At 35.3% G+C, this 143,298-nt stretch overlaps 12 protein-coding genes and 1 long non-coding RNA gene across 23 annotated transcripts; 7 read left to right on the top strand and 6 right to left on the bottom strand.

Annotated features, from left to right (window-relative positions):
• Positions 1-8,867: 8,867 nt before the first annotated feature.
• On the bottom strand, positions 8,868-10,991 carry LOC138133215 (arylsulfatase B-like). Its single transcript, XM_069051036.1, has 6 exons — positions 10,721-10,991; positions 10,332-10,668; positions 9,678-10,284; positions 9,431-9,573; positions 9,116-9,380; positions 8,868-9,064 (listed from the first exon to the last, which is right to left on the bottom strand). Exons 1-6 carry the CDS (start codon positions 10,820-10,822, stop codon positions 8,899-8,901), a joined length of 1,620 nt encoding a protein of 539 aa, XP_068907137.1. The 5' UTR covers positions 10,823-10,991; the 3' UTR covers positions 8,868-8,898.
• Positions 10,992-28,905: 17,914 nt separating this feature from the next.
• On the top strand, positions 28,906-31,651 carry LOC138133615 (cytochrome P450 6A1-like). The gene is made up of 3 exons (XM_069051547.1): positions 28,906-31,033; positions 31,089-31,340; positions 31,397-31,651. The coding sequence occupies exons 1-3, from the start codon at positions 29,896-29,898 to the stop codon at positions 31,561-31,563; spliced, it is 1,557 nt and encodes a 518-aa protein (XP_068907648.1). The 5' UTR covers positions 28,906-29,895; the 3' UTR covers positions 31,564-31,651.
• Positions 31,652-42,146: 10,495 nt separating this feature from the next.
• On the top strand, positions 42,147-44,289 carry LOC138133318 (arylsulfatase B-like). Its single transcript, XM_069051191.1, has 6 exons — positions 42,147-42,441; positions 42,494-42,830; positions 42,878-43,484; positions 43,589-43,731; positions 43,782-44,055; positions 44,107-44,289. Exons 1-6 carry the CDS (start codon positions 42,340-42,342, stop codon positions 44,270-44,272), a joined length of 1,629 nt encoding a protein of 542 aa, XP_068907292.1. The 5' UTR covers positions 42,147-42,339; the 3' UTR covers positions 44,273-44,289.
• Positions 44,290-47,457: 3,168 nt separating this feature from the next.
• ZnT49B (Zinc transporter 49B) lies at positions 47,458-50,552 on the bottom strand. 3 transcript variants are annotated; one of them, XM_069050835.1, is made up of 11 exons: positions 50,155-50,538; positions 49,675-50,106; positions 49,325-49,609; positions 49,150-49,273; positions 48,962-49,100; positions 48,748-48,903; positions 48,585-48,696; positions 48,320-48,530; positions 48,075-48,267; positions 47,909-48,022; positions 47,458-47,844 (listed from the first exon to the last, which is right to left on the bottom strand). In XM_069050835.1, exons 1-11 carry the CDS (start codon positions 50,246-50,248, stop codon positions 47,800-47,802), a joined length of 1,905 nt encoding a protein of 634 aa, XP_068906936.1. In that variant the 5' UTR covers positions 50,249-50,538; the 3' UTR covers positions 47,458-47,799. The 3 variants fall into 3 exon arrangements, with proteins under 3 accessions (XP_068906936.1, XP_068906937.1, XP_068906938.1); XM_069050836.1 differs by having other exon boundaries at positions 49,987-50,106; positions 50,155-50,537; XM_069050837.1 differs by lacking the exons at positions 47,458-47,844; positions 47,909-48,022 and having other exon boundaries at positions 48,110-48,267; positions 48,324-48,530; positions 50,155-50,552.
• A 23,162-nt stretch (positions 50,553-73,714) lies between these two features.
• Positions 73,715-83,653, top strand: LOC138132833 (proton-coupled amino acid transporter-like protein pathetic). 3 transcript variants are annotated; one of them, XM_069050498.1, is made up of 8 exons: positions 73,715-74,426; positions 74,598-74,785; positions 74,839-74,946; positions 74,996-75,146; positions 80,493-80,614; positions 82,135-82,219; positions 82,274-82,737; positions 82,801-83,653. In XM_069050498.1, the coding sequence occupies exons 2-8, from the start codon at positions 74,724-74,726 to the stop codon at positions 83,210-83,212; spliced, it is 1,404 nt and encodes a 467-aa protein (XP_068906599.1). In that variant the 5' UTR covers positions 73,715-74,426; positions 74,598-74,723; the 3' UTR covers positions 83,213-83,653. The 3 variants fall into 3 exon arrangements, with proteins under 3 accessions (XP_068906599.1, XP_068906600.1, XP_068906601.1); XM_069050499.1 differs by having other exon boundaries at positions 74,290-74,426; positions 74,590-74,785; XM_069050500.1 differs by having other exon boundaries at positions 74,314-74,412.
• Positions 83,654-87,570: 3,917 nt separating this feature from the next.
• LOC138133527 (sensory neuron membrane protein 2-like) lies at positions 87,571-90,015 on the bottom strand. The gene is made up of 7 exons (XM_069051469.1): positions 89,451-90,015; positions 89,248-89,395; positions 89,035-89,197; positions 88,891-88,982; positions 88,337-88,843; positions 88,158-88,283; positions 87,571-88,103 (listed from the first exon to the last, which is right to left on the bottom strand). The coding sequence occupies exons 1-7, from the start codon at positions 89,720-89,722 to the stop codon at positions 87,798-87,800; spliced, it is 1,614 nt and encodes a 537-aa protein (XP_068907570.1). The 5' UTR covers positions 89,723-90,015; the 3' UTR covers positions 87,571-87,797.
• Positions 90,016-90,931: 916 nt separating this feature from the next.
• On the top strand, positions 90,932-91,846 carry LOC138133790 (uncharacterized). The gene is made up of 4 exons (XR_011160521.1): positions 90,932-91,075; positions 91,139-91,209; positions 91,259-91,424; positions 91,584-91,846. It is a non-coding gene; the product is annotated as an uncharacterized lncRNA (long non-coding RNA).
• On the bottom strand, positions 91,839-102,001 carry LOC138133784 (sensory neuron membrane protein 2-like). Its single transcript, XM_069051735.1, has 9 exons — positions 101,760-102,001; positions 93,798-93,952; positions 93,593-93,740; positions 93,377-93,530; positions 93,242-93,327; positions 92,966-93,174; positions 92,587-92,890; positions 92,406-92,531; positions 91,839-92,352 (listed from the first exon to the last, which is right to left on the bottom strand). The coding sequence occupies exons 2-9, from the start codon at positions 93,863-93,865 to the stop codon at positions 92,038-92,040; spliced, it is 1,410 nt and encodes a 469-aa protein (XP_068907836.1). The 5' UTR covers positions 93,866-93,952; positions 101,760-102,001; the 3' UTR covers positions 91,839-92,037.
• Positions 102,002-102,226: 225 nt separating this feature from the next.
• arr (low-density lipoprotein receptor-related protein 6) lies at positions 102,227-110,761 on the top strand. Its single transcript, XM_069051734.1, has 13 exons — positions 102,227-102,734; positions 102,789-103,018; positions 105,343-105,533; positions 105,584-105,874; positions 105,922-106,874; positions 106,922-107,234; positions 107,287-107,574; positions 107,629-107,909; positions 107,964-108,206; positions 108,262-108,413; positions 108,466-108,731; positions 108,780-108,965; positions 109,022-110,761. Exons 1-13 carry the CDS (start codon positions 102,650-102,652, stop codon positions 110,298-110,300), a joined length of 4,758 nt encoding a protein of 1,585 aa, XP_068907835.1. The 5' UTR covers positions 102,227-102,649; the 3' UTR covers positions 110,301-110,761.
• A 51-nt stretch (positions 110,762-110,812) lies between these two features.
• baf (barrier to autointegration factor) lies at positions 110,813-112,952 on the top strand. Of its 2 annotated transcripts, none has more exons than XM_069051745.1 (3): positions 110,813-110,921; positions 112,290-112,518; positions 112,577-112,952. In XM_069051745.1, exons 2-3 carry the CDS (start codon positions 112,393-112,395, stop codon positions 112,721-112,723), a joined length of 273 nt encoding a protein of 90 aa, XP_068907846.1. In that variant the 5' UTR covers positions 110,813-110,921; positions 112,290-112,392; the 3' UTR covers positions 112,724-112,952. The 2 variants fall into 2 exon arrangements, with proteins under 2 accessions (XP_068907846.1, XP_068907847.1); XM_069051746.1 differs by having other exon boundaries at positions 110,895-110,917.
• A 1-nt stretch (position 112,953) lies between these two features.
• On the bottom strand, positions 112,954-115,081 carry Tpi (triose phosphate isomerase). 3 transcript variants are annotated; one of them, XM_069051742.1, is made up of 3 exons: positions 114,946-115,081; positions 113,362-113,844; positions 112,954-113,310 (listed from the first exon to the last, which is right to left on the bottom strand). In XM_069051742.1, exons 1-3 carry the CDS (start codon positions 115,002-115,004, stop codon positions 113,034-113,036), a joined length of 819 nt encoding a protein of 272 aa, XP_068907843.1. In that variant the 5' UTR covers positions 115,005-115,081; the 3' UTR covers positions 112,954-113,033. The 3 variants fall into 3 exon arrangements, with proteins under 3 accessions (XP_068907843.1, XP_068907844.1, XP_068907845.1); XM_069051743.1 differs by lacking the exon at positions 114,946-115,081 and adding an exon at positions 114,503-114,634; XM_069051744.1 differs by lacking the exon at positions 114,946-115,081 and adding an exon at positions 113,909-114,068.
• A 329-nt stretch (positions 115,082-115,410) lies between these two features.
• egh (beta-1,4-mannosyltransferase egh) lies at positions 115,411-138,505 on the top strand. Its single transcript, XM_069051736.1, has 2 exons — positions 115,411-116,496; positions 136,319-138,505. Exons 1-2 carry the CDS (start codon positions 115,675-115,677, stop codon positions 136,889-136,891), a joined length of 1,395 nt encoding a protein of 464 aa, XP_068907837.1. The 5' UTR covers positions 115,411-115,674; the 3' UTR covers positions 136,892-138,505.
• Positions 138,506-139,404: 899 nt separating this feature from the next.
• Positions 139,405-142,258, bottom strand: LOC138133786 (protein abrupt-like). Of its 4 annotated transcripts, none has more exons than XM_069051738.1 (7): positions 142,102-142,258; positions 141,612-141,846; positions 141,147-141,560; positions 140,973-141,096; positions 140,077-140,203; positions 139,904-140,024; positions 139,405-139,853 (listed from the first exon to the last, which is right to left on the bottom strand). In XM_069051738.1, the coding sequence occupies exons 2-7, from the start codon at positions 141,798-141,800 to the stop codon at positions 139,779-139,781; spliced, it is 1,050 nt and encodes a 349-aa protein (XP_068907839.1). In that variant the 5' UTR covers positions 141,801-141,846; positions 142,102-142,258; the 3' UTR covers positions 139,405-139,778. The 4 variants fall into 4 exon arrangements, with proteins under 4 accessions (XP_068907839.1, XP_068907840.1, XP_068907841.1 ...); XM_069051739.1 differs by having other exon boundaries at positions 139,904-140,015; XM_069051740.1 differs by having other exon boundaries at positions 139,904-140,003.
• Positions 142,259-143,298: the final 1,040 nt, after the last annotated feature.

The raw sequence follows: 143,298 nt of genomic DNA, 5'->3' as shown, positions 1-143,298 counted from the left end.
GTTAAAAATGTGCACCCTGTTCTTGTAAACACAACCTAGTCCTTCGTCTAATTGCATTAGTTACATTTTCTAAAACAAGAGGATTATTATTAATTTCATTAATTTTCTGTGTTATCCTATTTCGTAGTTCTGCCAAATCATTTATGGGTGTTGTGTAAATTGAATTTTTGATGTGTGGCCACAAGAAGAAATCACAAGGAGTGAGATCACATGATCTAGGAGGCCAATTGTTTGGTGTATTACGGCTTATAATTCTGTTGTCGTAAAATTCGGCCAAAAAATCTATTGTAGCCCTTGTGGTATGAGCTGTAGCATCATGCTGCTGAAAGTAGCTATAAACTAACTCATCATCATGTAGCTGATTTAAAAATGGAGTCAAAATTTCATTTCTGTATCTTGCAGCATTGATATTTCCTAAAATACATTGATTATTATTTAATTACTAAAACATTATTACAATTGTTACCTTCAAAAAAGATTGGACCAATAATTCTGCGTTGGCTAATAGCAGCCCAAACGCTTACTTTCTGGGGGTACTGGGGTGTTTCAATGAAAAAATGTGGATTTTCTGAACTCCACATTCTTGTATTTTGAGAGTTGACATATCCACTAAGATGGAAGTAGGGTTCATCAGTATAAAAGGTTTTATCAAGGTGAACATCTAAAGTATTCAGAAACCATTGACAATATTCTAATCTTTGGGGGAGATCAGCTGGATGTAATTCTTGAACAGATGTGGGACGGTAGGGAAATAGGTAAAGATCTTTTTTCACAATTGAATGACAGGTACCAACCAAGTTGTGATAAATGCTCAATTGAAGTGCCTGGGGCTTCTTCCATTGCTTGTCTCGCCTCTTCTGGAGTTCTTTTCTTTGGCCTGCTGCTTCCAGGTTTTCGTCTCACAGATCCATTTTCTTGGAAATTCTTTAAGGAAATGTTTAAAGTTTGTCGAAACTGCGTATATTCCACTGCAATGTCTGGGAATTCTTCTCCAAACTCTTCCATACATAACGCAAGGGAATACTGCCAAACTCCATCGATCTTCACACCATTTCGGAAGTAAGATATTACCATGAAGACTTTATGTTGTTCAGTGAAAGTCATTGTTCACAAAAATGTCGGAAAACAGTAAAACACTGAGGCAGATTTCGTTTTAGTTCTGACAAGAACTGATTTTTTGTACGCAAGACGAGGAATAAAACGAATAAAATCACAAACACAATTCAATTTGAAAACGGGGAAGAGAACGAATGTCAAAATTTTAATATGAAATTGTGATAAAACTTACTATGCAACCTGTGTAATTCCGGAGAATAATTGGTTGCCTATGAAATTATCTACACTGTTAACAGAATTAAAACGTAGTCAACGCCTACTCTAAATATAATTATTTTTGAAGGCACATTATAATGTATTACAGAAGTGAAAGTCACGTCAAGTAAACATAAATACATACTGGCACAATGATAAGACTATTTTGATAAATCATATAAACAATTTGATGATTTGCAAATTTAATTTAAAAACTAGACTCAATATACTTTAGTTTTTTGATAGAAAATAATTTTAATAAAGATTAATAATAATCATGTTGATTGTTGTTTCCTCTGGAACGAGCAGATAAAAATATCTTTTTCTACAACCGTCAAAAAAACGTGACATTTTTGCATCGTTATCGAGTTGCAAAGTATGTCATTTTTTGATAGATCAAAAATAGTTGTCAAAAAGTTTCCTTGGATGCTTTAATATTTTTTTTCACTGTTTTTACGGTGAAAATAGCTATTAAGACAACAAGGGTTTTATAGACGATTTAAAAATCGAGATCGTAGTTTAAATCAGAGCGACCGCAGGGAGCGAGGATTTAATAGATCGAGATTTTTAAACTATAAAACACGCGTTGTCTTCAAGATTTTTTCTAACACTAACATCTTATCAGAAATTTTAATAAATTCAGAAATTATTCGAGGCGCGTCACAATTCACAAAATGCGGAGGTTGCCGTGGGTACTATGGTAATAATATCAACAAATTTGGAAAAAAACAATTTTCATCGTTGAAATGTGCCAAAACGTTCCAGAAGAAATAAGAAAAAAGGGGCAACTTGTTACCAATGAAGTCTAAAAGTGCATACGAAAAGGTGTATGTTTCGTTTCAAGGCCGGAATAATAAAAAAAGCATCACGGAGGTAACGGAAGATGTCATTATGGCTTTTCTTGATATGGGGTAAGTGTGTAGAACTTCATTAAAAGTTAATTCACACTACGGCAAGAATCATTTGAGGAAAATGTAAAGATTGGCAGTTTTCGATGGCCGGGCACTTGCATTGGATGAAACAGCAGAAGTTGAAGAAGAAGATGTTAGGAACAAGAGCACGAAGCTAATATGGCAGTTCCAATTCAATAATTGTACTTTTCACTTTTGTGATAATTACTGTAAAAATGATGAATAAAATGTTACTTGAATGATGTGTGTGAGCGTATTTTATGACTCTATAAGATACGTTGCTATTGACGACGTGTCTTATAGAGACAAGCGTATTTTATGGGAAACATAAGGTGTGAGCTCAAATGCACCATGGAAACAGTATGTATAAGATATTAGTGTTAGAAAATAGCTATTTATGTAACCAGTTAGGAAATGCGTTATTTTGTGTAACGAGTGGAATATTTGTGGGACGAGCGCAGCGAGATCCCGCAAAATCACACGAGTTACACAAAATTGCATTTCCTAACGTGTTACATACAAGATTTTTTCTAATTTTGACGAAAAAAAGTTTCTTCAAACGTTAAACGAAGTAATGAATTTTATTAATAATAAATTATTATTGTGTTAAAATATCAAGTAGGTAAGTAGGCACGGTTATTTTGCTTAAAAACAAAAAATATTACAGTGTCAAATTGATGATACAATAAATTTTTCCTAACCAGTTAGGAAAGATTTTACTTTTCGTAACCAGTTACGAAAAGTGTGACGTTTCCCAACGTCAATTAATTTTGAAAAGTGTCACTTTATATGTCAAAATTAGAAAAAAAAAAAATAAAACACCCAAGGAAAATTTTACAAAAATTCGTAACCAAGTAACCAGCGCAAGCGGGCAACTTGAATGTCTGATCGTTTTGTAGTAAGTGTCAATTTTATAAGCAAAAGTTTAAAAAGCGGTTGTAGAAAAAATAGTGTTTGTATTTCGTGCGCAAGATGATTGTTTTGTTGGCGCATTCGAATGAGTTTTTGGTCGAGACCGTCAGGTCGAGACAACAAAAAACAATCATTTTGCGCACTTAATACAAAAATAACTATTTTCTAAAAAAGTCCAAAACCAGAGAAAATAATAGTATATTATGTTATGAGGGGCAAAAATGAAGTTTTATGTGCTGCGGCTGGTAGAGCCAAAGCACATAAAACCATTTTTGCTCCGAATAACATATAAGTACTACTTTTTCTTCAAACCTTCATAAGAAATTAAGACAAGTTAAGAACCAGGTAGGAATTTCAAATGATTTAGCTAGTTTACTTTACTGCCGCTCATCAGCGGAGATAATAACTTCACGGACGCCCTCAGCGGAGATAATAACTTTATCTGCCGCTCTCAGCGGAGTTAATAACTTAATCTGCCGCTCGTCACCTCGTTAGATGCCATGACAATGAAGTGACACTTTAGCATTATCAATGCAGCAGGATAATGTCATAATTTACGGACGTTTGAAGAAAAATATGTTTAGTCGCTTTTTCCACACTTTTAATTGAGCCAGAGAAAATCGGGAATTTTGTTTTTGTTTTGTTTTTTTCTTATTTCTCGTAGCTTTTTTGATGTAGATGATTTATTTAATATTTTAGTAAATTAGTCCTTGTTCTACTGTGGGAGCGATAAATAAAGCGATACATTTGTCGACAAACGATGTTATCCGGCATACAGAAAAATTCAAGGAACAATATAAAATAACGCAAAATAGCAACATTTAAATTTAAGGCATATCTTTATGGATATTGTTTGAAACTGGTCGTCACAAGAAGTTGATGTCACTTAAATAAATAATTATTTTTTCTACTCCTATTGTAATTATTAAATATATTTCATTCATTAATTTTTTTTATCGTAATTCTGACAAAAATGTGTTGTCTTGCTTAGTCTCCTTGAAAATTTGCCCTTCTCTTTGCACTTGTGCAAATTTTCGGGGGTAATATCATGAGTACTTAGAAATTACCGATAATTTTCATGAAAGTTTGTTGTTAATAATTCCACGAATCCGAAGAACGAGTCGAATTGACTTGAATGAATATTTTTCGAATAAAAATACAGATCACTTGAAACCAATATTTCTCCTATACCTATTCAGTGTGACGTAATGACATAAACGGTCTCCAGAAGCTGTTCTAAGTTCTTGCTCTTTTCCGTCTTTTGGGTACACTTCTAATGACATTTTCCATATCTCCAAATCGATTCATGACGTCTAAGAAACTTGGGTTTTTTGACTTTGACGTTTCTGCTGCAACAATGTCATGGCAACGTGGAATTTCCAGTGTAATTTTTTGAATTTGCATTTAATAATTCTGAACCTGTTGCATTGTTACAACAATGTATGAGTGAAATATTCCTGCCAGAATTATCAGTAAAAATGAATGAATTTATGTATTACTGTTACAAATCTAGTACTTATCCATGTCAAAAATTCCAATGTGGGGTTATAAATATGTAAAACCTGTTTTACAGCTAATGTCAGTTGAATAACAACAACTGACGAAATTCCGTGGTCGTGACTGTACGTTCACTAAGGCACGTCATGTATAGATGCAAAAAAAATCAAATCTCAAAGCAATAGGAGCTTTTAGCTGTGGTAAAAGGTAAGGATGTGAGATTTTTTTTCCTACAACATTCATATTGACACTAAAGTAATAATTTAAACAGTGCGTTATAAGAAAGTAAATATTTAAGAAGAAATTATATTTTTGTGCAACAGTACGCGAACCGAGCACTTCGCGTACCTAAAACAAGCCGCGAAATCCAATTTGCTTTTAACGACGGCCGTTAACGTAAACGTCATTTTAATAGATAAACGATAAGAAACTGCAACCATAGATTTTTAAATACTTAAATAATATAAAATGGTGTTGTTATTATAAATTAATTTTTGTTTTTTCTACATCTAGCCAAATTCTTTTCTGTGAAATTCAGTTTCTCAAATGTTATTATTATTATTATTATTATTATTATTATTATTATTATTGAATAAGTCAACTAACAGACTATTGTCCAAATAAAAGTTGACTAAAACAAGAAAAACATGAACAGAATTCCGTAACAGTCAGCTACAATTATTACTACTGTCCCATGTCGGGAGATAATACTGAATCAAGTGTTAATCAAGCAAGCAGATGCAATCGATCTAAATTACACATTATAACAACCAATATACTCGGAAGTGGCATAGTATGAAGATCACAAATATCGTTAAAACAGTTAAAGATGGAACAGCTCTAGGAACATAGAAATATCTATGTGATCTTGATGAAATCTGAGGGACACTGATGAACAGACCATTCAAAAGAGTGGAGCAGTCTACTTTATTATGGAATAATTTAAAGAGGAAGGTCACCGTATCAAGTACCTGTCTAACTTTGAGGGGGGTAAAATTAAACCTGGAACACAAGAAATCATAATCAACACCAACGGGCGGATAAGTTCCGTCTTCCTTAAAGGAGAGATACTTTAGAAATTTACGTTGTACAGATTCGATAAAGTTAGTTCATGTCACATAATACGGAGACCATATTATAGAACATATTCCAAACGAGACCTTACAAGCGAGAAATACAACGTAGTTAAGCATTTCTCGGAACGAAACTCATTGCAAGATCTAAATAAAAATCCGAGAAGTTTCAACGATGCAGCAACAACAGAGCTAATATGCACATCAAAAACCAGCCTGGAATCAAACCAAATACCGAGGTCCTTGGTGGAAGAACGACTAGACAAAGTATGGTTGTCTATCTTGTAATCAAATCGATGTCATGCTTACGCGAATACGAAACAGAAATGCACTTGTCCTTATTCAGAAGTAATTTGTTTCTGGAGCACCAATCGGACAGCAAGTCAACATTCGATTGTAGTTCTATACAGTCATGCATGTTATGTATTCTCGAATATAACTTTAAGTCATCAGCATATAAAAGGGAATCAACGGTGAAAATCTCATTAATGTCATTTATAAACAACAAGAAAAGCAATGGACCAAGATTCGATCCTTGTGGAATGCCAGAATTAACTGTAAAGCGAAACGAACTGAATCCCATATACTCAACATATAGAACCCTATCAGACATATATGATTTAAGTAGAGATAAAAGAGAAGGACTGAAACCGAAGGCACTCAATTTACTAAGAAGGATGTTGTGGTTAAGCTTGTCAAAAGCCTTCGAAAAGTCAGTGTATATCACGTCAACCTGAGTATTGTTATCAAGAGCATTGGCAATGTAGTCGGTAATGCATACTAGATTTGTAATCGTAGAACGCGAAGAGACAAAACCATGCTGACTTTCAGAAATATGACACTTAACATTTGAATAGATAAACCTATACAATACAGGTTCAAACAACTTAGAAAAATTAGACAGAATTGTGACGGGGCGGTAACTATTGATCAGACTTCTATCTCCAGACTTAAATATTGGACAAACTCGTCCAACCTTCCACATAATTGGATATTCACCCGACTTTAGAATAAGGTTGGCCGCATGGGCGTCGGAGACAGTGCTCCGAGGTCGAGGTCCCGGCGCTAGTAGGTTCGAATCCCGCCGAAGGGGGAGGATTTTTTCGAAGGAAGGAACCTCCGCCGGGCCATGGATGTGTGTGTATGTCTATTAGGGGCTGACGGTAGGGTGGTGGAAGGAAGAGCGACACTCTTTCGAACACCACCGCGAGGTCAGCACGAGTTCGAGTCCCGTCGGGAAAAGGCGCCCATGGGTGTATAAGTGTTGTGTATGTCTGTGAATGTGAGGTGGAATGGGCGTGGGTGGCCGGGGGGAAAGTGCCCCGGAGCCCCGTCGCACCACCTGAAGGAAGGAGAGGATAGGCAAAAAGAAATTGGAAAGGAAAAACCGCCGACCGAAAAGGTACCGTAAAAGCCATATGGCAAAAAACGGTAATGGCATTATAAAAAAAAAAAAAACCCTGTACAATAAATGTTGAAAATGTAATGTGTAAAAACCATTTATGTAAATAAATAAACTATCATAAAAATGAGCCTTTGATGGTAAATTTCAAATCTGCCTGTCATCACTGAAAGCTGACAACCGGAAATGCGTTTAGATTACAGTGGTCCAAAATCATTCAAATTTTCATTGTCACCAACAGATTCATCATTCTTGATCACGCCGTAGTACGTGTTACAAAAGTCAAAATAACCCAACTTGCCTTATACAAATGTTAATGGTTTACAAGAGAATCAAAGGAATCGGTTTGTTTGAGAACCGCTGAAAAAAATCAAATTTCGCGGGCAGTTTTGACGTACGACCAACCTAAAATATCAGGTTTTTCCTTAGACCATATAGGAGGTGCGCTTCGCTCATATTTGGTCTAAGGGTTTTTCTGTTATTCGAGGTTATGTTTGATGTTTATCATTAAAATTTTTTGAGTTTCATTATGAATCTGTGATAAGACTTGTAAAGCGATGATAAAATAGTGCCTGCAACTTATTCAGAAAAGTAAAAAGACTGTAATTGTGAGTAAAAGCATAAAATGAAACATCAAAGAAGTTGCTCAAAATGCCTGCCATTCTTTGCAATACAAGCTTCAGCACGACGTGCCCAATAAAGCCGAACTCGATTTAAAATGCTTCTGTTTTTACGTATTTCCTGAACGGCTTTTTGAACTCGCAGCCAAACTACAAACTCAGAAACTAAAAAACAGGTGATTTGTAAAACTCCGAGTACTTGTTCGTGGCTGGTTTTTAATTTCGTGAAGAAATTGCAATTCTTTTGCAACTAAAATGTGATCTTCTCGTTGACAACCAAGATCCATCCAAGATCACGCTTATTCATTTTGAAACGCCCGAAACTGCGAAGATGCTGCACAACGTTTACAACGGTTCGTGCATTGAGAAGTATCCTTTGAGGAAACCTTTCACCATAGATTTGCCATGCTAGCTCTCAATGTCCACGGGCTTGGCCATAGATCAAAACCATGTCGATTTTCTCCAGGTTGGTGAAAGTCATTTGTGATTTAAATTGAGGTTAAGATTGAGGTTCTTGTCAAAGTGACTTAATTTTGAATTAAATCACAACAAAAAAGTCTACTATGATTGCTTTTTATCCAATTTTTCATAAAATTCAGTGATTCCCAAATTTTTTTTGAAAAACTTTAAGCCCCTTTTTCTCGAAAAATATCAACATTTGTACGGTGCGATCAACAATTACTTAGATAAGGGTCGACTATGACATTGACAGTGTCAGATTTTTCGTATCTTTGCTAACTCAGCTAATAAACGTCAAACAACTGTCACTATGAATCAAATTTTAACGCAAAAATGGTTTTTACTTCAGAACATAAAAGATTAATCTTACTTTCGTAATGATGTTTTCAATAACGCTGTTGCCTGTTTGGCCGAGTTTCGGCAAAAATTTCGAAATTTAAATTGAAACGGGTATTTGCAACCAGAAATACTCCCATCCCTGTCAACATACGGCCAAGATTTCAACGCCTTCTTTGATTTAAATAATTGTTGGCTCAATCGTTACCTATTGTGGAGTTCTACCATTAGTTAAAATATCTGCACAACTTTCAAAGTCTCCCTGTATAATCGCATACGACCTACCTTTCTTGGAATATAATCTTGCTGATTACCCTAACACGTTTAGAAAATCAAATAACAGAAATTAATAGAAAGAAAAAATTGCCAGTGTTTATTTAAAAATGGAAACTGTGCTCGTTTATATAATCGCCAAAATTGGTCCAAGTGTAATTCCAATATTTGGGATCCCCTCTGTGGTCAACTGGTAAATTTCCAGGCAGAACAGCCGTATTATTGAATTTGATTAGAGTTTCCTCCAGGCTTTTCAAAATCTCGGGGTACCTACAAAACCACAATTATTTCATCATCAGTAACAAATTTCACAGCACCAACTCATCGGCAAGATTGTTCACTTCACAAGGATCTTCAGCAATATTGAACAAACAGGATGCCTGAAGCGGCTTGCATGTAACGTTGCGATTCGAACAACTTATTGTCGAAAAGTTACGTAATACTTCTATCATTTCTGTAGTCAAAGATATATTAATTGACTTTAATGCTTGTCCGGTCACAGAATCTATGACCAGAGTGGCGTTATAGTCGTAGTCTCGTCCAGACGGTCCGTACCAGTTGTCCCACGCCCCAATGGCCGTCGTTCCTTCAAGTAAGATTATTTGCAGGTTTTTTAAACCGAGATGAAATAGTAACCTTTCACTAGTTTCCATGTACCAACGGTCAACGCAGCATTGCCGTAAATGTCGTCGATGTTGTGCAAAATCGCAGTCCGGGTCGAGGCTAAGTCTTCCGACAAGGACTGCCATTGGTCTACTCCATCAATATTCTCCAATTGACTAAATAAACGTATGAGATTTTTTTAGATAGAAAAGAATTGAAATCATTTGATGACACAGTGTGTGTTATGCAAAAGTTGCAGTGGAACATTTTATTTACACACCTTACATTTCCTCCTGCAATACTCAGAAGTGTTGGCAACCAGTCACTGATGTGCACAAATTGCCTGGCCACTCGTTGAGGTTGTTTGATGAGTGGACTCCACAACAAGCCGGCTCCTCGCACTCCACCCTCCCACAGAGTGTTCTTCCCTCCTTTCAAAGGATAATTGGAAGCGGCGTTCAAGTCGTATCCTGCCGCAGCACCTCCATTATCGGTCGAGAATATGATGACCGAATTTTCCAACATGTTTCTTTCGGAAAGCGCATTCACAACAGCACCGACTGAATCGTCTAATTTGGACATTATCGCCGCAAATCTTTGTCTTTTGTAATCCGTAATATAATCAAACTTCTCGACAGTCTCGTCAGGGGCGGGTAGAGGGTTATACGGATTGCCGGCATGTACTGCAGCATGGGCCAAATACAAGAACAGAGGAGTACTCGAGTTGTGACTGTTAATAACGTTCACTGCTTCTTTCGCAAATACATCCGTAGAGTAACTTCCGTGGAGATCATAAGCCACTTCCATGTTACGTCTCATGTCGAGACCCCAATTAAGACCCTCTACAGCTGTGTGGTCAAAGTAATCTTGATGGCCAGTCCAGTAACCTACAAAATTGAGTTTACATTTTGATTCGAAACTTTTCACTCTTTACCTAAATGCGAATCGAATCCTCGATAGGTCGGGGTGTACTCTTTTGTGTACCATCCTAAGTGCCATTTGCCCACGATTCTGTTAGTGTATCCCAGTTCTTTCAAATATTCAGGTAAGAGTTTTTCTGCGAGTGGTAATCCTCTAGCCTCACCTCCAAACAATACGGAGTGTTGCATTCCAGTATGAATGGGGTATTTTCCGGTCATTAGGGTACTCCTAGAAGGAGTACAAATTGGTGTAACGTAGTAATTGTTCATGATCAGGCCTGAGTACGCTAGAGCGTCGATGTTAGGGGTCGGAATTTGACCCGATCCGTGGAAAGCGACGTCATTCCACCCCTGCAAGTGTGGAAGATAAATAAATACATCTGAATCGAATAACTGTACTTACCAAATCATCGGCTAAGATAAATACAATGTGCGGTCTGTTGACAGTTGACTCAGATGCTGAACATGATGTCACCAGCAGGAACAAAACTAGTAGTTTGTTCATTTCTTTGTGGTACTGATCACACGTACACCAGACAATCTGTTATCCTTTGGAGAGATTCGGTGTGTGATGCACAAAAAGCGCGGTATACGATCGATCTGCGAGTTTTGACTGAACAAGTTAAAATACCACTTTTCAGTTTTCACTGGTGACAATCGCCAGTATCTTGACCTTTATTCTTAATCAAAATTAATGTAAAAAGCAGCGTGATAACTGTACTCTAATCAGATATTAAACTTTTGTGTTTTTGGTAAATACTTGTAGAAGTAAAGGAGATAGGCGTCGTTGATAAATTTAACTCTCAAGTTTAGTGTTTTTTTTATTGCGCGTTTAGAGAGGTATTTTTATCACTTGTATCAATTCACAACCGGTACAAATATGTTTTAAAGCTAATTATGCACGTACAGGTGTTGGTTGAGTGTTCGTTAAAAGACACCGCACCTCGGGCATTGATTTGTTATATGTAACGTTGGAGGAAAGAAATGTAAAGAATTATGCGTGACATGTGAATGTATTAATTATTAATGTAAACCGAATACCAAAAATGCAGCACACCGTTGAGTGGAATTATGAGGAGGGGATTGAAAGAGATGCTCTTGTTCAAAGCTTAACACAATTACCTTGAATTTACAATCATCACTTTAAATTATTTGTTGTCATTTCGTAACTTTTTGGAAGAGGCATAATCGCAGCGACAGTGAATAACTGAGTAATGAGATTAATCTTTTATCAAGAAGCGTAATTAATTTTTTAAAGAATAACAAACATGTATTTTTTGTTTCTTAAGTGGTTATTATTCGGTCAGTTGAATCAAGGTTCGTCCATTTAGAATACACACGGACACGGAATTTCGTCAGTTATTTTACTGTCAATTCGAAAAAACTTGTGTAGCCTAAGCTTTATTGTCATTTTGCGCGATTGTACTCTATTTGGTTGTTTACCACGTCTGTTTCCAAGATGGTAAGCTCTGTTTACTCGTTGCTAACTATAAACTCGATGGTAAGTAATTTTTGGTGTTCTAGAACGGTAAGTAAAGTTTATTCAAAATTAATCAATTATTATAATAATTTTTATGTAGACGGAAGTTGAAGACAAGATGTGGGGGCACTTTCTGGAAACTCATAAAACTCTTGTAGTCGGCTTTCCTTGGCGCTGCAATGAAATAGCATTAGCAAACTTGCTGCGACATTGGCATTGTCAAAATTTTCATACCCCGCATTTTCCTTGTCTTCTTGATTAGGTACACATTGAGGTTGTTGGTTTCGAAAATAATTCTTCATTTATGTAGACAGAAGTTGAAGACAAGATGTTAGCACTTTCTGGAAACTCACACGGCTCTTGTAGTCGGCTTTCCTTGTTGCTGCAATGAAATAGCATTAGCAAACTTGCCGCGACATTGGCATTGTCAAAATTTTCATACCCCGCATTTTCCTTGTCTTCTTGATTACACACTGAGATCGTTGGTTTCGAAAATTCTTCATTTATGTAGACGAAAGTTGAAGGCAAGATGTTAGCACTTTCTGGAAACTCACACGGCTCTTGTAGTTGGCCTACCTTGCCGCTGCAACGAAACAATTTTAGTAACAGACTTGCCGCGACATTAGAATTGTCAAAATGTTCATACCCCGGATTTTCCTTGTCTTCTTGATTTCATATTGGGTTCGCTGATTTCGAAAATTCTTGATTTATGTAGACAGAAGTTGAAGACAAGATGTTAGCACTTTCTGGAAACTCACACGGCTCTTGTGGTCGGCATTCCTTGCCGCTGCAATGAAATAATATTAGTGAACTTGCCGCGACATTAGTATTATCAAAATTTTCATACCCCGCATTTTCCTTGTCTTCTTAATTACACGCTGAGGTCGTTAGTTTCAAAAATTCTTTATTTGTGACGCACCCCACATTCAAAGTTTCTTCTACAATATCCACTTCGTTTTCGGAATCACTAATATCACTCATTTTACTGCTTGTTTTTCAACACAACTGGCGATATTTGCGCACAAAAACTGCAATGGCGGTAGTTGTTTGCAGATTGCCTTAGAAACGCGATACAAAAATCGACATTGTGGCAACACGATGTGAAGGGCGTCGTATCGCATTGCATTCATTCTACGTAGTAAGGAATGTTTTGTAATAAATATTTAATCGCGCAAAAAATCTCATAAGCATGACGAACGTTAATGACAATGTACGGATCTCAGACAATATTGGAGTCGTCGCAAGCTCCTCCTCCTAACAATTGTCATTACCGTTCTTTATACTTAATATACTATTATGATTGACATTCAAAAATTTTGTGACAGAAATTCTGTCACGCACAATAAAAATCAAAATACCACATGACATCCATGTCAAAAATTCCAATGTGGGGTTATAAATATGTAAAACCTGTTTTACAGATAATGTCAGTTGAATAACAACGACTGACGAAAGTCCGTGGTCGTGACTGTACGTTCACTAAGAGACGTCATGTAGATGCAAAAAAAAATCAAATCTCAAAACAATAGCAGCTTTTAGCTGTGGTAAAACGTAAGGATGTGAGATTTTTTTCCTACAACATTCATATTGACACTAAAGTAATAATTTAAACAGTGCGTTATAAGAAAGTGAATATTTAAGAAGAAATTATATTTTTGTGCAACAGTACGCGAACCGAGCACTTCGCGTACCTACAACAAGCCGCGAAATCCAACAGCAAGGCTCGCGTTTACCTGAGTTTGAAACGGTCGAAAAAAAAACAGTACGAGATGAACGTTTTCTCTCTTTACCAGTGGCGGCTCGTGGGTTTTATTGTTGAGGAGGCAAACTTGAACAAACATAGTAATAATAAATACACCATAATAATAATATTTTTAAATATACTATACCGGGTGCCCCAAAATTCGCGGAACAGCTTACCAGTACGTTGTTAAGTAAAAATATCAGGTAAAAATGTTCAATCTTCTTTTTTGTAGAAGATATGAACCTACATATTTGTTACACTATAAATATTTAATTTTTGTTGTATCCATGGAAATAAGAAAGAAAAATCAAAGCCACGTTGCCATAAGTTATTTGAGGTAAAACCGACATAAAGTCACTTCTTGGAAATGCTGTAAATAATAAAGTAAAGCAAACCTGATCACAATCATTCAGAATTATTTTAACATTGGCTAGTCAAAAACAAGTACATAGTCAAAATCTTTTTTAATATTTAAAATAAACGAGATCAAAGCTGCACCTTTTGAGCCCCCATATCTTCAAATCTAAAAGATATAGGATTTTTTAATTACTTTTCCATTAATTTCTTAACATGAGTTGATATTGCTCAACTGAGTTGACAGACAGCATATTATTGTTGTGTTTTCCCTGTATGTAATGAAATTTTACGGCTGACTTGATGTGCTCTTTTGATTTTTGGTGTCGTTCGATACAAAGGGGAATATTTTTAAGATCGTTAAATCTTAAACGCGACTAAACCGTGTTTTCTGTTTCAGCAGCAAATAGCATGCAAGGCCAACAAAACAACAAATTTTTGTTCACACTTCCGACGAGTCATTTCCATTTCTGATACCACGTAACCACGTAGTGTTAAATTACCGTTTCTGCTTTCCACTTACGCATATAAGGCCGGTTAAATTTGGTTGTGGCTGTTCTTGACTTTTTACAATTTGTCGTAAGACAATGAATTAAATGGATGATTTAACAATTAATCAATTATATCTTCGCAATTTCTTTAACTTCCATATCTTCATTCATTTTATTAAACAATATAAAAATAAATAAAACACGGACTTTTGACCAGGGACCAATAACACCACTCCAAATCCAAAACAAAAACAAACGAGCACCTACAATCTACACTTGTAAACGATCACCGGTGCGTGGCGTGCGAGGTCAAGAGTCAAGACTCGTTAGAGTTCGGCTACAGTTCAAGAGACCCAACATTGTTCGTTCCCGCGTTGGTCATATATACGAATCGTGATTTTCGTGACGTCTGAAATCGCGGCAAGTCTCCGGCCGAGGTTATTTCTCGGGCAGAAAACGATTTATTCCGAGCGAATCGATGCTAGTTAGGCGCATTTCCATGCATTTTCGTCCGCTTAGCGGCGAACAGTGCTGCGCTAAATTAAACTCTGCCTCCGGCCGACAAAAGCAACAAATGCTAACCGCTAAAATCTTCTTGTAACACATTTTTACGAGAATAATTATCATTTATAAGCAAATATCTTCATGATGTTGTTACACAGTCTAGGACTGGTTTACATAAATAATATGATTTAATATAATATTTAATTAAGTATTATATTTTTTATTTTCTTTTTATTTAATTTTATTTGGGAAGGCACTGCCTCCGTTGCCTCCTCGGAGGAGCCGCCACTGTAGTATAGGTACATATTATATGTACATACTTATATACTTTATCTATAGCAAATTTACCTGACTCTAAAAGCCCGACTAATAAACCGATAATGTTCAATTATTCACCGAAGGGGCACAAGATGAAACCAACCATTTCATTGTAATTTTGCTTTAAAAATATTTTGCCAAAAGGGTCTAGGCCAACTCGACACCAAACCTTAGAAGCAATAAACATTGACCGGCCAACTCGACACCAAAAAAAGCAGGTAGTTTTCAAAGACACCCCAAGAGATAGGCCAACTCGACACTAAGCGCCCACTCACTACCTGTCTATATGATGCCCCCTAGTAGAGGGTATTTTCCTGAAGGGCATACGTCTTTTCCGCATCAACCATTGCTTATAACACCCCTATTACCGCAGGTACAATTTTGGTGTACTGCTTTTTCGCACTAGGAGTTCGAGAAACTGGACTTAAGTTCTTAAGGGGTGCGTTATAGACACTTCATAATTTTTATTTGCTACGCACTATTTTATTTTAAATCGACTGGTTCATTTAAACTTTGTATTTTTATACATTGTGCCCAGGGAAGTGGTGACAACTTTTATTTTAAATACATTTTTTAATCTTTAGGTATTCATTATTTTTGACTTTTGCTTAACCTAATTTACAGTGATGCGGACAATGTTTTGTAATGTTGCCATATATCAAAAATATTTTCTCTTAATAGTTCCATTTGGTGGAACTAATTAATTAATTCCTGGGCACACTGTATAAATATCAGTTTGAAAATTTTTAAGTACTTATAGAAAAATAGAGGTGGATGCGTAACATAAAACCTGGAATTAAACCGTCCCAGGTAGACAGTGCCGAGTTGGCTTGACCGCGGTGCCGAGTGGGCCGGTTATCCATGGGCTACCGGTGCCGAGGGCGGCATGAAACTCCGCACAGGTCCCTAACCAGCGGGGTGTCATAAAATTATGGTTGATAATCCCAAAACGAAACTCCGCACCGGTCGGGCACAGGTAATCTGGACGGGCGGCGCAGCGCCCGGTAGGTCATCCTTAGAATGGTTTTTGGAAAAATTATAAGATTTTAAGATTTTTAAACGTTTTTGAACTATTTTAAACATCTTCCTTAGTTTTAAGTGAGCCGTTTGTTTTAAAAGATGTATCCCATACGTGAAACCACTAGTCAATGAGGTAAAACTCAAATTATGTGTGAAAATTACATGTTTAGTTTCCATCATGTGCTTGGTTTCAGTGAATCGCGCTGGAGGTGTATAAATAAAACCTGCAAAGCGTTTATACTTACTGTTGGTGAAGGAAGTGAAAGAATATTCTCTTCGGGAAAATTTTCACATTACCTGTGCTTCGTGCGGAGTTTAGTGCACCCAAAATGGGCAAATTTTTGGAACGTGCGGAGATTCATGCACCTTTAATCCTTTTACCTGCATCGGTGCGGAGTTTCGAATCGCCCGGTGCCGAGATGGCCTGTTGTACTTTATTGCAAATTTTACCTAGGTATAATAAAGTGCCGAGTTGGCGTCCGCCCTGCCAAAAGGGTCATTTTTGTCTCATTCATAATTCTTGACAAATCAGGTAGAAACTCCGAACTAATATTCATTCCCTCATCTGCAGGGAGTAAATGCAGATTTAATCGTAATACTTTGGGAAAATACAACTACACAATGCTGCTCCCTGTATTTGGTGAATATTATAGTTTTATTAGTCGGGCCTTCAAAGTCAGAAAAATGTCCTATACGATCAAATTGTAGGTATATTATGTACCTACAAAAAATAACAAAGTTAATTCTTAGCTCAATATTTTTAATTTTTTAAAATTTAATGTTCCTTTTGTTAAAAAAAAAATCGGGAGAAATACAAAGGAAAGTCGGAAAATTCGGACAAACTTCAAAAATTATAATTTTTGTATGAACTCTCGATCATAACTGACGACATTTGTAATTGATTCTTTTTTTTTTTGTTCGGTTTGTTCCCGGGATGGAAATAACTCAATTGAAAAAATGTTTTTGGATAATTTGGAGAAAAATCTGGAAAAACACATTCCACTCTAAATTAAAATTACATCCGTTTTTACTTTTGTGTTGTTTTGCGATCTGTCCAACAAATGTAGTTGTTTTATTTCTATAACAATTTATTTCGCTATCGGATTGTTCACTTGAACATCGATCTTGCAATCGAAATGTAAATAAAACACCTTGAGATTCATTGTGATTTCACATTTAATGGAAGAAAATAAATCATCATCACAAACTAATTTGCTGAAATTTGAATTGGACAAGACAACGTCTGTCTGGTCAGCTAATAAATAATAAAATGGACTGAAACAACAGTTTGCAGTGCAGCCAATTCGGATTTGGCATTGTAGGACTTGTCTTTCCAACACAAAATTTCATTTTATCTCCGTATTTAGGTACGGAACAGGACAGGATCGTAATCCTCTATCCCCTACTGAGCGTCTGTGATCAATTCAAGGTACCTGCGTCTCTCGGTTTGTTTGCCCTCTGCGGTTTGACCCAAGGTGGTTTGACCAAAATATAAATTTGTAAGTAGAGGACACACTGTACATCAACTTCGAAATTTCTTTCAGGTAAACGGGAGCCTTGACGTAAACGTCATTTTAACGTCAGATAAACGATAAGAAACTGCAACCTATAGATTTTTAAATAAATAATCTACGTATATATAGGTATAAAACAAAGTCGGGTTAGTTACGCTATTTATAACCCAAGAACGGCTGGACAGATTTTTATGATCTTTATATTGTTGGATTTGTCTCCGCCCCGATTAGCAGAATAACTATTAAAACATCGAATAACTAACGAAAAAAAAATTATGAAGAAAATTCATTTTGAAAGGTTATGTCATCTGTCACAATCTGTCATTGTGCGCGCATCGACAATTTGAACTTAATTGAGATTTAACGTCAGCTGAGTTTTAACACCAATGGTGTTCAACAACACCTACTTTTGCATTGTACAGGGTGCGACAACAAAACTTGCTTTTTTGAAATGCGCGCTATTCAGACTGTAGGGGTCGTAATGGGACGGGAGTGGTCTCATTCGGAAGCCGTGGTTTTCAAGATTTGTTCCCTATCCCTGTCAGCTGCCACCATGCGTTGGAAGAGTGGAAAGCCTGCGTTTGCCGTCGAGGTCTACTTTTCAAACTGATTATCTGTGATCGCAACCCTTCCGAAATTGCTTCAATGTTGGGTCGTGTCCCGAACCAGAAATCAATTGTTACATGGGTCACTACGTTCAGCCCATGATTTCAGACAAACCGGGAGTGCGACAAGACGAAGAACTGGAGTCTCACCTCAATAAGGGGCAATTTGTAGTAGAGAGCCCGCTCGCCGGATTTGTCCCCTTGCAATTTTGTTTGTGTTTTTTTTTTGAAATCTCGCGTGTATATCAACCATCAAAGGACCCTACAAGGCCAACATCCGTGCAGGAACATACTATCGCGGCCAAAATACTTTGGTCGTCAATGTGACATAAATGACATTCAATTGTAAAGCAAACTTTAGGATGTTTAACCTTATTTTTTACTACTGTCAAAATTATTTTAATCTCTCAGTGTCATATGGGTGGGGTAAATCCCAACTGCGGAGGCAGGGTTCAAAAGCAAAAGGTCAACATGGTCGCGGTTTAGACAACCTCCAGAAGCAAGTAAGACGATTCTATATTTATCAAAAACTGAAGGTGCCATATTTTTGACAAGAATAATTTGAAACTGTCATGTGTATTGATATTAATACTTGATTTACATCTGAAGTGTCAAAAAGTGACGACCAAAGTATTTTGGCCGCGATAGTACCCGCTGCTATGTCATGGCTAACGCTAGAAATGGGCTTATTCACTTATTCAGTGTATCACACCTGTATCTAACTAATTATGCATTTAAGTACGTCAACTGTCTGTAATTATTTAAATGCTACCCCAAGTAATGCTACGTCGCGGGGGAAGCTGTTTTAGGGTTGAACATTCATTGCTTCATTGCTGTGCGGCATACCTAACCTCGAAACTATCAAACCAACAAACCAGTGGAACAAAATCTTCATCTACAAAATGTTTCCAACAAACACGCATATGCTTAGTAATTCTCTTTCCAATTTTTAATTTAATTTTCCATATTTTCTTCCCGTCAGATGTTGACTGTATCCCAACCAAACTCATTAAAATATTCAATTCGTTTATGGTGATTGTTAATTCCGGATTATTTTTATACAGTGAATTTTTTTATCAATGAACCATAGAGATTTACATGGTATAAAGTATAAACTTTATTTCGCGTCAATGGTGTTTCTATTGCTAATTTCAAAATTATTTTTCGGACATGAAATAAAGTTTACACCATGTCAATCCCTATGGTTCATTGATAAAAAATTCACTGCATAGTTAGTTACAACTCGGGACAGCAATTTGCTCTACTACTCATTATACTCTCACTTCTTGCAAATGAATTTACCGAAAAAACTTAATTTTTCAGTACTCATCAATGAATTGTCGTAAATTCATGATTCATGGGAGTTAATCACATTTGCACATCACGTAACGTGAATACCAATAATCTCCGTCAGAGGGCGTAGTGCTTAGCATTAAATTTAAATATGTGTAAGCATTAAATTTTGTGTATGCATTAAATCATTAAATTTCAATTCATTTTGATTATTCATTTTATCTTAATAAAAAAAACTTCATTAAATTCAGCTAATAAGTTAACACAACATTCATTGATTATGAGGCGGTACGAAGTTCGCCGAGTCAGCTAGTAAATAATATAAAATGGTGTTGTTATTATAAATTAATTTTTGTTTTTTCTACATCAAGCCAAATTCTTTTCTGTGAAATTCAGTTTCTCAAATGTCAATGGATTCTCAGTGTTTCGACCTAATTTGATCAGTCACCAACCTGACTTTACCTCATGTTTAGTCTTAGGATTAAACAATTATGTTTTACCATTATGAATTAGGAAAAAAAGTGAAAGCGTTCTCTCACCCTACCCGGAGCAGGGGAGGTACCTCAGCGTATTTTACCTGGGTCCAGAGGGTAGGTTGAGAGAGCAACTACGAGCCCAGCACTCAGTCAGATCAGACGGTAGTTCAGAAAATAAACAAAATACCAGCGCAAAGCGAGTTTCAATTTCCCGACTCAAAATAAAAGTACATTCGCCGGTGAAGATCCTCAACGGTGACAAACACATTGGTCCTTCGAGCCGGATTCCAACAAGTGAATCAATCAAGAAAAGTGGTCGTGTCCAGAACTCACGGGCAAAAGCACACAGCAGCGACTCCACGCATTCAACCACCAGGGAATTCATCGTCTTCAGGAACCAGAAGTCGAGAACATCGCAACACATTAAGACAAGTGAGCTCCAATTTTCCTCATTTTTCACTTTCCCATACGCGTTCGAGGCAATCCTCAATTTGGGCTACGAGTCTGCATTTCATGTTATGTCAATTCTACTGTTAGGTAGTTCGTCAGTTACACGTTTTTTTGAGTCAATTTCAAAAATCTTCAATCATTATGGTACTCACGCGTTCGCAAACCCACGAGAACCCTCATCTTGACGATGTTGAGGGTCAGGACAATTCAGTAAATTCGCAGTTAATCATGTTACTGTCGAAGCGAGAACGAATCGTAGGTTCATTAGGTCGGGTAAGAAATTGGTTTGAGAAGAATGGCGATGCTAGTAGTTCCGCTATACAAGTTCGGCTTCGCGATTTCGCCAATATTAAAGTACAGTTTGACAACGTACAAACAGAGATAGAGGCAGTCGACGATCAAGTCAATGAGTTAGAGCACGAGAACAACAGGCAAAACTTCGAAGATTCGTATTACGATCTTTATGCGGCTCTCGAAGACGCGGTTAACAAGTCAAACAGTTCTATAGCGGCAACAAGCAGATCACATACGACGGGTGATGTGACCAATCGAGGTCCAATTAGTAGCCTACTTCAAATGGCACCGATCGATATAAAACCGTCCTCAGGGCATTATACGGAATGGTTACCATTTTTTAACACGTTTCGCGCTTTAGTGCATGATGACCCGCGTTACCAGAACCGAAATTTGGACAAACTCCATCAATTACGCAACTGTTTACGCGGGGAGGCTCTCGAAGTTATCCAAGCACTGCCGATTTCGGCAGAAAACTACGAGACCGCCTTATCTGCACTAAGGAGTCAATTCGAGAACAAACGGCTGATCGTTCAGCATCACGTCAACAATCTCTTCAATCTTCCGCAAGTTTCAAAAGATTCGGCGCGTTCTCTGAGACTTTTGGTAAACACGGTAAACACGAATCTTGATGCTCTAAATTCGTTAGACATCAACACCACTTCATGGGATCCGCTATTGATACACATAATCACATCGCGGTTAGATTCCTTATCACGCCACAAATGGGAAGAATCCCTCAAAACAACAGAACCTCCATCGAAAGCGCAGTTAATAACTCACTTGACCCAGCGGTGTAATTTATTAGAAGCCCTCGAAATTAACAAGAATCTTTCGAAAACGGTCCCAACAGCAAGGGATAATGATCAGAAGGCAGGAAACAAAAATTCCACAAAAAGTTTTGCCGTGCAAGACAACGAGGTCAATTTTTCTTGTCATTTCTGCGAAAAATCACATTCACTCTACAATTGTCCGGGCTTTCTAAGATTACATATCGCGGATCGCGAGTCACAGGTGAAACGGATGAAACTCTGCAAAAATTGCTTGCGCCCATCACATGAGGCCAAGGACTGCAAATCAGCGAGTTGCAAGTTATGCCACCAGAAACATAACACGTTGCTGCATCCGTACGTTCCGACATGCGTAACCACGGAGCCACAACCGTCCGTTATTAATTGCAACCAAACCAAAACCCAATCCGAAGTTCTGTTGTCAACGGTCATCGTGAATGTCCGAGATCGTTTTGGTAATCTGCAGCCGTGTCGTGCTCTTCTAGACGCCGGTTCGCAGTCAAATTTCATTTTACAATCTACCTGTAAACGGCTAGGTCTTGCGATGCAATCAATCAACTTATCCGTTACGGGTTTTGAAAAGTCAATTTCAACAATCAAAAACTCGGTAGACGTAGAAATACATTCATTGGCCACGTCTTACAAAGAAAAATTGCATTGTCTTGTCTCCAAAACAATCACACAAAACATTCCGTCAAATTCATTTTCAAAGAAAGATGTTGGCATTCCCAAGAATATTCGCTTAGCAGATGAGGAATTCAATGTTTCGAGACCCATCGACCTCTTGATAGGCGCCGAAATATTCTGGAAAACACTATGCGTCGGTCAAATCAAAGCAGAAAGTACCGGTCCGATCTTTCAGAAAACGGTATTCGGGTGGATTATTGGAGGTCCAAGTACAATTTCCGACAGCGACCGTCATAAAAACATCCTGTGTAATATGAATGCAAACGCGTCAGCGGCACTTGAAAAGCAAGTAGAGAAATTTTGGTTGTTAGAAGGGTACAATGACAGCAATAAACCCCACACTAAAATTGAGAAATTACATGAAAAGAATTTTGAAGAAAACGTGACTCGAACAAAGGACGGCAGGTTCCAAGTAAGACTCACTTTCAATGACAAATTGTCAAAGCTAGGTACCTCTCCAAAAATCGCAGAGAAACGGTTTATGGCATTAGAGCGGAACTTTTCAAAGATACCTGAAGTAAAACTTTACTACGGGCAATTCATGAACGAGTACATCCACTTAGGCCATATGACATTGACGGGTACCATTCAAAACGTTATTGACGATTCATCCACATGTTTCCTCCCTCATCACGCGGTATTCAAAAGCGACGGTAACGCCGACAAGATTCGCGTAGTTTTCGACGGATCCGCGAGAACCTCGACAGGAGTCAGTCTGAATGAAACGCTAGATGCAGGGCCCAAAATACTAAACGACATCTTTCCGATCTTGATCAAATTCCGAACATTTAAATACGCATTTTCGGCAGACATATGCAAAATGTATCGTCAGATTCTCATTCACCCTGATGACAGACGGTACCAACAAATTCTCTGGCGTGATGATCCCGCGAAACCACTCGGTGTTTATGAATTAAATACGGTTACGGACGGGTTAACATCGTCTCCGTATGCTGCAATCAAATGTATTAAAATGTTGGCGGACGCGGAATGTCAAAAACATAGTAAAACATCGGAAACAATACACGAGGATTTTTACGTCGACGACGTGTTAACAGGAGCGAACACGTTACAAGAAACGATCCAATTACGCAACGATTTAGTCACAATACTAAAACGTGGATGTTTTGGACTATCAAAATGGGCATCAAATTCGCCAGAAATTCTACTTGATAACACTGCAGGAGACTCATTGGTTCCATTAGAACGCAAAACTACGGAATCAAAAACATTAGGCCTCTTATGGGACACCAATCGTGATTGCTTTCGTTATTCAAGCCATCTTCCAGCAACAAAGAAAGTCACGAAGAGGTCAATACTTTCAATTTCGTCGCAAATTTTCGATCCTTTAGGTCTGTTAAGTCCAGTAACAGTGAAAGCAAAAATGCTGATGCAGGAATTGTGGTCGCTAAAATTGGGCTGGGATGAAAGCGTTCCGACGGTATTGCACTCTACCTGGAATGAGTGGCGACAAGAGTTGCACCTCATAAATCAATTCGAGATTCCGCGATACATTTTCAACCATCCATCGGTTACGACTGAAGTACACGGCTTCGCGGACGCTTCCGAAAAGGCCTACGGTGGAGTTATTTACATTCGGACAATTCAATCTGACGGCAAAATATCGGTCAATATTTTGTGCGCAAAAAGTAGGGTTGCACCACTGAAGGTGACTCAGTTACCCCGATTGGAATTATGCGCGGCACTTCTCGTCAGTCAATTATACAAGGTTATCATAAAAGCATTGAAAATTGACGTAAGCAACACATTCTTTTGGACAGATTCGACAATCTCATTAGCATGGATCGCCGCGAAATCGAGTTCACTCAAGACCTTTGTGTCAAATCGCGTCGCAGAAATTCAGGAACTGACTGACAACTGTAACTGGGGATATGTTCCGTCCGCGAGCAATCCAGCTGATATTATATCCCGCGGTTCCTCGGCTGGTCAACTTGTTAAAAACGACATGTATTGGCACGGGCCCACGTTTTTAAAATGTGACGAGCGGTTTTGGCCAAAGGTACCGAAGACTATACCCTCAGGCGACGCCATTCCCGAACGAAAAACGCGTTGTTTAGCGGTCGCGCTACCTGCTAAATGGGATTTACTTTCCAAATTCTCCGAATTTAACAAGTTATGCCGAATTCTAGCGTGGATACTTCGTTTCAAACACAATACGGTTGCAAAATTAACCAAAAAGCAAGACGACATACACCACGGTTGTCTCTCGTGTGTAGAATTGAACAATGCGCGAAAAATGATAACACGACTCGTACAGGAATCGGCGTTTCCAGATGAAATAAATGCGTTAAAATCAAACAAATCGCTAAAAAGCAACAGCAAACTGCTCACACTCAACGCATACATCGACAAGGATGGTATTATATGTGTAGGGGGTAGATTGAACAAAAATTCATTAATTCGTGAAACCCAAATCGAGGCCTGTCTCAACTCGCGTCCTTTAACACCATTGTCATCTGACCCAAATGACCTGAACCCTTTGACTCCCGGCCATTTCCTCACCGGAGCTCCCTTGAACGCGATCCCGGAACAGGACACCACCTTCACCGCCACCAACAGATTGTCCCGGTGGCAACGAGTCTCACAGGCGCAGCAACATTTCTGGAAGCGGTGGTCCAAGGAGTATCTAGGCCATTTACAACATCGCAAAAAATGGAAAAGGAGCACCCCAGATGTGACCATCAACGATCTTGTGATCATTCGCGAAGACAACACTCCTCCAGTGACCTGGCGAATGGGACGCATCATCATGACCCACCCTGGAACGGATGGCCACGTTCGCGTTGTCACCATCAAAACAGCGGCGGGGGTCCTCAAACGCCCCATCACAAAAGTGTGTGTGCTTCCAGCAAATGAGTGATGTGCCACGAACAACACACAGTGCCGCGAAAAAGTGCTTCGCAGTGCTAGTGGTCCACAGACGCTGTCATGTTTAGTGTAGTTAAGTGTAGGTTAGTTTAACTGTGATTTTGAACAATTAATTGCGATTGCATTTTTTGTTTTGTTTTTAGTTATAGTTTAGTTAAGTTAGAGTAGGATGTATATTTGTTGAAAGAGGACCTTTCAAGGTGCCGGACCATGTTTAGTCTTAGGATTAAACAATTATGTTTTACCATTATGAATTAGGAAAAAAAGTGAAAGCGTTCTCTCACCCTACCCGGAGCAGGGGAGGTACCTGAGCGTATTTTACCTGGGTCCAGAGGGTAGGTTGAGAGAGCAACTACGAGCCCAGCACTCAGTCAGATCAGATGGTAGTTCAGAAAATAAACAAAATACCAGCGCAAAGCGAGTTTCAATTTCCCGACTCAAAATAAAAGTACATTCGCCGGTGAAAATCCTCAACGGTGACAAACACACCTCAGTCTCGAGTCTACCCACGAAAAATACAAAAGCTTGTACGGCTAGTTTGTTCATTGTTAAAGCTTCTTCTATTGTACCATTTTCTTTTAATATGTTTTAGTCGTCACTTACAACGCCTCTGTTTTTCACTTGGACAAGATACATACAGTCCTTCTTTATAAATACATGTTATTTTCCTCTTCGTAACCAACAGCGTTTTGGACTACTGACAATCTGAAATATGTTTTCTGTTTCAAAATTAAGAGTCATGAACTCATGAGATATAAACAGAAAACTGTCCATAACTTCTTATATTGTCAAGTCAAAACTTGGCAAACATAATGCAGTGCTCTGTTTAGTATCAATCGAAGCTCCGTTTTTTTTTACTTCATTACTTATAATTATTCATTAACTTTGCTAGAGACTTTGAAGTGATTCAAAGCGTAAATCTGATTTACAGAAATTATCAAGTTTCTAAAAACGAAAATAGAATAAAAACAACCGTATCCTTATATTGATGAATCCGTCAATCGTCGCCGCTGCCAGTTGTCCTGTTCTAACAATGTGATATAATGTATTACAGAAGTGAAAGTCACGTCAAGTAAACATAAATACATACTGTGGCACAATGATAAGACTATTTTGATAAATCACATAAACAATTTGATGATTTGCAAATTTAATTTAAAAACTAGACTCAATATACTTTAGTTTTTTGATAGAAAATAATTTTAATAAAGATTAATAATAATCATGTTGATTGTTGTTTCCTCTGGAACGAGCAAATAAAAACATCTTTTTCTAAAAAAGTCCAAAACCAGAGAAAATATGTTTAGCCGCTTTTTCCACACTTTTAATTGAGCCAGAGAAAATCGGGAATTTTGTTTTGTTGTTTTTTTCTTATTTCTCGTAGTTTTTTTGATGTAGATGATTTAATATTTAAGTAAATTAGTCCTTGTTCTACTGTGGGAGCGATAAATTCCGTTTGTCGTCAAACGATGTTATCTGGCATACAGAAAAATTCAAAGAACAATATAAAATAACGCAAAAAAGCAACATTTAAATTTAAGGCATATCTTTATGGATATTGTTTGAAACTGGTCCTCACAAGAAGTTGATGTCACTTAAATAAATAATTATTTTTTCTATTCCTATTGTAATTATTAAATATATTTCATTCATTTATTTTTTTCATCGTAATTCTGACAAAAATGTGTTGTCTTGCTTAGTGTCCTTGAAAATTTGCCCTTCTCTTTGCACTTGTGCAAATTTTCGGGGGTAATATCATGAGTACTATCGCGGCCAAAATACTTTGGTCGTCAATGTGACATAAATGGTATTCAATTGTAAAGCAAACTTTAGGATATTTAACCTTATTTTTTACTACTGTCAAAATTATTTTAATCTATCAGGGTCATACGGGTGGGGTAAATCCCAGCTGCGCAGGCAGGGTTCAAAAGCAAAAGATCAACATGTTCGCGGTTTAGACAACCTTCAGAACCAAGTAAGACGATTCTATATTTATCAAAAACTGAAGGTGCCATATTTTTGACAAGAATAATTTGAAATTGTCATGTATATTGACATTAATACTTTATTTATCGCACTTTCATCGCACTTTTCACCTAAAAAATGACAGTGACAGCGACAAAATTTGACAGTTAACATGAAAGCATCAAAAATTTCAGAACATGGGCATGGGCTGCTTCGATTACAATCATCGATAATAACCATAATTCAATTTATTACAGATAAACAAAAATACAGGGTGACTGATGAAAAACCTTTGACGCTGTATCTTACTTATTTTTAATGCGATTTGAATAAATGACACATCAAATGAAATAGTTCGAAAAACACTTCATTATTATCCTATTCGATATTTTTTTCGACATCTATTTTTCGACAGACGACAGCCAACTTTTTTTTTTCAAATTACACTCAATATATTTTTTTCTTCGTTCTTATAAAGAATCTTCTTCTGAATATTCCTGCATTAAAAGAAAAAACAAAAAATGTATTTTAATTGAAAAAAATTGAAAATCAAAAATCAAGTAATCAAATTTGTAAACAATACAAAATCTATTCTGGTTGCTCAAAATTTCCTCAATGCTGTTGCAGACACTGTCGATACCTTCTAGAAATGCCCACTTTTGCATTTAGTAAAAAATGTCGGGGTTTTTCCTGACATACTCGCACTACTCTTTTTTTTAACTCTTTTTGGGTACTTGGTGGGGTGAAATAAACATTGTCTCAAAAGTTTCCAATGAATATAAAGAAATCCAATGGATTCAAATCTGGGGATCTAGCGGGCCATCGAATAGCTCCATGAGCACCCATTCATCGTTCACCAACATAATTTAAATGATTTAAAAATACAAAATTCATGTGTGCATTATGTGGTATGAGGCCGTCCTGATGAAACACGACTCTATTCAACACTGCTAATGGTATCTCATCCAGAAAGTTGCTTATTTCGTTTGATAATAAATAATATGATATTTTGTTTGATTGAGACTGCTATCAATAAAAAAGGGACCTACTAGTCCATTCTATTTCCAAAAATGCCACACCACATGTTAACACTAAATCGTCTTTGGAAATTTTCTTCCACAGCAACATTATTGTTATTATTATCATCAAACTGTTTTGACAAATGAATATTCAGAGCTTACTTAGTCATTTCGAGCATTTAGAATAAACTTCTCTCTTGTTTATTTTGGTCACTGATTTCTAAATTTTGTACATTTACTCTTTAATTTCTTGACTTTTGTTTAATGAATGGGTATAGTTCTTTGCATTTTTATATTCAGAAGACAAATCTTTACAATACTGGTTAAAAAAAATGTACAGTGCTATTTGAAAAAAAGAAGTTGATGTTCATCTGTCAAAAACTGGACGGAAGATTTGTTTTTAATTAGTTGGTAATGAAGTATTTTTAAAATTATTTCATTTGATGTGTCACTTATTCAAATCGGATAAAAAATAAGCAAGATACAGCATCAAAGGTTTTTCGTCAGTCACCCTGTATAACGTATTATTCTTGCTTTTGGTAAGAAACTACAAGATGATTCGCTGTACAATTTATTTACAAAATTCTGCATCTGCGTGAACTTTCTTTTCATCTTTCATTCGTCTACACTCTACATGAATTGCACATTACGACTTTATAAATGATTAGCACAATCCGGCTGCTTAACTTCTGGCAACTGTTTATGTTATATCATATTGCATAAATTTAATTCTATACCTAATTGACGACATTCTGCAAAAAATTCAATGAAATCGGTCAACTCCTTTCAGATATTCGGATTTTAAGACAAAACAGTAGGTACAGATGGGGCATCGTATACGCGCATGCGAGAAATCGCGACTTCTAATTAAAAAAAAAAAAACATTACAATTGTCGAAATTTTATATACCTAACTAATTATTGATAAGGTATATTTGAGACTTTTTTATTTTTTTTTTTTTGTTTATAAATAACGCCGTAACAGTTTTATTAGTTTTCTGAAATTAACTGTTAATTTACCTAAAAATTTTTACACTAAATGAATCTGTATCTGCTAGCGCATCAAACCCTGGTGGCACAATTACAAATTTTGACTTGGTTAGCTAAATAATTCGCTTTTTTATTTAAACGGAAACCAGACACGTGATTTATGGGACAATAGTATAATTTCCCAACAAAAGGTATAGCCGTCCGTTTTGAACCTTTTTGCCATAAATTGACCGTTTCCATTGTCACCTAAATTTACGACAGCACATTATCAAAAAATTATGAAATATACCTTACCAATAGCTAGTAAGTGTGAAAAATTTCGACAATTTTATTGAATTAGAAGTCGCGATTTCTCGCGTGCGCGTATACGATGCCCCACCCTGTATACTTACTTCAATAATAATTTATCAAATGATGATAATCGAAAATCACAGACCAGAATCTGCAACTGAATGTTTTTCCATCTCTGCAGATAATGCAGTTACTGTCCATTTTGTAATGCTGACAAGATTAGCAGTGAATTACGTAAAATCATTCTGTAGATATGACCGTTTAAAATCGACGTATCATCTTGCCGTAGTATTTATGTTTACATTGCATGACTTTATTTTTTACAATATGTATAAAAGAACAACACTGGCACTTTGTTATTAGTTTAAATAACATAAATCCTTGACGATCATTAAAAAATTATCATGTCCCATATTCTTGATCATCTCGATGTTTTGGGGATAGTGGTGGCGACTGTAGTTGTAGTGGTGGGTTTTCTGAAATGGAAATTCTCCTACTGGAGCAGACTTGGACTACCAACTATAAACCCAACGATACCCTTCGGCGATGGAAAAAAACTAATCGTCGGAGAACATAGCATTGGCGAACAATTCGAAGAATTTTACGAAAACTTCAAAGCTCAAGGTTTAAAACATGGAGGAGTTCACGTGGGGGTCAAGCCCTTTTACATCCCCATCGACCCGGAACTCGTCAAGCACATCCTGCTCAAAGACTTTCAACATTTCGTCAACCGCGGCAGTTACATCGACGAAGTCAACGATCCTCTTAGCGGACACATCCTGAGCATGGAAGACAACCGATGGAAAAATATGAGGGCCAAATTGACACCGACATTTACTTCTGGAAAAATAAAAATGATGTTCGAGACCTTGGCCAACTGCAGCGTCGGTTTGAAAACACTAATGGATGAATCGGCCACGAATCGCAGCTCCATCGACATCAAAGAGATTCTGGCTCGTTTCACAACGGACATAATCGGCTCGGTTGCATTCGGTCTCGACTGTAACAGTCTCAAGGATCCAGATGCATTGTTCAGAAAGTACGGAAAGAAAATCTTTGCAGCGACCCCTTTGGAAAGGGTGAAGCTTGTACTGCAATTCGGTGTACCACATAGAGTGTTGAAGATGTTTAAATTTAAAGTGACCAATCCTGATGTTGAAAAATTTTTCATGAAAGCAGTCAAAGATACTGTTGCTCACAGAGAGAAAAATAATATTTACAGAAAAGACTTCATGCATCTACTTATACAATTGAAGAATAAGGGTGCTGTAAGCGATGACGATAAAATACTGAATGAACAGGGAAAGACAGCAGAAAATGGATTAACAATGAACGAACTCGCCGCACAAGCGTTTATTTTCTTTTTGGGTGGATTTGAAACGTCGGCAACTACCATGACTTTTGCAATGTACGAAATCGCCACAAATCCCCACGTTCAAGATAAATTAAGAGAAGAAATAAATACTGTGTTCGGTAAAAACAACGATCAGATGTCGTATGATGGAATGATGAAACTGACATACATGGATAAGGTTCTAAATGGTGAGTATTAATTTAATTACTAAAAGTAGATCAAATTAACGTGTCAATATTTCAGAAACTTTGAGAAAACATCCGCCTATTGGTGTCATCACGAGACAATGTAGCAAAGATTATACGATACCAAATACGCAGATAATTTTGAAGAAAGGTATAGACGTGGGCATACCTGTTTTGGGTATTCACAAAGATCCTGAATATTATCCGAACCCTGAAACTTTTGATCCTGAACGTTTTTCCGAAGAAAACAAGAGTTTAAGACCTGCCTTTACGTGGCTTCCGTTCGGAGATGGACCGCGGATATGCATTGGTATGACTATTTTATTCTACTTCTGTTTAAGAAATTTGACAATTTCTTGACTTCAGGTTTGCGTTTTGGATTGCTTCAAAGTAAAGTGGGTCTGGCAACGATCCTCAAGAATTACAAAATCAAATTGAGCCAAAAAACTAAGCTTCCATTAACGATGGACAAGCAGGCTTTAGTTACAACAACAGATGGAGGAATTTGGATTGAAGCAGAAAAAATTAATTAAAACATTTGTAACTAACTTCGCGATTATTACTGCATTGTCAAATGTAAAATTCAGATAAATAACTTTAAATAAACAACAAAAATAATTACATTCCATTTTTGTCCCGTAATAGTACCTATATTATTCAATGAGCGGATAATGATGGCTATTCGCGTGAGGATGATTTTGTGTCACGGGCCGTAGGTGATGAACCCTGTTATCTAATGAAAAACACTTTTGTTCGATACCTTCCTAGAAAGTGAGTCTGTATCCATGGTTTCAAGTGGGTGAGGGTTTCACTTTTGCTAATTCTCTTTCGCTCACGCATAATTGAAATTCGATTTTATGAAATATCTAGTTATTTAGACTACGACAGAGGAAGGTAAAGCTTTTGTTCGGACACGACGCGCAGCGGAGTGGTCGTTGCAATTCAAGTGAACAAAAGCGGCCTTACTCTCGAGTGCTGTATTTGGTTTTGTTCACTTTTGTTCGATACCTTAAATACCTCCTTGGAAAATGAGTCTGTAACTTTACATTCAAAATTTTAAATAAAATCAAAATAAAATAGATAAATCACATTTTGTACCTATAATAAATAAAAATTTATTATCCTAACAACGCTCATACTAACCAGATTTTAAAACCTTACACGAGTATGGTAGTAATGATTTAAAAAAAATGTTTTAATAATAAAATACAAACGCGCTCGAATATAAGATACAATTTTATCGTCTTGTACCGTGCGATCAACAATTACTTAGATAAGCGGCGCCTATGACTTTGACAGTGTCAGATTTTTCGTATCTTTGCTAACTCAGATAATAAACGTCAAACAACTGTCTCTATGAATAAAATTTTAACGCAAAAAAGGTTTTTACCAGTGGCGGCTCGTGGGTTTTATTGTTGAGGAGGCAAACTCGAACAAACATAGTAATAATAAATACACCATAATAATATGTTTTTTTAAATATACTATACCAGGTGCCCCAAAATTCGCGAAACAGCTTACTATGGCGGACAAAAAATTTTGAACGATCAAATTTTGGCATATCAAAAAATGTCAATGTAAGCTGCCCTTTACTGTTATTATGACGTTTATAAATTAAGTCGAAAAATTGACAGTTTGAAGTAAACGTCTCTCAAGTTTATAATAATAATTTAGTGATACAATGCCAGCCGTATCTGAATTTACTAAAGCCAAAATAGTAACCCTTCACCAGAGGGGTATGTCGTATGGGCAAATTTCGACGAATTTAGGGTTATCGAAGGGCACTATCCATGCCATTATGCGGAAGTGGGAACACACTGGGACGGTGGTTCGGCGTCCAGGTTCTGGAAGACGGCGGGTGTTTTCCGTGGAACAGAACGCGGCACCCCCGAACTATCATCGAAATCTGTGCCTGTCCATGAGGAATAGATTGCTCTTGGTTGTACAACAAAATGGGGCAATGATCAAATATTGACTTCTTCAGTTTTAGTTGTAAAGTTTTTTTATTTTAAACTTTTAATTTTATGTTTAATAAATACATGTTATAATTTGTTAGTATTGTGGATTGATCTGTACTTTGAATTTTTTGATATTTGCGTACCAAAATACAACCTGTTGGGTCTTTCTGTCTTGACGTAAATAGAACTAAATTTGGTTTTATCTATGATGAAGAGATTCCTGATTTTGTGTTGATGCTAAACCTCTAAGAACTAGATAGGTACGTATCTACATTCTACACCACTCGATAGCCTAGGGGCTGCAGCGACTTTCGCAATTTCGACGGCAAAGACGAAACGATTAAGATTCATCCACGTTCACCATTCGTGAGCCGACATAGGCACACCAAAATTTTTGTGTTAATCTATGATTGACTAATCTGTCACTGGTGACATGACAAAAAAGGCAAAAATAAAAAATGAGGTTAGTTGACCATAAAGCCAGTTTTACATTTATATGTCAAAGGAATAACAAGTCGTTCAAAATTTTTTGTCCGCCATTGTACCAGTACGTTGTTAAGTAAAAATATCAGGTAAAAATGCTCAATCTTCTTTTTTGTATGTAGAAGATATGAACCTACATATTTGTTACACTATAAATATTTAATTTTTGTTGTATACATGGAAATAAGAAAGAAAAATCAAAGCCACGCTGCCATAAGTTATTTGAGGTAAAACCGACATAAAGTCACTTCTTGGAAATGCTGTAAATGTGTAAATAATAAAGTAAAGCAAACCTGATCACAATCATTCAGAATTATTTTAACATTGGCCTTTTTTAGGATTTTTTAATTACTTTTCCAATAATTTCTTAACATGAGTTGATATTGCTCAACTGAGTTGTTCCACGAATTTTGGGGCACCGGTATATACAGTTTGTCCCCGGATTGAGTTTAAAAGAGGAAAAAATAAACTCGGGAGAAAGTTTAGACATGAGGCTGCACGGCCGAGTGTTTAAATTTTCAAGAGTTTTATTTGCCGGTAATCAACAAAGGCAGTACTATTTACTACTACTATTTGTATTATTAAAATCTCAGTATTAATATACTGTATTCTTAGATTAACATTTTCTGTTAAAATTTGGAGTAAATTTTATGTTATAAATTTTATTACAGTTAACATCGCTTTTTGACAGACAGCATATGATTGTTCTGTTTTCCCTGTATGTAATGAAATTTTACGGCTGACTTGATATGCTCTTTTGATTTTTGGTGTCGTTCGATACAAAGGGGAATATTTTTAAGATCATTAAATCTTAAACGCGACTAAACCGTGTTTTCTGTTTCAGCAGCAAATAGCATGCAAGGCCAACAAAACAACAAATTTTTGTTCACACTTCCCACGAGTCATTTCCATTTCTGATACCACGTAACCACGTAGTGTTAAATTACCGTTTCTGCTTTCCACTTACGCATATAAGGCCGGTTAAATTTGGTTGTGGCTGTTCTTGACTTTTTACAATTTGTCGTAAGACAATGAATTAAATGGATGATTTAACAATTAATCAATAATATCTTCGCAATTTCTTTAATTTCCATATCTTCATTCATTTTATTAAACCATATAAAAATAAATAAAACACGGACTTTTGACCAGGGACCAATAACACCTGTGTGTCTCCAGGGCACTTATATCAACCGATTGTTGATTATAAGCCTACCTAAGCGAAGAGCTGTGTTACGGGATTCGCGATTCAATAAATTCAAAAACGGCTTACCGTTGGGGCTGGACGTCTGAATTTCGTTCGTGTCTCTGTGCGCGGTGGAACTCGCTTCGTGGTCGAGATGATTGAGTTTTGTAGTTATATATACCGACGAACGAACTGAGACTAACTAACTTCTTCTTCTTTTTTGGCCTCCCCGAGAGGGAGGGTTTTATGGTCGTTTTCGAATAGACGAATCGTGAATCGAAAAACGCGCTAATGACACACGATGGTATAGTATTTTTATCTTCTTAAGGAATTTTGGCTTAAGTCATAAATAAACCGAACAAAGACCCTACTTAAAGAAATTTATTGTGATATTGTACCTGTCAATCACTAGCCGGCCTCGGAGAAAAAAATTACCTGGGGTAGTACTCAAAATATTTGTCGGAGACCCTCTAGTGATTGACAGGCACAATATGACAATAAATGTCTTTAAGTAGGGTCTTTGTTCGGTTTATTTAGGGTTTAAATCAGAATTCCTTAGGAAGTTACAAGCACTATAGAGTGCAACCACTTTCAATGAAACTAAATGCTAAGAGCTAATAGATAAAGAACTAAACTAAGTAGAATGTAATGAAACAACAAAAGAAAAAAAGTAAAGAAGGAAAAGGAAAAAAGATTGACTATGTACAAATTCAAACAACACCACTCCAAATCACCAAATCCAAAACAAAAACAAACGAGCACCTACAATCAGTACAATCTACGGGCAGTACCAAATTGCAGCGGCGGTCAAGTCTTAATCTTTTAGGGGAAGCAGGTACTGATTTCCAAATAAGTAAATAGCAGCGCTTGTCATTTTACCCCCCCAGGGAGTGGGCAGGTAGACGATTATAAATAATAACTATCCCTTACCTGGGACTTTTAAGGAGGTAACTAATTAGTCATCTGCAAAGTCTGCAATTTTCGGAAAAGAGAATAGTAACGGGAAACAAAATTTTCTTCGAAATCATTGGAAGGTAAATTATATTTTTATATCCGTGAACAGTAAATAATTGTTTAAAAAAATTTGTACAGTGTGAAAACGTACCGTCCGCGTAAATTTTTGACGATGTTGACGAAAATTTCAAATCTTTGTGGCAAGAAAAAATTATAATGTTTTTCTTTTGTCATTCACCTGAAGAAAATCCTGATTTCGATTAGTTTTAATTTGAATCGATTTAAGAGCATTATGTACACCTTTGATACATCTGCGTAATGAACTGAGAAGTGCAGTGCTACCTGAAAATTTCTAAATGATAAGCCGACCCCTTATTAATAGTCGGAGAGCTGATGACGAATTTGGAGAAGGTATTTTAGGCAATCAGAAATTAAAAAAATTATACTATTTGAATGTTAGTGAATCTGGATTCGAGAGTCGCTAAGGGCGTTTGCGGTTATTTTACTACTGCGCAGCATATGAAACTTGCAAAAAAATTATCCCAAAAAACATACTTTAGGCAACTTGAAATTATACTGATTTTTTAGTTTAGCATTTATAGATTACAGAAATAAAAATGCCAGATTATTTGGACGGTTTTAAAGTACAACCCGACTGCCCCAAAGTCATTTTTATAGTATACGCAAAAAATATACTTTAGGCAGCCTGAAATTTTTATGGCAGATTTATTAATTGATATTAAAAATATGTGCAAAAGAGCCGTACTAATACGAGGGTTTTAAATAATAACCCGACGCGAATAAACAATTTAAATAAGTGCGACAAAAAAGTCTTATGCGTATACATAGGTACGAGAGAGATAGTTTATCGATGTCTGCCAGCAGTAGCTAAGGAACGCCCCGGCTCGTTTTTTAAAATAGATTGTTAAATAAATCTTTTCTTCAGCAACGCCTTTCTTTACTATAGAGCTTATACGTACGGTTGCGGTCAATAAAATCTGAGCAGCACATTTTCCTACTGTAAATATGGTTTAGATTGTTGCTCAAGTACGGGTAGTCACCTGGAAAACTGTCATGTTGATGTAAACGTCAACGAAAAAAAATGCCACATTTATCTCTTGCAGAAAAAGTAAGGGTTGTTACATTGCTGGAAGAAGGTTGGTTAGAAAGGAGGGTAGCAGTCAGGTTCAACATAGCCAGGAGCACTGTGCACAATAAGAAAATGTGGAATGAACGCCAATCGTTTGAAAGGCAAGTCGGTAGTGGCAGGCCTAGAATCTCTACAGAGATTGACGACGTTAATTTGATTCAAGTTCTACGAGAAAACCCGTTCAATTCTGTTACCGAGGCACACAATGAAACAAATTTCCCAGGTTCTCTTCGAACAGCAAGGCGTCGTGTCAAGGAAGGATCGGAACTGCGAAATCATCCTGCAGTCAAAAAACCTTTTTTGACTCAACAAAAGAACACAGAGTAGGATAGTAGGATTCGCGTTGGAATATTCCCTAGAACCATTAGATTTTTGGCAGAATGTTGTTTTCACAAACGAGAAGATTTTTCAATCGTGCTATAACGGTCGTGTTAGAGTTTATAGACCACCAAATTCTCGTTTTGATGAAAGTTATACTCAAAAAGTAGTAGTAAACGGTCGCTTTTCTGTAAATGTCTGGGGCTGGATTAGTGCCCAAGGACCTGAAGTTTTAACGCATATAATAGGCAGAAATAATGCAAAGGTCTATCTTCATACCCTGGAGAATATCATGCTGTCATCAGTGAATGCGGTCTTTCCCCAAAATCATTTTATTTATCAGCACAATTATCCTATTCATACAGCTAGAATTATCTCATATTGGATGGAGCAGGTAGGAATACGAGTTCTGCCTTGGCCTTCGCGCAGTCCGGACTTGAACCCTATCGAAAATATTTTGGGTTTAATGATAAGGAAACGTCGAAGAGTTATAGGGAAAAAATTCAAGAAGTGTGAAACGAATTAACTCCAAACTATACCGAGGTTTTAGTAGCATCAATGCCGAGAAGATTGACCTAATGTAATAGACAAAAATGGGGCTGCTACAAAATATTAGTTTATATATATATATATTTTTTTTTGTTGCATTCTCTTACAATGTTCTTATCTTTCTACCATAAACATGTTATTTATTAAGTTCACGGAAGGTGTGAATTAACACGTGGTATTTGTGTATGCGTAGGTACCGTCTCTAGGGTAATGTGACTTGAGGTGAAAGCCTGATTTACCAAATTTCATGAAAAAGTCATGGAATATCAAATCAGTGCTCAGATTTTATTGACCGCAACCGTATGTCTGCTTAGATATTCTATCTACAGAGTGATCACAAAAAAACGCCCCAGCTTATATCTTTCTTATTTGACATCCGATTTCAACGAGTAATACATCAAATTAAAGGGTTTAAAAAGTACTATAAACTGAATATAAAATGTTGCCCTTAGCAACCCTCCTTTGCAAGGGTCAAGGGTCAACTTTTTTTTTAATGGCAACATACAATTTTTTTGATACAGTTAGATTCATTATGTTTTTCTGAGTTCAAAAATATAGCACCGCTGTAAATTTAAATGTCTTTCTAATTTCTAATTCTAATAGAACAGGCTATGAATTACTTATGAATACATTTTTGTAGTCATGGAAACAATATTTATTAAGTAATACAAAGAATAAAAATAACAATATTTTTTTTCAACTGATCTGTTCAAATTGAGCACCATTTTGTTCGAGACACTTCGCGTGGCATTGAGAAGGCTTTCAGGTGGCGTTTATCTGCAAGTAGTAATTTCTATTATAGTAATTTCTATTATTTCCGAAATATGCTTGCAACATATCCACAGTTTCATTGTTGTTCATTTTATTTCACAACACGAAATTGGAGAAAAAAAAATTAAACAAAAATCACGACAAATAAAGTTTATTTTCAAAATAAATGTTTATTTTTTTTTTTGTTTCCATGGCTACAAGAATATCTTAAGTAATTCATGGCCTGTTACGAATAAAGTTCTACTTATTCCTAATGATTTGTAATTGAATTTTATTTATTTCTTATGTTAGAATAACATTTAAATATACAGGGTGTGCTATATTTTTTAACTCAGAAAAACATAATGAATCTAACTGTACCAAAAAAATTATATGTTGCTATTTAAAAAATTTAAGTTGACCCTTGACCCTTGTAAGATAGGGTTGCTAAGGGCAACATTTTATATCCAGTTTATAGTACTTTTTGAACCCTTTAATTTGATGTACCGCTTGTTGAAATAGGATTTCAAATAAGAAAGATATAAGCTGTGTCGTTTTTTTGTGATCACTCTGTATATAAATGTGATGTTAATTACCTAATATTAAACATTTGCTTCAAATATGCGAATTAATATTGTCTGAATTAAAGTTACATATGAAAAAAAATCAATAATTTCAGATTAACAGAAACAAATTGCTATGTTTAGAAATAATATTTTTCGAATTTTTATTAATAAATTTACGGCTTTTATATTAAAATTAGTTTAGTTCGTAAAGTTCGGAATAAATTCGATAGAACTGTAGTTTAGGTGTTTAGGTAGTGAGAAGATCTATTAGAAAAAGGAGAAAAAAGTGGGACGTCATTGAAAAAAAATATTGATGACGTCGTTATTAGGAGATGAAAAGCTGTCAACATAAGTAAAGTACTGAACAATATGCACTTTTTACAAACAAAGTTGACCTCTTCGATGATTTTTCTCAGATATTAATGGTTACAGTTTTATCGGAGCCGAGGGCTTCCTTAGCTACTGCTGGCAGACATCGATAAACTATCTCTCTCGTACCTATGTATACGCATAAGACTTTTTTGTCGCACTTATTTAAAATGTTTATTCGCGTCGGGTTATTATTTAAAACCGTCGTATTAGTCTGGTTCTTTTGCACATATTTTTAATATCATTTAATAAATCTGCCATAAAAATTTCAGACTGCCTAAAGTATATTTTTTGCGTATACTAAAAAAGTGACTTTGGGGCAGTCGGGTTGTACTTTAAAACCGTCCAAATAATCTGGCATTTTTATTTCTGTAATCTATAAATGCTAAACTAAAAAGTCAGTATGATTTCAAGTTGCCTAAAGTATGTTTTTTGGGATTAATTTTTTGCAAGTTTCATATGCTGCGCAGTAGTAAAATAACCGCAAACGCCCTTAGCGACTGTCGATTCCAGATTCACTAACATTCAAATAGTACAATTTTTTTAATTTCTGATTGCCTAAAATACCTTCGCCAAAGTCGTCATCAGCTCTCGGACTATAAGATTATAAGCGCTGCAGTTTACATCAGGTTATTAAGACCCAAACTAACCGCGCGCTGCAATTGAGTACTTAGGATTTTAAAACCTTCGATCCTCGCTGCAATTTGACATCGCCGCAATCTACACTTGTAAACGATCACCGGTGCGTGGCGTGCGTGGTCAAGAGTCAAGACTCGTTAGAGCTCGGCTACAGTTCAAGAGACCCAACAGCGTTCGTTCCCGTGATGGTCATGTATACGAATCGTGACGTCTGAAATCGCGGCAAGTCTCCGGCCGAGGTTATTTCTTGAGCAGAAAACGATTTATTCCGAGCGAATCGATGCTAGTTAGGCGCATTTCCATGCATTTTCGTCCGCTTAGCGGCGAACAGTGCTGCGCTAAATTAAACTCTGCCTCCGGCCGACAAAAGCAACAAATGCTAACCGCTAAATTCTTCTTGTAACACATTTTTACGAGAATAATTATCATTTATAAGCAAATATCTTCATGATGTTGTTACACAGTCTAGGACTGGTTTACATAAATAATATGATTTAATATAATATTTAATTAAGTATTATATTTTTTATTTTCTTTAAATTTAATTTTATTTGGGGAGGCACTGCCTCCGTTGCCTCCTCGGAGGAGCCGCCACTGATTATAAGTATTTCCTAATTTCTTAGCAGGAGGCCGATGTAATTTGTACCCTTGTATAGTCCCCTTTCCGTAAGCTGTTAACTCAGGTAGCATGTAGGGTTGGTTGTTTACAACGTAAAATTTTAACGTTGAGAAATGACTTTTTTTGATTTTTTTCGTTTTTTCCAACTAGTATTCAAGTAGGAAACACCACTTTTCGTCTGCGTCACATTCAAAAACAATATCTGGTGAATAACGTGAGATATTTTCGATATCTCGTTTCATTTTGGCCTACACAGCTTCTAAGCAGAGGATTTTATTTGTGGTTTTTTAACAAATTCGTCAAAACAAAATTATATTTTTCTCTTCATAGTTCACTAATAGAAATGTTCATAATTTATGTAGTAAAGAGAGAAAACGTTCATCTCGTACTGTTTTCTCAAAAAACGTGATCGAAAATCCACTTTTTCGACCGTTTCAAACTCAGGTAAACGCGAGCCTTGCTGTTGGATTTCGCGGCTTGTTTTAGGTACGCGAAGTGCTCGGTTCGCGTACTGTTGCACAAAAATATAATTTCTTCTTAAATATTCACTTTCTTATAACGCACTGTTTAAATTATTACTTTAGTGTCAATATGAATGTTGTAGGAAAAAAATCTCACTTCCTTACGTTTTACCACAGCTAAAAGCTCCTATTGTTTTGAGATTTGATTTTTTTTTGCATCTACATGACGTCTCTTAGTGAACGTACAGTCACGACCACGGAATTTCGTCAGTCGTTGTTATTCAACTGACATTATCTGTAAAACAGGTTTTACATATTTATAACCCCACATTGGAATTTTTAACATGGATGTCATGTTGTATTTTGATTTTTATTGTGCGTGACAGAATTTCTGTCACAAAATTTTTGAATGTCAGTCATAATGACAATAAAGCTTAGGCTACACAAGTTTTTTCGAATTGACAGTAAAATAACTGACGAAATTCCGTGTCCGTGTGTATTCTAAATGGACGAACCTTGATTCAACTGACCGAATAATAACCACTTAAGAAACAAAAAATACATGTTTGTTATTCTTTAAAAAATTAATTACGCTTCTTGATAAAAGATTAATCTCATTACTCAGTTATTCACTGTCGCTGCGATTATGCCTCTTCCAAAAAGTTACGAAATGACAACAAATAATTTAAAGTGATGATTGTAAATTCAAGGTAATTGTGTTAAACTTTGAACAAGAGCGTCTCTTTCAATCCCCTCCTCATAATTCCACTCAACGGTGTGCTGCATTTTTGGTATTCGGTTTACATTAATAATAATTAATACATTCACATGTTACGCACAATTCTTTACATTTCTTTCCTCCAATGTTACACATAACAAATCAATGCCCGAGGTGCGGTGTCTTTTAACGAACACTCAACCAACACCTGTACATGCATAATTTGCTTTAAAACATATTTGTACCGCTTGTGAATTGATACCTCTCGAAACGCGCAATAATAAAACACTAAACTTGAGAGTTAAATTTATCAACGAAGCCTATCTCTTTTACTTCTACAAGTATTTACCAAAAAAACACAAAAGTTTAATTTCTGATTAGAGTACAGTTATCACGCTGCTTTTTACATTAATTTTGATTTAGAATAAAGGTCAAGATTTTCTCCAGTGAAAACTGAAAAGTGGGATTTTAACTTATCCAGTCAAAACTCGCAGATCGATCGTATACCCCGCTTTTTCTGCATCACACACCGAATCTCTCCAAAGGATAACAGATTGTCTGGTGTGTGTGTGATCAGTATCACAAAGAAATGAACAAACTTCTAGTTTTGTTCCTGCTGGTGACATCATGTTCAGCATCAGAGTCAACTGTCAACAGACCGCACATTGTATTTATCTTAGCCGATGATTTGGTAAGTACAGTTATTCGATTCAGATGTATTTATTTATCTTCCACACTTGCAGGGGTGGAATGACGTCGCTTTCCACGGATCGGGTCAAATTCCGACCCCTAACATCGACGCTCTAGCGTACTCAGGCGTGATCATGAACAACTACTACGTCCCACCAGTTTGTACTCCTTCTAGGAGTGCCCTAATGACCGGAAAATACCCCATTCATACTGGAATGCAACACGCCGTATTGTTTGGAGGTGAGGCTAGAGGATTACCACTCGCAGAAAAACTCTTACCTGAATATTTGAAAGAACTGGGATACACTAACAGAATCGTGGGCAAATGGCACTTAGGATGGTACACAAAAGAGTACACCCCGACCTATCGAGGATTCGATTCGCATTTAGGTGAAGAGTGAAAAGTTTCGAAACAAAATGTAAACTCAATTTTGTAGGTTACTGGACTGGCCATCAAGACTACTTTGACCACACAGCTGTAGAGGGTACTAATTGGGGTCTCGACATGAGACGTAACATGGAAGTGGCTTATGATCTCCACGGAAGTTACTCTACGGATGTATTTGCGAAAGAAGCAGTGAACGTTATTAACAGTCACAACTCGAGTACTCCTCTGTTCTTGTATTTGGCTCATGCTGCAGTACATTCCGGCAATCCGTATAACCCTCTACCCGCCCCTGACGAGACTGTCGAGAAGTTTGATTATATTACGGATTACAAAAGACAAAGATTTGCGGCGATAATGTCCAAATTAGACGATTCAGTCGGTGCTGTTGTGAATGCGCTTGCCGAAAGAAACATGTTGGAAAATTCGATCATCATATTCTCGACCGATAATGGAGGTGCTGAGGCAGGATTCAACTTGAACCACGCTTCCAATTATCCTTTGAAAGGAGGGAAGAACACTCTGTGGGAGGGTGGAGTGCGAGGAGCCGGCTTGTTGTGGAGTCCACTCATCAAACAACCTCAAAGAGTGGCCAGGCAATTTGTGCACATTAGTGACTGGTTGCCAACACTTCTGAGTATTGCAGGAGGAAATGTAAGGTGTGTAAATAAAATGTTCCACTGCAACTTTTGCATAACACACACTGTGTCATCAAATGATTTCAATTCTTTTCTATCTAAAAAAATCTCATACGTTTATTTAGTCAATTGGAGAATATTGATGGAGTAGACCAATGGCAGTCCTTGTCGGAAGACTTAGCCTCGACCCGGACTGCGATTTTGCACAACATCGACGACATTTACGGCAATGCTGCGTTGACCGTTGGTACATGGAAACTAGTGAAAGGTTACCATTTCATCTCGGTTTAAAAAACCTGCAAATAATCTTACTTGCAGGAACGACGGACAATGGGGCGTGGGACAACTGGTACGGACCGTCTGGACGAGACTACGACTATAACGCCACTCTGGTCATAGATTCTGTGACCGGACAAGCATTAAAGTCAATTAATATATCTTTGACTCCAGAAATGATAGAAGTATTACGTAACTTTTCGACAATAAGTTGTTCGAATAGCAACATAAAAGACGTTACATGCAAGCCGGTTGAGGCATCCTGTTTGTTCAATATTGCTGAAGATCCTTGTGAAATGAACAATCTTGCCGATGAGTTGGTGCTGTGAAATTTGTTACTGATGATGAAATAATTGTGGTTTTGTAGGTACCCCGAGATTTTGAAAAGCCTGGAGGAAACTCTAATCAAATTCAATAATACGGCTGTTCTGCCTGGAAATTTACCACTTGATCACAGAGGGGATCCCAAATATTGGAATTACACTTGGACCAATTTTGGCGATTATATAAACGAGGACAGTTTCCATTTTTAAATAAACACTGACAATTTTCTCTTTCTATTAATTTCTGTTATTTGATTATTATCTAACAATTAATCAATAATATCTTCGCAATTTCTTTAATTTCCATATCTTCATTCATTTTATTAAACAATATAAAAATAAATAAAACACGGACTTTTGACCAGGGACCAATAACACGACTCCAAATCCAAAACAAAAACAAACGAGCACCTACAATCAGTACAATCTACACTTGTAAACGATCACCGGTGCGTGGCGTGCGTGCGTATTAGATGACATGTAAAATGCTATTTGGAGACGTGTAAGGATTATAAAAAGACAAAAACATTCAATGAATTGGCTTCAGAAAGTTTAAATATTTGCCCAGGTAGGGATTTCAAAAATCTTTTAATCAGTAATAGACTTGCAATAATTTAAAATGTACTTTAAAAATATTTTTCACTAACATAATTTTGTAGGCAACCCTTTCCAATAGTGCTGCTAATGTACCGAGCCCGACGGAAACATTCTCTGTCACCGCAAATAGTCCTTTGCCTGCTTAAATCTCCATTTTCTTTTCCTTCGTCTACTTCCAATGTTGTGGGTATTATAACAAGTACTGAATTCCGTGAATTCATACTCACATCTCCATAAATTTCGTTGTATTTAAGAATAGGTATATTAGGAATGATTATCTATGTAATTAATATGCTTAACTAACCGAAAATTTCGATTAAAATGTAGTAACCATGTCTTTATCCGACAAAGTGACAACACAATGACAGAAAGCCAAGTTTCAAACCGCATGGTTCCGAACTCAAATCGCCCGTTCGCTAGCGCCAAACGGCTTACAAGTGCATAATGGTATTTTGCTCAAATGAACAGGCCGGAGAGAGCCAAGCGTCTCGACTATTTAGAAGGTCGTGATACGAACCTTTGTATATCCCGTGTATATTCGAATATACCGAGTGACTATAAATGATTGAAAGAAAATAGTGGATTGGCAACACTGATGCAGTTGGTAGTGCAAGTCTTGTCGTGCATTATCTGTCAGTCATTTCTATTTAGGTTAGGTTAAGTCACGAAGTACATTGTCGATTTAGATTTTTTTGACGTTTGTTTCAATTTTAAAAATTACGTGTGTCATGCCAACGATGTCGCCAACTAAAGATTTCAAATGTGTTACCAACATAACAAAATAATTTTCAATCATTTATAGTCACTCGGTATAATCTATTCCATCTTTAAAAAAAAGATTGGTTGCCATGCTTTAATTTTGTTAAATTGGCAGTACTGAGGAAAGCAGTAGTTATATTTCATTTCATTTTGGTTGTAAATCTTTTGTAACTAAATTTGAAGTGCTATGTTGCAAGATGATTCTAAAACAAAAAGTAAATAAAGTTGTCAATAAATGTCATTTTGACGTTTTTCCAATTTATTTTAAATTAGACAACACAAAGTAATAATTTAAAGGGTTTATTACAAGTGCATAATGCCAAAAGTTGTGTTTGTCAAGACAAAACGTGGTGTGTTGATGGGCTAGACACATTTTAAACGAGATAACCCCTATCTAAGTAATGATGCGATTATTAACTGATTGATGGATATCTTCAATGTGAGAACAATGAATTTGTATTCGATGAAATCCTGAACTGTATAACTAATTTATAGGTGGGATCTGTTATATATTGCATAATTACAAAAAAGGGTCTGGAGAATACTAGAACTACAAAAAGAGGAAAATCAGAAAAGTGGAACCATTTTTTAAAAGAGATCTGAACGAAATTATTCGTGGGCTAAACATTAGAAGATGATTCGGAATCTAATGATGAAGATAATTCTGAAGATGAAATAATGGAGGAGGTTAAAGTGTACATGTCTTTTAAAAAAAGTGATTCCATTTTGGAGAACTTATCCGTTTTCTGCTTGTTAAACTAAAGCAAGCGTTCTTGAAACTCATTCAACGACTAAAGCCGCCACCAGATGTTTATATTTTGATTTGTCTTTTTTTTCAACTGCTATTTTTAATAAAAAATGCTGGGTTCTCTATTAATCTCTTGTAATACAGTTTCAATCGATTCGCAAAAAAGCGGAACCTAAGTATGGCAACACTGTGCCTTCAAAATTCTTAACCAAACTTTTATTCAGATATACAGGATGAAATCTGTCAGATTGTCATGGCCAAGCATCGTTTTTTTAAAGTTGGAATACATTATACCAACCTTTGTATTTTCGCTCGCCGCCTTAACTTACAAAATTTTTTGCGCTAACCGTCACATTAACGTCACATTAAATCGCTCTGCTACTGAATGCCCAGTCGGTTTCGGGAACCTGTTTATTTGTTTATTTATTTATTTTATTCATGATATAGTCTACCCGTATACAACTCGAGGATGGAAAATTCTCGATTACTCGACGTGTTGCCGGAAACACCACTCGATCTACGATCTCGTGATGTTTCCGGGCAACACGTCTCGTATAATCGAGAATTTTCAATCCTCTAGTTGTTGTACATAATATATGAACATACAACGTAAATTGGCTATGTTCAGTTCTAAAATGGACAAGTCAATTCATTTGAAATAGGCAACCAAACTTACATTACAGATTTATGAATCCTACATTCAGTAAAATAAAAAACTTACGGTATACACATAATACCTAATTATTTTAGTTGAAAGCTTAACCAATTTTATAAACAATAATTTCAATTTTTGGTTTTGTTAGGTTTTAAATATTATTTCAATTAATTCATTTAAAGTTAGTAAATTTAGCATACACATTGCACTTGAGAAAAGTACCAAGTACGAGTACAAAATCTCGAAACAATTAATAAAGGAGCTGTGGTAAAAGGCAAGGATAGTTGAGAAAAAACACATTTTTACAATAATCATTTGGTACTAAAATAACATTTTATAAGCAGTGCGTCCTAAGAAAGCGAACATTAAAGAGGAAATTATATTAAATATAAGTGATACACTGTTTGGAACTTTTTCTTCAGGACAGTAATACTATATTTGGATATTTTCTACTGAATGGACCAGTAAACAGTGGTTTAAAATCTTCAAATTTAGTCTTCGACTTCTTTTACCGACGTCATAATTACACAATACAAAGATGTGGAAAAATTTGATAAAACATTATAACTACTTGAGAGAAAATTTATCGGGTCCATTTAATCGACAATTTCGTAATATGTATAAGTAAAAAATTAATTTTTATCATTATTTGTCCTTATTTAGCCTTACCTACAACAACGGACTATCATCAACTATATTTTCTGTTTGAGCCTTCAATGAACTTTAAATCTTATACGGGTCAGACGAAGTTGAAGTAAAATTTGCATTTATTACAGACAGAAATAACTTTACAAAATCTTTTAACAAAATCTTTTAAAAGAAAAACATAAACCACTATACCTTAGCAAATAAAATAAATTATTTTAAAAAATAATGGTTATTTGGTATTTCCAAAATTATAGCAATAAATACTGTTTGTCTTGCAGTTTGTAAGACGAGAACGAGAGATGTATTAATATATCAATGATTTTATTGCGTCTAAAGGATCTCCAGATCGCAGTGTCTAATTTCTGGATGTTTTTTCTGAAACAAGAATCAATCAATAACATCCACAAATACAACTAAATGGGTATTTGAATAACATTACCCGTAATTTCATCTCGATCCGATCGATTTCCCCTCCCATCATGTCAACAATATTTTCCCCGTGCTTCAACATGAATTCCTCGAACTGATCAATATTCTGAAGACGTTTCGCTTCCTGTTAAGACAAAATGAAAAAAAATTGAATTCAAAAAACCAACAGTAAGTACCTCCAAAAGTTCGTTTAAATCTTGCTTGTCCAAGTATGACCTCGTCAACTCTCGACCATCGAAGTCCAACTCGGCTTTATATCTCACCAAGTAATTTCCCATGTCGATACCTTTAACGTCATGAATAGCTCGCACCATAACGTCACTTTCCAACTCGGAATTGATCCTGTCTAAATTTTCTTCTGGTATCGACCTGAATGATACATTTTACCAAAACGAAATCACATTTGTATTGTCATTATTACCGACCAACAAGCGCGGCCGTATTTGTATAAATAATGAAGGACGCTACTGATCCTAAAATACCGCCGACAAGAAGAGATCCGACAGCGTCCGGCATGGCACTACCAGTTGCAGTGGCTAGCGCCATGCAAGAGCCCGCTACTATAACACCAACTACAGCTGCAAAGTCTTCAAGTAAAACTACGTTCACGCTGGGATCTTGGGAACGCAAAACTGTGAAAAGCATTTTAACATTTTGAAAATTTTAAATTGTACCGCAGTACTCACTGTAATCGCGAACTGGAACGTTGACACTACGAGCACCTCTACAGATGGAATTGTAGGCAACCAACCAAGTGGCGCCTTCAGAAACTAGCGAACCTCCGAGAACAAAATACGCCTAAAACTCAAATTTTAAAATCCTCACCTAAAGTTCAAAAAGCAGCGTTACCCAGAAGAAGTCGTCCAAGGGTTCAGGATGTAACAGACCCGATATGCCGTGATAAATTGAAAGACCTGTCCCGACACAAAATATTCCTACTCCTGAGATAAGAGATGCGACATATTTCATGTTACTATAACCATACGGATGGTAAGAATCGGCAACCTATTAAAATAAGCAAATTCAGTTTAAAATTTGATTTTAAAAAAGTATTTCTTTTTACTTGAACAGATTTGTGAATCCCATATGCCAAAATCAACTGATTCACTGTGTCAGCCAATGAATGTATACATTCAGAAAACATACTGTGCGAGCCAGTGTATAACCACGCAAACAACTTAAATAGACAATTAATTCCATTGCTGGAACGAGAAAAATTGAGAAGTGATAAAAGTCTGCATTAAAAATTACATAGCAACCGCTGTCAATACCACTTTCCCTGATCTTCCCATAATACCACCATCTGTTTCTTCATTGGTTGATTTACCTATCTCCCTTCTATAGTCGCGCAGTCGTCGCTTCATTGTAAAAATATCTGCACAACAGAAGAATTACTGGAAAATCTTTCATAAAATTTCAAACATACTTTGCTGATATTTCTTTTTTTCTATATCCTTTTTGATGAGAGCCTTTTGAAGATTCTCTTTGGACCCCCAGATGGTCATAGCTTTGGCTTCTACATCTTTCCGCCAGTAAACTGTGATTGGGGGTTCATTTTCATACGGGGATCGTCTTTTCGTTTTAGGTAGGGATTCTAAGTCTGACGGTTTCAGCAAAAAGTCAGACATAGCTCTGACTGGCGTAATAAAATTACGTTCTAGTGACTGTGCTGTGTAGTCAACGCGTTTTCGTTTTTTTACTGGTGGTTTGGCTAAAACATAAATAGAAAAAATTAGAAAATGTTCATTTTTAGAAGTATCTAACTAAGTGTGGCACCTGGTTCATCTTTTTGTTCAGTACCAATACCAATGATTTTCTCTGTTAACTTTTTTATGGGTTTTGATGATAGAATCGGTTTTTCATCTACTTTAACTACATTTTCTACTTGTTTTGTCTGTTCTAAACTGTGCTCTGTAACATTTTCTAGATCAACTTTGTCTTTCGGTTTAAGTTTAGAATCAGATTCCACTGTTGGAGCTATTATTTTAAGTACTGGTGTTGAAGCCGCTACTTCTGTAGTTGGTTTATCTGTTTTTTTACTATTTACTACCTTGTTAGTCTCAGGTTCTCCATTACTTGTTAGTTTACCTGTTTCCTTCTTAAACAAGCTTTCTGTCCATTTAAAAGTTCTTGTACCAACTCTCGTTTGAGTTATTGGAATTAGTTGAGTATTTCGGTGTAATAAATAAAAATTCCTGATCGCTACATCTAAAATTTAGTGCATTAATTTGTTTTCTTACTAGTATGCAAATTTACTTATTGTAACCGAACAGTTCTTCTCGCAGCTCGGTATTGCTGCTTTCTGGCAAACATGTTTAACTAATAAATAACAACGGGGAAACATTGTCATTAGTTTTTAGAAATAGGGGTAAAAATAAGGGCTAGTGTATATTTAAAAATGGAATGTTTGACAAACGCACATAACCATCAACTGAAATCGGACTGACAGGTGTTCTTAAGTCATCTCTGACGAATTGCTTACGATTAATCGCGATTTTACTTAAGTTACTAATCACCACCAAGCACTTTGACACTATTAATAAATGTATTTTGGTTTTCAAGCGGTTTTTTGATTTACTTTTCAACACAACTCCTTATAAAAATTAAGGCGACAGATGGCGCCTTGTCAGTGTTTTGTTTTTGCTTGAGGTTTGACACAGTATAACCAGTAGCGACAGAAAGCTTGATTTGCGAACGTGACCCTTATTGACTTTTACTACCCAAACCGTCACTTCTCAAACAGCGTGGGATATGAATAGGCAACTCCTTATACAGTGTGATCAACAATGACTGAGTCTGTTGGCAATGAAACAATTGAAAATACTGTTGATTTTTGTCTAGTAATTGGCACTGACCACGCACTGACCGGATTTTTTAACTTGAGATGACATTAAAAACATTCTTGGGTATGCAGGTTATGTTTATACTATTACAAAAATGAACCTTCGTTGGTAAATTTTAAATTTGCCAAATTTCATTGTTACCAACAGACTCAGTCATTCTTGATCACCCCGTACATACAAAATCAGGCATATTTCAGAAAACAGAAAGTTTTAGTGGAATTTACATTTATTAATCAGAGAATTCATAGTGATTCAGGGCTACCACTACAAATTTCAAACGAATTCAAACCAAATTCAAAGACTTTACTACCCAAACGGTCATTTAGTCGTGTTCATAACGACCCAATGTTTCTCTTATGGACCGGTCCAGACACTCCAGACCTGTCATTTCGTGTCGCTACTAGTTATACTATGGTTTGACGTTGACGTTTAATACTGCCCGACATCTTTGGGTGTTAATAGAAATTAATGAATAAAGAAGAGTAAAGAAAATTGTGTAATTTCATAAAAAATATAATACACTGACCGGTACAAAAAAGGACTCATTATGATTTCTTTAACAAATGATCTTGAAATTATATTTGTGCTTATTTTTCTTTATTTTAGTTAAATTGGGATATATTCAATGATCGGGAATGCTACGGTCACCATGGCAACCGAATTGTTTTGTTTAAATAAATTATTAGAAAATTTGCGCTACTTCCATGTATCTTGCTTCCATGTTGGGTTTTTGTCGGTTTATTTACGTGTTAAAAGATTTAAGTTGACAATACGAGATACTAATTCAAAATGCTGTTCAAATTTTGGCAATTTTTCATAACATAAATTTTTTTCTAAAAAATTACTTTTTTCACCGTAAAAACAGTGAAAAAAAAAATTAAAACATCCAAGGAAACTTTTTGACAACTATTTTTGATCTATCAAAAAATTACAAACATACTTTGCGACTTGATAATGATGCATAAATGTCGCGTTTTTTTGACGGTTGTAGAAAAAAATTCTTTTGTCAATAAATAATTCTAAGCAATTTAGAAAGAGTTAACCACGAACGTAGATTTCGCGCACTAGTGTTTCAAAATCATCCAAAAAGCATTGGCCTTTTTGAGCATTCTGAAAATAATTTGACTTCATAATAATAAAATCTGTTTTACAAAACGTCATTTCTCCAATTTGGATGTTGAAAATGTCGGAAGAATGAAAATAAATCGCTATTAATTCAATTGACACTTGGGCAAGCGCCACATATTCACTAAATTGGAAACAATTGGAAATAATTTAAAAATCCTAATGTTCGTTTCAAAAAATATTGTAGATACAAACCTCGATGCGCGAAGACGTATTCGGCACATTCGCGCAAATGAAGCACTCGCTCCTTCGTCGCTGTGTCTCAAATAATGCGCTCATGTGCGAAAAATGTCTTCTCGCACTCGGTTCGTAAGTAACTATTTTGCATGTCGTAATGAAAGTGGCACTTTTTTACACGCAAAATCGTAGTGAAAGTAGCACTTTTTTTACACGAAAAATCGTCTTGAAAGCAGTACTTTTTTGCATCATTTTATTCCATCTCCTTGGAGATAATTGTCAAAGCATACCTATTTTTTTTGTAATTTTTCATAAATCCTGTTACACAAAATTTCTCAACTTACATCGATATGCAAAAAAATAGTGTGTACAACACGTTATGAAAGTCTCTTTTTTTCACTTATTTGCTTGATTAACTCGGGCTACGCCCTCGTTAATCAATCTGCAAATTCGTGAACAAAAGTATGACTTTCATAACTATACTCTAAATAATGTAAGAAGTCCCATGTCAAACGTTACAGTGGCGCTGATGCAGTGTAATTTCATTAAAAATAAAAAAATTGAGCTAATAAAAGTTTCGATTTCCAATAGAAATGAAAGTGGATTCCAAATAAAGTAGTTTTGAATGTTCTTATTTTAAATCTTTTAATTAGTTCATATTTTTGCCGTGGGACTTCTTACATTATTTAGAGTATAATATGTAGTTGTAAGTACAAATAATTAATTTCATTAATATCATCGGAAACCGACTTATCGCGGAATCAGGCGATTCAAAATCAAAGAAATTCCTTTTCTAGAGAATTTCCCTTGCCATTCAACGTGGAAACGCTGCAAGCATTCGGGGCACTTTTCCAGATTCCGCAATATTATCGGAAATTTTTGTATTATAGAACAAAAATGTTTATGTAATTATGTTATTAATATAGATATTATACAATTAATTTCAAACTTGTTTTAATAATTATAAATATCCAGTACAGACTAGCAGACATAACATATTTTAAACATTTGACTCTTGTAAAAGTAACTAGTTATTAATAGGCTTAAATCTGTTTTATTGTTGACTGTTTATTAATAGAAAATCAACAATTGAAACTTTATTTGTAAACAGAACGTATATTTCTTATACACAGATGATTATGTGGAATTTAACCGAATTGCACTGTTAAAGTAATGTAATTGTAAGCTTAAATGTTAAGTGCTTATTCACAATGGACATAAGCTTGACATAAGGCATAAGAAATTCATGATACATGCAATGGATATACTATTAATTTTTACGTAACTTAGGGCCGGTTGCACCAACGTGAGTAAAATTTAACTACAGATTAAAATATACTAAAACATTGTTATATCAATAGGTAACTGAAGTAACGAAGCATTTTAACCTACAGTTAACTTTAACTGGCGTTGGTGCAACCGGCCCTTATGAGAAGTGACCTTAGTGAACATTATTGTTGTGTACAAAAAGGCATGATATATGCGAGTTATATGGACTCATAAATTATTTTCCAATTGCCCAAATTTACAAATTATTCTTAGGTATCTCTTATGTATTTCTTATGTTTTATGTCCATTGTGAATAAGCACTTAGGGGCCAGTTTATACAAGCGAAATTAAGTTAATCGTAATCAAATGCCAGATTAACTGAACACATAACCAAATTGAACCAATCTGGCCCTAGGCCCAGTTTATAGAAATGCGTGATTAACCCATGAATCCGAAACTTCGATTGGTTCAATCTGATCACGTGTTCAGTTAATCTCGCATTTGATTACGATTAACTTAATTTCGCTTCTGTAAACTGGCCCTTAGAGTATTAATTAATGAAAATAAATAAAAATAATGATTACAGAAACCTTATTTATTTAGATACTAAATAGAATAATTTTCAATTTTATTTCTAAAAGATATGAATAGAAGAATGAAATTCGGTATAAACATTAGTTAAAACCTGACGTAATATAATAAAAATTGTTGCTTCTTTTGACTTTCCAGGAATTGATATACAGACTGTCTCAAATTTCGCGAATTCCGAATTCAGAGCGTGGTAGGGCAGGACCCAGTGGAGCTCGAAAAATACTTAGAAAAAAAAATCGTTCTTCCTGAAGAAGATTATAAGCACTTTAATTTTGTTCAATACATAGCAGCCTTCATATTCACAGTGACAAAATACTATTCCAGCTACGTTGCCGTACTTACTCCAAAGTAACGCTATTCTTAAAAAAACTGAACTGTTCAGCCATCGCCAGTATTTGAAGGAAACGCACTTCAAAGAGTGCACCTTCAGACCAATGTGTCTTTGTGAGGGGAGTCCCGATTTTTTTTTTTATTTCCATGTTTGGACTACTGAAGTGATCCCCCACAACGCTCTGAATTTGGAATTCGCGAATTTTGAGACACTCTGTATAATATTATAAGTACTGCATTAAAATGTCTAGTAGGTACAGTCGCGAACACTAAATTTTGTTTGTCAAGGTCAGTCTTTGACGCAATCAAAAATACTTCATTGTAAAACAGTCGTAAATATCATAACCTATCATCATGTTGTATGACATTAATTGTCATTTTTTTCTCAATTTTTTGACACTTTGTTGACGTGGGAATAATCAGGCAGGGAAGTTTTTTTAAATTTGTGACAATCTAACCAGTTTGAAATGACATTGACGACCAAAATTTATTGCTCGCGACAAATTACATTATTGAACTCCTCTCTTAAAGACACTTTTTTAAGTTAGAAAAATTACACTATCCGAACAGAAAAATTCTCAATTCTGTTAATTTCACTCAACTTCCTTAATTTTTTTTACAAAAAGTATAGCTCTACTACTGTCTGAGTTTTAAAGGCTTAGTTATACTCAGTTCAATGCAGACAACTTGATGACTTTATCTATAGTCAAGAAATCAGCAAATAAATAGTTTGTAAAAAGGTGGATGCGCCAGGATAGTTTTTCAATAAAAGTAGGGATATCTCTGTTGCTGCTTGAGCGAGATCAGGTTTAAACATTGTATCTCACATACTTAATTAGAGGTATTTTCATATTTAGTGGCGGAAACAAAAGACTGAGAAATGTCAGAAAATTGTATTGTCAGTGTCAAATTTCTCATAAACGCCGTAAAAAGGAATGTCTAAGTAAATTTAAATTTTCGATAAATAGATTGAAAGAATAAATTCTCCGGAAACCAATTTTTGTCAGTGGTTCAAAAGGAAAAGTTATTCTCATATAATCAAACGTATTACAAATTATGTCTCTAGTTCGATGATGAATAACTTTCTTATTGCCAATTTGCGGCATTTCTGTCGAAATCACGAACGTCTTTGAGAAATTTGACACTGACAATATATATTTGTGACATTTCTCAGTCTTTTGTTTCCGCTATCAAATATGAAAATATCTCTATGACAAATCGAATGTAATAAACTAATACGGTGCGATCAATTAAAAAATAAATTGAGTCGGCCTGTTACCTATGGCAATCTATGCTATAGCATAGGTTGTTGACGGCTAACAGGCTTGACGCCCAATTAGAAGCCCTGCCAAAAAGAAAATGATACACAAAACACAATCACAACACAACAACCATTACACAGAGAGCATCCCAACACCCAGGCTACAACTACCGAGCACTCATCTGAGTAGGATCGCCCTAATTCACGAGGAGATGGAGAAGAATTTTTTGATTTGCGAAATGCTGCAACAAAAAATATCGATGTGGGCCTCGACACTCTGGTAATTTCGCAGCATTCGAGTGACGGGTGACTTGAGCCCGATGTCCGTGTGACGCTGACCAATGTAGAAAACACTCCTTACCCTAGATCCCGACCGGCTAACCCTCAAGCTGATCCTCTCCAGAACGTGAGGACATTCCTGCAGCCCTCTGAACAATTTAAACAAAAAGATCACCGAATGCTCCATGCGTCTATCAAGCAGAGACTGCAGACCAACCTCACCGAGCAGAAGACCTTGTGGACACCCACGAGGCGGATATGCACCATTCAACATGAAGACTACATTCTTCAGGAATCTGCGTTGCACTCGCTCCAGAAGAGAAGAGTGAACATCATATATCGGTGACCACACAAGGGAAGCATACTCGAGCCGGGATCTCACATAGGTGATGTACAGAAGCTTCAGGGTCGTGACATCAGAGAATTCCCTGCCAGCACGCAAAACAAAACCCAGTGCCCTGAAGGCAGTCCCCGCAATGGTCCGAATGTGTTCGCCGAAGGATAGTTTGGAATCGAAGATGACACCCAGATCTCTAATAGACTCACGTCTTGTAAGAATGGAGCCGTTGATTTTATAGTCAAATAAGAGAGGCTTGGTCTTCCTTGTGAATGAGACTATGCTACACTTAAGATGGTTGAGAACAAGGTTATTTAACTTACACCTTCTAGAGATCTCCTCAATACAGCCCTGAAGTCGAAGAGCATCATCAATCGAGTCTATCGTAAGGTAAATCTTTATGTCATCGGCAAACAAGAGGTGCGGTACGTCGAGATCGTCCACCAGATCGTTTATGAAGATATTAAAAAACAGCGGACCCAAAACAGAACCCTGCGGAACGCCAGACTCCTGCTTAAAGGGCTTAGACGCATAGCCATTCACTCTCACGTACATAAATCGATCGCTTAAATAAGACCTTATTAGCTCCACAAGATTATCCGAAAAACCGAATGACTCCAATTTGATCAACAAAAGACCATGATCAATCCTGTCGAAAGCCTTCGAGAGATGGAGTAACTATTCATTTTTCCGTAAATAATTTTGACAATAATTTACCGAAATTCGCTGACTTAACCCAACAATTTACTAAATTTTTTTGACAAATGCTGTCCAATTTGAAAATCATGGCATGTCATATTTAAAAATCGCCAAGTTTTAAATTAATATTTTTTTCTAACACTACTCTCGTGTCAAAAATAGATTACTCCCTAAGATTTAGGGATATTCGTTACTAGGTTGCCATAAATTTGGTTAGGTTGGAGGCTATGTGGTTTCTGGTGACAAACAAAAGATATTCCAAAAATGTAAGACAGCAAATTAATTGTAACAGTTGCAAATGACTAATTTCTCGCTAAGTGATAGATAATTTTTCGTTTCACAATCAATTTTGGTTACTGGCGCCATATTTATTTGGATTTAATCTCTCAATTCAAAGTAACCAACCTTAGGCATTCAAAATAACTTTTGAAAATTCTAGTTACACACAACATGAAAAACGTTATTTCCCTAAAAGTTCGAATTCTAGGGAGTAATCTATTTTTGACGCGAGAGTAATATCTTAAACTGTTTTTTTTTTTTGTTCGACACTGTCAGAATTTGAGAATTTTCTCCTATGTGAACGGATTTTGATCAATGTCACAACTTGTCAAAACGAAACGCCAAGCTAATTTTAAAGGTTTTAAGCGATTTGGAGCCTTTAAGGGGATCGTCGAACAAAAAAAAAACGTTGTATTCAATTCGTTCGTGTGTAAATTGGGCCAAAAAAAGCCCAATGCAAGCGTCCCACCACCGAAGACTTTTCTGACAATCTTTACTTTTTCTTCAAAGGATTCTTGTTGTAATGTGAATTAAATTTTCAATAAAGTTCTGCACACTTATAATACATTCATTTTTGTTTTAGACAAATAAACTACTATTATAGTGCATTTGAGCTCACACGTTATGTTACCTATAAAATACGTTTTCTTTATAAAACACGTCGTCAGTAGTAACGTTTTTTATGAAATTATAAAACACGCCGTCAATAGCAACTTATTTTATAATTATAAGATTGTAAAATAGGCAGATACACATTATTCAAGTAACATTTTATTCATCATTTTTACAGTAATTATTTCAAAATGAAAAGCACAATTATTGGATTGAAAACTCAGGTCTGTACTTGAGCTAGAACTGCCACATTCCTCCTTATTGCTTAGCTTGGTGCTCTTGTTTATAACATCTACTTCTTTAACTTATGCTGTTTCATCCAATGCAAGCGTCCCACCACCGAAGACTTTTCTGACAATCTTTACTTTTTCTTCAAAGGATTCTTGTTGTAATGTGAATTAAATTTTCAATCAAGTTCTGCACACTTATAATACATTCATTTTTGTTTTAGACCAGAGTAGGCTAATTTAATTTTTTTAAATGTTGGTATCGGGGCTATGTCAAAATAACAAAATCAACATTGTTCGAACTGCCAGTGTCAAATTTGACATTATTACATATTAAGTACCTATTAAGGTAAATTAGTTTTAAATTTGTGCAATATTTACATTTATCACTAAATACACACATTATTGAGTCCTCGAAACTATGTAGTTAATTGGAAAATGATAATGCTTGGCTACATGGTCATGAATTTTGACAAGAAAGTGTAACCTCAAATATTATACATGATGTATATTGTCGTTCAGCCACAGTCTTACCATACAACTCGCCAAATTTCCATTGCCTACTCTGGTCTAAAACAAAAGTGAATGCACTGTACCTTCATATCAAGAAAAACCAAAATGACATCTTCGGTTACCTCCTTGATGCCTTTTTTATACTTCCAGCCTTTCGTACGAAATTTTTTTCCCTTATTCTTATTTCTTCTGGAACGTTTTGGCACATTTCAACGATAGAAAATTGTTTTTTTCAAAATTTGTTGATATTATTACCATAGTGCCCACGGCAATCTTCGCATTTTGTGTATTGTGACGCGCCTCGAATAATTTATGACATTTTAGAATAATTTCTGAATTTATTAAAATTTGTGATAAGATGTTAATGTTAGAAAAAATGTTGAAGACAACACGTGTTTTATAGTTTAAAAATCTCGGTCTATTAAATCCTCGCTCCCTGCGGTCGCTCTGATTTAAACTACGACCTCGATTTTTAAATCGTCTATAAAACACTAGTCATATATAATATACCAAGGGACAGATATATTGCCAGAAATTTTTTCGAGCAGTCCTGACACACGAGTGTTTGTAGCAAGAAAATTACACGAGGGCGCCAGCCCGAGGGTAATTTTGAGCGACAAACACGAGTGTTGGACGGCAAGAAAAAATTTCTGGCGATATATATCTGTCCCGAGGTATGTTCGGAAGAGAATCGCCCGAAAAAAATTTTCCCTAGGTCAATTATATCGGAAATTTTCCCTAGGGAAAATTTCCGCTTAATTAAATTGTGATTGGTTGCTATTCAAATAATTCGGAGTTGTGATTTGTCAATATAAATCATGTGACATTTGAGGGCGATTCTCATCTTAATAACTAGGGTTAGGCGGAAAATAGTTGGCGCTCCCCACCATTCCGCTACAGCGTCGCACCGCTATCTTTTCGCTGAGAGCGTGAACCGTGGATCGTTTTATAATACGAGCGTGCTGCACTGGATCGTGATGGTGGGAGGTATTCTTGACGCGCTCACTATTTTTCGCCTAAGTCTATTAATAACTATAAAATAAAAATAGTACCTTTAATCTTATTATTAGTATCATTTCAAGCGCAATAATTTTATCTTTCTATTGATACCATTACCTTACCTCTAAGTTCAATTGGCGAGCAGGAATCAGCAAAAACGTTCAATACAATGTTAATTGCCTATGTTCGAGTTTGAGAATGCACAGGCTGTATATAACTCTATCGATAGCAATAGTTGAGAAATCAGTTGTACTTACAAGGTTTTTTCTAAAATAGCGGAGGCGCCAGGCTGATTTTTCAATAAAAGTAACAATATCTCTGTTACCAGCTGAAGACTTTGTTATACAAATGAATTGTGACAGACTGAATGCAAAAGACTCTTTTTCCAGAACTTGCTGAGAAGTTTGTAAATATAGTTTTGTGGAAAAAATCGTGAAACGTGGACACTATAGGATATTTTTTCATAAGAAAGCTAATTATTACACGAATTACTCATCATGCGGATGAGATCAAATTTAATTGTGACAAATCTAATAAAAATCTACGTGATTATCTTTAGTATTACACTTTTTTGTAAGAATGGTGGATACTGCAGAGTAGGTACTGTTTGTTATAAAATGATCAGGTGTGAACACTCTGTTTTATAGATTTAACTGTGATGAATCGAATATAATAAACTGTATGACTATCTGTAGTAAATTGCAGATTCTCCTACAATCGCTCGAAAGGTGTATGAATTGAAAGCAGTGAAAAGCTTGACGTTGGTGGATGCTGTTTACTTTCTGTCTGGACACTCATTTGAGAAAGTCAGGGGCAAAACTCACGTCCGTCAGATGATGAGGTTTTTAGTACCACCACACCAAAGAATCACCACACTAAGTCTTCCGGGGATTGTTTTTCCGTGTTGCCTTTCGTATCACGTCAAAGCTATGGACGTTGCTGACGTTCTTGGCGTTACTGCTGAGCTGCAATTTTGTCATAATAATCGCGGACAGTAACATCGAATTTTTAGATGTACTGAAGTTGGAGATTCATATACTCGTAGAAGCTGCTTTTTGGTAATTACGTTGTAAATGGTGTGGTAGTTTTCGACCTGAATACCAGGTTATTAGATATATGATGGGACAATTGATGTTTGTTTATACTTATTTGGAAATACACGTGAATTTTCCTTGATAAGGTTTTTTTTTTTAATCTTTAGGTCCTTTAAATTGTTAACATAAGATAGGTTATTATATAGAAAATAATACTTCCTTTTTAGCTTTTTTGTTTAGTAAAATTTTGTATGCCTTAACATAATTAATTATATTTATTTATCCACAATCATCTTATAATTGAAGTTTTATCCACACTTACAAGTATGAACAGTCCTAAAGTAAGGCTGGGACTTTCTTGGATTTCGCTATTTGAATAATTATTCGAATTATACACTGTTGGTTCCCTGCATGTCACTATTTACAAGACATAACCACATAGCCAAAAAATATAATTAGTTGACCTTGAAATACCAAATCCAGACTGAATTTAATACGCTAAATTCGCATTATGTTGGTTCCCTGCATCTCACTATTTTAAGAATCACATAGCCAAAAAATAAAATTATTTGACCGTGAAATACACAATGCACTTTTCCAGATTCCGCAATATTATCGGAAATGTTTGTATTATAAAACAAAAATGTTTATGTAATTATGTTATTAATATAAGCTCTTTATTTTTCATCCTGAATTTATTTTATTCGAATATTCGAATATGAACATCAGTGATGCAAATGACCAGACCTGTTACTATGACAACTCATATGAAACCAAATATGCCAAATGTGTGCGATTTGCACCACTGATGCTCAATCCAGCGTGAACAGGATATAAAGTCCATTCACGTTGGATTTTCTCTGCCAAATTGTTGTCACGTTGCAAGCCTGCGTCTCCTTTCCTAGTAAATTTTACATTATCGTGTTTTATTCGTGATAGAGCGATTGAGAGCGATTTGACGTCTTTAATTTTGAATGTTAGTTTGACGTGTGAAATAAAGTCACAGATTTTTTAATAAAATTCTATTCCTGGGTGAATTTACCATGGCGAAAAGAAAAAAGGTTAATTTTAAAATTGCGTTAACCTTCCACAACTGACGTAATGTGACGAAACCCGCAAGCTAATACGGACTCAAGAAAAAATAACTTCAGTTCGAAAATTAATTAGTCAGAATCCTTTAATATTTAATGTATTGTATGTATTAACATGATTATAATCTATTTACGCCTTTATTGAGCAGTTTTAACAATACAACGTTATTTTAAAGGTAATGTGTACATCGAAAAGGGCAGTATCAAATTGCAGCGGCGGTCAAGTCTTAATCTTTTAGGGGAAGCAGGTACTGATTTCCAAATAAGTAAATAGCAGCGCTTGTCATTTTACCCCCCATGGAGTGGGCAGGTAGACAATTATAAATAATAACTAAGTATCCCTTACCTCGGACTTTTAAGGAGGTAACTAATTAATCATCTGCAAAGTCTGCAATTTTCGGAAAAGAGAATAGTAACGGGAAACAAAATTTTGTTCGAAATCATTGGAAGGTAAATTATATTTTTATATCCGTGAACAGTAAATAATTGTTTAAAAAAATTTGAACAGTGTGAAAACGTACTGTCCACGTAAATTTTTGACGATGTTGACAAAAATCTCAAATTTTTGTGGCAAGAAAAAATTATGATGTTTTTCTTTTGTCATTCACCTGAAGAAAATCCTGATTTCGATTAGTTTTAATTTGAATCGATTCAAGAGCATCATGTACACCTTTGATACATCTGCGTAATGAACTGAGAAGTGCAGTGCAGTACCTGAAAATTTCTAAACGATAACCCGACCCCTTATTAAGATTATAAGCGCTGCAGTTTACATCAGGTTATTAAGACCCAAACTAACCGCGCGCTGCAATTTAGTACTTAGGATTTTAAAACCTTCGATCCTCGCTGCAATTTGACATCGCCGATCGAAAAAACTTAAATTAGAAAAAAATCATTAAAAATCAAAATACACCTTTCTTTTGTGGTATGCAATTGTAACAATACATTCTTGAAACGTCACAACCACAATCAAAACGTATAAGTGTCTCTGAATAACTGAAATTTTATTGCCAAATTTGTTCCATCATTTAGATGCATTCCTTACTTCCATCGCTTCCAATGAAAGAAACTTCACACAATTTTCTATTGGGTTCATTTTCTATAACTTATTCTGGTTCCTCATCAGTCATCACTGTAGTCATTAAGGGTTTTTTCACTTAATCAACAGCGCAAGCAGAAAAATACAACACCAGTAGGTAGGAGTTAGGTATGTGAGCTTTTGTTTAATTTTTGAGCTCTGGGGTTGGATTAAAAAGCAACACTGGAGGAGCAACGTCTTTAATCAGAGTTAACGGAATAATAATACATCGTCACTTCGTCACCCTTTTATATGGGCGTGCATTGGGCGTGCTCCTGTCCTAGTTTCGGATCAGCAAAATGGGATTTCGGGGAAGACCTCGCTGCCTCGTGCCATGAAGTGGTACTTTTCGCAGAATGCTTTGCTAGCGCGACGCTTGAAGTGGTACGATGAGGTAATTCGGGGCACCAAAACGCAATTCGAGGCGCCGAAATGCCCACAGGTACCTATTGTATGTTCCTAATCCTATCATACCGATTAAGAACTGACACTATTTTTAGTGCAAATGATAACAAAATGGATGTATTATTACCTATTATCCTCTAAAAACAATATTTGAAAAATGACTGTTTCTTTGCTGACAGCGAATAACATAACCTCTACAGTCTACGAATGACTTGGTTACTTTATCAGCCCGTATTGGTGACATACACAGCTAAAGCATTTTTGAAGTAAAAATCACACCGCCATAATATTGAATTATTTGACCTTGACTAGGAAAATCCAACGTGAATGGACTTTACATATTCTAATATTAGAATATTCGAATTTTACATAGTCAGCTATTCGAATATTCGAATAATTCAGATATGATTCCCAGCTTTAGTCTAAAGTACCACTTTATCCACTAGTAGAATAATTAAATTACTATTATTCCACTAGTGGGATAATGAAAAATACAATCTTAAATCAATCACATTTTATTTATTTTGTTATAATCAACACTCAATTTGTCAGGATTCAAAAACAAAACTCAGACCTCTTAATAATTTACTATATTAAGGACTCTTGCAAATCAGTACAAGTTACCAGATCTTAGGTCAAAACAAGAGTGTCTAAAAACTAACTAAAATCGCATTTATACATCCCCTTTCTTACATCTGGCATCCATCTCATCACCTCACTCACCCAACGCCCACACCAAATACACAAACCACATGCACCCGCAAAAGACCACAACGGTCATATCAGTCCCAGCAAATTTACACACAATAACCATAAAACATGTCAACTATTTCTAACACACATGGGAAACGCAGAGGGCTGTCTTAGATCTGTCAGCAAGTGTGACTAATGGACATTTGCCCTCGTTTCGCATAAATGAAAACTACCACGGTCCTAACAAAACAAAAAAAAGGAACTTATGTCTAATTAATCCATTTTTCAACATCTGTAACAATTTATTATTAATATTATGTTTTTATAAACCCTTATAACGGCCTTCAGCATCGAGTACTTCGACCACATGGATGAAATTGCATACTTCTTCAAATTTAAGAAATACGATAACAGGACTTCGTCATTTATTGTCATTACCCCCCCTATTTCTTTCCATTCATTAAATTCAGAAAATACTTTTTCATAATGTTCCCTGGACTTCGCAGGCAGTAATTGGAAAGTTGCTTCTTCAGCTTCTTCAAGGATTATCTCAGGAACAGAATAATTTTCTTGCATTTTTCACCAACCTCAGAAATTTTTACAAATGGAGTCGATAAACAATCGAAAATAAATAGCAACCGATATTTTTTAAATTAATTTCTATGATTTTTGAGGCGACAGCCGCTGTCAGAGCAAAATGTCAAATCATTTATTGATAAAATCAGATGAAATTCCAGCGATTCTGATTCTAAATGAGTGTGATTGTGGATAAAACGTGTTTTAATCGCGTTTTATCCACTTTAACTATTATTTAATTATAGCAGTGGCATTCTGAACAAAATATAATGAGAATCATATGTAATAATAATAATAATGCAGATTCTAATAAAGTAGGTACACAACCCAACATACATCCATGATTATGATGAACCCGAGTTAGACTTTTCTTGTTTTTATTTCGTTTATTTTAACTCTATTTGTTTTCGAATACTTTTTTTGCATTTTGTAAATTAAGGGATACAATTGAAGATTCCTGATTTACCTAGTTTAATTTTTCACCACCCCCTCTAGGGCGTGAATAACACAGTTAGTCCTACATGTTTTTTATAGTCTATTAAATTCTATAGAAATTTCGTCATATGGAAATTTTCGTTAGGATTAATACGAGTATTGGGTGGTTAAAAATGATTGTGGCCGAGTATGGCAACTATGTACGAAAATTTATGTGGTAACTGTGTGGGTAGGGTAGAGTTGACATTTCTTTGACAGTTCATAGGCGTGCAATTTTGAAAGTTGTCAAATCAATGTGCAATGGAATTAAAAAAATTAAATGCACGCTTATGAAATGTCATACAAATATTAACTCTACCCCATTCACACAGTTGCCACATACATTTTCGTACATAGTTGAATAGTTGCCATACTTGGCCACAATCATTTTGAATCACCCAATACTTTTCATTAATAATATCCCGAGTACTTACATGTTAAGTTGTCTATAATTTTGTCGAGTATGTGAACTTTAAATTTATCGATTAATTTACGATAGCTTGTTGGAGTGTGAAATATCACAAGTAATGAACATGAAATATTACTTTTTATGCACTATTATACAGGGTGACTGGCGAAAAACCTTTGACGCTGTATCTTACTTATTTTTTATCCGATTTGAATAAATGACACATCAAATGAAATAGTTCGAAAAACACTTCATTATTAATCTATTCAATATTTTTTTCGACATCTATTTTTTGACAGACGATAGCCAACTTTTTTTTTCAAATTACACTGTATATATTTTTTTATTCGTTCTAATAAAGAATCTTCTTCTGAATATTCGTACTGTCGCGAGCAATAAATTTTGGGTCGTCAATGTCATTTCAAAATTTGGTTAGATTGTCACAAATTAAAAAAAATTCCCTGCCTGATTATGCCCATGTCAACAAAGTGTCAAAAAAATGTAGACAAATTGACTTCCAGAAATGCCCACCTTTGCATTCAGTAAAAAAATTCGGGGTTTTTCCTGACATACTCGCACTATCCTTTTTCTTAACTTTTTTGAGGTACTTGGTTTTGAATGAATATAAAGAAATCCAATGGATTCAAATCTGGGGATCTAGCGGGCTATCGAATAGCTCCATGAGCACCCATTCATCGTTCACCAAAATGATTTAAATGATTTAAAAATACAAAATTCATGCGTGCATTATGTGGTATGGCGCCGTCCTGATGAAACACGACTCTATTCAACATTGCTAATGGTATCTCATCCAGAAAGTTGCTTATTTCATTTGATAATAAATAATATGATATTTTGTTTGATTGAGACTGCTATCAATAAAAAAGGAACCCACTAGTCCATTCTATCTCCAAAAAGCCACACCACACGTTAACACTAAATCGTCCTTGGAAATTTTCTTCCACATATTATTATTATTATCAAACTGTTTTGACAAATGAATATTCAGAGCTTCCTTAGTCTTTTCGAGCATCTAGAACAAACTTCTCTCTTGTTTATTTTGGTCACTGATTTCTAAATTTTGTACATTTACTCTTTAATTTCTTGACTTTTGTTTAATGAATGGGTATAGTTCTTTGCATTTTTATATTCAGAAGACAAATCTCTACAATACTGAATAAAAAAAATGTACAGTGCTATTTGAAAAAAAAGCTGATGTTCATCTGTCAAAAACTGGACGGAAGATTTTTTTCTTAATTCCTTGGTAATGAAGTGTTTTAAAAATTATTTCATTTGATGTGTCACTTATTCAAATCGGATAAAAAATAAGCAAGATACAGCATCAAAGGTTTTTCGTCAGTCACCCTGTATAAAAAAAAACAATTCTACAGCCTATTAAATGCCCATGACTTAGTCCTTCCAGTTTCCGCTCTACATCCCACTATCCATGTCGTCTGACTTCTTGACTATTTTTCTGCATTGAGATCTGTCCTGTAACGCTTTCTTCTAGTCGGTTATGGGCCTCTCACGTCTTATGTCTTTGCCTTCAGCCATTTCTTCTTCGGTCTTCCCCTCTTCCTGTTTCCTCCTTCTCCCTCTAGCAACGCTCTCTTCGCATATAGTCTGTATAGATCTTTTATCTCCTTATTTGTTTTTCCCCTACATCTTCTACCTTTGCTTTGACATTTGTATTATGTTTTTTTACCTTTGATCTAGTTGATGAACCTCGAACGTACCTATTTGATTACCTCATAATTTCCATTTTACAGCAAATTTAAAATAAACGATTAACGTGCAATAATGCAAAAACTGAAATATCACAGGGGTCGTTAAAATATTAATTGTTATTATGTTATTGATTCCTCTCGTTTTTATCGCTAATTACACATAACCTCATTTTTTGTGAGCCTTAAAACGAATTTAAAAACAACGTAAAAACATGGATTAAAATGAATAAACACCTATTGATGAAATTAATGCCTACAATTTATGATAGCTCTATTACTTTGCTTTTTGCGTTTTGTCTTTGGAAGTTACCCAGCTACGTGAAATTATTTATTTAGGTATTTTTATTTCGTTAGTTTCTGTTGCTTTAAAAGAACTAGTTAACTAGTTTACTTCTAATAAATAAATGGAAGCCTATAACATTGGCATAAAATTATGTAAATGCAGAATTTATCAAAATCGGCTCACACAGGAGAAATTTCTCAAATTCTGACAGTGTCGAACAAAAAATAATAATAATTAGTCTTATTAGCGTTTTTTAATATCTCAAACCAAACAAAAATAACTAGGTATAAGTAAATGATTTTATTTTTACTGGCTTTACCACTCAAAAATAGACTTATTAATTATCAAGCCTGCATTCACATTTATTGTCACCCAACAATTATGAGAAAAAATTAATTAACAACCATATATCAAATACCTAAATATGTGCCGTAATTAATTAACAACCATAAATCAAATATCTAAATATGTGCCGTCCACAGATCCTAAATTGTAGTAGATTCATTCACAACCACTAACCAGCTTTGTTAATTGATGTCACGAGTAAAAAATGTAAAAAAACTCGAAACTTCTTTAAACATTTCGCATATTTCAAATCGGTCATCAGTCATATCACTTTATCAGATTTCACCTTTGTTTTAATAAAAATTTAATAGATAAAGAACCGAAGAATAATATCATGCTCCTCTTGAAAATTCAAGCGCAAAATTCAAGTGCTCAAACAACTATCTATAATAGCGATTAACGTAATAGAATTTCTGATGCAATTACAAACTTTATTTATCGTTCATGTTTGTATACTTAACTTATCGTGAATCGAAAATCGATTTCATGTCACATTATACCTTCTCATCAAGAATTTTAATATAATTTTGAGTGGATGTTCAATGTTTAACTGATCTCGTGACAGATTGTTGCAAAAAATGAGACACTAAGAAAATACATGTTGTTCAGCTTTACGAATACATGTTTATTTGTTTGTTTATTTGCTGTATCATATAGTAAAATGTCAAATGACGTAAGCTGCACTCGTATAATCGACACTAATTATTTACAACAAGCAAGATATTATCCTATATTTCACATTGATTATACCGTCCATCTTAATTGTTTCAAACCGTTCACAACAAATAAACATTCTTAAATATGCTAATATTTACGAGATATTTTTTTAACAAATTTTATTGTACACCGAACTCGTTATTATTTATGAGCCATCATTCTGCAATGAAAATTTATTTGCCGACAACCGGGAGAATTTTTCATCAACGTAAAATGTACTTTGATAAAAATGAGACAGGTATGAGAGTTACGTCACTGCACTTCACTTCGATAACAACTAATTAATAGGTTGCAACAATCATTATGTTTTATGAATGTAGGTATATTAAGGTGTCGATTAGGCTATTCACCCGATTAATTAAAAAGATATTAATACAGAATAATAGATAAATTAAATAATTCGATGCAAGAAAATGGCCAAGTATTTGTTTTTTTTTTCTACATCATCAGTGTTTATTAATCTTGAATCACTCTACAATTTTATTTCCAAGGAGTTCTTTTGCAATATCTAAAATGTTAAATTACTCTAGAATGACGATTGCATTGGGAATTTTAACCAATTGCGTGATACGGTTTTTTTAAGTATAAGCAACGTTTGTTGAATAATAAGTAAACAATACTTTTAATTTTCCTTTTTTAGTAATAGAAAACACAGTTTTTACATTTATGAAAAACTATCACGGTTCATATAATAGTTTTCTTAAACAGTATAGGAATAGGAGACACAACAAGACACTTTAAATTTTCCAAGAGTAGTTTATGGATTTGATTTAGACCTAGAAAAAACACGTTTGTCGCCTAATTACAATAAGAAAACCAATTTTTTTCCCGAGGTCATTAAATTAAGGAAAATTTACAAGCCAAATTACTAAATTTAGTTATACGGGGTGATCAAGAAGGACTGTTTAAGTTAGTAATACTGAATTTTATTTTTAAATGGTACAACTGGAGTAACTTCCGGTTGTTGATGGCTTCACACTGACAGCCGCATCAGTGACAAGTCAAATTTGACGTTTCAAATTAAATTAAACATGTCGGTGAATTGTTCGAGAGAAGAGTTAATTTATGTTTAGAGCACAATGGGGAGCACTTCGAGAATTTCCTTTAGTTCATTTTTAGATTATTATTCCGAATTCCAACTTTGATTTCCTTTTGCCGTTAATTTTTACTCTCATTACCTACCATTTTGTCGTTGTTAATGCTACGTCAGATATCTGTCAAATAAACCCACAAAACATATCCGGTTGCAGTGTTGTAAATAGCCGAATAAAAAAATGTTTTTAATTATATTGTCAACTTAAACAGTCCTTCTTGATCACCCGGTAGATTAAAAAGGACTTACATAATTTTTGTACTTGACAAGCCTATTGTAGTTTAACTAAAAAATGCAAATGAAAGACTTGTATGCTCATTTTGTGTTGAATAAATATTTCTACGTTATTGAGGTATTCAAGCCTCCTAATTTTAATTAAAGATAGTTAGTTGAATACCAATTGGTTCTAATCCGATAAGTACTAGCTTTCTATCTGCTATCTTCAACTCTAAAAACTGTGACAAGATAGCGAAGCTACCTAGTAACATTGATTGTTATTCAACAAGATCGATATCAGAGAGCCACATGGCGAAAAAGACTGATAGCGTTCCACATTTTTTATCTCGAACTAATGGTACATTTTTTCAGGTTACAACGCACCCACCTTATTGTCAATAACACAGATTTTGCGAAGGTAGAGATTTCGTTATAAAATTTTTATTAATAAATAATAAACTATAATAATACGAGTAATATAAATAATATAAATCACAATGACAACCAAAATATTAAATTACTCAATTTATATTCGGTGCACAGTTGCATAATGATTTCACATTAACTGTAACCCCCACAGTTTTGTCATTGACCTCCAGTTCCTTAAAAAATCAATTAACAATTAGAATTCAAAGAATAATTCATCTTGTCAATGAATCAGAATCACATGCTACATAACATACAAAGTGAATTGAAAAATGTTATCCTCACTACTGAAACGACTAAGATGAACCGATCCATAAAAATCAAACACCATAATGAAAATCAGGTCGTGAAGTTTATTTGTCATCCGCTGATGAAGCTCATCTTGCAATATAATACAGAAAGATGGTTAAATCTTGCGACAAGCAATAACATTTCTTTTTATTGGTGATTTTTCTAATAGCGAAAATTAAAATATGTTATTAGAAAACGTATTTTAGCACCTGTCTGTCATAATATAAATGATTAATTTGCAGTTCTTTCTTTTGTGCGGTTTTTCCTAAATGGCAAAATTCAGCATCTATAAGTTACAAGAACTAATTAAAGTTTCATAAAAGAACTTCATTTTTTCTGCTTTTAAAACAAAAGTTCCTCGAAAATTTGTGTCAACAAAAATTTCACAAAATAACTTAATTCTTTACTTTCAAACAAAAGTACCTCGACAATTTGTGTCACCGAAAGTTCTCGTGATAACGATACTACTTGCTAGTACAGTCATTTTCGATAAGCGTACAGAAAGAATTGTTTGAATATTTTTGAAATAATCGTTTGCATAATTTTGAATTCATGACCGAAGGTTACAAGAATTAACTTCACTTTATAAAGTTAATTTATTGTTGACTGTAGGCTATAACTCCCAAATTTAAATAATAATTTTCTGGTAGTCATAACAATGGTTTAGCCTTATCAGCATTTAACGACACTGGGAGCGCACTTTGCCAATAAAAGTGGCATTAAATTGAAATACATGTTTATTAAAACGACAACGGGTTGAAAGTTATTTGTGTTTTTGGGAACATGCAATTTTTAAATTAAGACGAACTCACAGTAAACGTTTTGCAGCTTGATTTCGCCACAAAATAATGTTATCTTCTATTTGTAAAAAATTCCAATAGGAAATAGAAAGTAAAACGATTAAATTCTAAATATGCGACTACGCATTTCCTTCAGTGCTTTAGTCATCACTTCATCAGTAATTATTTTTTTATTTATAATGGCAGGATATGTATAGTGTGGAATAAAATGATTTATATCTAGTTACCTTTGCATTACCCTTGTAAAAATACAAATTGCCGCTCTACAAAAAAAAGAAAGCCTAACCTCAAAATATTCCAAAATTTCAAATGTGATTTATTGCGAAGGGATGCAAAGTAGAGATTGAAATTAAAAAGGAGCTAACAAAAGCAAGTCACAGCTAGTGTTGAAAGTGGCCACCAACGTTTGTTAATTCAATTTAGTAAATTGTAACAATTGTCAATTCGATTGATGACATTTATTGACGGAACTAATAGTTCGGCACTTCAAGAAAAAAAGTAGAGCGGTACAGGACAATTTACATGTGCAAAAATTCCAAAGGTAAGTAGATGTAAATAATTTTATTCCACACTGTATTAGAATGGTGAAAAAATATTGTTCCTTTCAACTGTTTTATCCAACTACAACAGTTTAATCAATTAATTTAAAAACATTTTGATCTTCACACACACTTGCCCACAACTCGCCCAGTTGCAGACCTCGACTTCGTCTCAGTCTTCAATCTCTGGGCTTAACACAAAAGGACTCACTTCTACTCTTAATGATATACCTACCTATGATGCTACAAACCGACCAGAAAACATCGTCATTCGTTGCGTTAATTTCGTCTCTCTCTCGTCTATTTCACGCAAAGTAGTTGACGTTTTCAGTTTTCATTTACAGATTTTTCATTGGTTTATCGCTCCGCCTTCGCGCAATATTTCACAGGTCACAGTCCACGACAGAATCCAACACCTCTAATTACTTTTTACAAATAAAAAATACTAAGGGTTTTGGACTTTTCATTTCCTTTCTTTCACGATATCAAGGAATACGTAAGTCCATTTAAAAATAGTTTTTAAAGAGAAAAATGTTATCTTACACTTAAGTGTACAGTGATTGATTAAATAATTGTAAAAAAAATACAAAGAGTTGAGTTCCATGCGACTGAGAAGAAAAACAATAAGCCAAAGGTATGACATCATCAACTTATTAATTCTGTTATTTTTTAGCAGCACACTTTTCCTTGAAGTGTATTCCACAGTTGAATAAAATTAAAATAATGATGTATTTCTTTCATATGTTATGTGGTTCTCTTGTTGTAATTGCAAGTGTACGAAATACAATTTTTTTTAATGCACTCTTTTCAAAAAAATAGTTAAGTATTACGAATTTATTTCAATATGTATTATTAACATATTAAAAAAGAGATTCAATCTAAATATCACCACTATTTGTTGTACCGGGTATCCCATCACTTATGACAAGTACGAAAATGACTTTAAAACTAAATTATATTTATATGAAAGTATTATAGATGCATTAATTCTGTTCACCGCCACAAAAATTGGGTATTACTTTTTTATTAAAATTAATTACCTAGGTACAGCAGGCAAAAAACTACCACTTTAAAAATTAAATTTTGTTCAATGCAGTTCAGATTTAGTATACGTTTTGAAAAAATGGTCGAGAAATAAAATCCGGTACTTGTAATAGTATCTGTATGGTTCTCTGTTTGAATCCACTTAGAAAGGTAAAATTCCTGATTGTGTGTTGTACTTTATTTCAGTGCCCACTATATCGTGGTGTAGTGAGTTCGCTTGGCTTATTTCTGTTTCGTTAATTTTAATCTACATATTTAGTAGTTACCTCAATTTCTTTGTGGTTTAAGGCAGTGTTTGTTAACTTGTGATCCGTAGACTCTAGGGGCCCAGTGATGTTCTCAAAGAGAATCCACGAAAGCTTGAAGAAATGTTATGAGCTTTTACAGTTAACATGGAAAGAAAGAAGCTTTAGGGTTACATCTCGAGTAAATCTATAGTCGGCGCGGCGAGCAAATGGAGTAATGAACTGGAATGATCTTCACTCACTTAAATTTTCTGGGGATCGTCTCATATTCGTTAAAGGGCACGCGTTAAGAAGTATGGTTCAGCTCAGTGCACGCAGCCGAAATTTTCAAGCTTCCATAGTTTCGTTACAAAGCGTGTTGCTGTCTCGTTGTATGCCTCGTGCTCTCGTGTTTTCAGTGCTTCTGTATTTTATTTAAATTTATTCTTGACTGATGCATACATTTATTTTTAAAGTACCTAGGAAGATTTAAATTCCCCGCACAAAACAATCAAGTGAACACCTCGTGACTAGTCCACTGGTTCGCCGCGCCAACTATAGGTACCCTCTCACGAAAATAATATAACGAAAAGGGGGCCAATCGTGAAGAAGGTAAAATGATTTGCTTGATTTCTTCTAATATCTTAATTAATTTCCTTTATTAACTTGAAGGTGAATTCAGTCGATGGTTCAAACGAACTTAATTTTGTTTTTTATTACAGCTACTTATTTTTCCTTTACAACACTTCGGTAGCACTCAAGCGGTTAGAGAAATTTTTAACTAAAAATTCAGCTTAACATTAATGTTGTCACATTCCTTAACATACAGGAGCAAACGGCAAAAGTTAATTCATTAACACGTTATCACTGTTGTTGTCTTATCATATTATCAACCACACTTAATCTTATACGTTTAAAACAATACTTTTAAAGTAGAAATAGTTATACATAGATATACATACATAATCTTTCCTCGTTTACTGTACAAATGGTTATCTTAATATAATGTCATCATCTACGTACCTGTAAAGCGTATGATGAAAAAAGGTAAATGTAAATAATAAGCAGTTAATACGTATTGCATGTATTGTCGAATACGAATAATTAGGAGTCGATAATCGTTTGATTATCTCGGCATTATCTCACCAACATGATCAAAGTATAAATTACGAAAATGACATCAGTGAAATGCATTTACGTTTGTTATGATTTCACAATGAATATTAACGTCACAAATAAACAATTCGCCGTACACCAAAGAAAGACACTTGAAAAACTGTAAGATCCTTGACGGAGCGATTCCACGAAGCGCAAATTTCCTGTCCAGAATATAATCTGGAAGGATACTGGTCCGGTGTAGACAGACTGTAGACTCCACTAATATATATACCATCACAGGTGCTATAATTTACTTAGTGCGGTCTGGTACTCCCGCTACGTTATGTGTAGTACGCACAATCGTGTTAGTGGGTAAATTAATAACCATCGTGTTTAGTGATTGGCCTATTGTAAGTGCACTCAGGTGAGTTAAACACGTTTATTTTTCGTAAATCGTCGAATTGGGTTAGCAGCGCGTTTCGTAACACTTTTAATTGCCACCGGATTTGAATAAATTCTGAGTACAATCTGAAAAGAGGCAATAAAATTTTATCGCCAATTGTGAAGTGATTTTATCATAAAACCAGGATTTTAGGGTTCAGTCGCGCGATAAACGCTAAAGAAACTGATTGATGACGGCGCGATTTTCCTCGCATCATCACGACAAAAGGTCCGCTTTCACCGCGATTGCCAAATCCGAAACGACTCTATTGCAAAAGCCATGACGGACAACAAAAAAGAAAAGTACCCGTCCACGTTCACCGTGGACAACTTCAGCTCAACGTGAGTGGTTTTCGTTTGTCGTTTGGACATTTTCTAAATCATTTTCCATCCAGGACCAAACTAGCCGATAACGAGTACAAGATACCAGTTGGTAGTGTCGAAACCATCAACGAGAAAGAGTACAATCCCTACGAACACAGAAATGTGGAACACCCCAATTCGTAAGTGCGTCGCGAGATGCGGTTTTCGTGTGTTAATTGCGGTTTCCAGGTTTTCCGGAGCGCTGGTGCACTTGCTGAAGAGCTCTTTGGGAACGGGGATTTTGGCCATTCCGAGTGCGGTAGCCGCCGCAGGAATCATCGTCGGAGTCGTAGGAACCGTCCTCACGGGAATCCTTTGTACTCACACCATTCACTTACTGGTAAATAGACTTCATTGTGGGAAAACGACTTGCGGTGGCACTCGGATTAATTCGATAATACGAGATAAACATTGTTTGAATAATTTAATAATGTGGAGTGTTCGGTGCCAAAATTACTTTTTAGAGGACATTGCTCGCCTTTCAAGTCAACAACCTGATTCTGATTAAATTTTAGTAAAAAATATGAGCCAATCGACCTGTAGAAAGTCATAACCCGGAGCGATTTTTTTGTTCAAGGATACCGACATCTAAAGATGTTTTTATCTTAGTGGGTGTTATTGCAAAATTAATCTCTTTATTACCCACGTGGATTCTAAAAAGCGATGCGTGCTAATTTAATAGGGGTAAGGTCAAGATAATCCGATAATGGAAAATTTCTGAAGAAGGTACTCGACACCATTACTTGTCATTTGCGAAAGTGAGAGTGAAACAAATTTGAATTTAATTGATGGTACGCCACAAAAATTTGTACGTTGTATAACAGGCATCTGCCACACCTCACTTCAAGAAAAATTTATTTAAATATTCAACACCAACTTAACGCGAAAAATCTATACGCACATCTAAATTTCTTCTTTTATAAGATTACGTTATCGAAAAAAAAAGTTTGATAATATCCAAATTGTGAACATTGCTATTGACACAATCTCTACAATCTCTTAAGCAGCAGTAGCAGCTGTCAAGTTACAACGGGAACGGTTGTCATTGACATCCTTACATTCAGAAATGAGCACCAGTTTTTGTAAAATTATACCAGTTTCAACAAGAAAAAATATTTGCCAATGTCATAACGGAACAAGTGGCTTTTATTTGAAATCGAAATAATTTTATTTCTAAACGTTTACCGATCGTTTGCAAGTACATACTTTCTTCAACCCGTTTACATTGCATTTTATGATGTGGATTGTGAAAATCAACGGAGAAAACGTCTTCCTTCAACATCATTAATACAGCAAGCAGTGTCAATATTTATTACACTTTTTGTATTGTACAGTCGTGTCATTGCATAACGTTTTGTTATTCTTTTACAATTGCATGGAATTATAATTTTTGTGATTTTTCTAATTTCAGTATTCATTTATGAATTTTGCAATGTCTAAATTGTTGAATGTTATCAATTGCCAATTTTAATGAAGCCACAATAATTAAAGTAATTTTGCTGTTTAATCACCATACTTCCTGCGAGCACGTCATAAACTTACCAAAATGTGACGTCACCTGGTTCCAGCCAGCGCAGAATTCCTTAAATTTATTTGGTTGATTTGTGGCAAAAATCCGCGAATCACTTTGTAATTCAAAATGGCCATCTCTTGGCATACATTTTAAACCTCAACAAGGGTTAAATATTATATTTTTTGACATGTCTTTTTATCATCTATCCAATACAGAAAACATTTTTTAAATCGGTCAATTTAATTTAATCTTTACTTTACACTGGCACCATGTGTTCTCTCGATGGAAATGAACTTTACATATTTACTCTTTATCGGAAAAAGTTATTGAAAAATGGATATAGGACCATAGTAAACTATAAATTTGAGACGTAAACAAAATAATCAATTTTTGACAAGTAGGCTTAGGATAATTATGCACTAAAAAACTTTAAAATATGCATGCAAATGTGCATCAAAAATATGTACACACTAAAAACTAGACTTTCTGGAAAAAATAAGCAACCTTTTATATCACAAATATCTACACATTTATTTTTTTTTTAAATGTGCAAGATTTTTTTAAGTAAAAAATCATATATGTAATTAGAAGTGACAAAAGAACATATAAAATTACATTAAATCAAAAAAACAATTCGTAGTTAGGAACATGAGTAATACATTTTCAAGTGTACATTTCCGCCTATTGTTAATAAGAATATTTTATCTTCAATCGGTCGAAAATTGCGCCTTTCTGTATCTCCATAGAAACGGGTGAAGTGGCTTTTTTTTGTAACCGGAATTAGTGATGTAACACGAGTCGTCCATGTGCATGGATGACAGATATTAAAATCAAAAATAGCAAGATGGCCGTTCAACGTTAAAAAGTAAACTTTAGATTTTAGTAAACTTTAATAATATTAGTGAACCCTCAAGTACTAATAATCTTCCAACAAGAAAACTAGGAATTACTATGTACATATTTGGAAATTATAAGTTTGAAAATTGTTATTTTCTAGATATTGCACTTGAAATGCATGCCAAATAAGCTCGAATAAAAATCATATCTTCCCGAAAACCTTTTTTTGGATTATTCTGTGCTTTTCCAATATTCTGCGCCCTCCTTCAGGGTCGAATTCATTGGCAATTTTCTTGATAACCCGAAAATGTTGTCGATCGAAGTTCTCCCTCTTGTAATGATTGGCGCCGACGGAAATAGAATGTCCTCTGCAACTTTCCGAAACTTCTTTGAGAAACATTTTTTCATTGATGATATCAGCACGGTAACGTTTGAATAAAGATTGCGAACTAAATCAACTACTCGGTGTAAATCATGTGCTTAACAGGTCACATGTATCATGTTTGGATACAAAATCTGCAGTCCCCTCATTGTCTTGGAGATCTACGCCCACAATAAACTTAGAGAGTTGTTGAAAAGTTGAAAAAAGCGGTAATTGTTGATTTATTCACTTTGTCCAGCACTTTTAAAGTTAGCATCTTTGATCTTTACCTGTTGTTTCATTTAAAGACACCCAAATGTTGTGCCCTTTACTTTTTCTCTTAATTTGTTCAATGTTTCTAAAAAATATGTTTTATGCTTCGCTCAGTTGCGACCTCGACTTCGTCTCGGTCTTCAGTCTCTGAGCTTAGCACAAAAAGACTCACTTCTAATCTTAATGATATAATCTACTATTTCTTAATGTTGATTCGCCTTTTCCAAAAAAATCAGAAAAACATTCTTCAATTTAGCCAAAGCACTATCAGCGCAAATAAAAACTTTATAAAGTTTTTCATGAATTCTGGAACCTTTAGGGCCACATCTAGGTAAAGCAGAAATTAGTACTTGCAGTTGGTTATTCTCTCTTTTTCGATTTTTATTGCTTTGAAAATGTGTGACTTGGAACTTATTGGTTAGCACAACCGGAACTTCACAGTATTTACAAAATAACAGACGCCCGTCTGTTGTGAAATCATCGTAGTCCCTCACAAATTGATTTAAAACCACACTTACACACCTTTTTTTCGGCATTTTGGAGATGTGAACACTGTTGCAACTATAATTCTAGTAGACAACTGCTAAAGGATGAAGATTCTTGATGCAAAAGGTTTAAATCTAGCTGCAGGTTTTCTTAGTAATGCAACCCTAATAATCTTCTTTCAAGTATTTTTGACAGTACATACATACTTATCGACCTACCTATTTCAAAGACAGATAAATAAGGTGAGAAGGTGAATTTCACAGAAATGTCACCATAACTCACACCACACAAAAGTCCCTAGATTATTTCATAATTAGTTTTTATCAAATTAATGCGACCAAAATAGAAGAAACAGTATATCACATTCGTTTTATAACTGACTGTGACACTGTGACAAGTCGTGTCATAATCAAGCATCTTATAAAACTCCTATAATAATATAGTATTTTCTATTTAGCACCTTTCACACGGTCATTATAAATAACACTCAAACAGGTTTTGAAAAGGAGTTCTTTTCGATACAGATTTCAGGAATATTTAAGTACTTAAATTTTTAATGTTGGCAATGACTGACAGTGAGTACTTGGGGGCTATACGTACTCACTGCACATCACGACGTGCGAACTTGCACTTGTTCGTCTAGTTATCAATGTTACCAACCCTTTGTATTTGCTAAATATAATTTTCCTAGCATTATGTTTTGCACTTTTTTTTTAAATTAATGTTTAAAATAGGGGCAAAAAAAAAACTACTTATTGTGTTACACTCGTTTTATAAGTCATTTTGTTGCACTTTTGTTGCACTCGCTGCGCTCGTCGTGCTCTAAAGAACGCGTGCGACAAAATGGTAATAAATTAGATACTATTTTAAAGCACTAAATTATTAATAAATAAATAATAGGTAAAGACCTTGTTTTAAAAAAAGATTACATTTTAAATCCCTAAAGAAATAAACTGGATTGAACAATTGTGAGTGACGTAAACGATTGCAGCTTCTAGTGGTAATAACCTGGTATTCCCGGTGTCAGTGTATGACCATGTTTACATTCCTAAAGAAATATTTTCAAGAAGTTTATGAATATGTTCACAGGACTCATTTTTGCTAATTAATAAAATAAATATTGAAATACGAACGTCTTCTGAAAATATTATTTTATATCTTATTGTTAATAGTTGACCGGAATGAATATGTTCAAGACTGTTGATGCTCTAAATTCAGGAAAACTTTGTTAAATAAATAGTATTTTTAAAAAAATGATCACTATAAGGCTGAAATCATTGAGAAAATGGACGCCTTTGTTTTTGAATAATAATAGATTCTACGAAAGAGTCAGTAAAAAAGAGTTTTACTTGATAACAATTGGTCGTAATGACTGACTTTATCATTATTTAAATTTAAAAATTTCAAGCACTAACGAAGATATTGTGGCACACAATGAGTAATAGATAGAGATAGTAAATATCGAAACAAGGTACAAAACAATACAATAAAATTGTTTGTTTCGTTTTTCGTCAAATTATTTTAAACAACAACATGTTATTGTTAAGCTTACCTTAACTTCAGAATAATACTTTGTATTTTTCTAAAAGCATTTTGTAGGAAGTGTGTCAAAAATATTACCGATTACAGTAATTTTTAAAACAAATAAATAAACTTTGTTTAGCTGTTTTAACTTAGTAAAAATTAATGACGTCAACTTAAATAAGTATCCGCACATTTCTTAGTATGACAATCTTTCAGCATTCCTATCAAAGAAAAAAACTTGTACACTCAATGACTCAATCCGGTTTGTAAAGCAAATTAAAAAGGCAAATGATCATTAAAAAAATGTACGCCTACCAACACATCGTGATTCAGGATGAAAAAAATTGAAGTAAACACACCTTTCATAGTTTCTCTTTTTTATTTCTCTCTTTTATTCTTTATTTTATTTCTTCTCAGTTCAGTTTTAAAGTTCAGTTATCTCATTCAGCAAATAACGCGTGACAATGTGTAAAATTAATATAGTTAGCAGGTGGTCAAAAGTCCTTAATAAAGTTAATTTACTTTACAAATTTGTTCACTCTGAAGATTACAATAGAAATTTGGCTTGCACGCATTTCACCGTGCAAGACAAAGTTGATCGCCGTCGATGATGAATCGCGATGATCGACAATAATTGGACATGCCCAAAACTTGTTATGTGCGAAACAGGTTACAAGAGTTGTTTATTTTAGGTATTCGCATCGCAAGAAATATGCAAGAAGGCCAAAGTACCGATGTTGGGATTTGCGGAAACGGCGCACGCCGTCTTCAAGTATGGCCCGAAGAAAGTCCAACCTTTCGCAAACTTCGCCAAGTAAGTTCTTGGAATCTGCATTGACGTCATCATTTGTTTTGGATCGTATCAAAACAAATATCGGCAAAAATGTAGCTTTCACGAGATGATTCACACACATCATTACGTAATTAATACAAAAAATATGTAGCAGCGCTGTAGGATATTTTGGGGTCACGGTTGTCGATGGTTCTCCTTCACGCTCGCTGCCTCTGCGAAAAATATCACATTGTCACAATGCGATGGTGAAATATTTAGCGATGGGAACAGACGATTGATCCGGCTGCACCTGCCGGGAGTTGTTTTTGTAGGGCTATTAAAAATCAGGCGATGAAAATTTTCCGCTTGTTAAGTGGTGCTTGTCTTGTTGCAATACCTGACCTGAAGTGCAATTTTCGACCGCCTCCGGCTATCCCAGCAAGGGAGATGGACGCAACCACGACCAAAAAGAAGATGCAGCTTCTACGCAGTAGACTGCGTGTCTTGGGAATGGAATTGGATTTACTTTTACTGTGGCTTTCTTACATAGCTTTCGCTAATTTTTCAGTTTTTCTGGGTTTTATGTAACACGGTTAATAACTGGATCATTCTTGTAGGTGAGCTAGAAGGAACTGGTTTGGCGCAAAATTTGCGCTTTGCTACTTTCGAAATTAATTAACTCGTTTCAAGTAGTGCCAGTTCTCGTCGGGGGAACTCAGAATGGAACTGGTTTTACGTTGGTTCAGAAATTCGGCTTTTTGACTAATGACATCGTGGAAACGATTATAAACAGTAATTTGTGTGGTTCAAGGTCTATAAAAAGATGAATTCAGAATTCGAGTTAACAAACCTCGACCACAATGTATGTGCATTTTTTGCGATCGGGACCATTCATTCAACCATTGTGACTCACTGCACCATGAATATGGGCAAGGTTTGTATTTTACCATCATGGTAAAATAGTTTTCTGATGATTCTATCCAGATGAAGTGAAAGGTTTCCGTATCGAGCATTGCAACAGTGTATTACAAAGCTTCCGGTTTGGTAGATTATTACTTCGTAGCACAAACATGAGGTTTACGCAAGACACATCCGTTCAAATTTAAATCATTCTTCTGAAAATGTTTACAACCTTCACCTGTACGTGATTCGACATGACCTTCCACTTTTCAAGCAACAACGATTTTAACTTTGTTATTGGCATCATTATTGAAGGTGCGGTAAATGAGTTCACATGTGAAGAATTTTAATACATCAACATCACTATATACCGAGCGCAACGACCAGAATTACCATACAAATTATTCCACTTGTGATAATTCAGTTCTACGAAGTGACCCCCAAATATTCCTTCGTGTCGTTTCTTTTCTCGTTATACAATTCGGTTTTTTTCTCAGTTTCGAAACACTTCCTAGAAAAAAATAGGTACAAGTTTCGGAACTCTTTATCCGACTACACTTTTCTAATTAACTTCTTTCATAACCTATCTTGTATTCATTTATTTTGTGTCAAATATTTTGCACTTTGTATACAGACAAATTCTCATATTTAACTTTTTCCAGAATTTTTGTGGATGTAGCACTACTCTTGACCTACTATGCCGGAAATGCAGTTTACGTTGTCTTCATCTGTGGAAACATCCAAGAGGTGACTCAACTCATTCCTCCTATTTTCATATTAACATTTTAAACATATTTTTAGCTTGTCAATTACTACCAACCTTCTGTAAAGGACTGGGCTGTTCAGTACTACATGTTAATGCTGTTGGTACCTTTGATAATATGTTGCCAAGTTCGTCAGCTGAAACACTTGGTACCGTTCTCCCTCATCGCAAACACCACTATGATCATAGCTTTCGTCATAACCCTGTACTACATGTTTTCCGGAATTGGAGATGTTAATATGGACGATCGGAATCTCTTCAATGATGTGACGTTGATTCCACGTTTCTTCAGTACTGTGTTGTTTGCCATGGAAGGCATCGGCACTATGCTCCCTATCGAAAATTCAATGATAAAACAACAATTTATCGGCTGCCCTGGTGTCTTAAATATAGCGATGAGTTTTGTCGTTACATTGTACACCGTGATAGGTCTTTTCGGTTACCTTAGATTTGGGGACAGCGCAGAGGCTAACGTTATTGCCAACCTACCAGCTGAGGAAATGTAAGTGCCTATTTACTATACTGCTGTTTTGACACCGTTCAAGTTAACATCTGACCATTTCAGACCAGCGCAAGTGGCTAAATCGTGCATCTCCGTGGCTGTTTTCTTCACTTTCATGTTGCAATTCTACGTGCCCTGTGATATAACCTGGAGGAAGATTTCCGCGAAGGTACCTGAAAAGTACCACAACGTTGCGCAAATTATTTTAAGGATTGTGTTGGTGATATTCATCACTGCCATCGCCGCAGCCGTTCCCAAACTGGACGTTATTATAGCTCTTGTGGGATCGGTGTTCTTCTCCATACTTGGACTATTTATTCCTGTTGTTATCGACACTATCTTGAATCTAGGAGAAAACGGTGATTTTGGAGTGTTAAAGTGGAGGTTATGGAAGAACATACTTGTGATTATCCTGGCATGGTTCGCACTCTTCTCAGGTAGCTACTACGCAATCGATGATTTAATTGAAGAATGATGTAAACAGAAGCAATTGTGATTCTCGGCTTTAAGAATTTGGCTATGACAATACAAGATAACGCCATAAATTTAAGTCGAATTATTTATTTTTTAAATTTAAGATTATACAGAAAGTAAGCACTCTTGAATTATGATGTAAGGAGGGTAATCTGCGATATAGTACGTACCAAAAGTGTCGTAAAACAAATTGTTTTAAGTTCTTTTAAAATTTTATACATTCCGTCTTATGGTGTTCCACTAATTGTAAATTAAATGCATATGTGGGAAAGAGAATCTGTTTTTACAAGTAGTATTACAATTTGTTTGTTTTCAGCAGTGTTTTTAACAAAATGATAAAATACGTATATATTTTCCTTGTTTATGTACTTTTAGAAAATTACTAATTTCAAGAAATTTATTTAAAATATACTAAGAAACAAAGAAACAATTTTCCAATATATTTTATTGTTGCAATTTTTTCGTGGAGCACCTCTTATTCCATTTTGTTTTTTGTTGTTTTTTTAGTCACCGATATACGTCAATACGTCTGACGATAATTATTATCAATCTTATTGTAAAGATTGTTTAGAGCAATTTTATAATTGTTGTAATTTTTTATTTTATACGATGTATTAGAAATGTGATTTAGTTTTAACAATATTTTTATAAAACAATATTAAAAAATTTAAAATATATTAATATTACTACATACCTACAAAATCGTGGTATAATATTTTTCAGTTATTCGATTTCCCAGCAAAATGAAGGTTCTGCTTAATTCCCTATTATATGGTTGAATTAAACCAAAGTATGTAATATACAGGATGATTCACGAGTCATAATGAGCCTAACGAAATTTGTGATGCAACCAACATTACATTTGAGCGATTATATTTTTGTTATTATTATGTACGTTTGGTGGACAAAAAAAACTGGGACACGCAAAATTTCTTACATTTATATCAAGCTCTTAATTGTCAAAATAAAACTGACTTTTACAATCACTGTTGACAGTTATCTTGTCAGCTGTAATGCCGAATGTAACTGAATTCCAAAAACACCTAATTAGACAACGCCTTGGGGAGGGTATTATATAATACGAGCAATTACTAACGAGCTAAACGTTAGCAAAAATACTGTTTTGCTCGCCAAAGAAATGTTTGTAGGTAATTATCACACGTGGCATTTTTGTCTTATGTCATCACTCATAATATAGTTTTCCCATTTATAATTTGGTTTTATGGCAGTGCAATTGTAATTATTAGGGGCTGGGGTTGTGGTTTTGGCGATAGTGAAGATATTGTAACCTGCTCAGACAACAGACCTTCTTTTACAGTCCTAGGATTTATGGCGGTAGTTGCCTATTGTCGGGGTATTTAACACCCTTACAACAGGGCTGGTAGTAAAACCAAATTATAAATGGGAAAACTATACCATAGTTAACCTATAAACCATTCACGATTATTTCAAATTCAGACTATCTATGAAAATCTGACATTTTAGTTGGCAGTATTGTGATTTGTCTTAATAAATCTATTTTAGGTTATAATTCAACCGAACACTATTCCCAAGTTGTTACACTTTTTAAATAATTGAACGCATTAGGAACAATAATCGTAAAATTGTAATTGAAATGAAACATACATATTTGTAGGGCAGTTCTGGGTAAATTCTTATTAACTAAATTAATGACGGAATTGACAACAATGCGAATATTTAAAAACGAAACGTCATATGACAGGACCTGACGCCAATCTAACAAAAAAATATCGCGGCCTCCTGCGTGTTTAAAATAATCGTGAACGGCATATATTTGTTAGCAAGCCTGAATTAGAGTGGTATACTGGGTGCCCCAAAATTCGCGGAACAACTCAATACGGTAATGTCAATTCATGTTAGAAAATAACGAGAAAAATAATTAAAAAATTCTATACCTCTAAGATTTGAAGATATGGGGGCCCAAAAGGTGCAGCTTTGATCTCATTTATTTTAAATAATAAAAAAGATTTTGACTATTTGTCTTTTACTAGCCAGTGGCCTAATAATTTTGAACGATTGTGATCACTGATCAGGTTTGCAATTATTTTCTCCATTATTTCCAGCATTTCCAAGTAGTAATTTTATGTTCGTTTTACCTCAAACAGCGTACGGCAACACGGCTTTGATTTTTCCCTCTCATTTCCATGGATACAACAAAAATTAAATATTTGCAGACTATTGGGATGCATAGAATGTTTTTAAATGTTGCCACATTTAGTGTAACGAATAGGTCCATATCTTCTACAAAAAAGAAGATTGATTTTTTTAAACATTTTTACCTGATCTCTTAATGACTACTTAACAACGTACTACTACGTTGTTCCGCGAATTTTGGGGCACCCAGTATAAGAGAAAGTAGACTCGATCCTGGTTCCTAGGGGAGTGTTTGAGAGTTAGATTTGAGTTGGCAGTCTGGTTTTCACAAAATTTGTGAAGTTAATGCAAGCAAGTCTAAATAATTAACATAATATTAATTTTTTATTTTCACTCCAGAAACATTTTGTTAACTAGCAATTTTATTTAAACGTAGATAACAACAATTTTGACTTTAATATACTAATTTTAGCCTGAATTAAACGGTGCAAATTTGCCAAATTTGAATTTGAATAGTTGTCATTTTTGTCCCAGTTTTTTTTTGTTCACCGACCGTACATTAATTATTATTACTCTCGTGTCAAAAATGGATTACTCCCTAGGATTTAGGGATATTCGTTACTAGGTTGCCATAAATTTGGTTAGGTTGGAGGCTATGTGGTTTCTGGTGACAAACAAAAGATATCCCAAAAATGTAAGACAGCAAATTAATTGTAACAGTTGCAAATAACTAATTTCTCGCTAAGTGATAGATGATTTTTCGTTTCACAATCAATTTTGGTTACTGGCGGCATATTTATTTGGATTTAATCTCTCAATTCAAAGTAACCAACCTTAGGCATTCAAAATAACTTTTGAAAATTCTAGTTACACACAACATGAAAAACGTTATTTCCCTAAAAGTTCAAATTCTAGGGAGTAATCCATTTTTGACACGAGAGTATTGATTAGCCTCACAGATAAACCAATTAACAGGGTAGCTTAAAAAAACGTTTGTATGAAATTACAAATTATTACAACACGAAACGCTAGATTTTGATTTGAATTTGGAAACTGCCATAATTGTTCAGGTAAAATGCGTTTCTATGAAGGTTATAATTTCCATATACTGTCATGAGCAATAAATTTTGGTCGTCAAGGTCATTCTTTGACACAACGGAAAGTGCTCTAATGTGAAACGGGCATAACCTCTAATAAATTCTGTTTGTCTTGTCCAGAAATCAATTGTTACATGGATCACTACGTTCAGACAAACCGGGAGTGCGCCAAGACGAAGAACTGGAGTTTCACTTCAATAAGGGGCAATTTGTAGTAGAGAACACGCTCGCCAGATTTGGCCCCTTGCGATTTTGTTTATGGGTTTTTTTTGAAATCTCGCGTTTATATCAACCATCTAAGGACCCTACAAGACCTGAAGGCCAACATCCGTGCAGAAATTGCACATCACGTGACGTGAATACGAATGAATAATCTCCGTCGGAGGGCGTAGTGCTTATGCTTAGCATATAGCCCCTGCTTAGCATTAAATTAAGGTACAGTTGGTTGCAAAAAAAAACGGGAATAAGCTGGTGAATTAACGCACACAGTGTACAGCGTTTTCAATAAATGTCATTAATTTGATTTTGTTTGTCAGATTTGAGATTTGTCATAAACGATTCAGGTACCGATGTTCCTTAGTTACTGTCATCCTTACAAACACCAACAATTATTTCCTGAGTAGGTACGTATTTTTGTGGTCAGCAGCGTCGAATGGGTGTGGATAGGGGTTAATTTATCCCCATTATTTTGGACCCAATGAAAAGGGGTTTTTTGGACTTGTTAGATCCTTCTAATGACCCAGAATTTTTTTGGCAGGTTATATCGGGACCACCCTGTATATAACCAAATGGTAAGATCTGGAAATGTTCGCCTTCAGACATTGAAGTTTCGGTCTTCAATACTTTTAGGCCTAGTACGTAAACGCATCCGTTTAATCAATTATTTTTTATTTTAAGTGAATAACTGATTTAATATTTTTTAATATAAAATTCTATTTATTAAAAATTCTACAGGCTCAATTTTGAAACTTTCTTTGTTGCAAGAAACTGATTTTATATTAAGAAAAAAAAACAGAAAACTGCATTTATAACTTAGATTTTGTTAGGTGTTCGAAAATGAAAATATTTAAGTGAGATCAACATTTTAAATGGGGTTGACAAAATAACTACAAATTGCTTTCGTTATGAATTTATTTATTGGTATAATTTTATGATAATTATTATTTCAGTATACCTAATAATCAATCATCATATCATATTTAGTATCTACATATTTATTTTTATTCCAAAACGTGAATAGTGTTCCAAACGTACCTACTCAACAGAGGCGACAACATGGTGACTGATAAGAGTGCTCTACGCAATGTTTTATTTTCTAAACACACGTTGTTAGGTGGCATTGTATAAATTTATGTACGCTAATCTGTGAAAACTCTACTCAGAAATTTTCCAACCATGTCGAGCGACATTATTTTCCCACGGATTTACCAAAGAAGCGTTATTCATTTTTAAGTGAGAATAAACATCAAACTTTCCTAATTGATCATTTTTGTTAACCGAAACCGAATTTTTATTGGTAATAAAGCAGAAAACTTTATCTTTGATCATTGCCAAAATCACCGAAAACCCCATTAATATAATACCTACAACAATTAAGATATATTTTAAAACATCGAAAATCTTAAGTTTGCTGAAATTATTTCGTATTTCCTCAATAATCTCTGCAGGAACTTCAGCGCCCTAAAATTTCAAGACAGTTACAATTACAAGAATTTCGGTACGGTACTGCAATACTTCTTCTAGCCAAATAAAAGGAAAGACGCCTTCGCTGACGTTGCTCAGTAAATCGACTGCCTCATACCTTTGTAAAAATATATTCATTTGGAATCGAGATTTTACTATTAAAGCTAAACCAGTTTTCTGGAATAAAAAATACAATTACTATTTTATAGAACAAGAAAAAAGTTGCTAACCGGTTCCATGGCTATGAATGTTCCGTGTTTGTTTTTATTAGGTGTCAAACCCCGAGCGAACTTAAGTAATGACTTTCCAGCGTTGAGAAAATGTGGTTGCGAGATTACAACAGATGATCCGGTACATGGAGTTATGTCCATCGTACCAGCAGGAGTACACAGAGGCAACTCCTCGTGATCAGCCGATTCCTTACCACAGAAACAGTTTTCCTTGTTGACGAACAAATTTTCTGACTTGAAAGTATAAGTACGAAGCCCCAAGTGGTCCATTTCTTTATCAAAACTTGCCACGAAAGATCGACAAAAATCTGAGGCAAAAAACTCGACGTCTTTCGGCGGATCCCCTAAGTTTGGATTTACAGTTAAATCTGTTCCTTTGATTGTGTTGCAAGAGTCACCGCCCCATTGCTCCAGCATACTATTTTCTTTAAATGACACCACTTTACCCTTAACAGTATTTTTAAAACCGCGTCCTATTTCGTATGGTCCATCTTCAGTACCATTGAGCTAAGTAAAAGTTGCAATTACTAAATCAGAAAAAAAACTCAACTCACATGGTAAAACAGTGAAACCAAATAGTCTCGGTTGTTGTCAGCCATTCGAATGGTATGCGGTCTTTTGGAACTTAAGCTGTCGCAAATCATTTCTGTAAAAAAATTAGTAAAAAAATTTTAAAAGTAACTGAATCTTGGCAATACCAGTTTCTTCCGAGTCACATGACATTTTTAAACCATCAAACAAAATATTTCGAACAGAATCTGTGGTAAAAATATTTTGGATGCCAGGATACAGGAATGGTAGGGCATCATTGATCATTGTTAGTGCCATCGGCGCTATTTTATTGATCTTATTCGCAATACCCTAAATTTGATACTTGCTAAAACGTGTGCACTTTTCAATGAGTTACTTACCACAACGGCAGTATTTATAATCGTTACAATATCAGTGTCCGATCTACACCCCGATTCTTCCTCATTAAAAAAATAAGTCTTTCTCTGAGTGTACCTGATGGTGTCATTTTCCTCATTGATCGACAATATTTCTCGTTCCCTAAACTCGCTGTAAAATTGTCTTGATTCATTTAATTTTCATCTAGTTAGGCCAACGTTTTTACTCGTATATGTAAGGTCCAATTTCTTTGAAAATTGGTGAAGAGCCAGTCTGTACGTCGTCCGCATTTGTCACATTGAAAAAATAAATTTTAAATTTGAACGGAAATGGAATCTTCTTCCACGATTCGAAAGCTTTATTTCCTTCTTGCAAGGCTGTCTCTTTGTCGATTAAATATTGTCCCAGTTTTGGAAAAATGAAATTTGAACAAAGCAAACCTAAAGCTAACGTACAAAAACCTACAACGGCCAAGATTGTTGGTGCATTCAGTTTCATTTTATTTAAGCTTATGGTGGGAATGCATCAAAGAGACTAATAATGTAATGTCGGGGTTACAAGATTTAACGATAAAAGCTTAATTTGATTGCTGCGGAGCAAGATTACGATTATAGATAAGTGGAACGATTTATAAAATCTGTCTTTTATCAATATTAGCTGTGGATTATAGGAGCAGATTACAGCTAAATGATTACATTGGAAACTAATAAAAACAGTAGGTGGATTTTTTATATACAGGGTATTTCACGAGTGATAATGAACCCGACGGAATAAAAAATGCAACCCACAATACATCTTCAAAAAAAGCCGGACATTTTAATTTCAGTTGCCAGCTTTTTTCGGAAATGTAGTGTGGGTTACATTTTCACTTCCGTCGGGCTCATTATCACTCGTGAAATACCCTGTATTTTAAATACATAAAGAAATCTTTTCACCAAAACCTTCACCTTATGTGATAGATTTTAGCGAAAAAGGGTAGGGTTTACCTGATGAAAATTTCAGATTTCGTGTATATTGAGTTGCATTATTTGAAATGTTTGAAATGAAATAAACGGCTTTTCAGTTGGCCTACTTTTACCTGAAATGCGTAAGTACCTGCCAGTAGGTATAGTTAATCAGCAAATCTCATTACTAAGCTTTTAGATATTTTCGTCTCCCAAATAAACATTCAAATGTTAATTAAGTGGTAAAATAGTACGTACAACGTATGTTTATGTATGTATAATAAGATCTGTGATTTTTTTGGAAGCACGGTGATGGCACCAAACGCTTTAAAATTCAATTTCCCCATACTTTTTTTTGTTAATTTCGAATTAGGTTTTAGTGTTACAGCTTCCTGGATAGTCCTCAAATTGCAATTTATTTTATTATTATTTATAACGAAATCGAAAAAAGAAAAGTATGGGACCCTAGAGGAAAGACGTATCTTTCAAATAAAAAAGGACCTTGCCTTCATCTGTTGTGGTTTTAAAGATATGGATGTTTAAAAACCACCGTTTTTCGACCATTTCAATCAGATTTTGGCAAATAAAGATTCCAAATCATGTTTCTTTATGATTGGGAAATGGCAAAGGTATGTGCTTAACTTAACTCTCTTCTTATCTTGCGGCATAACACTGGTAATCACACAGTGAAAATGCCAATAACAAGGGCAAAATATTTTTATTCAATTTTGCAAAGTAGGTGAACGTTTTAAAATTCAAGAATATACTTCAAATGCAAATGACACTTTGAAATAGCAAGTTTTTGACATTACATTTTTATTATTTTCCCATTATTGGATCAATTTTAGTGAGTTGCAACTTTTACTATAATAAGTTAAATAAAAGTTGCATAAAATATTATGAAAAGGTAAGTAGGGGAACATATTTAGGATATTAAAATTCACACTGTAATCAAACTGATTTATTTTAGATGTCCCAACATGAATTTGAACATTTTTTCAAGTTTTTTTATTCTTTCTATGCTTCCTAGTAATTTGAAAGGTAATGTTAAAGATTATTATAGACGATCATGTAAATTGAAATTTTGAAGGTACGCATAAAGAAGAAACAAATGTAACACAGTGTTATTACTGCAAGGGAGACTGCAAAAAGCCGGAAATAACAGATTGTGAAAACGAACCTGAAAAAAATATATGGAAAACACCGCCTACAAAGTACTTCGGGTGTTGTAATTTGAGAGTTATAGACACAAATTGGTAAGCTATGTTATGGTCTAAGGTCATTAAAAATATATGTATTAAAATGAAAAGAAATAGCAATGGGTTTTTACAAACAGAAGTTTTAAAAAATAACCAATAAAGCGATAACACTTGGCCAAACCTTATGTAACAGATATTAAAGAAACATGTTTTCAGGCTTTCTAAACAAATGTTTGGATTAAACGATTCAGATTTTGACGAATATGGATTCCACCTTTCTAAAACATGTGTTTTTTATAATTGGGAAATGGCAGAGCTGTGTGAGGTGTTTGACAACGTAGACGGTAATTCTTGTATTTTATGTATAGAGAACTTATGCAACTGGTCACCAAGCGGCCATGTGATGAATCATTGTTTTTTACCTTATGGGGTTATTTTCTTAATTATAGTAGCCTTCTACAATATATTATAAACCTGTATCCTAGTTTTTGTTTTCAATTCTGTATCCATTTTTTAAGTAGGTATCTGCAAAATTTACACCGACTGTAGGGAATCCATTCAGTCAAATTTTTACTTCACTTATTAGCCAACATGGACATTTCTCACTATTCAGAAATAACTAAATAAAAAGTTGATATGTTATTTCATTTACTTTAGACAAAAAAATATTTCAATATTTTAAGACTAAAATTCGTATTCCACTACTTTCCACAAATCGATCATTAACGTTTTTGTTTAATAACTGCGGATACAAATTTGTATTGAACCTTGTTTGTTTGTGCTTTTTATCAAAGTGACGAAAGACAATTTTATTTCTTCTCTCTTTTAACTCGGCTCTTACTTTATGGTAAAACACTAACATCACTGATAATAACATAACGAGAACGCCAAGAACGACGGAAGAATATTTTCCAATATTCAGTATTTTTAAAATATACATGACATTTTGGAAAAATTGTATTTTCTCTGGACCTGACTGTGAGATCTATAAACAGATTAATAAATACTTTAAACATACAAATTTCTTGAAAGCCATACTTCTTCAGTCCACAGTATTGGAAACATTCCATCACTGATCTTACTCAACATATTTATCTCTTCTACACGTTTGACATAAATATTGTATTGAAATCTGATAGCAAAGCTCAAAGCGATTCCACTTTTCTACAATAAAATATATCCTTTTGTTTTGTAAAATCAATGTTCGAGTTTTAATTACGGGTTCCAAGGATATGAAAGATTCGTGCAGTTCTCTCATAGGTGTCAGTCCTTGGGTGTATTGGCTCAATTTAGAATCACCCAAATAAAAGTGTGGGTACGACACTATAAGAGAAAAGTTCTTGCAAAGATTTAAATTCATGGTGCCTTTAAAGTTGCAAGAGAGTGATTGTTGCTTTATTTTCTCTCTTTTACAAAAACACATATTCGTTTTTGTTACATCGAAGGGATCCTTTTTACCAACATACGTGTAGGACAATATATCATGGACGGTTCTGTAGTTGTCAAATGAAAAATACATCGACCTTGAAAAAATAATGAATTTATAATTGCAAAGTATGATTAGAACCGAATGAAGTTAAAAATAAAGAATTTTACACCTGCACAATTCGTGAAAAAATATGTAAATCCGTGGTACTGGTACTGCTAAAGAAGGAAATATTTGCAAGTTTGTTCCTTTTATTATGTGACATTGGCCATTTTGTCGCCACATCTTTAACGTTGTCTTTTCCTCATATGACAGTATGTCCCCTTTCCTTTCGTCAGAGCCTATATAAACTTCGAACGGACCTACTCTTGTTCCGTTCATCTGCAATTTATTTTGGTTTTACAAAACTGCAATATATGTATGTATGTATATTTTAGTGAATACCTACGTGATGAAACATGGAAAATTTCAAATCATCACCAAAAGGTCTTAAAAGTTGGATGTGCTTCACTCTGAAATTTGTACAAAACCAAGCTAAAAAAAATCTTTGTGCATTATTGAAAATCTGTAACAATATACAGACATATGTTAGAACAATCAATTCTGATGCCATCAAACAAAATATCTTTGACCTTTTCTGTCATGAAAACATTTTTAATATCAATCACATTACTTAATATTGACTGTGCCAACAGGGGTTCTAATTTTATTTCACTTTTAAAATCATCTATGATTCCCTGAAACAATAATAATCAGTTAAGTTCATACTAGTTTACAAAGCAGAAAAATATTAAAATACCACAAGAAAGTAGTTAATAATCGTCACGATATCATCTTCACTGCGACCTCCGGATTCGGATGAATTGAAGAAATAGTAAGTTGTTTCAAAGAATTCAAATTTCTTTTCTTTTCGGTTAAAACTTGTTATTGTCCTGAATTTCTGTTGACTTCGGAAAAAAAACACTAATAAACACTTTCATAACAATAAAAATAATAAACCCTACTCATACACGTATGGACCGATTTCTTTGATGATGGGTTTCTCTGCTTGGTAGGCACGTTCCGGATTCATGACATTGAAAAAATATACTTTAAATTTGTTTATACTTTGAGGTTTTAGAAACGATTGCCACAAAATGGAACCGTTTTCAAAATTTTGCTGCAAAATACAAGCATTATGAATATGAATAAAATCAAATCTGGTCTTACGTTATTGAGATATTGTTTTTCGATTATTGGGAACAAATACAAACAAAATATCGTGCCCGAAAGCAAGAATAAAAATCCGAATATTGCTGCCGCTGAAGAACAATGTTTCTTCATTGTTTCGTACACTAATGTAAAATCAAATGCATCAGAGAGATTTTAACTTTGCGAAATAATGTTCGTGCACTGTTACTATTGATTTCTGATTTTTATCACTTTCTTTTTAATATTAATGTGATTTAAAAACATTTTTTAATTTTTAATAAGAATTCATCAGATCGATATTATAACATACAACGTAACACATAACATAATTTTACAGAGCTAGAAAAATATCAGTTATGTACAGTCAGGAACAAATGTAAGGCCGTATGATCATTTATGTATCTGTCACAATAGTGTTAATGGTAATGTTAATGTTAGTGTTAGCCAGAATGTTAATCTTCAGAACATTGGTGAAACGTTCAACCGTTCACAATAATGGCGATGGTGATGTTAATGTTAGAAACGATGTTAAGAGATCCAGAAAATGTTTGGTTCTTTAACATCTTCGTTAACATCTACCAATCACTATCGAGAATTTCACGCACGCGCAGGCGTAGTGACAGTTCACACCACGTTGACAGCTGTAAGAGTAACATTCCGTTAACATTATTGTGAACACTGGACTACTAACATCACCATTGCCATCTCCATTAACATTATAACATTACCACTAACATTAACACTATTGTGACAGACCCATAATGGGTCTCCAAATATTATTGGAACGCTGCAACCCAATGCACATGTGATGTGCAGACTAAAAAAGTTCTGCAACTTCAGGTTTTAATAAATGCTATGGGTTGGTGTTTGTGTCGTCTTTTTTTGGTCTGCACATCAGAAAAAATGAAGGTATATCTTGTTGCAATCTGGGTGACTAGCCTATTTCAATTTTGCGTTCCATAGGACATTAATTGAATATAATGTTCGACTTCAACTATCCCACCTCCACCCGGCGGCACGGCAATTTTGCCGGAGTACATACACTATTACGGATATTACTATCAAGTAATAGTGCAGTGCTTATCAACATAATTACCGGCGTCTTGCCTCCGCATTTTGACTTTGTTGTGTATTATGTTCTGTGTCAATGTTAAGGAACTTCCTCACGATGTGACATGAGTATAATAATATACCTTTTTGAATTTCAACTACCAATGTGTTATCTAAATCCAGAATTTTTAAATTTTTAAAAAGAGATTGCGGTACTATTCCCGTTGCTGAAATTACAAGTGGTAAAATCGAAATTTTTTCTAAACACCAAAGATTTCTCATAGCAACGGACAGCTCTAAATATTTATTAATTTTTGTGTTATATGTCTGTGTTATATTATGTGAATTTGGAACAGCTATATCTAAAAGATATGCTTGCTTTTGTTGTTTATTTAAAATAATAATGTCTGGTCTGTTATGCTTAATATGAATGTCAGTTAAAATTGTTCTATCAAAATATAACTTGTAACTGTCATTTTCCAAACAACTTTCTGGTGTATAACTATAATGTGGTTGTGTATTCTTTAATAAATTGAATTTAACAGCTAAATTCATGTGTATAATTTTAGCGAATATATCGTGTCGTTTTTTATATTCGCTTTGAGCCAAAACGGTGCAAGAAGAAATAATGTGTTCAATTGTTTCCCCTTCAGTTCCGCAAATCCTACATTTATCAATTATCGATTGTAAACCGCATATGTGTTTTTTATAATTTCTTGTATTTATAACACGATCTTGTATTGCAAATATAAAACCCTCCGTCTCAGGGTGAATATTTGATTTCTTAAGCCATGCATGAGAGGCCTGAATATTAACTTCTGGTTGTTCCAGTTCTTTAAAGTATCTCCCATGTAAAGACTTCTGTTTTATATTTGCTATAGTGTCAGGTATATTTGGCTTAACAATATCTGAAATTATATTATCACTTAAATTTAAAGGTGTGTAGCCTTTATCGGCTGAAACCAAAGCATTAAAAAAGGTGTTATCACGAGCTCTATTGAGGAAATAATTTTTTAGTGAAGCAATTTGATTTTTTAGCAGTACTTCTAGATTTGAAAAACCCCTACCACCGTTTTCGCGTGGTAAATTAAATCTTTCAATAGCAGATTTAGGATGGTGTTTACTAAATTTGGTAAAAAGAACTCTAGTTTTAATGTTTATGTTCTGTAAATTAGTTTTGGACCATTTTATAACACCGAAAGAATAGGTCAGTAATGGAACAGCATATGTATTAACTGCTTTAATTAAATTATTACCGTTTAATTTTGATTTTAAAATAGATTTAATTCTTAAATAAAATTGCTTTTCTAAATTTTCTTTTATAATTGAATGTTGAATATGATTTGATTGATTAATACCTAAATATTTATAAAATTCTCCTTTATTTAAATTTTTAATGATTTCTCCTTCTTGAGTTATATATTCTAAATGTTCGTAATGACCGCGACATATTGATTGCATTTTACACTTATCAATACCAAAACTCATCCCAATATCATTTGAGAAATTTTCAGTTATTGTTAGTAAAGATAAAATGTGATTCTTTTTTGATGCATAAAGTTTTATGTCATCCATATAGAGAAGGTGATTTAATTTGGATAGTGTGGTATTATTAAGTCTAATATTGAAACCATATCCAGTGCTATTTAATAGATTTGTCAAAGGATTAATGGCTAGACAAAACCATAAAGGACTTAAAGAATCTCCTTGATAAATCCCCCGTTTAATTTGAATAGGCTCGGATTTTAATTTAGTATTGTTTATTGATAAATTTAAAGTAGTTCTCCAAAATGTCATAACATGAGATAAAAAGTTAATCAAATCCAAATTAATTTTATAAATTTTAAGAATTTTAATTAACCATGAATGTGGTACTGAATCATAGGCTTTTTTGTAGTCTATGAATGCGGTATAAATATTTCTATTATTTTTTCTAGCTTGTTCCATTATTACCGTATCTATTATGAGTTGTTCTTTACAACCAAAACACTCTTTAACACAACCTTTTTGTTCTTCATTAAGTATATTTAATTTTTGACAATGGTCGTAAATTATTACTTTAATGCAAGATGTCATAATTTTATAAATTGTAGGCAGACATGTGATTGGCCTATATTTTGATGGATTTTTAGTATCGGAATCTTTTGGTTTCAGATATGTTATACCATGGGCCAAAAACTCTGGAAATGTGTTAGGTTCCCTAATAAATCCGTTAAAGTGATCAAGTAAGCATTTATGAATACAAGTAAATTTTTTTAACCAAAAGTTATGAATTTGGTCACCTCCAGGGGATTTCCAATTATGTGAACTATTAATATTTTTAACTAAAATTTCAAGGCTAATTTGAATATGATGTCGATTATTACTATCTGGTATATCATTTTCTAAATGAGGAATCCATTCTGCCTGATTATTAAATTGAACTTCATTTGACCATATGTTTGACCAGAATTCTTTAATTTCGTTTATATTTGGTGTACCATTATTAGTTTGAGTTTTATTATCTGTTAAATTTTTGTAAAACAACTTAATGTTATCGAACGATAATGACCCAGTTTTCTGATACGTTACTATAGAAATAATCCCCTAGGGCGTTATCTTTAAATAACAGGCTCTAGGGCGTTATAAGTTCTTTGATGCTCAGTTGCGACCAGGTTTAATGTATTTGCAAACAACTTTTGATTGATTGGTATAAATTAATCAGATTATTGTTAATCCAAAAACATACGAAACTAGTCGGACATTAAACGTTGAAGGCACCACTGGTGTTATAATGATACGCCCTCGGTCAGCGTGCTCCCCTTTGCTGCTTGACATACATTATAGGTATTTAAATGCAGTTTTTTTTGTTTAGAATGAATTCGGTTATAACTGAGGATTGATTACTCATAATAAGGCTACATAGGCTAGAGCTTAAGAGTGCCAAGGCAAAAGAGGGTGTCGCCAAAAGCGGCCAATTGCCAAACTCAAAAATATGGAAAATTAATTTATAAAATAAAATACAAATTTGTCAATTATTACAATGTTTATTTTGTTTTTATGTTGTGCTTTATTATGCACCAGTGCCGATTTTGCGACTAGGCATCATAGGCAATTGCCTATGGGCGCCAGAAGCGTCCGTGTTGCTTGAAAAAAATTAAGAAATCAATCAATGAAATAATTTTTTTCGGAAACGGCGAGTTTTTAAAAATGGTATGAAAATGTATAAGAGGTAAAAGAGCAGTCGAATAGAATAGAACTTTGAATCGATTTGGACTCATCTTGTTTCTCGTGTTGAAGTGAATAAAATTGAAGGAAAAAACGAAAAGTGATTTTTTATTGGATACCTACTAATTATATTATTGTGTATTGGATCGTATGAAAATATTGCTTAAGGACGAATTGATTTTGATTTCTGAAACCGGCATTATAACCGCTATTATATTTTACAGAGTGTTTCTGAAATACGTGTGTTACGGCCGGTTTCATAATCCGACCCTAAAGACTCCTTTAATAAAATGCGCCTTTAAGGTAAATGCGACTTTAAATCTAAAATAAAGGAGACTGCATTTCATAAACACGGACTATCGAAACATTAGTTAAAATTTGCATTAGTTCGAAAACGAATCATTCACCGTGTGTACGTAGTCATTTTCCTAGGGAATTCTAGGGAATTTTACAGTAAACGTTTGAAAGTTTTGGTAACTCGCAACTGTTTCCCTCGGACTTTGAATTGTATTTCGAGTAGGTATTTTAATTTTTGTTTACATTCTGCATTTTACATTTTGCTAGTGGAGCAGCGCCAAATTAAAACATCCGATTAATAAAAGATTGGGACCAAAAATGCCAAATCCAACCTTTCAAGTGAAGGAGCAATTTTATAAATCTAAAACAAAACTTGTATAAAATAAGATCCTACACTTAAAGAGAAGAGAGGAAAGAGAAGAACATGAAAGGAAAAAACTGTTACCTATTAGACTTAGATTGAATTAGCAAGAAAACAATTGAGCAATAAAAACTAATGAATTCATGGAATATCTTTATTTTCTGAATACCTATAAGTTTCCGAAATGTTGATTTAATTATTCGGTAAGTACCTACTAATTCACAAAAAAAAAAACAGCAATTTGTGGCAATGCACTAGCCTAGCGAAATGTCACTTGTCATGTAATTGAGGTTATGTTCCCCATTTAAATCCACCTTTAACGAGATAAAAGGCCGACAACGAGCTTTTAAAGTTAAAGGGGGTTTTAAGGATTTAAAGACGCCTTTAATGAATATGAAACACAATTTTTAGTTAAAGGTGGTTTTAAATTTAAAACCGCTTTTAAAATACATTATGAAACCGGCCGTTAATTTTAACCAGTGGAAGAACGCGCCAAATCATGGAACTTTTCTCTATAACATTTTTACGAAAAAGCAATACAAATTGATTTACAATTTGGAATAAATTAACCATCAAAGTGTATACCCGCCTATGGGTAAGGGCGAAAATTTTCTGTTGTGATAGAAACAGAGCTTTGTTAAAAAGTTCCATTGTTATAGAAAAAATAAATAATCAAAATTTAGATTCTCATGGTTACAAAAAATAGAAACTACAGGGTTATTCTGAATGATTGTAGTCGAAGTAGGCGTGAAAACTGAATGTAAAATTTATGGTTGCTGCTCCATATAAAAAAATCATCAAAATGATGTGTTAAATTGGGTGCAAAACAACTCAATATTTTTAAAATTGATTGTAGAACAATTCAATATTTCTGGATTCAATCGTTAATTTAACAAAAATAAATAAAACCCTCATCACCGCACTTTTCACCTAAAAAATGACAGTGACAGCGACATAACTGACAGTTCACATGAAAGCGGCAAAAACGTAATAACATGGGCATGGCCTACTTCGACTACAATCATTTAGAATATCCCTGTACTTAATCACACAAAACGACTCGTTTGGTAAAAATTGTGGGGCAAAAAATCTTGGAATACTTTTACGAATTTTACAAAATGTTATAGAGAAAAGTTTCATAAATTGGCGAGTTCTTTCACTGGTTAAAATTAACACACGTATTTCAGAAACACCCTGTATTACTTAGTAAATTATTAACAAAGGTACTTACTGCAATTGAACGCTTTACAAAATTTGTTACAAATGTGGGACGTAAGAAGATTGACATAAAGTCTATACGATTTTACAGACCCGCCACAAACTATCGTTAGATGTCAAAAATTGCATGTTGCATCACAGACCAATGACTAAATGTAAAGAACATTCTGGTTTACACGTGCAAATTCTGCAACACAACAGATGACGAAATTTGTTCCATTTTCTGCTCATTCTCTTAAAATAAATAATAATCGAGAAGTATAATTTTTCATTGTCAGGGTCAACTCAAAGATTAAGTTACGGAACTAATTTTTTTAACATGGCAAGACAAAGAACAAAGCAGAGTTTAGTGAAAAAATAGATAGGTAAGTACATGTTTGTGAGCTAAATAAACCTAAGAATGCATAACGAGAAATTTAAGATGGCTTATGATTTTTCTTGCTCTTAATGAATGAATAATGAAGATGTTGTTGCAACATCGTTGCAAAAAGTACATTTGGATTCAGAATTTTCTTAGAAATGTGTGCAATTAAAATATTATAATTATTGCCTTTGGAAATGTAAAAAGTGTTCAATACAAACATGTTAAAGATTATATCTAAAGGATTTTTTTTTCCTTTATAATATTTAACATGATTGTATTGATCAATTCAATACAATCGTGTTAAAGATTATAAAGGAAAAATATTATTGTTATTTTTTCCAATGTTGATGTGGTACTGCGAATGTTTGTAGGTATGTATCTGCTACAAATCGTACAGTGAAGAAAGAGGTAATTTTCCACTCTGATAAAAATAAAAACTATTTGGGAAATATGTCGACCAAAAGTGAAGCGATCTGACTTTGTCATCAGTAAAATCGAGAATTTCAGACACATTAGACTTTAGGAACATAATGAAAAATTGTAAGTTAAGTCAACTACATAACAATTAATATTTCTATATACAACACTTCATTCCTTTATGTGTGTAATTGTTTATTTACTTAATTTAAAAGTATACTTAAATTATATTTTATATTATCCTTGTAGTGACACAGTTTCACGACCTGCTGTATTATAACCGGCCTGTTCAAAAGTGTAATTTGACTGATCCCCGCAGAGCGCTAGTGTACGGGCGCTTTTTGGGGATATTATTCATCTTAAGTTTTTGTCACTGAACGTTTTTCTCGTTCAAATGACATTCGAATTTAAAATCCAAAATCAAAAATATAAGTGTGTTCAGTACTGTTTTAGAAAGAAAATATGAACTTACTGTACTCAATCTTAACTCTAAGATCATGTCTAAACATATTTTTCCGCATTTTTATTTTTTAGAAGCGCCCGTACTGTGCGCCCTCATCGGTGAAAATGGGCTCTTTCTCGGAAACATTTTCGCAATGCTTTTTTAATGAAATGAACAGGCCGGTTATTATACAGCAGGTCGTGCCCAGTTTAAAATTTAAATTTTAATTCTCGGTACCGCCACGAGAGCGCACCAAATGTGAACGTATAGCGGCTAGGCTCGGTACTAAGAGGATGGGGTTGGTAATCCTGGGGAGTTGGCAACGGAAAAAGCGGAAATATAGCGGGGGTGAAGCGGTCTCTCGCGCGGGTGGTTGAAGGGGGAGGTCACTTTTGTTTGGTTTTTCGAAACGAACGCACCTTGCGAAGAGCGATCCAATTTCTCAAATTTGTAAGTTAAATCTGAACCAATTACACTACCGTCCCGAGTAGATATTTTGTGTCTTCCAACTGGAACCCTCACCGTTTGCATTCCGAACCTTTTTCCGCCAAAAGAAAAACACAACGTAGGGCTCCTCCGATTCGATGACGATCACGACCACATTTGTTACCGTTTTGCGCAGGTTCGAATATTTGGCGGAAAAAGTAATGTATTCAGATCATTACATCCTTAAAAGTTCTTTTCTTTACATCAATTAAAAGGACCGCTTTGACAAACATTAGCCTAGGATGTTAATAATCTGTAATCCGCCGCTGATTATAACCAATTTTTATTTTTTAAATATTTTTACAAAATTTTGCCAGATAAATTTGAAATTCGCGCGCTTAAATCTGACAGCGCATTCGAAGAAATCAACCAATCATGAGGCTTGATTTTTATCTTCGACCTTCAGTACTTGTAAACTACGGCGATCTTATGTATTTGTGTTGTGTGGTTGTGATTGTACTTTGTTCTGATTGAGATAAAAACAGGATATGTGTAGTTCTTCATTCATATTTCTTTATCCATCATTTAAAACAATGATTTAATTATGAAAGACAGTTAATTAATAGTACCACTTGTGAACATCTTCAGTTGCACGCATTTATATCATATATCATGCCCTCCAACATTTGTGTGGAGGCTTCTGCACGTTGTTGAGTGATTTATTTTTATTTGTAAGAAAAAATTTAAAATGACGTCATATTCTGAGAAAAATTAAATGTTTTTGTTGCTTTAAAATTCACAAGACAGTGCTCTCGTTTTCGTCAATCATGGTGTAGATATCACAAAGGTAGAAAATTAGACGGGAAAGAATGTTTAAATACAAATGAGACAAATTCAAATGAAGATATTCTCCAAAAGATGTGCCTGCATTCTTTTTACTTACGTATTCTTAATACAGATATTTCGAGGTTAGTTTCAACAAGGAACGTCTGATCATTGTTTACGTTGATAATTTTGTGTAGGACAATCCACCAATAATCCGTTGTTGCTGTATTCCACCACCAAAGATATTCGGATCACAAATACAACCAGAAATAATAACAATAAATTCCCCTCTACTATTCTCGTTCAAAATTTTACTGAAGGTCCAGCTATTGACTACCATTATGAGCAGAAGAAGATTTGCTGGACAGACCATGGACTCGAAAGCATACAGTGTGCTGAGTTTGATGGCCTGGAAACAAAAAATAAGGTAAACTTAGTCTTAATTTTTCATTATTTAAATTAGTAAAACCAGCCATATTTACATTGCAACACTTGTCATTTTTTTTATAAACCTACTAGATTAAATTACACAGAATTAAAAATTGGAACAAGTCTAGTTTAGTGTTTAAACCGCGGTTTCCACAAAAAACCCTCAAATACAGGGTTATTCTAAATGATTGTAGTCGAAGTAGGCCATGTCCATGTTATTACATTTTTGCCGCTTTCATGTGAACTGTCAGTTTTGTCGCTGTCACTGTCATTTTTTACGTGAAAAGTGCGGTGATGAGATTTTTATTTAGTTTTGTTAAATTAACGATTGAATCCAGAAATATTGAATTGTTTTGCACCCAATTTAACTCCCGTGTGTACTCACTTATTCACATCATTTTGATGTTTTTTTTATGTGGAGCAGCAACCACAAATTTTACATTGGGTTTTCACGCCTACTTCGACTACAATCATTTAGAATAACCCTGTACCTCATATTTGTGATGACCACAACTTGGTAACAATAACGGGAGAAAATTCGTTTAATAAAAAAAGTGTAAAGTATAATAATGTAACCTGATTCACCCAATAAAACGTCAAGATTATACCGGGTGATTAAAAAAAAAGGACTGTGAGTTGGCAATTCAATTAGAGTATTTTGTTATTCGGCTGTTTGCAATACTGCAACTGGATACGTCTTCTGACAGATATTTGACGTGAAATCAACAGCGACAAAATTGTAGGTTATGTATAAAAATCAATAATTGTATAACGATAAAATACGTAGTTTCTAAATATTATGGACTAAGCGAAATTGATCCAGTATGAGTCAACCAACAGTATAGAAACCAAGCTTGAAAAATGATGAAGTTCAAAGAAACTTTCGAAATAATGTCAGTCAATTAGTGCGATTCTGATTCATAATTTAGTAATATTGTTATTGAACAACATTGATTTTGCGTAGATGAAACCAATCAACAGCTTCATATCATAGCAGTTACAACCTTGTTATACAGGGTGTCGCAAAATTAACGTATTCGAAGTCGGGGCTCCTGTAGGGAAAAATCTCAGGAATCTCGAAAAAATAAAATAAAAAATATAGGGGGGGGGTGTCTTCACAAAGATATATGGGTCTGAAGGTTCAAACTTTTCATCATGTTTTCTTCAAATAAAAAATATAAATGGTTGACATTCATTTTGATATGGTGAGGATGATTATGTAAAATATTAAAATACATATAAATGAAAAGACATTTCTTGAAAAAACAGCTTGATCTCGAAAAAATAAAAGTTTTTCCCAATTTTTGTTCAAAAGGGAAGTACAACATAGCTAGAATATTGATCAGGTACTTTTGAACAAATATTGGCAACTTTGATATTTTTTTCAAAGTGACAGCAATTTTTTTTTAAACATTTTTACTTGGTCAACAGGATGTCCCCTACTAGGTCCCGAACTCGGAATACGATAATTTTAAGACACCTGTATAACAATATGGGTAAATTTTAAAACAGAATCGCACCAATTACCTAAGTACAGTGGCCGACAAAAAAGTTAGCCATCATTTAAATGTCAGTGTCATTAAAGCATTAATTACACATTTGGATTTTAACGTAACAGAAAAGTGATGGCTAGTTTTTATTGCCGGCCATTCTACTACCAATTGTAAATAAATACAGCTCTAACTTTTTTACTTGTACAGTCGTGGACAGAAAAAAGTAGAACAATGGTTTTTCGCTAATGTAAGTTTGTTTAAAATTGTACTCTTTCCATGGTTACTATGTACTAATAATTTTTAATGTATTTTGGGTTGCATATTTTAACCACATTAATTCCGTTTTTTATTAATCTTTTAGCGCTGGGCAATCTGTCGGCAATTTGTCTGATCGACATTCCTTCTTCCGCCGTAGCAATTACCAAACACTTCACAATATCGTTAATTAGTGGGATTTTTTTTAAATTCGATTCGACAATTCAGTTTTTGACAAATCAGTGTGACAAATGTCATAATTATAAAGCCAAAGTCAAGCTGCTAAATTTTATAGAAAAAACCTTACTTGCTTTTTCGACGTGTCCTATTTTTTTCTGTCCACCACTGTACCGTTAACTTATTGAAAAATTTAGTTAAGTTAATAAATTGCTTATAACTTAATTGATTGTGTTATATTTCTCAAATATAAATGCACCACAACGCATTTATTATTTTTTTGACATTTATTTAGTTGAGTTTCTTGTATTTGTGTTTCTTTTTAAAAAAACTACTTGTGCAACTTTTTCATTTGCGAAATGTTTCACTTTTAGTATAATGTATTTACGAAATTTAGGTTGAAGTGATCACAAACGGCCTTTTGTCTCCTGTGGGACTTGCGTGCGATTGGTTCACAAACAAATTGTACTGGATGGATAGTGAGACCAAACGCATCGAAGTCGCTACAATGGGGGGGCTATACCGTAAAGTGCTCTATTGGACTGACATCGACCAACCACGTGCCATCGCCTTGGCCCCCATGAAAGGGTAATTCAAACTAATGTAAAGGAAGCACTTAAAATAAGACCAATTTGTAGTTTAATGTTTTGGACCGATTGGGGCGAAACACCAAAAATCGAACGAGCAGGAATGAACGGCGACCCCACTACCAGAAAAGTCATCGTAGTCACCCACATATTCTGGCCAAACGGCCTCACCATCGATTACGAACCAGAATTAATTTATTGGATCGACGGCAACCTGCACTTTATCGAAGTGATGACTTTCGAGGGCACCGAAAGGACTAAAGTGGTCAAGTCAAATTTCGAATATCCATTTGCTATGGCCATGTTCGACAGCAAATTGTTTTGGACCGACTGGAAAACTTGGTAATATTAACGTGATTTTAGTTTTCGTTTGTACTGAAGTGCCTTAGGTCCATACATTCCTACGATCGATCCACGAATGTCTCCAAGGAATTGATCCATCATTTAGATGCCGTCGCTATGTACATCCGAGTGTACGACAAACAAAGACAACCAAAGCAGTCGCATCCGTGCGAAAAAAACAACGGAGGGTGTTCACACTTGTGTTTGTTGTCGCCGAACCCTCCGGGCTACACTTGTGCCTGCCCCATCGGGATTAAATTGAAAAATAATCTGACTTGTGCCGACGGACCTCAGGAATTACTGTTGTTGGCCAGGCGAACAGATATTTACTTGATATATCTGGATTCGCCGGACTACACCCACGAAATACTACCTCTTAACGATGTAAAATATACCATAGCTGTAGATTACGACCCCGTAGAAGAATACATATATTGGTCGGACGACGAAGTGAAAAAGATTCAGAAGGCTCGACTGAACGGCTCAGACCAGCAAGATGTTGTCACCAGCGAAATTCAACATCCCGACGGGATCGCGGTTGATTGGGTTTCGCGGAACATTTATTGGACAGATGCGGGCACGGATCACGTGGAAGTCTGCAGACTTACGGAAAAATACAGGAGAGTAATAATCAGCGACAACCTCATCGAGCCACGAGCCATCGCGGTGGCACCGGAGCTGGGTTGGTTGTTCTGGTCTGACTGGGGCGACAAGAACCCAAAAGTGGAGCGAGCCAATTTAGACGGCTCCGAAAGAAAAGCGATCATCGTTGACCATTTGGGCTGGCCTAACGGGATCACGCTGGATTTAGCGAGGGAGAGATTGTATTGGTGCGACGCCAAGACTGATAAAATCGAACACTCTAATATGGACGGCAGCGACAGGCAGGTCTTGATCAGCGACGACATCCCGCACGTGTTTGGATTTAGTCTGATGGAAAATTTTCTGTATTGGACGGACTGGCAAAGGAGGACAATCGAGCGGGCCCACAAAGACACAGGTGCAATTACACCAAAGCTAGTCAATATTTTAAAACGAGTGTTCTAGGTGGCCTCAGAGAAGTTATCCTCGATCAAACGGCGAACGTGATGGGACTGAAAGCAATCAGGTTGGGAAATACCTCGGGAACAAATCTCTGCAGCATCAACAACGGCGACTGTTCGCAGTTGTGCTTCTATCGCCACAATAAAACGAAAACTTGTGCTTGTCAACTCGGGTATGAGCTCACCAGAGATCGACGAACTTGCGTCAAACCCAACACGTTTTTGTTGTACACCAAAAACAACAAAATCGGAATGATCGGAATAGAAAATGAAAACAACGAAATGGCCATACCGGTTACAGGAATTAACCATGCCAGGTATGATATAAAATAAAACATAAGGCCGAAGTTAGTTTTGTTCGATGTTTAGTTCCATCGATTACGACATAAACACGATGAGGGTGTACTGGAGTGACAGCGCTTCACGCGTGATAATGCGAGCTTTTATTAACGGTTCGGACCCTCAGAAAGTCGTCGATTTGGGATTAGCCTCTCCAGAAGGCATCGCCATTGATTGGTTAGCTCTGAATATCTATTGGACGGATCCTTACGCTCACCGGATCGAAGTGGCACGCTTGATGGGCTCCAGTAGAAGTACACTGTTGTGGGAGGGAGAAGTCTACGACCCTCACAGTATAGTTTTGGATCCACCTAACGGGTACTTTCTAATTGTATGATCTCATTTGTTACTCACATAATTGGAAACAATTAGTTACATGTATTGGTCCGAATGGGGTACGTCGAAGTCGATCAAGAAAGCCGCGATGGACGGGTCCAAGGTGCGGAAATTGGTGTCGACCAAAGGCTACGCTTCTGATCTGACATTGGATTACGACAGAAGAAGACTCTACTGGATTGAGATCAATTCGGCGGTAATTTCGTCGTCAGATTTGGACGGAAACGACGGAAAAGTTATCATTAAAGAGAACATCTACAAGCCGGTAGGACTGACGTTGTACAAAGATTTTATATATTGGAGCGACAACAACACTGGTAGATTGATTTGTAAAATTGTGTTACAAGTGTTTTTAAAAATGCATGTTTCAGGTGAAATCGTGAGAGCGAACAAAATTGACGGATCAAATCGTCAAGTGATTCATAAGCAATGCTACAACGTTACAGACCTTCAAGTATACCACACAAAACACAGAGCCTCAAACCAGTGTGCCACGGGGAACGGGGGTTGCAGTCATTTATGTCTGACCCTACCGGCTGACGTACCAGAAGAACCTGTCAAATACCGGTGTGGGTGTCCTACTCATTACAAACTGGTCGGAGACGAATGTATACGTAAGTGTTGGTAGAGCTGAGTCCGTGACCAAATTGTACTTGTTGTTTTTGACAGCTCCATCACAATTTATGATATACAGTCAGAAAAATCTAACGGTTCGATTATTACCTAGTCCGACAGGGTGTCTCGAAGCGGTTCTACCGATTCAAGGACTCAAGGGAGTCAAGGCTATCGATTTTGATCCCGTACAGAAGTTTTTGTATTGGGTTAGGATAAATGATGTTGTTGTGGGTCATATCTAAATTTTTGGAATTGTAGATTGAAGGTAAAGCACAATCGATCAAACGAGCCGACGTCACCGGTGGTAAAATGATGACTGTGGTACACGGTGTGAAAGAACTCCAACCTTTCGACCTAGCAATCGACCCAATCGGTCGCTTACTATTCTGGACTTGCGTCTCGCAAGATGTCATCAACGTAACTCGTTTAAACAATGACACTGTACCGGATAGTATTCCGTTTGGAGTTGTGGTCCAGAACGAAAACGAGAAACCTAGACACTTGGCCATACACCCGACAAAAAGGTATTTATGTACTGAAAAAAAAACGATGTTTTGACATTGTCATTATAGATTGCTTTTCTACACGGACGTGGGGCCCGCGCGACAACTCGTGAGGACCAGGTTAGACGGTTCGCATCGTTTGGCCATAACAAAAGACGCCGACATCTCTGCGATTGCCGTGGATCCAGAAAACGACATTATCGTTTGGACTCAAGGACAGAGCATTTATATGAGTAACATTGAAGGAGCCAGTCCGTAAGTATCATTAGATCACGGAAGTTTATTATGATTGGAACGAATTTTTTCAACAGGCATGTTCTTGTCAACGAGAGCCACACCAGGATAACACAGCTGACGGTCCTCTCCGGTAGATTGTACTGGATAGACCGCGAATCGTCGCAACTCCAAAGAGTGGACTTGGATTCTGGCACTTTCAGTTCGGCTTTGTCCTTGCAAGCGTCGCACATCGTCGACATCATATCTGTCACCACACCTAACGACACCCACTCCTGTTCCCAGAAAAAGTGTTCACATTTGTGCATTTTGAACGGCACAAATTCTGTGTGCGCATGTCCCAAAGGAAACGTTTTAAAAGAGGACAAACGGACATGTGCGGCACTGCAAAACTGTGGTCCCGACAGGTTTACATGCGTGGCAGTTCCCGCCGATCAAGAGAACTGCATACCCATCTCGTGGAGGTGCGACAGGCAGAAAGATTGTTTCGACGGTTCGGATGAATTAAATTGTCCCGAGTGTTTGAAAGACCAGTTCCGGTGCAAAGACGGGTCTTGCATCAGTCTGTCGAATGCTTGCGATGGAATCTCGCACTGCGCAGACAACTCCGACGAAGAAGCGTGCTGCAGAGACGGTTTCCAATGTCCGAACAGTCGCAAATGTTTGCCTCTAAGCTTGGTTTGCGATAAGGTCGATCAGTGTCTCGACGGTTCCGATGAACACCCCAGTCTCTGCAGCATGCCCAGGAAGTTAAAACCTTCCTCGCACACCCTGACCTGGGCCATCTTGGGTATCTCGATGGTGTCGCTGATATTCAGCGGCGCCATTTATTGTCTGCTCAAGAAACGAGGAAACGCCGAAGTGCACGACCAGTCCGAGGACTCGTTGAGTCCAATGCATCCGAAGCCCCAGATAAAAATCCGTAAGGGGATTCCGGATGTGGTCAGAATGTCGATGGTGACCGGAAGCGACACGAGTTATGACCGGAATCACATCACCGGAGCTTCCAGCTCCACGAACGAGTCAAGTTTGACGTGTTACCCGCGCGAACCGCTGAATCCGCCCCCGAGTCCGGCGACGACTCGAGGGAGCAGCCCTTCGTCGAGGTACCGCCCCTACAGACATTACAAGTCGATCAATCAGCCGCCCCCGCCTACTCCCTGTTCGACGGACGTTTGTGACGAGAGCGACTGCAATTATCCAACGAGGAGTAGATACGATGGAGGACCGTATCCGCCTCCTCCAACACCAAGATCTCATTGTCACAGCGAAAGCTGTCCGCCGTCGCCAAGCTCTAGGTCATCGACCTATTTTAACCCGTTACCTCCGCCGCCCTCGCCGGTGGCGTCGTCCTAATTTTCGGTGGGTGCGAAGAGAGGTATAAGTAATTTTCGTTATATACGTAACGGATTTTCTGAAGGAATCTGTAGCTGTGACATTTCTATTAAGAGTATTTCTAATTTTATTTTTGTGTAATTTGTTTAATGTGTAACAAACAGGTCAGAGGCTTGATTTTTTGTGGAATTATTGTCGTTTTTATCTTTTTTTATTACGTGTATGTTACAGAAATGTGACAATTTACAGAGGTAGAGAAGACTTGCGTTGAATAAGGAGTTTATTATATTTTTTAATTATTTATTTTTACCAAAAGAATTACTTAAATTGCTTTTCCACTTACCATGGAAATAATTGTTGAAATGTATCACGTTGTGCCTAATCATTTATAAATATATTTATGTAAATAATATTTTAAAAAACATTTATACTCGAGACTGTTACGTACCTTTAAGTAAATATATGGCAATATTCTTTTATTATTCCACATTTTTATATTTCCTATGATATTTTGAAAAAGCAGAAAACAGGAAAAACAATACAAGAAACAAACAAAAAAATGTTTTATCGTGATAAGACTGATAAGAGATAAATCACGGTCTTTTCCGTAGTGACAATATCTGTGGCGGTCGTAAAAAGTAGGTAAGTCAAATAATTTCAAAAATGAGAACGATGTTTACACCTTAATAATAAATCATGGAGTTAAATAATTCATGCCCAGTTGCACCACACTATTTAATATTACTTAAAAGGTTATTAATTTTTAACATTGTTTAAAATTTCATTTTATGTTGCACCGCACCTTAAAAACAATTTAATTATTATTAAATTTAAATAGCCAAATTTAGTTATTTGAATTAGTATTAAAATATAAGTTGACGTATAAGACAGTATAATAAATTACGTAAATCTAATTTATCCACAATGAATTTATTATTTGATGACGTTGATATATTTGAAGATGATTTCGATATACATATTAGAAATTATCGATATCGGGTTTCCTCGTTTGTGCTGTGTTAGATCTGCTCATTTTCACGATATGGATGAATTTACATTCTATAAAAGATTTCGATTAACGAAACAAACATGTTTAAATTTATTTACTTCCTTACTGTTCTCGTCTTTCGACAGCCGCAATTTTTCTTGTAGTTTGGACTACGTTAAGGAAAAGTCTTCGAAGAGTTTCTTGAGTCTTGAGAAGAATTCAATTTTGAATCCCCTAATGGTAAAATATCATTAGGGGATTCAAAATTGAATTCTTCTGTAATTCTCTTCCAACATTTTTCCTTTTCTTCAACCGCAACTGCATCGGTTTTATTGTTGGAAACAATATTTTTATATTTATGCACCAAGTTTAAAAGAGTGCTTTTTTCAAAAGGGGAAAAATTTGCCCCAGGTTTTCGTTTTTTTGATGCTTCCATTGTCGAAATTTGAAATATACCACCCAAATTGTAAATATATGACGCAAAAAAATGTCACTATATAGGCACCTTTTCGAATTAAAAAATTATTTACTAAAATATTAGTTAATAGTCGTTCATTTTGTGATGGTGCAACAATATAATTATTTAAGTATTTATTAAATTTAATACTACATTAGTTAATATTTATTAAACCGATATGTGGTGCAAACGGGCATAGATTTTCAGTTTAAAATTTACTTATATTGAAAGCAAGTACAGGTAGAAAGAAGTTTCTATTTAATTACAGGATTTTAGGAATTATGTGGAATTTTGAATCGTTGCCCTGAAAAATTAACATTTTCGACTTACCTACTTTTTCCGCCACAGATTTAATGAACAATTTTTGAGATCTTCAATGACAATAGTGCCAACCGATTTCTCGCCTGTGTTCATGATATTGGTCCCTAAATATGCTAAATTAAATTATTTTCCAGTTTCGAACATTTACCAACAAATAAAATCTTTCTTCTGAAAAGATTGTTACGTTTAATTTTCAGCAAACTAAGTTAACTACACTGTAAAGATTACATATAATTACTTTCAGTTGGTGACACTGCGCAAATGTCGGTCGTGCTTGGAAAAGGGGAATTTTAAAAGAGACGCTCGTTGAGTCATAGTTGTGAAAAAGTGTGTTAAATAATTCGACGATGTCTAGTACTTCGCAAAAACATCGCAATTTTATTGCGGAGCCTATGGGAGATAAGCCTGTCACAGATTTGGCAGGCGTAGGTGAAGTTTTGGGTAAACGTCTTAGCTCAGCAGGTTTTGATAAGGTTAGGATTTGTTGTTTTTTTTTTAACAATTGCTACTAATGTGTATTGTAAATTACAGGCGTACGTAGTGTTGGGTCAGTTTTTAGTACTGAAGAAAAACCAAGAATTATTTCAAGAGTGGATGAAGGACACTTGCCAAGCAAATTCCAAACAATCAGCAGATTGTTGGCAGTGCTTGAAAGATTGGTGTGAAGAATTCTTGTAAATACTTAGTTAGATTATTCAAATTATAACACATGATCAAAAAGGAGGTTATCATGTGCAATCTATGGTTACAGTATATTTATGCACACACATTTATGCATTTCCTTAACTAATTAAAATATAGTTTGTGTACATATTTTTATAATTCAGTAACTGTTAAAATAGTTAAATTTGAACCTCTCATTTTAAGTTTAAGGATTAAGAATATGTAATAAATGTCCATAACAACAGTTTCAGTCTTATTTCTATATTTCATCTACACAATCAAGTTGAAATAATGATACACTCTTTTACAATTATAGTAACGAGTTTTATTGCTTGGCATTAACAATATTTACAAATTCAGGTTTAAGGGAAGCACCTCCCACCAAGAACCCATCTATGTCAGGTTGGGAAGCTAATTCTTTGCAGTTAGCGGCAGTCACTGAACCTCCATATTGGATTCTGATACTATTTCCAACTTTAGCATCAATGTTCTCACAAATCCACTGTCTCAAGGCTTTATGAACATCTTGAGCTTGTTGAGGAGTAGCAGTCTTACCAGTACCAATAGCCCAAACAGGCTCATAAGCAATGACAACATTTGACCTAAAACCTCTTCTCAAATCATAATTTTACAACATAGTGGACCATAATTACCAGTCATTAACTTTGGCAGCAATAGCTTTAGTTTGTCTGAAGACTACTTCTTCAGTTTTCCCCGCTTCTCTCTCCTCCAAAGTTTCTCCAATACAGGCAATAACTTTCAAGCCTGACTTTAATGCATGACACACCTTTTCAGCAATCAACTCATCTGATTCACCAAAAATCTGGCGACGCTCTGAATGACCCAAGATTACCCAATCTGCACCAACGTCTTTGATCATGGCTGGCGAAATTTCCCCAGTGAATGCCCCTTTTGGGACTTTGTAACAGTTCTGAGCGGCCACTCCAATACTTGCTGGTACACATGTTCGAACAAGCTCTAGGTAGATTGCTGGCACACCAACTACAACTTCTGTGTCTTGATTGAGGGGGCCGCTTTTCAGAAAGCCGATGATTTCGTTGATTTGTTTCTTGTCCCCGTTCATCTTCCAGTTGCCACCGACTACGAATTTTCGGGCCATCGTGCAGCTGCACTTTCTGCAAAAAAGAGGAAAACGTTTGGCGACAATTCGGTATACTACACTGATTACAAGTAACGTACTTCACTTTTTATAGGTACGGAAAATCGGACTGAAGTTCGCAGATTAACCGGCGATTTTATACTTTGAAAAAACAATATTGAGATATGCCCTCCAAATGATTAAAGGTCAACAAGCTCCACCTTCCTAGATGATTACGTTCGTTCGTTCACGCATTCTCCCCTTTCTCACTCTATACACGGTGACCACATTTTTTTGAACATATAAATATTTAACATTTTTATTCTTCATAATTTTTATTAAAAAAAAATGTTAGGTTAGTGTATTTGTCCTAAAGAAAAATCAGAGTAGGTAACTGTCAATTTTGTGACATTGACATTTACTCAAAAATTTCAAACAGGGCGCAAAAGGTGACAGGCTCAAATATTAACCATTCATTTAAACATTAAATCTTTGTTTATGCAAAAAACAATATGTTAAAGGTGAAAACGATGATAATTTCGATAACAGGGTTTCGTTTACCTACGTGAAACTTGGTAGGTAATTATTAGATAACACATTTGCCATTTGGAGGTACAATAACAATGAATTATATTTTTTTTTCTGTGAAATTGTGTTGATAATGTAATTTATTCATATAATATAAAAGGACATACCTTATTGTGTTATAATTAAACCTGTTTATCGTATAGCGAAACATTTTTATCAGTTAAATAACATCAGAACGTATGTTTTATAAACATATTCCTGTCAATAAAATTAATGACATCAACACCCTTACTTTGACAATAAGCATTTATTATTCACTTTACATTTATAATTATCATTGTTGATAACCCTACGCGTATGCGCATATTATTAATTTGTGCTATATTCAAAACATTTTAACATAGGTAGGTCCTACGTTAATTTTCTGTAAGATAAAATGCTTGCAGAGCAATCAAAATCATTGAATATTTGGGACAAAAGTGTTAAAATATAGATTGCCAAATCATTTTATAGTTGAAGAAAGTTAAAAATGAACATAATGCATATGGAAAGTCTTCTGCTCATTTGATTATTTTTATTTTTCTTCTGGGTAATAAAATGTATAACTCACGGTTTCGGTTGGTCTTCGGTCGTGGCCTCTACTTTTGCAGCACATGTTTCGTCCATCATTAAAATTTAAATATAAAGTAACTATTTCCAAAAAATCATTTCAACAAATACAACTGTGACAGACAGTGACACTGTCAAAGATTTTTGATATCATGCACATATTTGAATTTTATTTATAAATCATGTTTTTGATTTCTTTTCTCTTCTTTTAAGATGAGCAGAGGACGTTTATATGGAAGAGAGGTATGGAAACATGAAAGTAAACGGTTTCGGTGAATCCTACACGGAAAAGTAGAATGTTAGTTATCTGCATGTTTTGTGATATTTCAGGAAAGAATAAAGATTAATTTGGTTCCGGTTAGGCAACAGAAGTTGCGGCGTTGCGTCGTGACGCGTATACGCTAAATCTCAAAGCTTCGAAAATGTCAAATATTGGTTTCTCCAGCACGCATGCTCCCTTAACCCCAGCAAAGCAGCGATCAACAGAAAAGCCGCGATGCGATAGCGCCACTCTCATTGCAGATGTCGTGTAGAGAATAATGGTTCAGGTGGACTGAAAAACCGGCTTCTGCAAAACCTGTCACAATCCGTCTGTGATATGTAAAGTGACGTTTCACCGATAAATAATTAACAAAAAACCGGCACCGAATAATCCGTATTAACCGACGTGATCTCTTCCGACCACCGAAAATCCACAATAGTGCGGAGTGTGCGAGGGTAGTTCGGCAAAATGACCATGTTAACGAGCAAAACGAAGCATTATCTTCATTGTTGCCTATTCGCGTATGTGATATTCATGTTCGAGATCTTCACCGGCGGAATCAAGCTCCTGGATGGCGCGTTCTTCGTCCCCGCCGAAGACATCAACCCCTGGGTGCAGTACGGGTACTTGGGAACGTTGATTCTCTACCTGCTTAGACTAGTGACATTCCTGCCTTTACCCCAAGTGTTGTTCAATTTCGTGGGACTCACGTACTACAACGCTTTCCCCGACAAAGTCGTGCTGAAAGCGTCGCCCATCCTGTCACCCTTCATTTGCATCAGGGTGGTGACCAGGGGCGACTTTCCGCACCTCGTCAAGACGAACGTTAACAGAAACATGAATAAATGTCTGGACGCGGGCCTCGAGAACTTCCTCATAGAGGTGGTCACCGACAAGAATCTGGGCTTGGAGAAGCATCGGCGAGTCAGGGAGATCGTGGTCCCGCCCGACTATCGCACCAAGTCGGGGGCTCTGTTCAAGGCGCGCGCCCTTCAGTACTGTCTCGAGGACAAAGTCAATCTCTTATCGCCAAACGATTGGATCGTGCATCTCGACGAGGAGACACTTTTGACCGAGAATTCGGTCAGGGGAATCTTGAATTTCGTCGGGGATGGGAAGCACCAGTTCGGACAGGGCTTGATCACTTATGCTAATGAGGAGGTGGTGAATTGGATCACCACCTTGGCAGACTCCTTCAGGGTTACGGACGACATGGGCAAACTCAAGTTGCAGTTCAGGATGTTCCACAAGCCCCTCTTCAGTTGGAAAGGGTCGTTCGTTGTCACGCAGGTGAGCACAACACATTGTCTGGGGGATGGGATTTCTTTAATGCGCCACCCTAATTTATGTCTAGATAATAAGAATATCCATCGAAGCTATTTTAGTGTCTGATCGATACTGCTCGGAATTGTAATCTCGTTCTGTTGTTACCGAAACTTTATCATTCAATAGCACGCGCTAGGAATTTCCAAAGTTCATGAATCATGATGTACCACCATCTGCACAACTGTAACATCGAAGTCCAAATTTCTGACCTCCACTGCCGAAAATGAAAAACGCAGACGGATTTTGTTCCACCGAAACCTAACAAGTTTCGTCGTTGTTGTGCATAATGTCTAAATATTTATCAACTACGCACCGCATGCATTATGCAGGTGTGCAAAGTAATTGTAGTGATCGATTCATAATTGGAATCTTTAATATCGAAGCAAGGTCGCTGTTTTTACGCAGAATACTGTTTTTATTACAATTGCAAATAGTGCGAGCGATTTTTTTTTTAATTAAATGCATTTAAGTCGTCATTCGAGAATATTTGAGAAAAGTAAAAGTAATGTGACTAATAAAGTGCATCGTAAAATGCAGTATAAATGTAGTCGGCTTGTTAGAGATAGTGAAAAGTAAAAACACAGAATGGAAATGCCAGGGCCGGGCTAAGAAATTTTTGCGCCTCGGTCAATAGTGAAATTGCGTCGAAACATGTGATCAATTAATAATTACGTCAGTGATTATCTAGCGTCGACAATACAAAAAGTGTTTATATTTTTGACATTTATTTTTGTACGTTTTCTTTTAATTTTAGAAAAAACTTCGGTTTTCTCATCTTGTCCTTCTAAACCTGATTTGTTATTATGCAGCGTAATTCTTACGATATTCAATTTTTTTTTGTCGGACATTGGGCATAGTACCGATCTAAATAAGATTCACTTTTCCTACAAAATATTTCAACAGATATACAGGTTGTCTCAGCTAAGACTTTCGAGCCTTATACAGAGAGCGTTTTTAAATTCATCGATGGATCAATCGGTGGAATCAGTTTTCTACCAAAACGTTGTTATATTACTGTTAGATTTATATTGAGCTTAAGAAAACACGTTTCTTTATTCACCACAAATTTCATGTTGGGCTCAACCAAAATTCACCTTTCCCATCTACAATGGGAGTTGGTTGTTTGGTGGACGAATAGTGGGTTAGTGGGGGAAATGTCAAAATAGTTTGTCGAAGTCAAACTGTCAATGTCAAAGCAAAGCGAGGGAAAAACTGGAAAAGTGCAACATTATTCACGTATCCTCTAATTTTTTCATGAGTCTTTCTTCTGTTTAAAATAATTTCTTCATCAGAGGAAGTTAATAAATCATCATCTGATGAATCTTCCAAAGGCATTGTAATCCGTTTTACCAATACAGTGCAACCTCGTTAATCCGAATCATTTAAAACCAGAGTGATTCGAATTATCAAAATATTCGAACTATCGAAGCACATTATTTTAATGTCTTTTTTCAAGATTTATCAATAAATAAATCATGTTGGAACAACTTATCATCTTTATTATTTAATGAAAACAACTTAACATACTATTTAAAAAAAAAGTCAGTAATTTTCTTTTGTTTGACGATTTTTTGATTCAAAATGTAAGCATTTTCTCGAAGCCGTTGGAGAACAAGATGATCGCTGGATCCTGGACCAGAATAACAGTGCTCAATAAATCTAGAATATGTAATCAAATAAGGAGTACATAACGAAAAATTCAAAAATTTACCGTTTAATATTTTGTCTGTTTCTTCTAATGTTTGAAATTGTAGATGCGCCTACATTATATTCACTTGCCAAATTCTTACCAGTTTGGCCACTATCGATTTTTTTCAATATTTCGCTTTTTTGCTTAAGAGTTACCGTTACATGTTTTCGCTTTGGCGCCATTGTGAAAACTGAATACTTTCCCATGCAGTAGTGAACTTGGGAAACCAAAGATGCCTAATGTGCCATACGAGTGTAATTTGTATATGTAAGGGCACGTACGTATGATTTAAAAGCGTCTGGACATGAGTTTTGATAAATTCGGAATAACGAAACCAGACGAATTCGGATTATAACGTATACAATGATAAATAAAAACCTATGCGGATTATTGAAGAATTCGAATTACTGCGCTTCGGATTAACGAGGTTGCACTGTATTATGGTCCCAAGAAGACTAATGTCGCACATATTTATTCATATAATAATAATAATCGCCGAAAATGAAAAAATGTTTAGGTTATGTTTACACTTCAGGTGTCATGACATCAGCACCAGTCAGCACAGTCATCAGTTTTCCACCAAATCCGTTTCCCTATTCATCACATTTTTGCACAACATAAATGTTCAACACAAAAAAAACTTATGATTGACAGTCCACCAATGTTGAAATTCACCGCAAAAAGTTGATGAATTTAAAAATGCTACCACAGTTGGAACGTTATGGATGTGGATTGGGGACTTGTCGTTAGCTTGGCACTACCAGCAAAAGTAACTAGGCGCGCTAATAAGGTTATTGGAATTTATGACAGATCTCACTAATGTACAGTTCAATCATAAGTTTTAAGCGACCTTGAGTTTGACAATCCATATCCAAAACATTTCGATTTTTGTTAAATTTAATGCAGATATTTAGACGGTGAAGAATAAGATCCCATGCAATCACCCAAGTCTTAAAAACGTAATTTTTACATGCCTTTTTAAAATGTTGAATCAATTAAGATTTATAATTTATATTAAAAAATTGATCGTCAATTAAAAATGCTGTAGGGAAAAACTCGTCCTTGAAAGACGTCTGGTTTGCAAGAAAAAAAGAGAAAAACTGTGTTAAACGTGGCTGCAGATGCAAAAAAGTAGACGCGTATGAAACAAACGCGCACTATCGCCGAATTTTGGTCACTCCTTTTCGCACAAATGCAGGTGACATATTTGGCGTTTACCTTGCTAACCTTACAAACAGAAACAGTTACAAAGTTAAAGACAACATTTGGACGTAATTTATTATACTGGATGCTTTAATTCTTCCAATTTAACACTTTTTAAAGGCTTTTCAAACAGATTCACCAGCATGTTTAATTTAATTTGAAATGTCAAATATCACTTGTCAATGATGCGGCTGTCAGTGTCAAGCCGTCAACAACCAGAACTTACTCCAATTGTGCCATTTAAAAGTTAAATTCAGTATTACCAACTCAAACAGTCCTTCTTGATCTTGTATAATACATTTCTTGGAATAAACGCGAGTTTCAAATTCATATATTTTTAGTGCGCGAATTAATCTACAAGCGTGGGACCAACATATTTATTATATTTTTATTTATTTTGAGATAATGGTTTTTAGTAATTGGCTTCGTTCGAGGAAAATATGTATATACTACGGTGATAGCAGATTTATAGATAACTCAGGGAAAAATTTTAAAAATGCTTAATCTTAAAAAATCGGAGATACGGATCATGACGTTTTAGAGTGAAAAAAGTCAATATGTGTTTAATGAATTAATATCTACCTACTTGTGTGGATCCAAATGTTAAAGAAGCTGCCCACATGATTAATCGATGCTTTGTTAAAGATAATTCTTGTAATTAATGATGTCAGCGAACCGTGAAGTCCGAAAGTTGTGACAAACTTGGAGGGCTATTCATCAGTTAAATGATTTAAACATTTTGTGTAGGAATAAGTGTTTGGACTTGGGAGATACAAATTTGGAGTGTTTTGAACTGATATTGAGTTGGTATTGCGAATTTTATTTATTGACTGGATTATTTTCGAATAGATCATTGAGGAAAGGACAATGAAACCAGCAGATATCAATGAGGATGTTACTAACTCAAATTCACTTTTTCATGGGATTTTGCCTTTTGAAAAAAGTTGCCCGGATTCACCAATAAAACTTGAGAAATACTCAAAAATCAAAGGTTCTTTTCAAATTCATACCGTATTGACTGTTCTGAGTAGGAAACGATTTTCTTCAGGAAATCTTGGTACATCATTATGTACTGTACTTTTTATGATTTTGAATAACATCTATGAGATTAAAAATCTGAAATAGATGCAAATGTGGTTTATTTATTTTTTGAAATCCACAAGCTCGATAATGTCATCTTCGAATGAAACATTATTTCAAACGATATTCCTATCGGGTGTTCATTTAAATTTATCCTTAAAGTTAGCGTTGAAGAGTCTATTGTGAACGCATCACTCGTCAGCCTGGAGATTAAAAATACAAACGACGCAAAAAGTGAGGTTAGATTGTAACAGCTGATCCGTGATCTGTAATCCGTGATGCGTTCACAATCGACTTTCAAAATAAATTTAAATGAAGACCAGATATTTTCGTGTGCCTATTAAATCTTACAAGATTAAAATTTTTCATTCTGTGTTTAAGTATTATACTCGTAGATCCACGTTATAAATTATAATGTACTTTCGAACGATAATCAACTGTCATTATGTCTCGCCAAGTGAACGTTTTCAAGACCTTCTATTAAACTATTGAAAATCACGCTGATGATTATCTATAAACTGTTTTTGTTTCATTTTTGTCGCGTTTCCAGAAATTAGTTCTAATTTGCTTCCGACAGGAAGGTTTCCAGATTAGAGATCTTATTTCTATCGAAGTTGTTAAAAACCCACCGCAATTCAGATTTGTATCGTATTTCATGTGAATTAAAATGTGAAATAAAAATTGTATCGTCAATGCGTATTTTTAAGCGTGAGTCAATGAATCTTTATCAGTGTTATCATCAACGGATAGAAACGCTCAATCAAAATCGGAGACACGGTCGAAACCGTGACAACGCACCAACTTGTAATTAATTAAATTTCGTCAATATTGTCCGTTTTGTGGTGACGTTTTATTACTTTGCCAACGACCGCTTTTATATTACGGTCCGTTTACTTTCTCCGGTCAAGTTCAGTAACATGATTGTCATGCACAGGTCAAATTAGTCATGTCTGTGTCTCGTTGATCATTCCATTTTTCACCGTTTATTTATAAGTTCGATGTTTTCCTTATCATAGTCGGGTGGTTATCGCTTAATTCTAAGCGGACCAAATTGGTCAAGGCCGTTATATTTTTAAAATTGGAATAGTCACGGACGTCGTCGGAATGCGGGTGCTCATTTCTTGCTGCGAAAACTGTCCGACGACGACGGCGTCTGTGCGTAACGAACGGTTGCGTCAGAGGTCGTAATTCGAAAGAAGTCTAGTCGTAATTGAACTAGGTGGTCTACTAATAAAAGTGGATGGATGATTGACGGTTCGATAATAAAACATTTTTAGGGTTCATTTCAGAAGGCTGGGATTAGCCGAGATCGTCGGCCTTGTGTTATGGGTGTTTATAGACAGTAATGAATTTATGGGGGTCAGGTGTTGGAAAGTCAATGAAAATTCCTCGCCATTAAGTTGAGGTCGGTGCGAAGTGCGACGGGACCAACAGTCGAGGAGGCGAACGGTGAAAGATGATGGCCTAGGAGTCGCGTCAGTTGCCTAGTTAGAAAGTGGTGTCGAGAACAACGGAATTTTAATTATGCAAGTTCAGTGACTGATACCATTTTTGCAAAGTTACCACTTCCGATGATCCACGAATTTTAATGAACATCCAGACTGAATCGATTTGTGGTGTTGAGGATTAAAGATGCGAGACAAGTTTAAAAGTTGGTTGGGGTTTGAAAGGATTAAAATCCTTTTCTCTTTCATGGAAATACCAGGGGTTTTGCGGTGAAACTTCATTAAATTTGCCAAGTATTCGACGCAGATAACAAGGGTGAAAAGGCAGAACTGGAAGTCGCGGTGTATTTTGTTAGATACGAATTTGTGCGAAATCTACATTTGTAAGAAAATTGCTTTCGGTTGAAATACATATATTTAAAAAAAGACCAACTCCGACCTTTGTTCCGCCAAACTAACTTCGTCTAGAGGGTAATATGTCACAGAGTTGTTTTCCAGGATGTGAAATTGGGTCAGTGTATACGTTGCAAGGAAGAGAAATGGATCGCTTTTAACCTTAAAAAATCATTTGGAACTGTTTAGTGATGAAATATTCTAGCTATATTTCACATCGCAGGAGATAATGTTCACAAACACAATTGGAACTTGGTGAAAAACTAACAAAATAAATATTGCGAAATGACCAACGCAGTTCGCAGATCTTAATCTCTCAGCGTTTCAGTAAAAAAATAGAAATAGCCTGGGCGAATTCAGAAAAAACATGTCAGATTTTCAGAACATTATACAGGAGGAATATCTATAAATGATTGTCGGGTCAAGCCAGCTTTGGAAAAAATATTATTGTGTCGCCTTTTTGAGACAGATGCCCAATTTATTTGCGCTTTTCAATTCAGTTTTCGTTGCTTATATTCGTTTTATCACAGTTAATAAACACCCAAAATCTGTATTTTTCAATACAAATTGCAAATACGTCCGATTTTAGAGCTAAACAAAATTTGTGAGGGTAGGATTTACCAACAACCTGTGACATTCAGTGTGGAATAAGTACAAGCGGCACATTCAAAATTTGACGAGTTTTCATAGCAGTCTGGACCATACAATCATATACATAGATACCCTGTATTTTAAATTGGACAATTTTGGATAATAATTTGTCGTAAGAATATTGAAACACTAAATGTCCTATATCGATAGGACTGCCAAATGATTTTTTCTTTTTGTTTGGATTAGTAGATTTCTGAATCCCTTTGGATTATATTTTTGACGTCATTCTTTTCAGTGAGTGGATTAAGATAGCTCGAGGCATTTCGAATGTAGATTACAATTTGAAAAGTAATAACATGTTGTGGGTGTTTAATATCAATTTTGAAATGTGTTTCAATGGGAAGAAGATTAAATGAAATTTTTTGTCGGAGATAAACAGCATTTAGGTACGCTAGCATTCTGTTAAAATATTTTTGTCGTGAGTCAGCTTTATCAAATTTGTTGCAAAAGTAACGACTTCAACGTCATTTAGGTTGAAAATTAGAACATAAATATTTGAGACAAATACAAAAGATGTCTTGCGAATTTGAATACATATATTTAAACCCAGTTGGCGTGTTATTTGCGTGTTATTTTGTAGTTTAAACTCCCTCGACGACGAACTTTATAGCATTTCTAAAACATTCCAGTTCGGAGAGACGAACAACTCGAGTTTTACTTTATTTTAACGAAAGAATTGCGAACAACGTGACAAAATCTTGAATTAGCAAACCAGTACAAAGTATAAAGTGCTTTCTCTCGGAACGAAGAGACGAGTTGGTTCTTCTGCGAAACTAAAATAAGAGATCGCGTGACTCAGGTCTGGTGATTGCGGGAGTCATCGCATGAGATGTGCAATCAAGACGACCCACCTCTCTTCGTTTATTCATATCGACGGATGAGCCTTTGTTTCATTATCGTGGGGGTATTCGCTTGAAGGACACAATTAAGCCTACAAACAAAAATCGAGGCTGTTATCTAGAAGTGTCTCTTTTACTTCGTTAAGTTATTGTCACTTCTCAACTTGAGATTGTTATGTCATGTAAGGCTCCTTTTTTTAAATGTTATCCAATTCGAGCAGCTGGTCGACATTCATTGTTCGCTTATATCGTCGCACCAGCTAAATTAATATGGATTACATTCGGTTCAAATTAAATTCCACGAGGGATACATATACGAGTATGTATGTATGTGTGAACATAAAGTTTGGAACAAAATTCATAATTTAACGTTATGTAATGTTTTTAAGAAAATCGCCCAGACAGGTCCATTTTATTGAAAAATGCAATCCTGTGACATGCAATTTGTTTAGACATTGGTTTTTGCGCAATGATGTCATCACCTATTTTCTTAAATGACAACCCCCACTTTGTTTTTTCTTTTTCTGATAGCCCTTCCTACTAAACTCCATTCAAAAATCAAAAAACCACCATCTGTTGCTTTAGGTTGGTAAAATTTAAAAAACCCTGGGTAGTTATTTTTTCATACATACTATGTTGGTAACTGGAAATTATTACATTTTTTTTACACGTGCGGGATAAGTACTATCTTGGCGCACATTATTTTGTTCGATAAATAGCTGTTTGCCCACAAACGTATGTCAAATGTTTATTAGCGTGCGGAAATCATACTTGTCGCACGCAAAGTTTAAATAAAACACGCAAATCGATGCTAGAGACATCTTTGAATTTTTTATTTAATTAATAATTGAAAAAAAAAACACTCAAAACATTTATAACATTCATTAAACATTCTTATACTGGACATACGTTCAGAAGAACTTCTGCGACTCTTTTGGCTGATTCTGGTGCTGATCTGCTGACTCTTAAGAGGCATGGGGGATGGAAATCCAACACAGTCGCTGAAGGTTACGTTGAAGATTCCGTGTGCCAAAAAAAACGAATCGGCCAGCAAATCGCTAACGCCATATCAGAAAAACCATCAACATCACGAGAAAGACCACACCACCAAATTAACCCAAATGACCAAATAACGACCCAATCACCTATCAATATTCATATACAAGAAAAAGAAAACATTGAAATTGAAAATTCTAACACATGTAATAATTCACAAAATATTAATTTTCATTTCTCCAATTGCCCGAATATTTCTATAATTATTAATAAAAAAAATGATTAAGGTCTTACACTGTTTTTCTTTTGGTATTCCTCTTTTGTCAATTTTATTTCACTATTTCTCAAAACTATTTCATATTTACGTCACTTCGACATTTAATAGAGATAGGAAATCGTTTTGAGAAATAGTGAAATACAATTAACTAAAGAGAAAAACCAAAAGAAAAACACTGTATATTAGTTTACTATTTTTTGTTTTACGTTGCTAATTTCTTGTGGTTTATGATTATTGATTATAATGTCTGAACTTTTAAAGTTGAAATATAAGTTATTTTTGTTTCACTTAATTTTGTTTTTTTTTTCTTTGGGGAGTTTTGCCGCCTAATAATCTTATCGCCGCACTCGTAATAAAAAATAGTATGTGCAATTTGTGCGGGTGTCTATTGCCCACTCGAGCAGACGAGCGCACTCACTTCGTTCGTGCGCCCAACTTCTGCTCTCGTGGGCAATAGACAACTTCCCGCACTTATTGCACAATATACTATTATTTGATTCAAAATAAAATTCAATTGCTTTGAATTTCGTTCAAATTGTTTAATTATTGCTCAACATGTTTCATTTATTAATTCTTATTATTTTTACTTAAACATGCCCAGAAAAACAAGACACTTAAACACTTAACCTCAAAATTACAATTCTCACCAAATTTTACACCAGACAGCGTTACCGATAGTAATTATCGAGGAAAATGCGCCGTCGGTGGTTTTTTGATTTTTGAATGGACTTATGAATTTTGTTCTAAACTTTATCTTCACACTTACTAGGTATATCATGGTTAGGGATTTTCAAGCGTACCACACGTGCTTTTCCTCATTAAACCTCAATCAAGTTGTGGAATAATTTGGTTGGTTTTGAAATGTCGAGTGACACGGAGGCGGCTTGGCTTTTTGTAAAATAGAAAAGAACGGAAGAGAAAGAGGTGGACAAAGAACCTTGCAGAATTCCACTTCATTGAAGCGGTATTGCGAATTGTACCGAACGACTCATAATTCACTAATTGCAGAATATATTTTTCATTAAAACAGTTGAACGGTGCTTCAAGATTATGTAGATAATTATTAGTATTGATTGGGTACAAAAATACCAATGGTATTAAAAATGTCACAATTAATTTTCTATGAGTAGCAGTTAAGTTTTATTTTCGGACATACTTCGTTACAGCAAAGGAAAACAATGCTTATTAAAAACATTAACTCATAATGCGCTACCGTTTGTATTTTCAATGATAAGCGTTCATTAGGTAACATTTCAAGGTATTCCGGTGAAACCCATGTTTAAATGCATAGTATTAATTTAAAAAAAATAAATGTCAACATTTTCAACCAGAAGGTCTAATAAAATGGGAGAATTTGACTTTGTTTTGTAAATTTCGTTGCAATTTTGCTTTGCGAAATTTTTGTAGGCGTCGGCAACACGGTCCGTTGCAACAGTTTAATTGAAAGTAGCTGGTGGCCCCCATGCATACTGATAAAAACGTGACAGTTTTCTTTTATCGTTGGCTCGTGCAATATGGACTGGAAGTTTAGTAATTTTCGACAAATTCTAACTGCTTATCGTCACGTTGGTGTGGCCTTTGACAATCATAATTATTGTAATCTGCATTAATTGCCATAAAATATGACGAGTTAATTGTTACATTAACCAGACACTTAAATTTTTGTTGAACTAATAACTGGATCATCATTTAAGTGGATTTTCGTGTCGGTTCAGTTTAAAATGGTGAACAGACCTTGCCGTCACTTCTTGAATAAACACTTTTGTTTTATTATTGATAATGCGATGACGTGGCTCACACCTTATCGTTCTCCTCCACGAAACGGTGGGCCCTAGAGCCCATCTGTTCCACAAAGTAAACAAAATTTGGCAGTCGGGTGTGAAAAAACGGACGGATATTCCTGGCGAAGGTAACCAATTTGGCCGGGCTGATTCAGCATTTTGCCAAATTTAATTTATACAAAGTAAATTTTTCGTTTAACGTTAATGTTTGAACGAGGCCGCGTTGCAATCGCACCAATTTGAGTCTGACGGCTGTGCTAAACGATCGAAGAGTGAAAATTTGCCAAGGTTCGAATTTTTCCAGTGCTAATTGTCGCGAATTGAAGATCGATGATAATTGCATCAGTGCGGTTAGCCAAGCCTTCCGTTTAATCGGGTTAACATTTAACGACCGTTTTAACAAGTTGTTGCACGAAATGTGTTAAGATAAAGATAATTAACCTCTGGCCAAGTTGTCCCCAGAAATTAATGCTAATTTGAGAGTAGAAGGAGAGTGACGGAAGGATTGCCTTGCGAAAGTAGACCAACTGGACCGTCGCAGCGACGAAACGCTAATTGGTTTTCGATAATCGTTTTAGTAGTTGTTTTATTGTACTTGTTTATAGTTAACGCCAGCGCTAATACACATCTTCCTTGTATAGAAAAGTTTTCAAAATAAACTCGTAAAATCCTTAAGTGTCATTTTAGTGTTACTGTTGATTGGACCCGGTCTATTTGATTTTCTTTTACGACACCGGTACAACATTCGGTGGACGTCGATTTTTTTCACCAATAAAAATCACACTCTCATGAACGTCACGCTTATTAATCACAACTTACGAACTTCCGCTGCAATCATATTTTTTCACGCCGTATTTAACAATTCCACAGTCCCACTTATTTTTTGGACTTTGCCTGTGTTGCGATTTACGTAACGGTCGGCGAAATCGGTAAAACTTGTGTTTACGCTTCGGCGTAATGTAAGGAGTTACACGTGTTTGATTTGCAATGATTTTTCGGAAAACTGCGACTCGAAGGCAAATATTTAGTCGGACCGGATTGCGTGTGAGTCACTTCGCAAAAATAAACGGAACAGTCCTGCGAACCGTCGTCCTCGCGGATGCAGGAACCCCATCAATTAAAATAATGCACGGCCAGGAAGTTGGCCAGGATCCAAGTGTAATATAAGATTGTAATAATTGCGACGGAAGTAGGATTTTTGTTTTATTATGTTTGGAATCACGGCGCGCCTCTGACATAATAAACCCGAACTCTCGGCGCAGGAGTTTGGGGAAATCTCGGGATTATACTCGCCCGATGTAATCAAGCTAAAGAGGGGTTGGTGTCACAGGAAGCGGGTGAAAATATTTTTCGACTGCTAATATTTATTCGTCCCGATTTGCCAAATGCGTCCAAACAAATTTACTGTTGAAACATTTCTTCTGAAGGATTCTGGAAACTCGTCGAGTTCAAAATTGTGAGACAAACAATCATGCTGGAACCGTTCGGACCATTTCTCTCTTCGCGTTTTGCCGAAAATGTAAACAAATAAATTATATCGGAATTCGGAGGGTTTCCAGAATTGGGTTAATCTGGAATGCAATAAAGGATTGTCTCCTCAATTAATATTGTTAATCCGGACATACGGTGACACATTTTTTTTAATCAATTGAAGCTATGTATGACAACACAAAAATGTAACGAATAGTAATTTGTTTCTAGGTTGATTTTTATTGATGGTGACTAATTGTTTATCACAAGTCATGAGGTACGCTGAGATCACAGATAAGCATTGTTGTCAAACACTTTTGGAACAATTCAACAACAACTATTTTATTGTTTGGGTAGTAACCGTGTTAATAATGGAAATTTTGTAACATCGTTCTGTGAAATACATTCAGTTCGAAAAAATACAGGTGAAAGTAGAGGAATTAAAAGCGAAAATATCAGCGTTATTGTTTCTTCTTAGATTCTCTGTGTTAATTGAAATGTGGAGCGAAGCTTAATTATATTATAATTACGCTTCGGGAATTTTCTACACTTTCTTGTGCTGGAATTAAAAATGTTTTATTCAATTTTCGATGGAGTTGTCAGGCCACTAAGATGTCGCTGGCTGGTGGTAGATTTGTTTTATTGAGCATCCCGAAATGTACGATGTTTGTGCAACCCAAATTGAAAGCGGGGACCGTCTCCACCCAATCCCATTTCGTTTCCCGAACGAACATCTTATGAATCCTGAAGGATACAACCATCAGCGCGGTCACGAAAGCGTAAAGTACGTGGCTCAATCAGTAAATCTCATCGTTAAAAAAAACTCGTCAAGGATTTTCTTTTGAACTGGTCGACGCGAGTACGTTTGCACCGATCGGTTTCCTAGAGAGATGTCAGGAATTTGTAATTTTATCAGCGAAGGGATGTCAGAGCTGACGCAGATTTTTATATCGGCGAGATAAGGTGAGGAGGCGATTAAACTTTTTTTTCAGCAGAATCTCCATCTTTTACGAGTCAATAAAACGCCGACATTATTTTTTTAAACTGCAATAAACCTGCCGTTGACCTTTCATCATCCATTGCACAAACTGGAAATGCCAAGTTTATGACGGCTTTGTTGTACCAAAATGTGGACATTTCTAGTTTCACAACTCCACGAATTAAACTCGTCCAAACAATACATTTGTGTCTGTTTATTTGTACGAATTTTCGTACTAAATTTTACTTTGCTCGTCCAAATTTGAATTATGGCTTTTAAAACGGGACGATAATGCGGCGACCATACCAATTGAGCAATAAGAAAAAATGTCACGGAGTCGATTGTTGTCAATTGTGGCCCATCAATGCGACGAGATGCAAGTGGCTTATTGTGTCCTCTAAATTTCATAACATCCTTAAATCAATTAGTTTATTGTGGTTATTTTTGGCATATCTATCGGGTTGGATGTGGTCGGAACAGTCGAGTGGCAACCTTGAGAATTATTAATAATTATATATCTTCAACGTAATTTGTGGAACTGCTTGCATGCAAAACAATACCTGTTGGCATGGCGGTACGATTTTTATGGAACGAGTTTTTCGGAATTCCAGCCAAGGCGACCTTGCATCTGCTTATGTAACGCTGCTGGTGTGGATCTGGAGCCTCCGTGGTGCCCACTGCAAAAGAGGAAAATTAACGGAATGTGGCCTGAACTTGTTCAATTACAGCGATACGAGCTATCTCTGCGGAATAATACCATGACGCGTTGATGCCAGATGGGTGAGCCCTATCTGTTCCGGGGTCCGGATTTCGGAGGATTCAACTTGATGATTTATATTTATTGTCGGTGTTGTTTTATTAAAATGTGCGGTCGATTCGGTTCCGTGTGTTGTAAAGAATGCTCGCACGGAAATAAAGTTCATGGAGAACGTAATAACAGGATCGATACGTCCCGAAATAAGAAACATTTTGATGTGTTCTGCACTGTTGCCAACATTTTGCGAGTCGGTACGGCTAATCCGGCACGAAAATGCCGCATTGTGACGACACCATTTATTCAAATATTTAGTGAATGAAATCGTTTGGATAACCGATCGTGTGGGACCGTTTGCTTTATGTAAGATTAAAACCGTCGAAATGGATTTGTGAATTGATCGTGTAGTATTGATGCCGAGGACGCCTTCAATTATTGATCGGCATGCGAGATTATTAACCGCGATAAGGGTGAAACAGGTTATTAAATATGTAATCAGCTAATAGGAAATTGGTGGAGCAACGGTCGCTTATTTATTTACGGGATAAAGTTGACAGGCAGGATTACCACTATGAATTTCGTATCAGCTGTACCAATTTAATTTGCAAATTAATGCTGCGTTTTTAACCAGCTGTCACTTACGGTAGCGCACCTGGTAAATTAACAAATTTTTGCGTCGGTTTCATAAATTTAATAAATTCGTGGCGTGCGTGAAAATTTCAACGGACGCTCCAGTTTCGCGGTAAACAATAGTGATTATTTCTTGGTGGGTTGATTAGCATTTTTTTGCGATTGATCGGATATTGGCGTCGTTTTGAATGGGAAGGGTCAGAAGTTCGGGTCCTAACCCAACAAACGGGCCATTACTTTCGAGGCGATCTTCTTTATTGAAAAAAACACTTATTCTAAAAGGTCGGGATGTAATGGCCGTTTCTCCTCGAACAGACCCGCGTGTGTTTTATTAGTGTAATGTTCGTTTCGTAAATGGCACGCCTGCTTTCCTAACGACACCACCTTCAGTCTGTACGGTTAGTATTGTTTTACCAATCTCCAATAAATAATAGATTGGTGTTCGTGGAAAAGCTTTTGGGTCATGCCGACCGTAAAAAAGACAACTACATAAATAAATATAACTGCCGCTCTGTGTGGTTTATGACTTTTCTGAGAAGGTATTATCATTGCGGGCATATAAAATATTTGTATTGTGATTAACGGACTATTTTGATTCGAGCTTCCGTTGGAAAAAAAATCTGCCAAGTGAAAATGAACAATTCTCAAATTTGGGGAATTTTGTCGTGGTTGGCAACAAATGTCATATTGTTTCCAAGCACGTCTAATGTTTACAACAATTGTACCTATTCCACGGAATCAGCTTTTAAATTCCTTTTGTCCTGGCGTTTATTTTGACATTTAACTTTCGTCATGCCATGATCAGTAATGCCAACCTTGAAAAAGTAAAATGCACATGTTTGTTTCAAAACGCATTACAGGACCCAAAATAGGTTTTGTAATAGCTTTCATACAGACGCAATAAAGTAGAAAATATTTGTCTTGCACCTATACTGCGCAGACTGTCTCGCCGTTGCGTTAACAAACCTTGTAAGATAAGGGTATAGAGTCTAGTAAAAAACGACTGTCGGTGGTTCATAAATTGATGTGATTTATGACTTGTAACGATGATCGATAAGGTAAATGCCGAGTTTAACGTAAAACATGTGTTTCAGTGGTAATTTTGTTTCTACTTAATGTTGCTGCTTACTTTGGAATCATTTTTCAAATTCTCAATAATGATCAATGCGACAACGATGGAGATTATTATTTACATCACACGTAGTTAAATTTTTTACAATAAACGTTGCCATCGACGAAATGATAAGGAATATTTCGACTTGAAAACATTTTTATCTGTTGGGAACCGGCCTTGTGGATGTTTTTGCGATACAATGGTGTTCCTCAAATAAGCATTTTTAATCCTCTACTCCAATTTGTTTGCAAAAATAGCGTGATTCACAACGGAGATAAGAGAGAAATTCCGAACATTCGACCAGACATTTCAACCGTTGTTGAAAAAAATTTGATTAAAATCTGTTGCGTTTCCGTTTCTATTAGCGTGACGGCAACCCTGTGGAAATTGTCACCAAGTGCTCGACTTCAACATTATCCAGATGAATGTTCTGTCTTTTTACGAATTGAAATATTTTAAAAATGCAAATGATGGGGCTTTGAACGAAGCCGGAGGAGGTGCAATGCCACTCCGCCCCGCCGTCCGTTAGTCATAGTTCTGAATAAAAGGAAGTAACGACACCGGAAATTTTTCTTGACCATCTACTACATTGTTGAAAATAAAGCTGCGACGTGATGCGAATGTGATAAAAAGCCGTCAAATTTCCTATCCGATGACGTCGTATTTCAGGCCATTATCCCAGGACTTCGGTGTAATGAATGATGACCAAATATAAGTGACATCGTTCGTGTTTGCGTATTTTAAAAATGATTGATTATAGCCCCCGTTACGGTCACCGGCCGGATATGCCGCGTATGTTTTCGCTATTTCCTGTCTGAGACACTGCATGTATTTACGGTGTTTTTTGATGCTTTACATGTGGAAACTTTATTCATTCCAGTCCTTTGTGTTAACACTGTTTGCCCGAAATAGTATAATTAAATTTGTGATTACCGTCTATTTGCAGTTGCACTCGTCAATATTTACTCTGGGGATTTGGGTAATTTATTTCTCTTTGTTTGAAGGTGAACCAACACCGATCGAACTTATTCATGACCTGTAATTCGAAACTTGAGACGTTATAAAAATGCCAGAGATCGATTGCCCAACAAGAATTGCTGTCAATGTCGTTTATCCCGTGTCAGGTTTTTTTTGATTGATTGTCCTATTAACACCCCGGAAGTTTTCGACGCTTCTTCAGCTCTGGTAACTTGCCGGTTATAAATTGATCAAAACAGTGTAAATGGTTGTGACGAAAACACGCCCAAGGGCGAGGAAAAGTAAATGTTTTCTTTGTACACTTCAAAAGGATCACAGAATTCACCTAAACAGAAGCTCAGTGTTTGGCGTGTTCATATTTTTCGTTTGTCTTTATGATCCTCGCAGACAAATCGCACTCTTATTTTTCTAGTCTCGGAGAGGCCACATCCGGTGTTTTATAGGAATGTAAGAAAAGTTTCAAGTTCTGCCAGAGATATAGGTGCCTAAATATATCACTATTATTGGGTCAATGGAAACTTTATAGATATGTGCCATTGTTAGTCAAGTATTATCTGAAAGTGTTTTACGTCATGGATTTTAATTAATAAATAATCACAAAGTAGGCGTTCAAGGTATTTGGAAAATTGTTCTGATTATCAGTCGAATTAAGTGTTTTATCCAGAGCTGTCTAATCATTGCAGGTTTCCATAAAAGACGATTCAATTTTCATAATGTGGGTACTTGATTATTCATTGAGTTTGTGTTTGTTGTTATATTATTATTAAAGCACGTAATATATTATTTCTAAAAACGAAAATATGCAAAACATGCAACAGCTCGTGGATTAAATAAATAAACAATAATCGGCATGTTCTTTACAATTTTTTTTTCAATTTGGAGAAAATGTCAAGAACGCCCGAATTTAAAGAGGGTTTAATCCACAACAAGTTTCTGTCAATAGGTACCTATTATTCCTCAGTAATTTTTTTTATAAATTACCTTTTTTTACTTTGAATGGGTATTAAGACTTGATTGGGTAAATGTTATCAGTAACTATCTTGAATGATTGCTTCCAATTTCATTGCAATTTATATGTTCATTGCTTTATTGCAATACAGTTGTGTTTCGTTGGTTCCATTGAAACTATTTTCAAATAGAAGAACGTTCGGCCGAGGTATTTAAATCAGTAAATGTCACGGGAAATAAAATTATTGCAAAATGGTCATACAACGTTGTGTTGTTTGTGACTTGTGAATTAATTTATACTACATATTTGGCAACGTAATTGTATATGGTCGTATTTATAGTATTTTAATGCACATTACACCACAATCTACAGGATTAAGATTTGATATCGTAAAAATGAAATTTATGAGAGCGTAACTGATAATCCAGCTCAATCTGTTGTGTAATGAATATTGTAAAAGCAGACTCCCCCAATAATTTTTGTATATGTGGAAAAGTAAACTATTAATGGTCTTTTCTTCGTCTGATGTATGTATATGGTCAAAATAAACAAAATGGATATTAAAAATAAATACTCGACAAATATATGACCAACCAAACTGAAGTAATCTCACTTCTGAGAAGTGAATTTTCGAATTACCAGGTACTTGTTGTAGATAAATAAAAGTGTAAAATAAACAGGTAACATGTTTGTTTTATTAAAATGGACAAGTAAATACCTGCATACATATGGTTCAAAATTACGAGAAGTGAAAGAAAATTAAATAAATGCCAATTGCAGAAACAAGTTAAAATGTATTTTTGACACTTTCGAATTTCTAAATACTGTGTGGTTAGTGTGAAATGTAAAATAAGTACCCGCAGATGTTTATCAACATAATTCTAAATAAATATGTACATACATTTACAGCAGCCACGAATTTGCGATTATTCGTCAAAATGTATTTTAATTTCATTTGCACAATATGCGTTATCATAATTCAAAAGAAAAACAGATAAGAACAAGATCATCAACCCTACTTTTTTCCTCGTTGTAATAACCAAAAATAACCGACCGACTGTTAAAATAGAAAAATCGTGACTTTAGGAGATCTGTTTGATTAATGCAGCTAAAAACACATAGGAAAAAATGGATATGTAAATGTGGTTCATCAGTTATGGTTCCTGATAGAACAAAAGACCAACAAAAATTGAAACAGTTTCACCCTCGGTTTCACCTTTAAGGCACCGACACCGAGTGTTTTGATGCTTTTAGCAAAGAATTCTTTTGTTTAAGCCTTCAACTACTCATTTACCTGCACCATCACTCCGTCAGGATGATGATCCCAAAAAATTGTTGCCCAACTTTTCATGATGTAGTGGTAGCACGAAATTTTCGAGAATATGGAGAATTTCAACTCCATGCTTTGGAGTTTTGATTCTGGATCAAAATGATGAACCCAAGTTTCATCCGCTGCAACAAAATTTTCAAGAACTCTACCCGGATCCTGGTTAATGATGATTAAATTTGCGTCAGAGGTCAGTTGCCCTATGCGCTTTGGATCCAGTGGTTAAACTTTTCGGTGGTCATCGGACGTCCATTTTTTTAAAAGTTCAATTCATGGTGCAACATTTTTTCTACACAGCTTACAGAAACGGCTGTTTTTTTTTGTAATTTGGCATTGAAGAGTTGATTATGAATGAACCACTCGTTTTAAAAACACGGATTTTCAACTGCAGGTTAAAAACACAAACGCAAAAAGTGAGGTTAGATTTAAACAGCTGATAAACTACTCGTCTTAAAAAAGACAGATTTTTCAAATTGCATATTAAAAACACGCAAGAAGTAAGGTTAACTGATCAGAGTTATGCATTCACCATGGTCTCTTTCTTCAACGCCAAATTAAAAAAAACACCCGTTAAAAGCAACAATGTTGCTGTACATTTCACCGACTCTTTTTGTTACGGACCGAATTAGTGTCTCAACAGTTTTAGGGTATCTGGTCCTGGTGCATGTTTACCAGATTCTCTGGCAAGTTTAAAATGTGTGGACCAGCTCTTAATTGCATTGCATTATACGAAGTTGCAGGCAGATTCTCCGAACGCCTCACTCATATGCTTACGGCTTTCTTGCGATGACTCACTAAATTTAATTTTTCTTCCAATAGGTAATTAGATGACCATTGGTTCATAATAATTTTTATTTGTTTGTGAACGTCTTCTACATCAATGACAAAAATACAGAATCTTGAATTTTAGATTGAAGTTGTTTCAGTGAATAAATACCAGTCCTACTATTGTGACATTGTGTTATCTGTAAAGGTGTGATGAGGCAGAAGAACTGGATAAAAACTGGAAATACCGCGTGTCAAGCGCTGCAGCTGACACAAATTCACATTGTTTCCGTCATCCGTTTGTGTACAGTGCAGGCAATAATTTCATTGGCCTCTACCGGCATTCCCCAACGAGTTTTCGTCGCCAACGCTCGTCTTTTTATCGAAAAACCAGTTGGTCGGACGCGACTTTTTTTGTTTAATGTGTTCAAGTTCACGTGAAGTGACCTCCCGTTTTTGTTCCAGGTCGGCGCTGAACGCGATGTATCCTTCGACAACGGCCTTGACGGTTCCATCGCCGAAGACTGCTTCTTCGCGATGAAAGCCTTCAGCGAAGGGTACAGCTTCAACTTCATCGAGGGCGAGATGTGGGAGAAATCCCCGTTCACCTTCTGGGACTTCATCCAGCAGCGCAAACGCTGGATCCAGGGCATCCTTCTCGTCGTCCACTCCAAATCCATCCCGCTCAAGAACAAACTTTTGTTGGCATGCTCGTGTTACTCGTGGCTCACGTTACCGTTGTCGGTTTCCAATCTAGTGCTGGCGTCTAAATTCCCCATTCCCTGTCCGCCGATCATAGACTTCATTTGTGCATTCATCGGTGCTGTGAATATTTACATGTTCGTGTTCGGTGTCATAAAATCGTTCACGGTTTACAGGTTCGGACTGGGACGGTTTCTGCTCTGTCTGTGCGGAGCGGTGCTCGTGATACCGTTCAATCTAGTTATCGAAAATGTTGCCGTCATTTGGGGGATTTTCGGCAAGAAACACAAGTTTTACGTTGTTAATAAAAACGCGAGGCCGCAGGTGACGGTCTAATGCGCGACCATTTCCCAGAGGATGCCCGAAGATGGATTGCGAAAATGACAAACGCACCGAATTCGACACCGAGACCTAAACGACTAGTAAAGTTGCGCCAGGGGTGTCTGGTGGGTTGTCATTTTCATTCTTCCACAATTAGTTCTAATAGAAATCAATTTATTTACGTTTTTCTTACATTAATATTGCGTATTTGTATTGTAGATCGGGTATTTTTGCAAAATGTACGGCGACTGTAAATTTGAACGGTCCACACTCATGTATTTATTACGATCATCGTCATGGCCATCGTTTCTGCCGTTCAATTTTAGAATCGCTATCTCAGTATTTACGTTTTATTATTTTTTTAAACGCCAACACTCGACGAGACGGATCACGATGCATGTTACTGACCTCACAGTGAAGTTGATCGAATTCCATCAAGGGGCAGGATGATTTGTCTCATCGATTTACTGTCTTTAGAGTAATATTTACGTTTTTGTTGTCTTTTGAATCTGCCGCTTCAGCTCTGAAACTTCATCAAAACAAGCTGGCACTGTAGAAAGAGACGATCATTTTCTTTCCATTCAACTTTTCTTTTAATTAGTTCGGTGCATAATCACGGACAGCTTGAATAAATGCTGCCTTATCGGTATTTACGCGCTCCATGAACAACATCCTCCAGGAATTCGAGTACTGCGGTATCGATTAATTACATTGTAAGTCTACAGGAGGACCAAAATGTCTATTTCACCGTTTTCGACGTATTATTTCGTGTCGAGGATGCAAGAATCGTTTCAGTTGAGCTTTTTTATGTGTTCCTATAAACCGCGGATACGTAATGCTTGTACAGTTTTGAAATACGAGCGGTGACAGCCCTTTAGCGATCACGTTTTCGTTATAAATCTCCATGAGCATGATGGATTTATTGTACTCATTGACTTGCAGTGACTTCACTAGCTTCCACTCTAGCTTGCCATTAAATTAAGCCGACTTTTGTTGTAGCGTTGAATGAAATCAAAATATTTTAGAATCAAAAGTTCGATCCAGCCAAATTTGATTGGAATATCAAGGTTAACTAGTAGTTTGTTAATATTTCATTGAAATTGGTGTTTCATAATGGTAATCGGACTTGATTAGTATTATGAAGCGTCTTATTCCTTGTACAGTAACAAAGATTTAGAGTTGTTATTGGTTTTACTTGAGCAATTAAAGTTAACGATGTAAAAAAAATATTGTCAAATTAGTAAACTGGTCTAGTGTATGTTGTTAGGATTTCGTTTAGTTTGGTTTATCAAATGAATACTCTGTGGCCGGCTCTTGATTTGTGACTGTTTAAGAAATAAGTGAGTACTCCAAAGATTATTTTTTATTTGTAAATAATTTTCGTACTATATTTTTTTGTGATTTCATTAAAATTTGTTTCACTATAAGACGTACTAGTCATTATGAGTTATTCAAATAGTATCGGTTATTTGATCTTATTTAGCAGATAGTGTTCATGTAGTTTGTTGTGATTTCAGGCTACTTTTTTTGAGAAACATCAGAAAAAAGTTGCTGTTTAAATAAAAGCCGACTGATGATTTTTTTATGTACAAAACGTTAAGTAATAATAAAAATGCACAATGCCAAGAATTCTTCTTTTATTCCATTCGCTCATCAAGGTAAGTCGCCAAGCGCCGGTAAATTTAATTCCTTTGTTAAACATGTAATCAGGGTAAACACAAGCGAAATTTTATCGTTCCACGAGCACACGTTCAATGTCGATTCATCTTGACATTCCGTTCAAATTAGTTTCGATTAAAATCCTCGTTATCATTTGATAAAGGTCGTGTTAATCGTGTCATTGAATGATGTGGTAGTTGTTCCGTAATTTTTTTTTTTATTCTGTTAACATCAACTTGCTTGCAAATTTATTCAGTCTAAATTATTGTAATTAGCATACTTAATACGTAATTTATGCAATCAGATAAGTAGAAGTAGAAATAATCTGAAGCCAGTATGAACGTATTTTTGTTTGACACTATCCTACGTCAGTTTACTTTTACTTACTATCATAATGTGCTTGCGACCTACTCGCAGCATTAATTATACTTCTCAGATTGCTGTTTTATTCATTGGAATTTACGCTGCGATAAATTTATTCATCATCTCAAGGTGTGGAGAAAAATCAGCCGAATCAATGTCAAATGAAAAAATCGATCTGTTTCATGCCAAAATTCTAATTTTCGGGAACCTGATTTTAACATGTTTCACTGCTGGATTCGTGTTCGTTTTATTTATTAAATTTGGCCACTGCATCATAATTTCACCTGGCCAACCGGATCAAAGCTCAGATTTTGACCTGCATTTTATTTCCCAGATTTAAAACTGGCTTGGACCCAGGTACCAAAGGACGTATAAATTGGTCGAGTTCCAAGTAAACCTGTTGGTTTAATGTGTAGGGAAGGTAAGTAGCGGGTAGGACAATCCTACGTTTACTGGATATTCAGGTAATGACTGGTGTCTCGACGTGTATTAATAAAAATCAGTAATTTTTATTTTTGTGTTTATTTCACCTGTTTTCTGTGACAAGCGAACTTACCATAATTTTGCACCAGCATCGCATTTTTCGGAGATAGGTCTTCAAGTAGTTCGACTCTTACATATATTTAAATTGTCTTTACACTCAAATCTCTCAGCTACAACCAATACTTGGTCGGATACATTTTATTTTTACAATTGCAGTGAAACACCATTTGTTGGATTTAACCAGGCAACCAGCCAATACTGACTAGATTTTGTTTGAAAATTCAGGAGCGCACATATTTACAAAAATCGCACATAGACTTTAATCCTTATATTCTTGGCTACTTTTCGTACTGAAATAGTAGACTGAGAAGATCCACTTTTTACATTTTCTACACTTCTAATTTGAGCCGTTACTTTCTTGTTTGGAACGTTCATTGTCTTCAGCTTCAGTCTCTTCAAATTTTATTTCAATCTGCAAGATATCAGTACAATGTGAATACTCAACTTCTATTTTAAACTTACGAATTCTTCCTCGGTGCATTCCCCACTACCAGAAGAATCAACTTTTTGAGCTGCCTTGTTAATGTTAGCTATTGCTTTCCTATACCTCGCCTCCTTGGGGCTGTAATAGTACCTGTAAGTACTGTATCACAAAATCCATTCATTTTACCATTTACTCTTACTTTAAAGCTTACCCAGGATATTTAATTTTATGTTCTTCATCAGCTCTTCTCGCATCTTCGTAAAAAGCGTCTTTGGTTTCGGCAGAAAGCGATTTCCACATATTACCCAATCGAACAGAAATATCTTTATTACTGTCATCTAGAAATTTGAGACTGTCATTCTGGTTACAAAAAATATAAGTAGGTACGGTTTTTTTTTTAATTTTTCACTTTAGTATAATTGCATGATAACTCCTAGGATACGAAATACGTAAACATGTCCATAACAACCGGGGAATAATAACAGGGCGTAATAAGAATAAGCGGGCGTAATGAATTCATAACGCCCTGATCAATTCATAAATGCAAAGATGCCATTTTTTTTTTAAGAACACGTATAGTGAAAAAAATCCTGTATGCACCACGGCGTTACCGAATGATTACGCCCATCGAACGATATCCATCTCTCGGGCTAAAGCCCTCGAGCTGGACTCATCGTTCTCCAGGCGTAATCATCGTTGTAACGCCCTTGGTGCATAAATAGCTATTTGACTTGAGCAACTCAATCTGGTAACTTTTTTTTTTATGCGATTTAAACTTTCATCATTATACAAGAATGCTATTTCCCGTTATTTCTTAATTTAAATGAGGTTTGTTCAAATTTTTAACACTTACTGATGGATTTGTTAAATGAATTTATGAAAACATTTAACAATACACTGGTTTGTTTTTGTTTTTTTTTTTGGGTCATTTTTCAAAATAAGTGCCGTCAGATTGACAGACGTTTTCAAAATTTAATTTTGCCACTGATGTAAAAAAAAGGTGGTAAAAACAAAACAAATTTGAATTTCGCAATAATTCAATATAACATAACAAAAATAAAATCCCTTTTAGTTATGTAGTTGCAAAAAAAAAAACACTATACTTACTTGGATATTCAACTGCTAACTTCTTGCGCCACTGATTTGCGAATATCATGAACGCGTTAGGGGGGCGCGGGATACGTGTGGCGTCTTGAGAAGTGTCTGGTGTTGGTTGTTTAACATTTTTCTTCTGCAGTAGTGATTATCTTTAAAACTGTAAATATGTTTGTAGAAACTTACTTTAGCTTCAGCAGGGGAAGGTGACCGTAATTTTCTTTTTTTAGCAACTGTGGGGGTTTCCTTGGTCTTAGTCTTAGTCCCTTGTCCAACTTGAACAATTTTATTACAAGTGACTTTTTTACTTTCTGAAATTTTTGTTTTATCATTGACAGGTTTCTCAGTGAGTGATATTTGTGCCTCTTTAGTATCACCATTTCTTCCTTCATCAACTGAATTCTGATTTTCTTGCAATTCAACTGAACACAAACCCTTAACTTGTAACATTTTCCCCAAAGATAAAAATTGAGGCATGTCAGAATCAGCTACTTTTACTTCACCTTTGTACATAAACTGTATGACTAATTGAAGATCTTTAAATTTTACATCGTTCAGTAAAATCAACATTTGTGAAGTTGTGTGAGTTTCAAATACCTTCTACAATTTTTTACATTTTAAACTATGTTAATTTGCATAAAAAATACTTACTTGAAAGTACACACTGCAAGCTGACAGTATTAATCTGTGAGCTTTAACAAACTGCCCTTCACAGCTTAAAGTAACATCAACCAAAGATTCTTGGTTTTGATGGTCAGTAAAAACGTTGATTAAGTTGGAAAAATAACTGTTCCAGCGAAGATTATACAATTCACTTGCTCCATTCGATTGGGAGACCATTGTTGCTAACTCTCAACTGCCAACCAAGACTGCCAATCTTTATAACCTAAACGAATGTTTAATCAATAAGAATAATGCAATTACGTCAATAGTTCGTGCATTAATGGGTTCAACCATGGTACCATTGTTAGTTTAAATACGTTTTAGTCCCAATAAATCAGCACTTTGTTGAAATGACAGATCATGCAACAATCAAATTGAATTTTCAAGTTTCCCATAATTTAGTAGGTAGCCCTGACAGGTTATGAATTACATTCACTACAACTACACAAAGACATGCGAAATTAATAGGAAAACTTACAAGAAACTATTAAATTTTCTTCTGTAATTGTTGCTTAAATTATGCGAGAATAAATCGCTCACTGCACGCGTCTACACTCTGGTAACAATCGGCACACTTGCGCCATCTACAACACATTCGGCAGATTCGGTACTTTTTAATAAAATTGCAGAAAACAATATGGCTTTTATTTAATACAAAATGTGTCTAAAACAATTACGTTTCTGTTTTACATTCAACCACAACGGCCGTGGCGAAGTAAATCACTTTTGGCATTCAGAATGTATGTTTGGTTGCATATACTCTTTGCGCAACAATAGGGAAATATTAAATTATTCACTTGTATGCTCCTTATAGATATATTTAGGATATTATTAAAAAAATTACACATTATAGTAATAAATGATTTACAATGACTGTAGTTATTATAATGTTGTAAATGATACATACAAAGCCTAAGTGAAAATTGTATGCGCCATCTAGTGGGAGCGACAATACCTAGAATAATGCGGAATTTTTAAATTATTGTATTCTGGTCATTTAGATCAGAAGGCGTCAATAATTATCGTTTTTAGAATCTACGTCTCTAATAGGTCTATTATTGTATTCAATTTGGAGTCGTTTATGGCTACCTCTTAAAGCACTCGTAGTTTAATAGATCTCTAAGAAAATTTTTATCAATATTTCAGTGTATTATTGTGATTTACACCAAAAAACTTCCAATATTAATGTTCAAACTCTACTTTTTAACATATGTTGCAGATGTAGTTGCATCCGTTACCTTGAATTACCAATTAATACAAAAATTCCTTAGAATTTGAAAATTAAATTTTATTTTTTTATAACAATTAAAACAAGGGTGCAAATTCTAAAAAATAACATAAAAAACTCGTTTTATAAGGGCATTGGCGCACTCGTCCCATACAAAACTCCCCTACGGGTCATTTTCTACACTTGGGCCAAATCAACCCTTATAAAACTCGTTCTTTAATATACTGTTATAGTACTTAGTTTGTTTATAGTGGTTTTGTTCTTTTTTTTTATTACCAATGAACATTTTTTTAAGCGGAAACTGATGAAGGTTAATGTTTAGGAAAAAATGCAAGAATGAGAATGAAGGGGTATAAACAAAAACGTGGATGACAGCCCTCTACGATGGCAGCAAATAGACATATTCTACTGAACAAGTGTAAAGGAAATATAGCTTGTGTATAGTTG

Source organism: Tenebrio molitor, chromosome 6 (genome assembly GCF_963966145.1).
Source record: "Tenebrio molitor chromosome 6, icTenMoli1.1, whole genome shotgun sequence".
Taxonomy (NCBI): Eukaryota; Metazoa; Arthropoda; class Insecta; order Coleoptera; family Tenebrionidae; genus Tenebrio; species Tenebrio molitor.
The sequence above is the reverse complement of the archived record's forward strand: the minus strand, read 5'-3'. Positions and strand labels throughout refer to the sequence as shown.

Bases quoted from the DNA above. Each gene is read 5' to 3' on its own strand.
- LOC138133215 (XM_069051036.1), bottom strand. From the start codon at position 10,822: ATGAACAAACTACTAGTTTTGTTCCTGCTGGTGACATCATGTTCAGCA. The intron at 10,669-10,720 runs GTAAGTACAGTT...CCACACTTGCAG, and splicing joins TTATCTTAGCCGATGATTTG to GGGTGGAATGACGTCGCTTT. The intron at 9,065-9,115 runs GTTGGTGCTGTG...GTGGTTTTGTAG, and splicing joins GTGAACAATCTTGCCGATGA to GTACCCCGAGATTTTGAAAA.
- LOC138133615 (XM_069051547.1), top strand. From the start codon at position 29,896: ATGTCCCATATTCTTGATCATCTCGATGTTTTGGGGATAGTGGTGGCG. The intron at 31,034-31,088 runs GTGAGTATTAAT...TCAATATTTCAG, and splicing joins CATGGATAAGGTTCTAAATG to AAACTTTGAGAAAACATCCG. The intron at 31,341-31,396 runs GTATGACTATTT...TCTTGACTTCAG, and splicing joins TGGACCGCGGATATGCATTG to GTTTGCGTTTTGGATTGCTT.
- LOC138133318 (XM_069051191.1), top strand. From the start codon at position 42,340: ATGAACAAACTTCTAGTTTTGTTCCTGCTGGTGACATCATGTTCAGCA. The intron at 43,485-43,588 runs GTGTGTAAATAA...ACGTTTATTTAG, and splicing joins ATTGCAGGAGGAAATGTAAG to TCAATTGGAGAATATTGATG. The intron at 44,056-44,106 runs GTTGGTGCTGTG...GTGGTTTTGTAG, and splicing joins ATGAACAATCTTGCCGATGA to GTACCCCGAGATTTTGAAAA.
- ZnT49B (XM_069050835.1), bottom strand. From the start codon at position 50,248: ATGACAATGTTTCCCCGTTGTTATTTATTAGTTAAACATGTTTGCCAG. The intron at 48,697-48,747 runs GTAACGCTGCTT...TTTGAGTTTTAG, and splicing joins CCTTGGACGACTTCTTCTGG to GCGTATTTTGTTCTCGGAGG. The intron at 47,845-47,908 runs GTAATGTTATTC...TTCTTGTTTCAG, and splicing joins GGATCGAGATGAAATTACGG to AAAAAACATCCAGAAATTAG.
- LOC138132833 (XM_069050498.1), top strand. From the start codon at position 74,724: ATGACGGACAACAAAAAAGAAAAGTACCCGTCCACGTTCACCGTGGAC. The intron at 74,947-74,995 runs GTAAGTGCGTCG...TGCGGTTTCCAG, and splicing joins AATGTGGAACACCCCAATTC to GTTTTCCGGAGCGCTGGTGC. The intron at 80,615-82,134 runs GTAAGTTCTTGG...AACTTTTTCCAG, and splicing joins CCTTTCGCAAACTTCGCCAA to AATTTTTGTGGATGTAGCAC.
- LOC138133527 (XM_069051469.1), bottom strand. From the start codon at position 89,722: ATGAAACTGAATGCACCAACAATCTTGGCCGTTGTAGGTTTTTGTACG. The intron at 89,396-89,450 runs GTAAAAACGTTG...ACAATTTTACAG, and splicing joins ATTGGACCTTACATATACGA to CGAGTTTAGGGAACGAGAAA. The intron at 88,284-88,336 runs GTTAGCAACTTT...TTTTTATTCCAG, and splicing joins CATTCATAGCCATGGAACCG to AAAACTGGTTTAGCTTTAAT.
- LOC138133784 (XM_069051735.1), bottom strand. From the start codon at position 93,865: ATGAATCCGGAACGTGCCTACCAAGCAGAGAAACCCATCATCAAAGAA. The intron at 93,328-93,376 runs GTCTGTATATTG...GATTTTTTTTAG, and splicing joins AATTGATTGTTCTAACATAT to CTTGGTTTTGTACAAATTTC. The intron at 92,891-92,965 runs GTGTAAAATTCT...TATTTTTTCAAG, and splicing joins TTTTTTCACGAATTGTGCAG to GTCGATGTATTTTTCATTTG.
- arr (XM_069051734.1), top strand. From the start codon at position 102,650: ATGAGACAAATTCAAATGAAGATATTCTCCAAAAGATGTGCCTGCATT. The intron at 106,875-106,921 runs GTGCAATTACAC...CGAGTGTTCTAG, and splicing joins GCGGGCCCACAAAGACACAG to GTGGCCTCAGAGAAGTTATC. The intron at 107,575-107,628 runs GTACTTTCTAAT...GGAAACAATTAG, and splicing joins GTTTTGGATCCACCTAACGG to TTACATGTATTGGTCCGAAT.
- baf (XM_069051745.1), top strand. From the start codon at position 112,393: ATGTCTAGTACTTCGCAAAAACATCGCAATTTTATTGCGGAGCCTATG. The intron at 112,519-112,576 runs GTTAGGATTTGT...TGTAAATTACAG, and splicing joins GCTCAGCAGGTTTTGATAAG to GCGTACGTAGTGTTGGGTCA.
- Tpi (XM_069051742.1), bottom strand. From the start codon at position 115,004: ATGATGGACGAAACATGTGCTGCAAAAGTAGAGGCCACGACCGAAGAC. The intron at 113,845-114,945 runs GTGAGTTATACA...TCTTTTTTGCAG, and splicing joins ACCGAAGACCAACCGAAACC to AAAGTGCAGCTGCACGATGG. The intron at 113,311-113,361 runs GTAATTATGGTC...AAGAGGTTTTAG, and splicing joins GCTGCCAAAGTTAATGACTG to GTCAAATGTTGTCATTGCTT.
- egh (XM_069051736.1), top strand. From the start codon at position 115,675: ATGACCATGTTAACGAGCAAAACGAAGCATTATCTTCATTGTTGCCTA. The intron at 116,497-136,318 runs GTGAGCACAACA...TTTTTGTTCCAG, and splicing joins GGTCGTTCGTTGTCACGCAG to GTCGGCGCTGAACGCGATGT.
- LOC138133786 (XM_069051738.1), bottom strand. From the start codon at position 141,800: ATGGTCTCCCAATCGAATGGAGCAAGTGAATTGTATAATCTTCGCTGG. The intron at 140,204-140,972 runs GTAAGTATAGTG...TCAAATTTCTAG, and splicing joins GTTAGCAGTTGAATATCCAA to ATGACAGTAATAAAGATATT. The intron at 139,854-139,903 runs GTAAGTTTAAAA...GATATCTTGCAG, and splicing joins AATGCACCGAGGAAGAATTC to ATTGAAATAAAATTTGAAGA.